The 144,179-nt window shown below is 38.5% G+C and overlaps 1 protein-coding gene across 10 annotated transcripts; it reads right to left on the reverse strand.

Moving 5' to 3' along the window:
• Positions 1-4,157: 4,157 nt before the first annotated feature.
• On the reverse strand, positions 4,158-66,266 carry PJA2 (praja ring finger ubiquitin ligase 2). Of its 10 annotated transcripts, none has more exons than XM_081319353.1 (11): positions 66,203-66,266; positions 55,418-55,530; positions 52,242-52,442; positions 49,415-50,324; positions 46,111-46,296; positions 37,317-37,502; positions 36,826-36,937; positions 19,932-19,973; positions 10,877-10,991; positions 10,570-10,691; positions 4,158-4,812 (listed from the first exon to the last, which is right to left on the reverse strand). In XM_081319353.1, exons 2-11 carry the CDS (start codon positions 55,458-55,460, stop codon positions 4,687-4,689), a joined length of 2,043 nt encoding a protein of 680 aa, XP_081175479.1. In that variant the 5' UTR covers positions 55,461-55,530; positions 66,203-66,266; the 3' UTR covers positions 4,158-4,686. The 10 variants fall into 10 exon arrangements, 6 of the variants coding, with proteins under 6 accessions (XP_081175479.1, XP_081175476.1, XP_081175481.1 ...); XM_081319350.1 differs by having other exon boundaries at positions 49,415-50,462; XM_081319355.1 differs by having other exon boundaries at positions 52,348-52,442; positions 66,203-66,265.
• Positions 66,267-144,179: the final 77,913 nt, after the last annotated feature.

Genomic DNA, 144,179 nt, shown 5'->3' on the forward strand with positions numbered 1-144,179 from the left:
GGATCTAATGGAATCTGTAGCCTGGAATCCTACCAGTATAGTTTCATTAACTACACTCTGGGATATTTCTACAAGGCTAGAATAGAACTGGAGAAGCCACTTTATATGGGGAACTTGTCACCTCCCTATTGTTCTTTCTTATACTGAAGTGATAAGCATTTTCTTGTAGACCTGATGGCTTGGATCCTAATGTGACGTAAAACGGAGGAAGTTCACCTCCTTTTCTAGTGGTTCCCATGCATTACTCTGATGCCATTGCTAGAGATTATTGTGCAAATGTGTTTATTATTCATAAGCCAAAGAGATGGAAGTTTTTAATGCAGTGCAATACAAACCACATTTAATTTATACTCTGTTCATTTTGCACTTTGGGAAATAGAAATAGTAAAAGAAAACTAATTCAGCTTCACTTTCTACATTAACAAGCAATGGGAAGAATTAAGTCAGACAAATAATATTCAAACAGAGAAACAATTTATTTTTTATACACAACCAGAAAGCATGGAGAAAGTAGTTCAATTCCACACAGAGAAAATGGTTTTAGTTTACACGGTAACATCATAGCACAAGGTTTTGCAACTGTTAAAGCTGGAGAAGCAATTGCAAAGAGGTTAGATCCTTCAATGAGCTTAAAGGGATTGTAGTTAGTGATTGATGTAACTAGAATGGAGGTGTGTGTACTAGGATTTAAAGGGTGAAACTGGTAGCGTCTTGCAGGAGAGTATATCTGTTGTGCTCAATTGTTATCTTTATTTTAATTGGAGGAAGGCTATGATTTAAACATCTCTAAGGTAAAGGTAAAGGTTCCCCCGTACATGTGTGCTAGTTGTTTCCGACTCTAGGGGCTCAAAGCCGAAGAGCCAGCGCTTGTCCAAGGATGTCTCCGTGGTCATGTGGCCGGCATGACTAGACGCCAAAGGCGCACGGAACACTGTTACCTTCCCACCGGAGTGGTCCCTATTTTTCTACTTGCACTTTTACGTGCTTTCGAACTGCTAGGTTGGCAGAAGCTGCGATGAGTAACAGGGGCTCACTCTGTTACACGGCATTCGGGATTCGACCCGCCAAACTGCCGACCTTCTGATCGACAGACTCAGCGTCCTAACCCACTGAGCCACCGTGTCCCTTAAACATCTCTATAGGGCCTTTAGTCTACAAATCTGAGGCATCTGTTCAAACAATAAAACCCATGTGGCATCCTGATTAAGTTGATCTAATCCAATCCAATCTTAGCTGTGAAGACCCCATAGGTGACCTTGAGCACCTCCTTCTCCCTTAGCCTAACATATTTTGCAAGGTTGCAGAGTGCTATACATGTCACTTTAAGCTTGTAAAGGAAAGGTGGGCTATACCTCTGGTAATAATAGGAATACATCCAAAATGTTCAACTCTACCCACTGTGGATATCAGGCATGGTATGGTCTGAGAATGCCCATCCTTGTCCTACTTAACATTAATAAATTTCTAATCCTAAAGACAGAAAAGGCTAAAACTCTCAAATTCAAATATGGATGAAATGACACTGTACTGAAATATCAAAGCTGTGAACAACAGTTTTAAGAGGCCAAGAGAAAATTAATTTCTAATGAAAAGGGAGCCAGTGGTCAAAAAGTTTTATAGACAACAGAGGAAAGGCAGCTTACCTGCTGCCAAAACCAGCATGCCAAGGGATTTCTGTACAGAAAAATACTGCTTGCAGTATTTGGGACTTACTTCAATATTTATGAACGGCAACATATTGTAAGTTTATGTAGACATCATCCAAAAGGCTATTATCCAGAAAGTTTTCTAGGAAATAAAACTGATGGCATTAGGACAATAAAAGAAAAAACTAATAGAGCACACAATCCTAAATAATTTAGATTTAGAAAGAATGAATAGTTCCTATTGGTCTGAATCAGCTTAGATTGGTGGACTTATTCATTGACTGCTAAAAGCTATTTGTTGAGCACTCAACATCTAATAGTTGCATTACTTTCCCCGACAGTTTTCAGCACCCCAATTCAAATTGCTGAAATCTTGATTGTATAGAACCTTTCTTCCAAGAATGGGGAGAATTACAAACTTTTCTTCTCAATGTAGCTTCCAGGTGTATATGATTAGGATTAGCTGACAGTTTCAGACATTTTGTAGAGATGAAATCTCCTGATGGACAAGAGGATACCCTAAAATCTATGGCTACTAACACTGCTTTTTCACTTTCTAACACTACCGACTTTATTTGCTTCACTTTGCCTTGCATATATGTGTTCTTTCTCTGTTTGTGTGGCCAGAGAGGAGCATAACATTTGTTGCCATATGCTCATGGCAGTCATTACCTTACATTCTGTTTCTGTTTCTATAGATATGGTACTGTTTGAATGGCTGTTCAGATGCTCTGCATGTAAGAGAAGCCAAAATGCAGGGTGGAAAATTAACATTTTGAATGACACAGTAACTCTATTTACTGAGTTTTCCATGAGATTTGTGGACTAAGAGCTTGTCACAGGTGCTAGGATCAATCTTGTATTTAAATCCTATGAAGTCTAAAGAAAAGCTTTTTTTGCTTCGCTTTGCAGTTCCTTACAGACTTTATGTCCTCAAATTGAAAGAAACAATACAACATGGAATCTGCTGTATGATTACTCCTCAGATTATAAGTAGTTACAGCTTAATTAACCATGGCCATAATGCTGTTTAAAGTTACTTGTTTCAATATTGGAATGTATCAGATGTTAAAGCAATAAAGCATATAAGCCTGCTTAGTAATGAGGGGAGAAAGGAAACAGCAGAATATAGTTCTCTGCAGCTATATTTCTGCAATACAGAAGATATGAGAGCTATATGCTCATATATTTTGATCATGCCCCTAGATTATATAGTTGTACAAAAACTCAGTTGCAATATAGTTTAATTGCAGAATGCCTGTTTATTCAGGAAGTCTATGAAATTTAGTTCTCAAGAAGCATCTTTTATATTGCTGAGAAAATGTCCAATTTTTGTCATGATATATTTACGTCACCAAGAAGCCAGAGGAACCTTGTCTTCCGTGGTTAAAAAAGGAATTCATCTTAAAAGTTTGTTTTTCCACACCAAATAGTCTTATGTATTTTTTACCTGGTCTTTTTAGAAAAGATGAAAGAAAACATCTTGTAACTAGGCAACTGAGAACATAATTTCCTTTTCCTTTAGTCCTGAAAAAAATGGTAAGGTTGTGTCTTCAGCAATGCAAGAATTTGCAGGAGTGGGAGTGCTATAATGCTCTGGAAGTCTTAATAATAATTAGTCTATTCCATTTTGAAATGGAGCCCAACTGTTTTTCTGTTCTACTCTAGAAATTGTTAGCTGATGGCATTCTGGGTAAAACTTTGGATTATTCCCTCACTGATTTCCACCCCCACAATCCTCTACTGTGCTTGTTTTATTACAAAATGTATTTTTCCTGAAAACGGAGAATAGATTCTAACTACAGTTAAGAAGAAAAAAACTGCAGTCATTAAATAGATTCTTTTTCTATAAAGGCTCAATCCAGCTAATATTAAATTAATTGAAAAAGACCTGGGTAGGGCCTCTGAAAGCATATGTTATGACATTGTACAATAAAATAACCTACACCATATCTCCATTTAATGTATGCCTTATCTCGATTTAATTATAAGAAACTAATTTCTAACACTCGAAAACTTTTTTTTATTCATCTCTCTGTAATATATAATAGTGAATACAGTTAATAAGAGGATAGAACTTTGTCTAAGTATTTTACTGAAATGAACTGCAGTTTCACTCAAAACAATACTATAAGAAGGCAGAAACTAAATACATTAAGAAACTGCACTGTGAGGATATTTTTGTGCTCTAATAATGGGTCATCCGATTTCCATTGTGTAACAGTATTACATGGATATTATAGCTTTGCAATACTTGTACTTATTAAAATGTGCCTATCCTGATTTGAATTCCTGTCGCTCCAATGAAAGGCTGTTGCTCAGTCTTCTAGTATCAAGCCATTTAGTTCTCTATATAAGCCTTCTATAATTCTGTTGCTGTTTCCTCAATTCTTATAATGGGAAGGTGAAAGTGCAGATTTTGAATTGTATAAAATAATTCAAATTAAACCTATTTTGTACTAGTCACAAACACTCTTATGCACACTGAGGTCATGATGAAATCACAGGGTTTGATTATATGCTGTTTATTTTCAGTGAAACCAAATTATGCTACTGATGTTATCACAGAACATCTTCACATTTGATGCAAATATGAATTATATACAAAGTAATTAAGTGGCACTATTTTAAAAGAAATAATCTCAGCCTCTAAAATTATATTAAGCAAAACATATCATATGCATAACTTGTGTAAGCTCCAACTGCACTGCAGCTGCATTATTTTGACTATAGGTGCCACATTAATGATCATTTTTCAAGACAAACTGAATAATTACCATGACACATTAGTTAAGAGCAGTAAGTTTACGGCAGAAAACTAGTGCAACCTTTTTGTTTTTCAGTCTGTTATTCTTATTATAATTCTAAACCATTTTGTAAGCTCGTATATTCTTGTGTTGGAATTTCTACATGTTTTTGTGTATGTGTGTACAGTATGCCACATACACAGGCGCACACACAAAACCAGTTTCATGTTATCATTAAATAAAAGAACTTTACAGTACAATGTGATGGGCTAAATTCTTGTTCAGGTATTCCTTTATTGTGTTCCCGAGGCACTCTGGACTATAGTATAATCCTGGTCGGGCAGGAAGGTGAATATGGGAGCGGCTGTCTCCGAAAGCCCAGGGGCAAGCACATGGCGGCACACAGGACACGTTCCAGACTAGGCAAGAGAAAACATCACTGTTTAAATACTGTTCAGGTCAGGAATTCAAGAGTAATCAAATGTACAGTCTCGAAATATATTTAGGGAAAAACTGCAAATTAGAGAGAGCAAAAAAAAGCTAAAAAGACATAGGTTCACATCTTTTTTTTTTTTATTAAAAAGTTTTAACATACAATTTTTCCTTTAAAAATCCCCCCTCCCCCTCCCTTCTCCCTCCCCCCCTACCTCTCCCCCCTCCCCCCCTCCCCCCCCCCGACTTCCCAGAGCTAAGTACAAGGTATATAAAAAAAAACAATCATAAACAACCATATACTAACATCCATAAACTCTAAAATCCATCACTCTCTAGCTTATATAGGATAATATATATATATATATATTAAATATATATAGAAAAACAAAAATAGGAAAAAAGAAGAAGAAAAGAAAGAAGACTTATTCAAATGCTACATGAAACTTCTTAACCCTATAAATCCATTTTCTCCATTCCATAATATAACGTTCTTGCGAAAAATCTTAGGCCAAAATCTACACCATCTCTGCCAGATCAAAAATCTTTGAAGTCACTCTCCTATAATCGGCAGTTCCTCTTTCTTCCATTACTGAGCTATCAAAAGTCTTGCTGCCGTAATTAAATTTCACATAATTAGTGTCCACAACCGTAACGTCCGCAATTATCCCCAACAAAGAAAAACAAAAACAAAAACAAAAAATTTGCGAACAAAATTTGCAAGTATGTATCCGGACTATCAGCCAAAATGTTGGAGATGTGGAGATCAAGGCTTTTTGGATAAAAATTTGGTGGAATATGTAGAAGATTTTTAAGCAAAGGATAAAGTTTAGGTTCACATCTTTATGTTGCCTCCTTTAAAATGCTCATGTCAGCTTCATAATGGTTTCTATCGTATAAATAAATACTATTTTTTGAGAGTATTAATTTTAATTACATACAAGAGAATGTGTGTTATGTGAGATTGTTGTTCAATCACTAAGCCAAGACTGACTCTTCACGACCCCATGGAGAGGGGAGCATGCCAGTCTCCCCTGTCCTCCATTGCCTCCTGGACAATTCATGTTCACTGCATCAATGACACTAATCATCTCATCTTCTGCCATCCCCTTCTCCTTTTGCTTTCCATGTTATATGATATACAGAACCCCAATATCATTTGATATTTTAATAAAGTTCTTAGTATTAGACACAACATAAGATCCACGTGTTTAACGTATACCATATATTATCCTAGGAAGCAGGCAAGTACACTTCAATTAAATTCAGATATTTTCTGATCAAATGGCAATCTCTATGTGAAACCTAATTCATTTCCCCATAGCTCTTTAAAATATATATAAATCCACGGAATGAGATTAATTCACAACTGATAAACACAGCAGGGATTTCTGTAATTTTTAAGTTCATGTGATAATCCAGCCACCTTGCCCGTTCCATGGTTCTCTGCGGAGCTCCGGGAGATGAAGCGTCGGAGACGGGGCCTAGAGAGCGGTTGGAGGTCCAGCCGATCCGAATCCGACCGATTGCGACTAAGAGCCTACATTAGGTCTTATCTCGCTGCGATAAGGGAGGCGAGGTCTAACCACTTCGCCACCCTTATCGCGTCCGCAGATAATCGCCCGGCCGCCCTGTTTAGGGTGACTCGCTCCCTCCTAAATCAGGAGGTGAGGGAGGATCCCTTGCAGGGTCGTGCCGAGGAGTTTAACCAACATCTGTCGGACAAAATCGCTCGGATTCGGACCGGTCTGGACTCTGACTGGGCAGAGTCTGACGTTCAGGACGCGGGCGGTCTTGTCGATATCACCTGGGAGGAGTTTGATTCTGTGACTCCGGAGGAAGTGGACAGGATCATGGGGAGGCTGAGCACCACCACATGTTTATTGGACCCGTGCCCTTCCTGGCTGGTCTATGCAGCCCGGGAGAGGACACGCAGCTGGTTCCAGGCAGTTATATCGGCTTCTCTGAGTGAGGGTAGCTTCCCCGCCGTCTTGAAGGAGGCGGTGGTGAGGCCTCTCCTCAAGAAGCCTGCCTTGGACCCAGCTGTATTGAACAACTTTCGTCCTGTCTCCAACCTTCGCTTTCTTGCGAAGGTTGTTGAGAGTGTGGTGGCGCATCAGCTCCCTCTGGTCCTGGATGAAGCGGATTATCTAGACCCGTACCAATCGGGTTTCAGGCCCGGGCACAGCACGGAGACGGCATTGGTCGCGCTGGTGAATGATCTCTGGAGGGCTTGGGACAGGGGATATTCCTCTGTTCTAGTCCTATTAGACCTCTCGGCGGCTTTCGATACCATCGACCATGGTATCTTGCTGCGGCGTCTCAGGGGACTGGGAGTGGGAGGCACAGTCTTACAGTGGTTCTCCTCCTATCTCCAGGGACGTTCGCAGTCGGTGTTGGCAGGAGGGCAGAGGTCGACCGCGAGGTCTCTCATTTGTGGAGTTCCTCAGGGGTCGGTCCTCTCGCCTCTCCTGTTCAACATCTACATGAAACCGCTGGGTGAGATCATTCGTGGCTTTGGAGTTGGGTATCATCAGTACGCTGATGATACCCAACTTTTCCTTTCGACCCCAAACCACCCCAGTGATGCCCTCAACGTGATGTCCCGTTGCCTGGAGGCGGTTCGGGTCTGGATGGGGAGGAACAGACTTCAACTCAACCCCGACAAGACCGAGTGGCTTTGCATACCTTCATCCCGGGTTTATTCGGACATTCCACCTCTGGCTATGGGGGGTGAACTATTACCCCCCGTAGATAGGGCTCGCAACTTGGGAGTCCTCCTAGATTCACGGCTCACCTTGGAAGACCATACAGTATAGGAGCTGTGACTAGGGGGGCCTTCGCCCAGGTTCGCCTGGTGCGCCAGTTGCGGCCCTATCTTAGCCGGGATGATTTGTGCACGGTCACTCATGCGCTCGTGTCCTCTCGTCTGGACTACTGCAACGCTCTCTACATGGGGCTGCCCTTGGGGACCACCCGGAAGCTCCAACTGGTACAGAATGCAGCCGCGAGAGTTGTGTTGGGAGTCTCCCGATACTCCCACGTTACACCTCTGCTCCGTGAGCTGCATTGGTTGCCAGTTGTCTTCCGGGTGAGATTCAAGGTACTGGTAACGGTGTTCAAAGCCCTCCATGGCATGGGGCCGGAGTACCTTAGGGAACATCTGCTGCCGGCATCAAGCTCCCTGCGCCCTGTGCGTTCCCACAGAGAGGGCCTCCTCAGGGTGCCACCGATCAGAGAATGTCGATTGGTGGCCCCCAGGGGGAGATCCTTCTCTGTGGGCGCTCCGGAGCTGTGGAATCAGCTACCGGTAGAGCTCCGGATGGCGCCCGATCTTCGCTCCTTTCGTCGCGATCTCAAGACGTTTCTGTTTGTACAAGCCAGCCTAGCCTGATGGGGATTGGTGGGGTTGTTTTATTCTTTGGTGTCTTAATTTTATCTTGGGGTTTTTAGAATTGTATTCCAATTGTTTTAACTTGGGCAATCATTTAATCTCTTTTTAATGTTTGTATTTAGTATTTTATTCTGCCCTGTGAACCGCCCTGAGTCCTCAGGGAGAAGGGAGGTATATAAATATTATTAAATTAAATTAAAGACTTAACACACAGTTAAAACAATTGGCTTAATTATGGTTTATTAAAATAAAACTCTTCAGAAGTGCTGTGAGATCTAGAAGCGACTGTAAATTCTCTACACTGGGTAACTATCAATTTGAAACTATTTACTAGGAAGTCTGAGCGTTATTAACAGTATTCACTTATTAGGGCATATGAAGATCTACCGTATTTTCCGGCGTATAAGACGACTTTTTAACCCCTGAAAATCACCTCAAAAGTTGGGGGGTCGTCTTATACTCCCAGTCGTCTTATACCCCGGAAAATCAGTGGGTGGCGTCTGGCGGGAGCCGGCAGGGCAGTCCTGCACACGCGCACGCACGCAGGACTTCCCTGCCGACTCCCGTCCAGGTATCCCAAAAAATCCGCTTTTGGGATTTCCTTTTTTAAATCAACGTCATTAGGAATGCTAATGGCCCATCTGCCGCCTTTTTTTTCTTGTGAATTATTCTTTGTGGGCAACCCCGCTGGCTTTAGTTGCCCTGTCGAAACGCACATACACCAAGAAAGGAGCAGCAACCTCAGTGGCTCGCTGAGCAAACCGATGGATCTCGCCCGGTTATACTTTCCGCACTAGAAGCAGGTAAAGAGACGGCTCGTTCGTACGACCGTTACGCCTCTCGCGCATCTTACGTGGGATCTTTCTTGCCCCCCTGCAGCAGGTCAGCCGTACAAACCCTCCGCTCCAGATCGCAACAGAAACATAACTCTACGGCCCGGTTCTGTTCCTAGACTTACTTACGTACAGGCGGACCGGAAGCTGCGTCAAATGGCTGGCTCAACGGCGCCTGCGCGCTGTCGCTTTTCGCACCCGGCTTTGCCTTGCGTAGAGGGAGAGGCGCCTGTGCGCGCCTTGGGCCCAAGAAGGATTTTGGTACCGTGTAGGCCGGCTCTTTAGCCAGCCGCAGCAGCAGGTACTGGGGCTGGTGGTAGGTCAGCTATGCGCGCCTGATTCGAGGGGCCGGCCTTGCCTAAGAGAGTGCGGCCGCTGGGCTGCCCCGCCCTGCGCCAAATGGGAGAAGTTCAAGGCCTGGGGGGGGAAGCAGGAGGGGCGCCGGCCGTGGCGGGGTGGCGGCTGCCCTCCGGCGCTGCCTGCCGCCTGGGAAACGCTGCACCTCGGGGGCCGGCAGAAGCGCGGGAGCAGCGGGAGGGCCGGCGGGGCCAGTCGGGCCTTCGCCTCCTCTGCGACGGACAGGGAGGGCAGGGCATGTAAGTATTTTCCGGCGTATAAGACAAAAAACCTTGAAAAACTTCTTAAAAGTAGGGGGCCGTCTTATACGCCGGGTCGTCTTATACGCCGGAAAATACGGTATTTAATTGCCTGGTACTTAATGGAAATTTCCAGTCTCTTTCATAGTGATCCATAGCATGGAATCTTAAACCTTTGAGAAATCATTTAACTCTTCAAGGATAGTGCTTTGCTCATAAAACTTCTTTTGCAAAGCACCTTTTCAAATGCTTTGCCCATGGCTAGGAAATATTAAATTTATTTTTAATGTTTTAAAATTTTATTTATTTGTAAACTGCTTAATTATTTACAAATAATTCAAGGCGGCCAATGTATCTAGCACACCTTTCTCCTCCTATTTTCCCCACAACAGCAACCTTGTGAGGTACCATACCAATACAGCTAATCACAGTCATGCACATCAATATGGAGTGCTACTGTTGATGTGTTTCCAACCAAGATTGAACTGAATTAAATCACTGATCTTAAGTAGTAAAATCAATGGATATTTCTCAGTGCCTTAAGCCTATACAGATATAAAAAAGATGAACCAGGTTCAGTTCAACCCTGACAAGACTCAATGGCTGTGGGTTTTGCCCTTTCCCCATCTAGTGATTTGCCATCTTTAACTCAGCCTGAGATTACAATTACACTCCACCAGTAGAGATGGTGCACAATCTGAAGGTTCTCTTGGACTTAACTGTGGCTAGGAGAGCCTTTGCCCAAATACAATTAATCAGTGAACAACCTGTCTCCAAAAGCTATGAATGCTCCAACACTGGAAGATTTTGGTATAGAGATAGATAGATATAGACAGACAGACATAAATTAGATATAGACATAATATTTATTGAAAAAACCCTAATTTTAAAGCAACATTAATGTATTAACATAATACGTACCTTTTGTAACCAAAGCGTTATGCATGTCACGTGAAAGAAGTGGCGACATGGAAGCTCTGTTACAATTTCTTCTTTGATGTACTCACTACAGCAAATAGCACAACACTGCTCTTGCCCTACAGCTTAGGAAAAAAATGTGCATTAGTATACAAATGTAGAATTAGGTTATTAAAAATTATGGTGAGATGGTTATTAATACATTACAAGTTTTAAACCAAATTAAGTTATAAATGTTAAATAACATATCATACTATTAGATTATATAAAGTTATTTGACCAGAACAGTGAGTATGTCATTTATCCTTACCATTGTGATCTTCTGTAATAATAATTTGTGGCAGGCAATCTATGCTCTCTTTACTAGCTGGTGGATGAGCCTGCTCAACATCAATTGCAAGAGACTCTAGATGTGCCAGAGCAGTCTAGAAAAATACATGAACGAAAATATATACATGACGTTAACAAAGTTCTATAGTAAAAATTAATTAAATTATGAGAAATTATAGTATAAACTTTGTTAATTAACTTCAGTGTATTTTATTAAGGTGGGTAGCTGTCTATTCCAACTTCAATTGCTTTAGTAACAGTGTGACATTGTCATGAATTATAGCATTTTTTTTTCAATTACTTGTAGTTGTAACTTGAAATTGGACCATAAAAATAGCGGCTTCAATAATCCAACACTAAGGAGGTATATATAAATAATGTCATCTTTTTAAATGCCACACGTAGAGACATTTTTCTTTCAGTTTTCCACATTTTTAAGTAACAACCGTCTCTGTTTTATTGCTCATTAAGTCAAATCTTTATTTCAGTCATTGATCAGTGTAATTATTGCTCAGGAGAAAAGCACACTCCACCATGAATGCTTATGTGAATAGTAAAGCAGCCACTACTATCTAGCTCAGGGGTGTCAAACTCGCGACATCATGTGACATGTCACAGCGTTTTGCGACTTTTTTTCCATTGCCGGTAATGAGGTGGGTGCGGTTTCAGCATAACGCATCCAGCCCGCAGGCCGGCAGTTTGATAGCCCTGATCTAGTTCATAACTTTTCAGAAAATCATTAGAATATCTATGGAGAGAATGGTCACCAGCAAGCTGATAGCCAAGGCAAACCTATGCAGAATAACTGTCTATGAGATAAAGAACAGTTCCATATATCAGGGATAGAATATTTTGCATTTTCTCAAATTGCAACCATAATTTCCACACTAGTTAGAATTATGGAATTTCAGTTTAACATATTTGGAAGAAGGCAAGTTGGAAAAGGCTTGATTTTCATCTTGTTTCCACTAGTTACAATTTCAATCAAATTTGCATTTATCAGATCACAAGTTTATACTGTATGAACAGATTGCCAAACTTGGTGAACAGATGCCAATTTCATATTCAATAATGGATCAGAGAGCATAGGGAATGGCCTAGTGAATTTATTCTGTCTCTGAGAAGATACTGGGATGATATTCTATCCATTAATTAAAAAGCGCTTGGCAGTTCTTAAGAATATATATACATCAACGGTGTTGTTTAAGACTTGTGGACTTCAACTCGGAGAATTCCTCAGCTGACTGTACCAAGCTAAATTCTAAGGTTTTTGTTCTTAGAAAAATTGTAACCAATTTTGACAATATAATTAATGATCTGTTCTTCCATAAGCTCCATTTATTCATTTATGTCCTTTCTCATAACTGACTTTTTTACATCACTTTGTCAATGGCATAAATATAAACATAAATACATAATAGCCTTTATAATGTCATTGAGAAATTTGAATTTAATCGATTTTTGGATTTAACACACATCGTTTTCCCCATCTGTTAATTCAAGGTTTTACTGTATTTCATTGAAGTTGTTCAAACATCTGGCAGAATCTCACTTTGCTGGGTTAATAAATTAAAATAAATAATTATTGTAATTATCTAAGCATTTAATAAAACATTCTTTGCCTATCTAATGAAAGTCCCTTTATAAGAACATTTTCAAAGTTCAGATAACTTAGTAATTAAATAAGAAAGTTACTACTTTAATTCATTTAGCTTGAGGGAATCCAGAATGAAACACTTTATGCCTCTCAATTCATATTAGTTGGTTACCACTGCACAGAAAATCTAAACTGATAACTTCCATGATTTTTAAACACGATACATGAAAATATAGTGAATTCAGTACTCCAATTTCCTATCATAGATTTTTAAAGATATATTTTGTTGCCATTCTTTTGATGGCAGCTTATAAACATGATTGTTTACAATGAAAGCAACACATTCAAAACCATCATAGCATAGTACATAAAATGACTAGGACAGCAGCTTCTGTTTAAAAAAATCAATGAAATAAAAATGACATTTACTATAATATCTTAGTATACATATGTCTTTTGCCTCTTTGCCCATGCACACAACAAATGAACAAATAATCAAATAAAAAACAAGACCTAGATTACCAGGAGTCTAGCTTGTAAAACTAAGAAACCCTCATACAAAAATCTAATAAAGTAAGTTTGAACATTGTTCAGAGTGAGAAAGTACACACTTTGAAAATGCAACCTTCTAAGCACTTTTGAATTACATTTTCTTAATCTTTGACAAGTGTAATAAATTAAACTAAGCTATACTCTAACATTTACATTCAATTTGGCTTTGTAGTTTGTATATGGCAAACTAAGATAAAAACCACAAACAACAGTGTTAGATAATTGTTACTTCATTGCTAAGTTTATTAATCAAACAAATCTTTGATATTATAGCTTCCATATGTTGCACAGTAAGAATTTAAACAGTGCCATGTACCACTTTTATATAGTTGGGCCAATGTTTCTGTTTCCAGTTAGACATGTCTTGTTTTTCATTTGCCTGATTCTTCTGCCTTCTGCACAAAATGAAAAGAAACTGATAAATATTTAAATGCCCTTGTGCACACAACACTGATGTAGACACAATCATGGGAAAGTGAATACATGAAAAGAATTGAGAAACTAGTTGCAGTTTGAATACACACTTACACCCTCCCTCTCTCTCTCTCTCTCTCTCTCTCTCTCTCTCTCTCACACACACACACACACACACACACCACCACCACCACTAATAGAGTTGAAAGGGACCTTGGAGGTCTTCTAGCCCAACTCTCTGCTTAGACAGGAAACCCTATACCATGTCAGACAAATGGTTGTCCAGTCTCTTCTTAAAAACTTCCAGTGTTGGAGGCAGGTGGTTCCACTGGTTAATTGTTCTGTCAGGAAATTTCTCCTTAGTTCTAGGTTGCTTCTCTCCTTGGTTAGTTTCCATCCATTGCTTCTTGTTCTGCCTTCAGGTGCTTTGGAGAATAGCTTGACTCCCTCTTCTTTGTGGCAGCCCCTGAGATATTGAAACACTGCTATCATGTCACCCCTCTCTTCATTAAACTAGACATACCCAATTCCAGCAACTGTTCCTTATATGTTTTAGTCTCCAGTCCCCTAATCATCTTTGTTGCTCTTCTTGGTACTCTTTCTAGAGTCTCATCATTTTTTTTTTACATCGTGGTGACCTGCATCCAGTATTCCAGACATGTCAAACACAAGTCCCGGGGGCCGAATCCGGCCCGCGAAGTGGTTTCATGTGGCCCGCGAAGCCATCCTGGAAACAGTGAGGGAACGGCCCCCACTGCCTTGGCCCTGGCCCAGAGACCCTCCTTCTGCCAGAGACCCTCAGATCTGTCCCACTCCTGCCCAGGCCCCCATAGGCACCCTTGATGTGAACAATGTAGAGCTGGCCATGCCCACCCATTAGGCCATACGCACTCTAGCCACGCCCACCCAGTAGGCCACGCCCACCTTGGCCATATCCACCTGGCCCCTTGAGGACAACCACAATGCTGATGTGGCCCTCAATGAAATTGAGTTTGACACCCCTGCAGTATTCCAAGTGTGGCCTTACCCCAAGACGTTATAAAGTAGTATTAAAACACACACACACACACACACTCACACTGAAAGTTCAAAAGCAAAAGCTATGGATTATTTGGACACTTTTCCTAGCATTACTTTCTAGGGGTTAAAGAAAGCCTACATTATTCATGTTTAATTGCCAGTGGAATAAATGTGAGGTGTTAGCCAAATACATTATTTACTGGGATGAAATAGAAAAGTTCAATCAAGTTCAATAGAAAGTTCAACCATTTCTTACCTGATTATGTAAAAGCTAGTAAAGGATATTCTGAATTTTGCCCACATTTACTTTTGCCTCTGAAAATAGTGTCTTAAGAGTTTACTGTATCAAGTTCAGACTTAACTCCAAATTAATATGCCTTTCTTCCAGTTGTTATAAAGTCATTTCTAACAATGCAAGCTATAGAAACTGCGGCTATATCAGAATACACACAAAACTATAAAACAGTATTTCCTAAAATGTGATCTATGTCCCGGTGCCAGTTTTTGAGAGAAAAAAGCTACTTCTTAGGAAATATACAGATGCTCATTGTCTTTCTACTCTGAAGAGTTGCAAATATTTTGGCTTTTAAGTAGGTTAAATTCCAATTTGCAAGGCCTAATGTTTAAAAAAGTCAGAAGCAATAATAACTCTTACAGATAAAGCAAGGTAACTACAGAAATGTTTTAAAAGCTTATAACCAAATTATAAGAAAAATATGGTGAAAATAATGTTATCTTGTATGTTTTATGCAGCAATCAAAAATCTTTTTAGCTAACGTGTAGTTTAAATGAGTGTTTTTCTCTAAGACAAAAATATTAAGAACCCATTTATACTCAGCAAACATAAAACAAAATCTTTTATTGAGTCTCATCTCATGCATTAAAAAGATACTTTAAGTCTTTTGATAAATGACGTTCATTCAGTGACTTTGCAAAATTACAAGAGCCTGAACAAAGGTGACTGAGGGTGGCTATAGTTGGGCAGCCACAGCATCCTTGTCAAGTGATCACATGCTGGGTACTTGGCAAAAGGCTCACAGTTATGACACTGCAATGTCCTGCAGTCATGTCATCACCTTCACTGCCTGCATCCAACAAGCAAAATCTGTGGGGAAGCAGACAGGAGGTTGCAAATGCCAATCACATAGTCCTTAGATGCTGTGAATATGCAGGAATAATCTAATGGCAGCAACTGTGACTGTTTTAAGTTGGCATGGTCATGTGATGTGCTTTAATGCATCACTTAGCAACAGAGTTGCCAGTTCCAATCACCATTGCTAAGTGAATACTACTTCATATATGCTAATATCCGTAACCTTTAAACAAGAAACAGAGCAGTGTTACTGCTGAAAGTGAAGATATCCCCCTGCTGTGATGTCAAAGAGGTCATATAACTTTCTAATTGTGCCCAAGTGCGGGGCTTTTTTTTGATCACTTGCATACCACTGAAAAAACTAAAGTTAAAATATATGGATAATGGTAAAACTGAAAATCAGCTAAGTTAAAATCCCCCCATCCACATATGATAGAGCGAGCCCTAGTGGCTCAGTGGTCAAAGTCCAGTATTGCAGACAAACTCTGCCCACAGGCTGCAGTTCCATCCTGTCAGGGTTCAAGACTGATTCGGCCTTGTATCCTTCCGAGGTTGGTAAAATGAGGAGCCAGATTGTTGGGGGCAATATGCAAATAATGCTTACACAGTAAACTGCCCGGAGAGTGCTATGGGGCAGTATATAAGCCTAAATGCTATTGCTACTAATAATTTAGATAAAGAAAATATTTCATTAAAAAACACATCTTAAAAAACATCTTAACATTCTACTTAAAGTAGCTTAAAAGGAGGGGAATTAGAGGAAAAGCTATATTGGACCTAATTCTTACTAATAGAGAAGAAATGATAGAGGGAGTTGAAGTTGCCGGAACCTTGGACAAGAGTGACCATGTCATATTGAAATTTAATATAATGCAAACATAAGAAATAGAATATAATCCAACCAGTGTCTTAAACTTTAAAAGAGCTGATTTTAACAAACTCAGAGAGAGCCTAAGAAAAATTCCATGGATAAAAATTCTAAAGGAGAAAACAACTCAAGAAGCATGGGAAACACTCAATATGATCATAAAAGCCTAGTCCAACACAATACCACTGAAAAAGAACAAGAAATCTGAGAAGAAACTAGTATGTATCACAAAGATCTCTGTGATAAAGTGAAAGACAAAAAAGATAAGTTCAAAAAATGAAAAGAGAGTCACATAAGTAAGGTAGAATATCAGCAGATAGCCCAAAGATGAAGTCAGGAAAGCAAAGGCTCAGAACGAAGAAAGTCTTGCAACAAAAGTCAAAGATAATACAACATATAACAAGAACAAGGTCAAGGAAACAGTCAGTCCGCTAAAACAGAGAAAATGGCAAGAAAGCAACAGGCAGTAGGGAGAAAGCAGACCTGCTTAACTAATTATTTGCATCCGTCTTCACGCAAAAAGAAACTATAGCCCAAACTACCCAAAACATAACTATAAAAGACAGACTAGAAATAAAAATTAAAATAAGCAAGAAAATGGTAAGAGAACACCTGTCTGACCTTGATGAATATAAATCACTTGGACATGATGGATTACATCCCAGAGTTTTGAAGGAGCTGGCAGATGTTATCTCAGAACCATTGTACCATATCTTTCAAAAATCCTGGAACAGTGGGGAACTAACTACCAGAGGATTGGAAAAATGATGATGTGGTTCCCATCTTCAAAGAAGGAAAAACGGACTCAGGAAACTACAGAACAATCAGCCTAACATAAATACCTGGAAAGATACTGGAAAAGAATAATCAAAAAACAGTTCTGTGAACATCTAGAAACAAATAAAGTTGTAACTAGTAGCCAGCACAGGTTTGTTAATAACAGATCATGCCAAACTAATTTTATTTCATTCTTTGACAAAGTGACTAAATCAATAGACCAGCAAAATGCTGTAGACATAATATACTTACACTTCAGCAAGTCTTTTGACAAAGTAGACCACAGCCTATTGGTAAACTAGAAAAATGTGGGATAGACAGCATCACTACCAGATGGATCTGTAACTGGCTAACAAACCGTACTCAAAGAGTAATCCTCAGTGGCACTACATCCATGGAGAGAAGTAAGCAGTGGGGTACCACAAGGTTCCATCTTAGGCCCAGTACACTTCAATATCTTCATAAATGACTTAGATGAGAGAACAGAAGGGGAACTCATCAAATTTGCAGATGACACTAAGCTGGCAGGAATAGCCAACACCCAGAAGACAAGCTCAGGATCCAAAAAGATCTTGACAAATTTGAACAATGGGCTCTATTGAAATTTAATGAAATTAAATTTAATGAAATTTAATGTGGAGAAAAGTACCACTTTATAAAACCCTAGTAAGAACACACCTGGAACACTGCAACCTATTTTGGTCAGGTGTTGAGACTTTGGAAAAAGTTCAGAGAAGAGCAACTAAAATGATCAAAGGCCTGGAGACTAAAGCATATGAAGAACGGCTGCAGGACTTGGTTTTGGCTAGTCTAAAGAAAAGAAGAAACGGGTGACATGATAGCAGTATTCCAGTATTTGAGAGTCTGCCACAAAGAATAGGGGGTCTAACTATTCTCCAAAGCACTAGAGGGCAGGACAAGAAACAATGGTTGGAAACTGACGAAAGAGAGAAGCAACCTGGAATTAAAGAGAAACGTCCTAACAGTGAGGACAATTAACCAGTGAAACAGCTTGCCTTCAGAAGTTCTAGGTAGCTTCATCACTGAAGGTTTTTAAGAAAAGACCAGACAATCACCTATCTGAAATGGTAGGGTCTCCTGCTTGAGCAGCGGGTTGGACTAGAACACGGCTTTTCAACCAGTGGTACGGGTACCACCTGTGGCACACTGGCACCTGGCAGGTGGTACGCAACCATCCTAGAAAAGTGGTAGTGGGGGAGGGGAATGAGCTGAACCGGTGGCAGCACCGCACAGAACCCTGAGTGAGAGATGGCTGGAGCTGCAGGGCTGTCAGGGATCAGTGGAAGTGCCAGGATCAGCGCCAGGCTCCAGCTGGAGCTCAGCGCTGATCCCAGCACGTCTGCTGAGCCCAGAAGAAGCACCGATCAGCTGGAATGTTGCAGCATCTCCAGGGTCTTGTGATTTACATTCAGATGCTGGGCAACTGATTCATATTTATGACGGTCACAGTGACCCAGGGTCATGTGAAGTGACCAAAACCTGCTGCAACCACCCAGCAGAAGGGGGGGGAAATAAAAACCAAACACCCCCACCCCCCACCTCCGCTACCAATCCTCAACAGAAATGCTCACAACAATGAAAACCTCGGACAGGAGGAAGAGCACCGCCGGGAGGGCAGGCAGTGTCTTGCTCGGCTGTGGCTTGGGAGGCATTTTTTTCAGTGCCATTGTAACTTCGAACAGTCACTAAGCAAACTGTTGTAAGTCGAAGACTTCCTGTACATCACTTTTTTCCTTTTTTTTGGGGGGGTCATCAAGTTTTTGACGCCTTACTAGGCGACTGGTGGTACTCGGATGTTGCTATATCCTAAAAGTGGTACAATGGGTGAAAAGGTTGAAAAGCCCTGGACTAGAAGACCTCCAAGCTCTCTTCCAGCTCTATTCTGATTAATTGACAAAAAGTATCATTGTAGCATTATAACATAAGGCTAAATATTTACTTAGTGGCATTCTAATGCTAATAGTGGCACCTCACTAGATAATACATATCTATGTAGCAGTAATACTTAAAGTAGTAAAGCATACAAAAATTCCATTAATGAAATGATATCAAATAATCTCCCTAAATTTTCTTCTTGTTTCAAGTCACTGAAAGCCTCCTCATTGAGTTCCGTGGCCTTAAAATGTACAGCAATTTCATATTTTAATGCTAAATTGGATTAAGATAAAATAAGTGGGAAATCATTGTGGATAACAGTTATTACAGATAGTAGACAAAGCATCAAGACTTCACTCCTAATGCATCTATATTGATGTAGCTAATGGCGAAAGTCAAAATGATGTGGTTACTTTTTTTTTGCTAATTTTTATATTAATTCTACTTGAATGAAATCAAACTGTCAAGATCACTCTAGTCAATCTCCTTCTCTGTTTGTAAAATTCAGGTATATTTATCCTAGATGCTATTATTATTACAATGTGCAGAGTTTTAAAGCCTTTGGTATGAATATACAGTTACTGTTTGTAAAGCAATTTTGTTAAAATATAGCTCTTAAGGAAAGGATGTGTTTTCAGTTGAAGTTAAATGTTTTCTTAAACATATAGAAATCGGTGTAGCAGTGATCTCTTAAAATGCATTGCACATTCACACATAAGTGACTTACACTTAAATAAATACAAATAAAATGCTGCCTACCTCTCAATTTAAGTATATTATTTACATGTGGAATGTAGGCAATCAGAAATTGCAAGTACCTGTAGACGCTGATAAGTCATTTCCATGAACATGCTTGTTACCTGAATTTGAAAAGATTCAGGTTAGTGAAGGGAGGAGCACAACTTTCTTAAAAATTGTACCCCATATCTAACTGCATAATTTTATTTATTAAAATTAGAAAATACTTTTGCTTTGGGATTAGCACAATTGAAGGGGTCTAGGACATTTAGGCACCACATTTGGACACGCCCCCTTCGCCCCCAGCCACCCGCCTCACCTGATTTACAGCCAGCTTTCCTCCTCAGCTGGCCCTCCACCCGTCCATTCACCCAGAAACCATTTGACCTGGCCTTTGGCTGCACGGGACAAAGGGCCCCCAACCAATCAGGTGGTGGGTGGCAGTGATGGCACTGGGGGGGTGACTGAGGGGGCTGTGGGAAGTGCAGCATGCAATATGATCAGTGGCAAACTGGGGGAGAGAGCAAGAGCTGCAGTGGCATGTGGCTGCTAGCACTGCGGGGATGTGTGAATGGTGATGGCACGCACCTGCTGGCGTTGTGGGGGTGAACAGTGATGGTGTGCGGCTGCTGGCATTGCAAGGGGGCGAACAGTGATGGCACGTGGCGGGGAGGCAGCCAAACTCCACGTTCGGCATCAAACTGGGAGGATCAGGTGTGGGGTGGGGAAGGAGGCAGCTGAACTACCTGTTCACATTAGACTGGAGTCCAACAACAGGGGGAGGGATCAAAATGGGAAGCTGCCTCTTCATAGGGTTTTTTTTTAAAAGCTGTCAATTTGAGGCCAACGGCTGGTGCCTAAACGTCCTATTCCACAACTGAAGGGATCTCCCCCCCCCAAACTAAATGAAAACTTACATTTAAATGGATAATGGTTTTCTATCTGCTGGTAAACTATTTAGGTTGATTGTTTCAAATTATAACCTCCAAGTATTAGATTTAGCCAGAGGTGTTTTTATTGTCACTATCAGAGCACATATATTAAAACTGTCAAAATGAATAATGTTCATATACAAGGTTCTTCAAACATTTTCCGATCAATGAAACCTGGAGAGAATGTTCAAAGCAAGTTTAATATGACTTAATAGAGACAAAATCTCAAAATACAGAAGATGCAGTTGAGTCTCTTTTTCATTTATCCTTTCTTGCATTTCCTCTTTCTAAGATTTCCTACCATTTGTCAAAATTTACAGAATTATTTGAAAATTCAAAAATCCATCCAATTCAAGATGCTAAGTACACTTTACTAAGCTGGACATGATGCCAAAGACGTTATTTACAAGGGCGGTGTAAAAGACAAAATGCATTAGCTATGGAAATTTTACTTGTGTTATGAATTGCTGCCTTGATCTCTTGGTGTTTTTTTTCAACAAATAACAATTTCTGTGTAATTTCAGTTAGTGTTGATGATATACAGCATCCTATATCTTACTCTCACTCAGGCACAAGAAAATAGAATAGTATTATTGTAAAGTTAACTGATTCACTTAACATATTAGAAGCAACTAACGAAATGTTGAAAGCTAGTTATGACAGATTATGCTATTTCATAATTTACAATGTAACAAATAAGCATAACTATTTTATCTGTTTTTCACAGAATAGATTTATATCAGCATAACATTTTATAATGGTGTATAAAAGTTTATTTGGCTATAATACATCTTTATTTTTAACTATAACTATAAATACATTCTTGAAAATCTATTAATTTAATTTAATTTAATTTAATTTATTGAGATTTGTATACCGCCCTTCTCCCAAAGGGACTCAGGGCGGTTCACAGGGCATAAATATAAATAACAATACAAACATTAAAAGACAATTAAATCAGTGCCCAAGTTAAAACAAAAATAATAAAACAAGCCTATAAAAAAAACCCCATGTACCCCCATCAGGGATTAGTATGGATTAAAGTTGCTTTAAGCAGTTATCTTGAGAAGTCAGGCTTCCGGTTTGCCACGCAGCCGCTATGGACGGTTGGGAGACTTGCTCTCTCTCCCCATCCAGTTTCACATCACTGGGGGCCCTGAAAAGGGCTGAAAATCGCCCAAAGAGGCAACCAGCAAGGAGGGGTGCTTGCTGGATCGCAGGAGAGCCGCAACTCTCCTGTTAGATCTGGTGATCCCTCCAAAATGGCAGACTAAAGGACCGGCCATTATGGCTTGCCCCTAGGCTGTGAACAGCCGAAGTCACATTTTCCATCAGGCAACTCTTAAAGCAGCGCGGAAGAGAATGGGTAAGATCTACCTCTTTTACACCCTAATTACTTTCTGTACCTCCTTAAGCTGCTAAGCATTCTCCCCCCTGCGGTGAGGGAAGGGGGAGTTCAGGCCTCCCTCCAGAAAGAGCGGTGACTAAATACCCAGGGGCATTTTAAACACTGAAAAAGTAACTGAATCCCAATTGGAACTTTATTTCTTAAAGCATGTGGACTGAAGGATTTTTTACTTCTTAGTTTTCATTATTTACTTCTGTTGGAAATCTGGGTTTCTTCTCATGGAAAACCCCCCCTGAAAAGATTAAGATAGCTTTGGGACTGGGTGACTGCCCAGGGAAATATATAAGATACATAACCTTGAGAGCTCTGAAACAACAGCTGTGAAAGGCTCTGTGTTCCCTAACTAGAAAAAAAAAAATCTCTCTCTTGCATTTTCTAAGTGTAAAGCCTTTAGTTTGAAATACCAATATGGAAGAAGGCCAGGAACAAAATTTCTTTATGGATGAAGATCAACAAACTCTTGCTATGTTGAAAACACTAATTCAAACTCTTACCACTACCAATGAAATACTTAGAGGCTACGTGAAGGAACAAGACAACCCAGATCTGAAAGCCCAAACTTTGACCACAACTAAAGAATCATCTATACAAAATACAATAGAAAAAATGAAACATTCAAATACTATGACAGAAGAATCTACAATTCAACAAATATTGATATTTGAAAATCCAGAAGATATCGACAACTTGTAAAAAGGAAAAGGTTTCTTATACAACACAGAAGGAACTAGAAGATCTAGAAAAAGAACAATTGGATGAGAAGACAAACAATTCAGAACAACCACGTCGATATGGAAGAATAAAGAGATGACCCACTAGACCTACAAGTCCTCTCAAAAAAATGGTGACCGGATAGTTTTGCCAGTATCAATTAATATACATGATATTACAAGGAGATTGGTTCGATGACCCAAAAACAAGGACATGGAAGATGATTTGGCAAAGGAAAAAAGCCAGAATAAGACTCAAGAAGAATGGAGTTTTGACCATCTTATTGAAATCTAAAACAGAATGTACTTAAATAGATAAGATGTGCATGTTGAACACAAGATACTGTTATGAACTGAGATAAAGAAAAAATTTTGGGCATTAAAATTTAGCAGTATAACTACTAATAGCTAACTTGAATATTGATTTGTGCATAAAGGTCACGTAAAGGTGAATTATGTAGATAAGCTAAAAAGTTGAAAGCAATAAATAGATCTATATGGAATGTTAAAAATGAAAATTATCAGTTTAAGCAAGAGATAGCAGATACAAAGAGGAAGAAGTATTAAATATTGAAATAAAAAAGTAATTTTGATTACTACTTAAAAAAAACAAAACTGAAAATTAGCAAAAAGGAAGGATATCATACTGTATCCTTAATTTGTTGACATAGAGGGTGAGAAGTTAAGTAAAGGGGATGTCTATTTTGAATATTAGATTTTGTGAGGAATGGTGATAGATGAATTGGGAGTATATTAAAAATCTTGGGAATGATAAATATCAAACGCTAAATCTAAATGTTAGTAGAAATTAAAATTAAAAAATTTATTAGGTCATTGATTGTGTAAAACAACTAGAATATATGTAAACTAAAAACTATGGATATATGTAAGAAAGTTATTTTTTATGTGATTGATAGGATAAAACTTGTCTTTAAATTCACAAATAGACAGTACATATGAAGGGAAAAAGAGAGGAAATGTTTATGGTAGCAATCTGAAATCTGTACTAATGATATCTGAATGTAATTGAATTACGACTACCCAGCCACCATGCTGCTTTTCAAATATGTGAATGCAATATTAGAAAATCAATAAAATTTGTTAAAAAAAGAGGTCATTATATGTTTTAAATGAGAAAATAATATTTGACTAGCAGTTTTACATTACACTGGTGTTTGGCAATATGTTAATGAAGATTCAAAGTACAGTTGTCTGGAACTTGAGTCATGGCAACTAAGAAGCTACTACACCAGGGGTGTCAAATTGCTGGCCCGCGGGCTGGATGCGTTATCCAGAAGCCATGCCCACCCCATTGCCGGCAATGGCAAAACAGTCCTGATACATCTCGCAACATCATGTGATGTCGCAGGTTTGACATGTCTGTACTAAGCAGCAAAATGTTTCAAACCAAAAAAGAAAAGAAGTTTAGTTGCCATGACTAAACTTCCAGGTTACATTGGTGTTATGTTCTTCTACTGAAATATAAGTTTTTCTACATATATCAAGCATACTCAATATTTTCAAAGAATGCACATTTTGCTAATGTACAGACTTATGCATTGCTTGGCTTGAAAGTTGTACAGTATTTTCACAAAGCTCAGGAAGCTCAAAATCTCCTAAAAGGAATTATTACTATTAGAAATTAACAATGGTTTTTCTATATAAAAGATCTGTACTATGGTAAGAAATAGAAATCCATTTTAATGTGAGAAATAGAAGGAGTCTTTGGCAACAGATTAAACAGAATGGCTTGTTTTAAATTCAACTGAAATAGATAATCCATTTACCAGCAAGATGACCTACTTTAAAACAACTGAAGTACTGTGCTGGGATCATGCTAAGATGGTTTTTAAATATTTTTTACTGCCTAGCTGGGAATATTAAGCACTGGCACATACATTTAAAATAAAATATTTAATTTTATTCAACTGTGCTAAAAAAAGGAATTACATTTATGAAACTGCAATAGCAAAATCATTTATATGTATTTACTTATGGATTTATAATATTGTGTTTCCTGAACGGTTCCAGATGGTGCTTGGGTCTATACCCATCGCCCTCACTCACAGCCCAGTTGATGCCTTGGTTGATGCCTGGGAAAAGGCGGCCACTGAGGCACTCAACTGTGTTGTACCCTTGCGACCTCTGACCCGGCGCAGATCCCGTTGGGCTCCATGGTTTTCTGTGGAGCTCCAGGAGATGAAGCGTCGGAGATGGGGTCTAGAGAGCAGTTGGAGGTCCAGCCATTTTGAATCTGACCAATTGCAGTTAAGAACCTTTATAAGGTCTTATCTTGTGGCGATGAGGACGGCGAAGGCTAATTACTTCACTGCCCTCATCACGTCCGCAGATAATCGCCCGGCCGCCCTGTTTAGGGTGACTCGTTCTCTCCTTAATTGGGAGGTGAGGGAGGAACCCTTACAGGGTCGGGCTGAGGAGTTTAGTCATCATCTGATGGACAAAATCGCTAAGATCCGGGCCAGTTTGGAGTCTAACTGGGCAGAGTCTGATGTGGAGGAATCGGACGGTCTTGAGCATGTTATCTGGACTGAGTTCGATCCTGTTTCCCCTGATGATGTGGACAGGATTATGGGGAGGCTGAGTTCCACCACCTGTTTATTGGACCCGTTTCCCTCCTGGCTGGTTTATGCGGCTCGGGAGGAGACACGGAGTTGGTTCCAGGCAGTAATATCTGCCTCTTTGAGTGAGGGTGTCTTCCCCGCCGCTTTGAAGGAGGCGGTGGTGAGGCCCCTTCTCAAGAAGCCTGCCCTGGACCCAGCGATTTTAAACAACTATCGTCCTGTCTCCAACCTTCGCTTTTTGGTGAAGGTTGTGGAGAGTGTGGTGGCGCATCAGCTTCCTCTGTTCCTGGAGGAAACTGATTATCTGGACCCGTACCAATCGGGTTTCAGGTCCGGGTACAGCACAGAGACGGCATTGGTCGCACTGGTGAATGATCTCTGGCGGGCTCGGGACAGGGGTTGCTCCTCTGTCCTAGTCCTATTAGATCTCTCAGCGGCTTTTGATACCATCGACCATGGTATCCTATTGCGGCGTCTCAGGGGGTTGGGAGTGGGAGGCACTGTTTTGCAGTGGTTCTCCTCCTATCTCCTGGGCCGTTCGCAATCGGTGTTGATGGGAGGGCAGAGGTCTGCCCCGAGGCCTCTCGTTTGTGGAGTCGGTTCTCTCTCCCCTCCTGTTCAACATCTATATGAAGCCGCTGGGCGAGATCATTCGTGGTTTCGGGGTGGGGTATCATCAGTACGCTGATGATACCCAACTTTTTCTTTCCACCCCGAACCAACCCAGTGATGCCCTCGCCGTGATGTCCCGTTGCCTGGAGGTGGTCCAGGTCTGGATGGGGAGAAACAGGCTTCGTCTCAATCCTGCCAAGACTGAGTGGCTGTGCATACCGGCATCTCGGACTAACCAGTCTATTCCACCTTTAATGATGGGGGGTGAGGTGTTACTCCCCGTCGATAGGGCTCGCAACTTGGGCATCCTCCTGGACTCACGGCTCAGTTTTGAAGACCATATAGGAGCTGTGACCAGGGGGGGCTTTGCCCAAGTTCACCTGGTGCGCCAGTTGCGGCCCTACCTGGACCGAGATGCCCTGCGCACAGTCACTCATGCGCTCGTGACCTCCCGATTGGACTACTGCAACGCTCTCTACATGGGGCTGCCCTTGGGGACCACCCAGAGGCTTCAGCTGGTGCAGAATGCAGCCGCGCGGGTTGTGATGGGGGTTTCCCGATACTCCCATGTAACACCTCTGCTCCGCGAACTGCATTGGCTTCCGGTTGCCCTCCGGGTGAGATTCAAGGTTCTGGTGATGACCTATAAAGCCCTAAATGGCTTGGGTCCTGGATATCTGAGGGAACACCTGCTGCCGGCATCAAGCTCCCTTTGTCCTGTGCGCTCCCACAGGGAGGGTCTTCTCAGGGTACCACCGGTAAAAGATTGCCGGCAGACAATACCCAGGGGGAGGGCCTTCTCAGTGGGTGCACCTGCCCTTTGGAATCAGCTGCCTGTAGAGCTTAGGACTGCCTCTGACCTTCGTTCATTCCGCCGGGACCTGAAGACCTGGCTCTTTGAGCTCTCTGGCCTGGTCTGAGCATATTAATTGGGATTTTAACTGTTTTTAACTGGGGTTTTATTGCAAGGTTTATATAATTCTTTTTAATTGATTTTAAGTTTTGTAATTGTTGTATCTGTTTTTTAAAATACCTTGTGAACCGCCCTGAGTCCTACGGGAGAAGGGCGGTATATAAATTGAATAAATTGAATTGAATTGAATCGTTACATTTTTACTTAGGAGCGAAAAAGATGCCACTGTTTTTAAATCAGTAGTATTTTAAAAAGTCCAGAGAAGAATTAGTAGGATTTTAAAACAACTGCAAGTCCAGCGCCAGAACATGACAAGTGTCAACATCGTCAGCAGATTGCTGCTGCTATTAACAACTTTGCTATTAACATGTTTGCAAAGGTAATGAGGAAGCATCTTGACAATAAAACTGATCAGAAATGGCATCTGCTTCTTTGACATTTTAAATACTTGGAAGCTCTTAATATGAACACTGAAGGCATATGCAGTAGACTATTAAAGACCTTTAAAATTCATTTTAAACTGTCTTTAAATACAAAGCAAATATGCCAATGCTCTCAATAACTCACGCTTTTATTTATATTCTGACCATTTTTCTGATGGTTTAGAAAAATGTTCATATTTAGAATCTACATATTTAAGCACGCATACAATCATTTTCAGAAGATACAAATGTGACATCTTTCTATTTATATGTATATGCAGATTCTAAAATTGCATTTGGGAAAGCATTCAAATGTCAGCATAAGTTGACTTAAAATAAAAATATTTATCATGAAAAATACAGGTAGCCTGGGAAAAATATTTACGTTAAATTTCAGTTAAATATTCCTATGCCATTCAAGATCTGGTGATAGAATACTATATGCAATGTTGTATTTTACAAAGAAAAAAATAAGGTATCATCATGTTTGCAATTGTTAAAATTAGTGAAGATTTTTTTTAGCCTAAATATGTGGGCATTTAAAGTTTTCAGAATTGCTCACTTCTATTTGTCCACTGAATTGGTAAAACAAAACAAAAACCTAAGACAATATTATAAAATAACTTTTTATTTGCTAAGTATTCAATGACAAACTTTGATCTATAATTTAAATTACTTATGATCAATATTATTTTAAAAATAATCTTCAGAAACCACATTATCTAAGTACTACTAGAACTCTTATGTTTGTTTAATACTTTGTAATCTTCAACTGAACAAAATGCTACATCATAAGGCAGGCATGTCCAAAGTCCGGCCCGCGGGCCATTTGCAGCCCGGGGGGTGGTTTAATACGGCCCTCTAACAGCCCTCCCTGCTCTGTGTAAATGCGGCCCTCCCATGGCCCTCCCTTCTGATTGAGGGCGGCAAGCAGAAGACTGTCTGCCACAGGAGGGAGGGCCGTGAGAGGGTGTTTCTGAGCAGCATATGAAGTCTTGGGTACTGCCAGATCCCCTCCTTCTTTTCCCCCTTCTCTCTCTCTCTCTCTCTGTGTCTGTGTGTGTTGGACCCGTGGGGAACAGCTGGTAGGGAGGCGGCAGTCCGGCATTTCCCCCCCTCTCGTTTGTGTATGTGTGTGTCGGACCTGCGGGGAACGGCTGGTAGGGAGGCGGTAGTCTGGCATTTCCCCCCTCTCATTTGTATGTGTTGGACCCGCGGGGAACGGCTGGTAGGGAGGCAGCAGTCCGGCATTTTTCCCCCTCTCGTTTTGTGTGTGTGTGTGTGTGTGTGTGGTCTCGGACCTGTGGGGAACGGCTGGTAGAGGTGGTGGCAGTCTGGTGTTTGCATCTCTCTGTGGGCCCGACACACACACACAGGAGGGGGGGAACTCCGGACGGCCACCTCTACCAGCTGTTCTCCACAGGTCTGACACACACACACAGGAAGGAGGTAAACAACGCCGGACCACCGGCTCCCTAACAAACCTCTCCTGCGTGCGGAGAAATGCCCATTCCCTCTGCTGAGCCATCCCAGTTGCTTGCATTGCGGAAGGCAATCATTTGGAACGAAGACTCGAGATTCGGCGTTTCTCCGCCCGCGCTGATCTCGCCCTCCTTACAGTCTCCCTCTCTTTGTTTCAGCTTGCTTTCTGCATTTGGGATGAAGACTCGAGAGAGGGAGACTGTAAGGAGCGCGAGATCAGCGCGGGCTGAGAAACACCGAATCTCGAGTCTTTGTCCCAAATGCAGAAAGTGCTGATCTCGCGCTCCTTACAATCTCCCTCTCTCGAGTCTCCAGTCTTTGTCCCAAATGCAGAAAGCAAGCTGAAACAAAGAGAGGGAGACTGTAAGGAGGGCGAGATCAGCACGGGCTGAGAAACGCTGAATCTCGAGTCTTCATCCCAAATACTTGCCTTCTGCAACGCAAGCAACTGGGATGGCTCAGCAGAGGGAATGGGCGTTTTTCCCCACTCGCTGATCAGCGAGCGCAGAGAAACGCGGATTCCCTGTGCGCCCTTGCAAGATATGGAGGTGCTCCAGGGAAGTAACTGGGATGGCTCAGCAGAGGGAATGGGCATTTCTCCGCATGCGCTGATCAGCGGGTGCGGAGAAATGCCGAACCTCGAGTCTTCATCCCAAATGTAGAAAGCAAACTGAAACAAAGAGAGGGAGATTGTAAGGAGCGTGAGATCAGCGGGGGCTGAGAAATGCCGATCTCGTGTTCAGATTGTTGGGGGCAATCTCGCTCCAGCGTCTCGGCGAGCACACTGGGCCGCCCCGCTCCTTGGGGCTCGCTGCTGCCATGGGGGCCGGCTCGGGGATTTGTTTCTGCAGGTTAAATTGGAACCAAGCAGCAAGTGAAAAAGTTAGCAGCAGTAGCGGGAGTGGTTTTAATTGCCAAGCGTCCCCATGGAAGTCAATGGAGGCGCCGCGGCTGGCCTTTTGAGTTGGTGAGTGAATGAGAGCATGAAAGAGGCTTTTTGGAGCAAGAGTGAGGGAATGAGAGAGCGAGAGAGAAGCTTTTGCAAACAAAACATGAGTGAATGAGACCAAGAGAGAAACTTTTCCAAGCAAAGGTGAGTGAATGAGAGGGGGCAGGGCGCCTGTATATCTCCCCTTAGGCTCCACTGTTCTGTCAAGCCTCTTGTTTTGCACATAAAATACATTGTGAAAACTCAGCTGTCAGTTGATCTTAATGTTATAAAATGAAAAGTATGCCATTTGCAATTAACTTGGCATAAAATAATTCATTTGCATTTAATTGTAATTGTTCAAAGAATGTTCGGAAAAATGTTCGGCCCTCCAGCATGTTCACTTCATCCAATCTGGCCCTCTTTGAAAAAAGTTTGGACACCCCTGTCATAAGGCAAAGCTTTGCCAACAAAAGTATCTCAAATAGGCTAATGTACAGAATTGCCAGGAACTAATACTCCCAAGGGAATTAAATCTGCTGCTGTTCAGATGGCCTTCATACTGTCATGGTCAGCCACAATTACATGAACCTCATTTTCAACGTTTCCTGACAGCTTTTCACCAGTCAGTGGGGAGCCCAGAAGGAGCTGATATGATTGCCAATGCACCTTGCCACTTTCCCACTATTAAACTCTTTACTTGTGGGAAATTTGCAGAGAGAAACTCAATGGAAAAATGGTGCACCCTCCACCAGTCCTTCTGCACCTACACCAGCTGGCCACTTGGATATTTCCTTACTCCATCTCCTACACGTCAGCAGCCACATATCTGCTTGAAAGGAAGAAGAGGGAAGGAAGAGGAAGGGAAGGGAATAAAAGATGAATAAAAAATGGAGGAAAGGAGGGATGGAGGAAAAAAGAAAAGAGGAAGGGAGGGAGGGAGGGAGGGAGGGAGGGAGGGAGGGAGGAAGGAAGGAAGGAAGGAAGGAAGGAAGGAAGGAAGGAAGGAAGGAAGGAAGGAAGGAAGGAAGGAAGGAAGGAAATTTTCTGATATTCATTACCAGCTTCCCACAAGGAAACTCAATGGGAAAGCCAACAGAAAGTTGGAAGTCGCTCATATTCCCATAATCTTCTGCCTAACCATGGTTGTTCTGTTTCTCTATTTAAATAAGGAAATATCTCTGAAAGGGGTCATGATTGTCTATTATTTCAATAATATTTATTAACTTTATTGCCTTTTAGTTAATCTCCCCAAATAATATTGAAATATAACATTAAATAAATAAGAAATGGTTGAATTGTTATGAAAATAATATGTGGCAAACACTGATGCTAAATACTGATTCAGGCTTTACACAAAGAATTACTGGAGGACAGATACTTACATCTCAGCAAATAACAATCCAATGTAGAAACCAGGCAAACAGATCAAGATCTAACTTAGCAACTTAACTAAGAAAGATTAAATCACGAAAGAAAAACATTGGCAGATGAAAAGCAGTGGACCCATCCTACCATGCTTGTATGGATGTCTCAAAATACACAAGTCTCACATATCTTTTGATTCAATTATAGCATTACCAGGGACCCCAACATACAACATATGAAATAATCTCCCTAAATTTTCTTTAGGGAGAAAGAAACCTAGTCATACAAGAAAGAAACATATGACATAGCGAAAGAACTTACAAAAAAGCTTGAACATCTCAGAGAGGGGAGTCAATATTCTACCAATTCCCCATTACAATGCTTCCATAAAAATCAAAAACTTAAAAATAGAAAAAGATGAAATATTTTTTCATTTGATGTCACAGTATTTTTTACTTCCATAGATCCAGAACTAGAGAATGGATCCCTGGCATTGGTACTACACAACACAGCCAATCTAGCCAAATTCACTAAGATCAAAATACCTCTGCTTCACTACCTACTTTCTAATGCACTGCAGCAATCCGGAACACCAGAAAAAGGAAACGGACCACCTACACAACACTTTCCAACAAAATGGATACCACACAACTTTTATCACAAAGTCCCTTACTACTCAGCCCACTATAGCACAACCAATATAAGCTATGAAAAATGTAACACTGCCATACATCACAAATATCTCAAAAACAATCAGCAGACTATTACAACCACATGGTATCACCATAGCACACAAACCAACTAAAGTCCTTCAATGCATCTTAATGAGAAAATCTAATAGTCTAGACTCTAGAAGAAAAACATAAGTTATCCACAGCATACAGTGTAAAGAGTATAACAGCCCCTATGTAGGACAGATAGTAGAAGACTAGCAGAGTGCAACCATGAACACCAACTAGCAGTCAGCAGATACAATAAAACTCCTTAACATATCCTACAACATACAGACAGACTCAATCATAGTTTCAACTGGAAAACTGAGCATCCCAGACCAAACTAAATCCAAAAAACTAGGAAATTCCTGGAAGCTTGGCATTCAGACAAAATCAGCCATCTGTTGTGATTCAGGGTCAGCCTGTGGGTTCGGCAGTTGGGTCGGACGACTCAGAGGAGGAGGAGGAGGGGGGTGTTGAAGAGCTTGCTGAGGGGGTTGGACAGCTTGATGAGAGCCCTCAGCCAGGCCCCTCTCACCTGGTCACGACGCAGACCCAGCTGTGTGAGCCTGACAGCGTGGATGAAGATGACCCACAGCTGGCCCTGTTCAAGGACGCCCGACGCAGGAGGCAGTCAATCAGGAGTAAACAGAGGAAGGCAATGGGGCTCCTCGGAAGGAGGCAGAGAGAAACCACGCCCTGAACTGTATATAAGGGGGAATGCGTGGGAGGGCTGGTTTGCTGAAGGCAACCGCTTGAAAAGCTCCTGTTTCTTGGTTTGTGTCTTGTTCTATTTGTTTTTGTAACAATAAATTTGGCAGGCGTAATTCCAGCCTCTTGCCTTCTTGTAAAAGGGGTTGTCCCTGCTTTTTCTGCAGGGCCGGTAGCAGGCTGGTACAGAACACCATCAGTAAAAAAATAGACATAAGCCACATTGAAAAGAGATGGTTAAAAAAACTAAGTAGGAAACAAAAACACCAGAACACATCCTCTCCAGGAACCTACATTCAGATAAGCAAGGATTAACACCAGACAACCAATTAAGCAGAAAACAATAACTTAATCAAAGAACTACCAAGGAGAAAACCATACAACCACAACACTGGCAGGACAAGCTGCTTTATATAAAGAAGGAGCAAACCCTGTTCTCATTAGTACAGATGATATTACCTATGTAATATGTCATGTGTAAATGTCTGGTCAGCAAGCTACCAAACTCAAAGAGCACTATAGACCGCAAAACTCAACCCTGAATTACGTATATTCTCTTCTATTGGAAGTAACCCATGCACATAGGGTTTCTCTGATTGCAGCAGGAAACCAGAGAACCTGATTTATGCTTTTACTGTCTTGCCCTGCTGAAGTTAAATCTTCTCCTGAAAAGTTTCATATCAGTGGAACTGCAAGTTACCTCACAAGTAAATGGCCAAATTACTCCAGCACTTGTGTCTTTAAGACACTTTGTAGGCTCTCCTCCAGAGTTCTGCAGGAGGATTCTTGGTCATTCAAGATGAACCTAAATAGCTAATAACAGGCTAGTGGATTTTAATATCCTTGTAACTTTTTACTCCCCCTTAGGCAGAGAAATATAGCTCCCATTTAGATTCTGGCACAACTGCTAATTTTATAGACGAGACTACAGTGCATCATCTTAAATTATCCACCCAGTTATTAGCAAACCTCATGCTAATTGAAACAATTGATAGGCAATCACTATGAGTTAGTTCTATTATACAAAGTACAACCACTCTGCAACTAAAAATAAATGATCATAGAGCATTCTTGTCACTATATTCATAGCTTCCTTATACATTCCAATAGTACTGGGCACATAATTCCTAATTCAAACGTCAAGGGAAGGGAAGGGAAGAACTAGTTTCCATGTCAAAAATATCAGTGCCGCCATTTGTAAGCATCCCCTTCTTCCTCCTGAATCTCTTTCCCTGCATAAAAAGTATACTGATTTTGCTGATGCTTTGGGGGAAAAGGGAGCAGTTAATTTGCCTCTTCACTTAACTCGTACCATCAACTAGAAGCCCCCAGCCCATCTCGCAGGCAAAAGGCAACATCCCATATATATTCAAAAGTTTGCTATTTTAAATGAGTTTCCAGACTACAATTTAAAGGAAGTTTTCACTTGTCCTTCTACATCTCCAGCCTCTGCACCCCCATTTTTTGCACCAAAGAAAAATAATTCCTGACATCAGTACGCAATTATGCTTCTGATGTTTTATTTTTTGATGTGTTGACTGGAGTGCTGTTTTGTAATAATTCTGCAATTTATTCTTGTCTATTTTGTTGTATTTTGTTTTTTATATTATTATATATTATAATATTATTATATATTATATTATCCTGTCAGCTCTCAATAGTCAATTGGAGTTGGGCAACATTAAAATCAAATTAACAAACAAGTAAATAACATTATAGGCTTCCTAACTCTGTAGCCATTACAAAACCACACCCACTGCCTCTTATTTCAGATCCGAAAGACTGTCTTCACTAACCTAATTGGACTTATGAGGCATTTACAATTTGATCAAAATTAATCTGGATTCTGAATGTAATAATCTTTGATACTAAGCACAGCAAATTTGAATAAATAGTATGAATTGGTTCACTGTCCAGCTGGTTCATGAAGAACACACTGTTCAATATTTTACATAACTAAGTGGTAGTGCACCTGAATAACATCCTGATTCCCTTTCAGAAGACCATCATTGAGTGAGACTCACATTAGGAATGTCTCGGAGGAATTCTATGAACACAACTTTTTGGCTGAGTTGGAAAATATGTATTTAATTTTCCCCAGTAGGAGTATTTGGATTACTTGCCTTGTTCATTTTACTCCTGAGGTCTTCTTCCAACTGAATGGAACTGTTATATTTTTAAATAAAAAGTTACTGGCTGCAAAACTAGCTTTTAGCAAGGGAGACACTTTTTGGAGGATGCAAACCATCCAGTACGGGTGCACGCACATTGCAAAAATTTGGAGCACATTTACGAATTCACAAAGTTAAGACCTTCAGTCCACATCAGATGATATGGGAATATATTTTTTTTCTTCAACTTTTGAAACACCTCTCTACTTTTTTTAAAAAATTCCCATTTATATCCCACCCTTCTCCGAAGACTCAGGGCGGCTTACAATCTAAGCACAAATCAATGTGCTTAGCAATAGCCTTCATTCTATGTATATGCCTGCTTATAAGGGCTTTCGGGGCCCCCCCAAGCGGCATTATTACAAAGTCAGCTTATAGCCCCCAACAATCTGGGTCCTCATTTTACCTACCTAGGAAGTATGGAAGGCTGAGTCAACCTTGAGCCTGGTGGGATGCGAACCTGCACTAATTGCAGGCAGCTGGTGTTACTTAAGGAGGCATTAGCCCACTGCTCCACCAAGGCTCTTACTTGACTCATGGAACAGCCAGGTGCATCATGATCATTATATTTTTATAAATGCCTCCTATCTCTCTACAACAATAATCCTGTGAGGTAGGTTGGGATGAGAGAGAGATTGGCCCAAAGTCACTCAGCCAGGTTTCATGCCTAACAGAAACCTAGGCTATTAGTTTGTAGGCCAGTACCATGACTTTGAAGCCGTGCTCCCCTTCCCCACTTTCCAGCCAGAAAGCTAGAGAACGCAAACTTTCTGAAGGGTACGAAAACCTTTCCAGCCTTTCGAACTGTCTGAAACAACACAGTTGCTAGTTTTCCAGCAAGAAAGATAAGAGGGTCCAGCTGAACAGTAGACCGGGGTCTTTCTAGTCATCAGAACAATCACGAGAAGAGCACCAAGTCTCGCAATGTTTCTAAAGGCAAGAAAAGAGAGCCTTTCTACTGTTCGCAAACATTGTCTTTGTAAGCTTTCTGGCTGGAAAGCTAGTGAACACCATGTTTATAAATGGTAGGAACACTGGAAAGAAATTCAGATCTTCAGGATGCAAGCTTCCTTTCTCCAGCCCAGTGATGGGAGTTCTCAATCCTATGCACAGGGGAGAAGAAAAATCTTTTCTACAGGCAGCAAGAGCAGCTTCCAACTTTCCCTGCTGGCTTCCTGGTTAACTTTCTGGAGAAGCGGACAGAGAAGACTGCAAATAGCAATCACATAATTGCAGGAAGCTTGGCAACCAGTCCTAAGTGCGAACAGGTTGCCAGGTGCCCAATATATGATCACTTGGGGGTGGTGTGGCAGCTGTAACTTCAAAGATGGCTCATGAGTAAGTTTTCCAAGTATCTCATCACTTCAAATGGTTGTTAAGCGACTGGTTGTAAATCAAAGACTACCTACTAGCAGAGGTCCCCAACCCCCGTCCGTGGACCAGTACCGGGCCACGGCATGCCAGCCAACAGTCTGGAAAAACAAGCAAAGCCCCATCCGCAGGATGCAGGCAGCACACAAAACCACATACCCTCTGGTCCACGGAAAAACCTCTCCCCCCAGAAACGGTCCCTGACCTATAGCATTCACCTATTGCAACCAGAATGACCTGTCTTGCCAATTGGCCATGGAGTTTTCTCTTAAGTTATATCTGATCCATTTTTTAAATTCCTGGAGCCTGTAGATACATGTGTTAATACGTGCCTTCCTAAATTGATTATTTTCAACAGGGGAATGCTGTATGTGCCATCTAGCAGGCTATGCATGAAGGCTAAAAAGTTATGCCAACATTATCACAACATTGAATGGTACCCTTGGTGCAGATATTACCAATATGCAGCATAGTGACTGGTAAATAGTAACTGAATTTTAATTTTTCTATGGTAACTGTGATTACATAAAAAGTTATATTGCATTATTATATTACATTACATGCATTAAAAAATCTAAATCCACAGCGGAAGTTAATGATAAACAAACACAACCCATGTTTTTTCTCACTTTATTGCATCTTAAAACTTACCTCCATAGCCTGTGCCAATCGTTCTTCCAAGGCCATATAAGTAAGGAATTGGGGATCCACATACGAAACTGCTTGAGCAACACCAAGACCATCCCCAAATTCATCTAGCAGCCTATAGGAAAATATAATGTTTTTTAAATCTCCAAGTAGGGATGAAAACATGTACAGTGATGCTTAAAAGTTTGTTTCTGAATAAATATGACCTTACATTATTAATTTATACATGGTGGGGAAAAAATCAAATTTGTGCTTTTTCAAACTATTAAGCATTTAATCAGTGTAAAGGATGACAATCAGGGAGCAAGTGTTAAGTACTATTAAGCCCAGTTTGGTTCTGATGCTCACCATTGTCATATATTTCTGATATGACATTAACATGGAACAAGGGTTTCATTATGCAATTCTGTTTCAAATAAAATATGAGCCAGTATGTTCTTGATCACCATTTACCTAGGTTAAAGTACTGAAGATAAGTAGAACAGTCTACCAACCTCCATTCAACATCTAGGTCTTCACTCATACTGGAATCATCTTCTAGATTGTTGTTCCCATCCAACATAAAAAAGCCAGGATGTACAAAATGGCTAGCTTGATCATTTTCTTCATCACTGCTACTTTCGATTTCTTCATGATACTGCAACCAAGGAATCTCTCCATCCTCTAGAGAGGCCTGCTCCCTTTATATAAAAATGAGAAAAGCTATACAAAATATAGCAAATACAAAATTTAAACTACATATAAGCAAATAGTATAGAAAGTACACTATTCTTTATTTATGCTGAGTGCTAACAGTCAAATACCTGCAATCTATTTTCAACAGACATCACTTTAAAAATAATAGGCAGGGCAGTTCAACAGCACAGCTAAAATGTAATGCTTTATGAACTAAATTATATGTGATGTGTATATATTTTTATCTTAAGATACATCACAGCATACAGCACGGCAATAACCCAAAATGTTTATTATGTGTTTTTTTAAAAAAATAAACAGATAAAGAAATTATTCTAGTGGAGAATGAAAAAAGAAATACATTTTATTTCTATGGCTGCCATTCTTAGATACATAATTCTGGATAACTAACGGTTCACAACAGCAAAAAACAAGCAAAAATCCCTGTAATAAAACAATAATATAGTTAAAAACAGCCAAAATATGATCTCAAAAGAGACCAGTGTAAACAAAGACTCTGCCCCTATGGAAAATACAGTTCATGAAACCCTAACCTAACCCATGTACTTTTTTTATATACTGCTGCCATCACAAAGATTTCCAGTTGCAGCTAATACTGCCCTATCTAGATTTCCAGGATGCCTAGGTGCAATTTATTTGTAGTTACTATAAAATCAATATGATTTTATTTATTTCTCTTAACATGGTTAAGTTTCGTACTAATTAAATAGACCAATTTTATAATTATTGGGTACTTTTGCGATTATTTCTTGCTGCCTTACTCTTAATGTTTTCATTTTGGTTCTAAGCTAATCTATGATAGTAATGGGAGCCAGATTGGTATAACAATTAAGGCATCAGGCTAAAAACCAGGACACCATGAGTTTTAGTCCTGCCTTAAGCACAAAGCCAGATGGTCATCCTTGGGACAATCACTTTCTCTCAGCCAGGAGTAAGGAAATGGTAAACCTCTTCTGAAAAACCTTGCCAACAAAATTGCAGGCACTTGATCAGGCAGTCTCAGAGAATCAGACACAACTGAACAGAGGAAAATGAATGAGGAAAATGAATGTAATAAATATATCTCTTTTTATGTAGTTAAATTAGAAACCAAGCTATCATATAACAAATGCACATTACAAACAGATGTTAACTGTTGGACTGCTGTAACATCTGGGACCTAACGCTTGAATAAAAAGTCAGATCTCATTGAAACTTTACTGAGTCTTAGAAAAAAAATCACAAAAATAGATAAAGATGTCTTAATATTATTCTTTTTGAAAATATGAAAATGTGGATGTGGATCTCAACTATCAATCTTAATTTTTTTCAACTCAAGTCAGAAACTAAGATATTTGTGACTAGGAGATGGTTGTTTTTTTAATTTTCCTAATTATGTACTGTAGCCAATGCTGGCTGAAAATACAATGAAATTTATGATTCTAACATAGCACAAAGGTTGCACGATTCAAAAGAAACAGGCAAAACTGAAATGGAAAAGAATAACATTGTATATGAAGTATCTATATGAAAATCCATGAATGGAGAATGAAAGAAATTTTGAAAATATTTTTATAAAATACAGAAAGAAAATTAAATAAGTGGTACTGTATTATTATTACAGACCATTATTATTACATTATTATTAAAAAGGTAAAGGTTCCCCCGCACATGCGTGCTAGTCATTTCCAACTCTCCGTTTCAAAGCCAAAGAGCTTGTCCGAGGATGTCTCCGTGGTCATGACTAGACGCCAAAGGCGCATGGAACGCCAAAGGCGCATGGAACGCTGTTACCTTCCCACCGTAGTGGTCCCTATTTTTCTACTTGCATTTTTACGTGCTTTAGAACTGCTAGGTTGGCAGAAGCTGGGACGAGTAACAGGCGCTCACTCTGCTACACGGCACTCGGGATTCGACCCGCCAAACTGCCGATCTTCTGATCAACAAGCTCAGCGTCCTAACCCACTGAGCCACTGCGTCCCTTTATATTATTATTAGACCATTAAATCATTGGAAGTTATATAAATATATTCTGAAAAAGATGACATAATATTAATAGATGCTGTGAATACTGTTAAGAATTGGATGTTTAATTAAATTCTAGAGCTGTCTTGCTGATAACTTTTTATCTCAGGAAGAAAAGGAAACAAAAGATTATGGTGCATTCGGTTTTAGCTTGGAGTTATATTGGTTAGGATTACTTGGATAGAAATTCAGAAGAAAAGAATTCAATACTGGTGGAAAATTTTGAGAATTAGTATTGGATAATACATCTACTTAACTCTGAAAAGATTGGAAACTGCTATGGCTGCATAATGAGCTGAAATTTTAAAATAATATATAGGAGAAAGAAGGATGCACATAAATCCAAGCCTTGAGTATGACACAGCAACCTGAATCTTTATGTATGGTACCAGAAGGCTCAAACACAGAAAGAGCTGAAGCCTACAAAAAATATTAAAAATGGAGCAAAAGAAAAGAAAACAAGGATTAAATAGATCTGCTGCTTGGGAAAGTGAAACATCAATCTGTAAGCAAAAGAAGGCTGAAATTCTCATTTTCTATTTTGCAAGAGAAAACCTTTTACTAGCTCTGTAGTATCTTTAAGTTTCTGAAACCTTTTAAATAATATTCCTGCATAAACATGATCTAAAATGTGATGTGTTTTCCACATAATCCTAAAACTAGATAAAGAGAATCTGTTTACACAAATGACTGAAAAAATTATATGTGTTCATTCATTTCTTGAGAAAAATGATCCAAAAGACTAAAAAGCTTTAATCAACCTGAGGATTTTTTGATAAATCTGCTTTTATCAAATTTCAGTATTTTTGTATCTGAATGTAATATAACATTAGATAAAATTAAATAATCTGTATTATTATTCTAAATATGACATTGCACAATGACCAAATATTGTAAGCAAGATAATAACATTAAAAATAAGATTGGTATTTTTCAACTTTTTTTTAGACTTTAGCATTTTGGTCTTTTTGAGTCAGTCTTTACTTCTCTGGTAGGAAGTATAACAATCTAACCTAGGTAGGCAATGAAATTTTCCCTAAAAAGGTTCATATTATATACATGCTTATTATCTGTGCTACCATAAGTGAATCTCCAAATTTGCCCTATCTATTTTTATTAAGATTTATACCCTTTAAGAGCAAAGAAAAATTTAAATCATTAAAAGAAGTCATTGACTTTAGTGACACCATGTTACTGTTTGATTAAAGTCTTGTCAGTTACAGGCAGCTGTAAGCAGGCTAATTAAGTTCACAGAACTCAGTTGTTTACTTGCAGTTAGCACTTTTTAAGGGATTGCTGCATTGCGGAGAAAAGCAGCTCAGGAAGAGATTGCTTGTTTAGGCAATCTCTTTACTCTATGAGGGGAAGATAAAGAAAAAAATGGGTCAGGCACAGAACAACTATACAACTATAACTGACTGTAAGGCAAATATGTGATGAAAAGAGAGATGTTGCAAAGGTAATAAATGTGGGCATTGATTGCAAAGTTACTTTTTCATCTTTATAACTCCAAATATTTGCTGACTGAGTTGCCTGGAATATTGTGATATTCTAGAATGCATGTGAAGCAATTTCCTTTGTTTTACCCAAAACAAGAGTGCAGGTTTCTCCTTTTTTGTTCATTTTCTAAAGTGTTTAAATGCTTAAAAAATACTATGTTGTTTGCTCTTTTGGCATTTATGACAGTAATCCAAATGGCAAAAACCACATAAAGTATTATATTACCAGAGAGGAAGAGGTAGACAGTAGTATATATGTTATAGAACCTCTTGTTAATTACTGAGGTACAAAAGTATACTATATTGTAAAAATGTATTTTATGGAAGTTGAAATCTTGGTGTGGTTGTGATTCTCTTGTGAATTATTCCCTCAGTTACATTTGCCATTTTGTAAACCAGTCTCATTTCATATAGTGATGGGCCTAGTGATATCTTCATATCCCATACAAACTATCTTCATATCCAAACTATCTTCATATCCCATACAAGTCATATTACTAGAAACATTCCTTATTAAATAACATTAGATATAAACAGTTAAAAATATAAAATGTATTGATGCCATAAACCAGTTTTAATGACCATAGCTCTATTTGTAGTGAAATAGATTTAGTTTGCTGTGCTTATGCCTGTGTACTGCTCCTCCTCTTTTTAGATTCCTTTTAGATTTTTGCTTTATATTTTTTAGCTTTTTATATGAAATATTACACTGATGTATTTTTATGCTTTTTAACTGTATCCCACCCTCCTTATGCTAGTCTTTGCTTGTAAAAAAAGATTTGATTTGATTAGTGCATAAAGGGATTTGTCCTTTTATTCCAAGGCTGTTAAGCTTAATGAGAACTCTTTGAAAAGGGACATTATCTAAGGCTTTTTAAAAAATCTAAGCAGACAGTGCCTATTGGTTTATCCTTCCACATCCTTGTTAATACCCTCAAAAACCTCTGTTCAATTAATTAGGTAATACTTTCCCTTAGCAAATCTATGTTGAGTATTCTTGAACAAGGCCTGTGTCTCCAAAGTTTGGTAATTTTATCTTTAATAGCAGTTTCCACTAACTTCCTTAGAACATGTGTTAAGCTGACAGGCCTATAATTCCCTTTATCTCCCTGTGAGGCCTTCTTAAAAATAAAGAGTTACATAAGCTAACCTTCCAGCCCTTCACCTCAGAGCCCAAGTATAAAGACAGGTTGCATATTTTACTTAGGTGGTCTACAATTTCAGCTTTAAACTCCTTAATAATCCTTGGGTGGATGCCATTAAGGCCTGGTCATTTGTTAATGTTCAATTTGTCAATAAGGCCCAGGACTTCTGTTATCACCACTATGGCTCAATTCATCTGATTCTTTTCCTGGAAATAGAAACTCAGGTTCAGAAAACTGTCCTGATTTTTCTCTTGTGAAGGCAAAGAATTTGTTCAGCTTCTCTTTCTAAATAATCTGGGTTTGGGCCATATTCCTTTGGCCGTGTTGAGTATCACATGTGACTACATTATCCTTTCCTATGTCCATCACATCGCCTTTAGAAGAGACATACTTTTCAACTCCTTTCCTAAGTATTTATTGTTTCCAGTTCTAATGTTGCTCAACTCGTCAGGTTTTTCCCTACTACTGTAACATCATTGTAAATGTCAGTAGTTTGTTTCTGTTTTGGTTCATGTCTACAGTATAGATCCACCTTTTTCCAAAACACCCTCCAATGCTTAATAAACAGGAAGCCTTCCTGCTGTCTATGTGGTCCTGTGTGTGGAAGTGATACTGTTTCAGAGAAAGCTATTTTCAAGGTCCTGCCTTCAGTTCCCTGAGGAGCAACCTGAGTTCAGTTTTTAGGATCTCCTGGCCATGTTTAAGGATGTTTTTGGATAGCAGATGACTTCAGCAATCTTTGTAACAGGCAGGCAATTCACCAGACAGCATACCTATCCAGACATCCTATTTATCCACATTGCTAATGATCAAATCACCTCCCACCAGAAGTCCACCTCCCACAGGAAGAGAGCTGTCAGTGCAAGAGGAAACTTGTTCAGCTTCCAAGGAGTTCCTTCTAAGAGAGAACTTCCCTCTTCCTCAGACTGACATTCTCTTTTGTCAACCACACCAGGTTGACTCCAAAGGAAGACAAAACCTATTTTATAGAAAGTGGCTATAATAAAGTCTTCCAAGTCTGATTGTGCTGTATCTCCGTCCCCTCCATATGCTCCTGTGAATTAAGGAGGTATCTGTCTAAACTTCTTTTGCTGTTTTCCATGTACTGTAGGTTTATTATATTTTCCCTGGTCACTTTGGTAACAGAACCTACAATATTTCTGTCAAAACCATTCTCCTTACTATACCCTTCCCCTGAACCCTCATTCTCTGTAATAACAAAGGAGCTGTTATCTTGCAAATGGGACTCTGCTATTATGTCTTGAGCTTCTCATCCAGCAGCTTCTCTGACTCCACTATCACCCAGCAGTCAAAGAATCATAAACTGAGACATTCACTGCATTATACTATAGCTAGTCCTTGACTTACAACCACAACTGGGACCAAAATCTCAGTCATTGAGCAAAATGGTCATTAAGCAAAATAACAAACGGTCACGTTGTAGTCTGACCACGATCTTGGTTCACCTAGTTGCAGTCATTAAATGATCACATGGGTCATTAAGTGGAGTGCTGGGTAGAGGATTGTCTACCTGCCCTATCACACTGGGAGGCCTAGGGCCTCTCCCCACTTCACCATATCTGGGTCTACTTACCTTTACCTTTTTCTGCAGGCAGGGTCATTCTTATAATTGTTTAAACGCTTCCAAACTATCGTAAGAACAATTGCATTCACTAGTTCTTTTGGTCTAGGAAAATTAGAAAGCTGACAAATGCAGTCATTCTGAAGACTAGACATTTTTCTACCCTACAAATAGTGGTATTTGCTGGAAAGAGGGCTAGTGTTGTGATTCAGCATCAGCCTGTGATAACGGCAGCTGAGTCTGATGATTCTGAAGAGGAGGAGGAGGAGGGGTTTGGAGAGCCTTTGGTGTCAGAGGGAGGCTCTGATGCACTGCAGGACTCTCAGCCTGGCCCCTCCCGTCATGTTCCTCATCAGACTCAGCCGTGTGAGCACGAGGTATTGGACATAGATGATTCACAGCTGGATCTATTCACGGACGCTAGGAGCAGGAGGCATTCCAGCAGAGTAGAACAGAGAAAGGCCATGAGGCAACTCGGTGAGAGGGGGAGAAGGCAATGAGAAGCCACGCCTTGGGACTGCTGATAAAAGGGGAAGGTGTGGGAGGTGCTGCTTGCTGAAGGCAACCGTTTGAAGATCTTCTGCTAGAGTCCTGGTCTGTTATTCCTGTTTAACTCATTGTTTGAACTTTTGGTTTAACTCGTTTGAACTTTTGATTTCTTTGTAAATAAATTTGGTTGGGTTTTTCCAGCCTGTTGACTATAAAAAGGGGTTGTCCCTGACATTCAAACAGGGCCGGTCGTAGGCTGGAACAGAACAGCTAGTAAGCTACTGAATATCATTGTTCCAAAGGCCAAAATTTTTTATAACCCTCAGAATGATGGCATTCACTAACTTCTCAGGATTCTTCCATGCATGGAAAATAATGCCTCCACCAGGCTGCAGAAACAGGGCTGGGATCTTTGAGATCCAAGCTCTGTTTCTGCACTCTGGCAGAAGGGCTTAGTTCCACTTGGCAGCCAGCTCTTTCAGCCAGCCCCCAGAGGTGAGAGGGAGTCTCAGCAGGCACTCTGCAATCTTCCCTGCCAATTTTCCATTCCCGTTCTGGGGAAACTGGTAGAGACTGCAAAAAGCACCCTTTCTGAGGCTATCATAACTTGAATGGTAGTAACTGTTTGTAAGTTGAGGACTATCTATGCATGCTGGCTGTCTACCTTTGCATGTTGGCTGTCTACCTTCATAACTATTCTAGAAGTTATGTATTCTAGAAGTTATCCTAGTGGACAATCACCTAAATATGAGACAGCAGTGTGCTGCAGCTGCCAAAAAAGCCAACACAGTGCTAGGCTGCATTAACAGAGGGATAGAATCAACGTGAAGTGTTAATACCACTTTACAATGCCTTGGTAAGGCCCCACTTGGAAAACTGCATCTAGGTTTGGACACCACAATGTAAAAAAGGAAGGACACTAGAAAGAGGACAGAGAAGAGCAACAAAAATGGTTAGAGGACTGGAGGCTAAAACATATAAGGTTGCTGGAATTGGATATGTCTAGTTTAATGAAGAGAAGGACAAGGGGTGACATGATAGCAGTGTTCCAATATCTCAGGAGCTGCCCCAAGGAAGAGAGTGTCAAGCTATTCTCCAAAGCACCTGAAGGCTGGACAAGAAGCAATGGATGGAAACTAACCAAAGAGAGAAGCAACCTAGAACTAATGAAAAATTTCCTGACAGTTAGAACAATTAATCAGTGGAACAATCTGCCTCCAGAAGCTGTGAATGCTCCAACACTGGAAGTTTTTAAGAAGAGACTGGACAGCCATTTGTCTGAAATGGTATAGGGTTTCCTGCCTTAGCAGGGGGTTGGACTAGATGACCTCCAAGGTCCCTTCCAACACTACTACTACTACTATTATTATTAAATTTAATATATGCTTACCCTGTTTAAATATATTTTGAAAATTCTATTTCTTCTATTTCTTTTTAAGTTTTTGTTATATTATTGGGGTTTTTTAAAGAATATTTTAAATTTGCATTTTAGCCCCTCTTCCCTCTCAAGGGTTCTCTGATTCTATCACTGTTGCTAGGGACAGGAAGACCAGCAGCTTACTAAAGTCAGAAAATCATTCCAAAACTGTATCAAACACAGGTATATCTCCCCCCTCCCCCCGCAAACCTCACATGTAATTCTTTAATCCATATACCTCTCTTTTAATGACTATTTTCCACCCACCTTTCCTCTCTGTTTCTCCTTTTCTCTCAGCAACACTTGTATGTACATGTTTAGTATAATACAGTGGCACACAGTATATGAATATATGTTTATGTACATTTTCTATGTTGTGTATAGACTACATACAGTGCATACAGTATAGCATAGATTTTTATATTAAAAAAGCACTTCATTAATAGAATGACATACCGTGATTGGAAACCAAATTCATTATGTTCCTCTTCAACACCACTGCTATCACTCTGCTCTTCAGGTTCTTGTTCCTCTTTGCCTGGAAGTGTCTCCCAGCTCTCATCACTGGAGGACTGATCTTTCACAGTCACAGAAAAATAAGAAGGCAGGGATGCAGACCATTCACCATCACTGCATTCTGAGCTGCAATTTGAGAGAGTCCAGTTGCATTTACAGATTGACAGAGTTAATATTCACCATGATTCAATCAAGCTAACCATAAAATGAAAAAGATCCAAGAACATGTTTAGTTTCCCCTTTGGATATGAACATGCTCAAGTTTGGATGACTCTGTCCATAAGAGTAGGAGATAATTTCCTACTAAAATCATTCTACGAAAAACAAATCCCTTACAAATTTTCCCAGGAGAGTCCAAACAGAAAAAGCTACTGCTTCTTTCATCCTGAAATCCTAATCTTACATCCTATTAAAGAAATAGAATAAAATATTTGTAATCTGATGGGAATGTTCTGAGAAAGGAACACCAAGAAAATTAGGATCTATTTTATTAAAAGTCCCCTCTTGGATACTAAACTTTAGATTCCTCTGCAGCATCAGACTAGAACTGACATAATGCAAAGAAAAATAATAGTTTACTTTAAGCTCATTTTCGATATGAAAATGTATATTTAATAATATAGGACTGGCAATAAACATTTTTTAAACTTCTAATAAACATGTTGAGAACATGATGAAAAAATTTTATGGACATTCATATATTGCTCTCTTTTTCTTCTTACACACACCTAAATTTTAAACAAAAATTGTAAATAAATAAATAATGAATGAATGGGCAGTTCGTAGCTTTCTAGTTGCTAAACATAATTTGCTCCTACAAATATCAAGATTATCAGTCATATCACAAGGAGCTAGATACAGAATAGAAATTCCTGAAGGAATGGATGGAAACTAATCAGAGAGAAGCAACCTAGAACTAAGGAGAAATTTCCTAACAGTTAGAACAATTAATCAGTGGAACAACCTGCCTCCAGAAGTTGTGAATGTTCCAACACTGGAAGTTTGTAAGAAGAGATTGGACAACCATTTGTCTGAAATGGTATAGGGTTTCCTGCCTGAGCAGGGGGTTGGACTAGAAGACCTCAAAGGTCCCTCCCAATTCTATTATTGTTATTATTTTAAAGCTTTTAATTTTATATATAAATTATGGTCTTTTGTACTATTTTTCATTTATACCTTGTTCTCAACCTTGTACAATCTCAGTTCTGAACTATTTGGTAACAGGACACTACTGTAAAATTACAGCACTTTCTAACCACATTTATAATCCAAAGTCTTTTCCTATTGATATTGGACAAGCAATGTCTGTAAGCACTAAAGGAATGATTAACAGCAGACTTGGAATCCTCCCAGTTTTAAGATGTGTTATGAATACTTCCATTATTTTCTATTTTTCTTAATGTTAAATAACTTATATCACAAAGTAGATTCAACATACAAAACAAAAAAGATATAAATCTAATGTGATAATATGAATAGAAAAATAGCATTGGTCTTCAAGGTTTCTGTTTTAAAAAAACTTGAAAATTTCATTTTCATTCAAATCTAGGCAATATTTTTACTATAAAATACTTTTACCATCTAAAATTATGAAACCAAAGCCTTCCCATTTAAATACTGCAATAGTAGACACAATTTCACAATATTTTTGGTTGTGTTCCAAATCCACTATCCCCTTACTTTAGGTATATACAAAAAAATCTAAATCAGTTTGAGACTTCCAAAAATCTGCAGCCTCCATCTTAGGCTTCCAAAAATTTCCTTGTTTTCTTTATTTGAAGGTATGTTTCATCTTCAAGAGACCCCAACTATACACATTGGGGTATTCCTAACCCACCTGGGAAAAAGGTTGGAGTAATGTAATCTTAGGTTAATTTTTTCTTTGGAAGCCAGGTTCAAGGTACAAAGCAAACTGAACATTTCTCAGTTCTTCAACACAGATTTAAAGGAGGAGGAACATTTCTGACAGATCATATTTAACAGAGAAATAGTGAAAAATAATGAAATGTATTCAAATATTCAGGAAAAATATTATTAAGCTCTTAAGGATTCCATTCACCCAAAACATTTCTCCCAATTTATTAGGAAATATTGTAATCCTTTAATAGTGATTATGTAAGATGAACCTTCCCTACAACTTAAGTTTCAGAAGTAGTTTTGGCAGATGGAACATTTTAGTTTGAACATATTAGTGCCACCTTAACCATATGTGAACAGGTTGTACAGTTTTATATAATCTTCAGCTTAATCAAACCTAAGAAATGCATTAACACTGCATTTGCGCAGTTCAAAGCAAATAGTACACAATGGAAAGTCTTGAAGCGTATAACTAATTAAATGAAGGGGTGGTAATTATTTACCTTGTACTTGTTCTGGAGGGTTTCCCAACCCTTTGGACCAACTTTTGAAGGTCTGAGAATTAAGAGGAAAACTCTCTTTGATCGTATGAAATCGGATATTACCTATGCATTTAATCATGTCTTATACTTTTCAGTTCTTCGTTGCTCTGCATTTTTAAACTAATGACAGACACAGTACTGCACAATGGGCAACTTTCTATCAGATGCCAATAATATCTTATACAATTTTTAATACTCTTAGGATGTTTAGACCACTGAAGAAAAAACTAAGTACATTTATGCTATTTCATTGTTAATGATCGATTCAGAGATCATTGAGAATTTTTATGTAACAGTCAGCTTACTTGTTTCCTAAAAAATCACTTCAAAAGACTAATGGATTGGCTATAATCTTAAAAACTAGTCACACTGGCTTGGACAGGGACATAAGATTATAGGGAGTTTGGTGGGATTCTTCTGAGCACATTTGAGTGTTTTTTCTATTCTAGTAAGATGATTTGGGATCCAAGCAATGTTGTTATGGAAGTCACCAAAGTATTCTTCTTGGTAGAATAAATTTCCTTCCAAAAGCAAAAGTATGGAAAACCACAGTTTTGTATAGTTTCTCAAAACATTTATTTGCTTGTTTATTGATAGAGAAAATTAGATGAATACATTTAGCCGAAACTAAACTGATTATTTAATTGTACAGTGCCTGATCCACCCACCTGTACGTACAACACACAATTGGAAGAAATACTAAGTAGCACTATGATATCTGAAAAGGAATTTTAACACTGCAACATTGAGGATTCAGGATTTTTGGGGTCAGTTTTACTATGCATATTAACCAAAAATATTCAAATATCTGGAAAATGTAAAATTAAACTTCTTTAAAAACTTACCTGTCATCTTCATCTTTGTTGGAACTAGATAGATTTCTACCACAATCTTCAAATTCATCCCAAAAAGCACTATCATCTATTTTAGGTTTTTCTTGAAGACTTGTATTTTGTTTCCTTGGTTCATTTTTTATTTTATTTTCAGCCAATCCATACTCTTTGGGGTCAAAAACCATATTAGATTTTTTTTCATTATGCTTTGAGATAATTTCAGCATTGTGTTGCTGGTCATCTACATTATCATTCCACATTTTAGTACTTCTCTTTTCTTCTTCTTCATTAATTACAGACTGTTTTTTATCAACCTCACTAACAGGATTCTGTTTTCTAACTTTGGGTCTTACTACCAATTCAGCTGAATTCTCTTGGTCCACCTTCATGCTTGTAGTACTCAGCGCACTACAAATTCCTACATGTGTCCTAATTGTAGGCTCAGCTGTACTACTGTTTTTCTGTTCTAAATCGTAAGCAGAAACAAGGTTACTTTTTGCTAAAGTTTCTTCATTAGATATTTTCAAAAGTGACTTATTTTGATAAACAGTATCTGATTCTATGTTAGAAAGTCTCCTAAAAGGCACTAGTCTAAGATCTTCAAAACTTTTATTTATGTTATTATAACTGAAACTAGGCAGGTGTGACTGCAAATCACTGAAGGAGTCCATATCTTTTTCTAACTTGGAAAGCATATTGTCCAGTTTTTCTTGAAATAGTCCTGTTTCTTCTTTAGCTAATGAGATAGCACTTTGGAAACCGTCTTCCTCTCCATCACTGCTGTCTGGTTCATAAGAGTCAATATTTACAAAGGCAATTCCATTCTGGCCATGAAGATTGTTGCACTCTTCAGAAGTAGACTCCACATTGTCATTAGAATTCTCATTGTTGGCAAGATTTTGGGGATCACACAAACTGTAGCCTGTTGGAGAAAACACTGAAGTATCTGTGTTGATAGCTTGGCTAGAATCAGCTTCACAAACAGGTTCTTCTGATCCAACATTTGGTAATAATGATGCATCTACCAATGGAGAACATACTTGGCCATGTGGACTGGAACCTTTATATAGAATTATAAAGAAAGATACATTGGAAGGATAAGACCAGTTATTGGATTATATGGTAAAAGAGATATGATAAAATCAGTAATTAAAGATGTTGTATCAATATACAGTAAATCATTTAGAAAAAGTGGTTAGGAAAACTAGGTATCAAAATAACTAAGGTATTTCTCATTTTCAGAAGAAAATCTATTTGCAATAATTTGCAATTCTACCTCACCTTTCAATACTATACCAATAAAGGTACTTGGGGTTTGTTGTGAATAATCAAACACGTCGGTGGATACAGCTCCACTGTTCCCATTAGACATATAGCAAAAGTTACTAACTAAATCAGGAATCTTCCCTCCATTTTGTTCAGGGATACATAAAAACAGGAACGTTCAGCTTGTTAACTTGCTCAACAAACTATGTTAGAATTGTAAAACAAAGATTGACTGTTTTTAGCTTCTTAGGAACAGAAGCAGTACTAAAGAAATTAAATAGTCGCCTTGAGGCAAGATGGGCGGTAAACAAATCCATAAATAAGGATAAAGGTTCTTTTTTTAAAACCAAAAAGAGGCATAAAGAGCAGACGCTAGCAACAAAACAGCATGCACTGCCATGCTTGATTATTCATAATAAACCAGCATTTTGACTTGTTTCTATGGCTCAAATCAGACTATGTATTTAAATAATGAAATTATATAATTATAGCATGCTATATAATACTTCCAAATCATTATACAGTATTAATTTGCTACCTTTATTAAGAATAATCTTGTTCTGAAAATCTTATGCAACTGCCACTAGTAAAAAGAAATTATTTTCTTATAGATCCAAGAATGGGGTATTTTATCATTAATATTAAACAGAATCACCCAAAATATATAGTATTTCATTTAACATGGCTCAAGTTGTGTCATTACTTTGTGAACAGATGTTTCTTTGACTGATTTTATTTGATTCTAGATTTGCTTCCTCTTTCCCTTCACCAAACTTCCCCTTTAATGTTTCTCATTTAGAAAAAAACCATTATGATAGAGTTTGAGATATTTAGTTACTGATGTTCAATTCTGGTTACTATTCTAATGGTACACATATCTTTTATTGTAATTCACATTCTATGTGTTGTGAGTCAATTTTGGTAAAGTAATATTATGTAAATGTGTTAAATAAATACAACGGCTTCCTACGTAATATTGCCTCTGTGGCTGCAGTAGTACAATTGAGGGATATTATTTGGTATAATTTGATTGAAGAAAACCTCTAATAGTTCTTAGAATATTTAAAATGCAAGGTTTGGCAAAACCAATCACAGAGATTTGATAGCTAGAACAGTATTCAACATAGAACCAATCATATAATGTTAACAATTTTGAAAGGCAAACTAACAAACTATTCCAATTAAAGCAAACCTGAAAATAATAATGAATTAGAAATTACAAGTATGGTAGATAATAGCATAACTATACCCCCAAAATATTAAAAAGATATATTCAAAGATATGATCTTTTAATGTATAATAAAGAAAATGAGTACTAATGACCTACTTTTATCATCTATTTTTATATATGTCAGGGTGATTTAAAAATAAATAATGCATACCTGGGGGCAGACTTGGATTACAACATAATAACTATATCTTATTCAAATTAGGTACAGATATATTATAAAGATAAAAAAGATCAATATGCTATTTACAAATTATGTTAAGTTCACAACTTTTGTGCAATGTTTGCCCAAAGTAAAAAGTTTTCTCTGAATCAAATAATAATTTGTAATTATGTGACACACACACAATAAATTTTCTTTCAGAACACTGTCTAGTTCTAATCCTTCACATTCTTCTGTGTGTTGGTTTGAGTATCTTTCTTGATTCATCAGAGATGGTCTGAAACTGACATAGGCATGTCTTCTTCCATATCTTCTCCCTGTAATAGTTTGATAGCCTCCTGCTGGTTTTGGCCATGTGGGTTTTCCAGCTTCCTGACCCATCACTGCAAGAAACGAGGAGAGGGGAAAGGAAGAAAAGATAATTCTAAATATAACAGAATACAAGTTTTAATTAATTTAATTTTAGTTTTAATACTAAAAATATTTGTAGTATAAATATAAATGCTAGCAAGAGTTTCAATTGGTATGAAAGCAAAGAATCGATTAGCACAATATTTTTTTCAATTATTTAGGAACAGTAATACAGGATTCACGTATATCATAATATTGGTGAACTCCCTTGGCACAATATAAAGGATTTCTAATTTTTAATATTTTAACATATACTTTAAAGTATGCTTTTTTTAATTTAAGGGAGCCAGAAAGCAGAGTAAGAACTGCCAAACAAATTACTCTTCACCTTTCAAATTCTAATTCTCTTAATACCAAGCAATCTTCCATTATAGAAAGAAGAGAATGACTCAACTAGAGGCTATTGCAATGTCTTCTAGCTTTAACCATATTAGACTTTATAAAAGAAAAGGGAGAAATAGGGAAGTAGAGAAATTGTGTGCATGTATGTGTGTCTCTTTATAAGTCTGGGGCTATGGGAAATAAAATGAAGAGACCTGAAAGTTGGGGATGTAGCAAGGGAGCAGATATACAAGAGTTCCAAACTGAACTAGATAGGTGAATTATTTTATATAAGCAAAACTGGAAACAAATCCATACCAGGCAGATATTAAGCATAAATTTAGTTTATTTATGTAGTTTATCTCAATTAGCAATTAGTTTGCCCATTTTGTTGAAGACTTACAATTTTGTGATACTATACAGCAGACATGTCAAACTCGTGACGTCACATGACGTCGTGTGACGTATCGGAACTATTTCCCCATTGCTGGCAATGGGGTGGGCGCGGTTTCCTCATGATGCGTCCAGCCCACGGGCCGCCAGTTTGACACCCCTGCTCTACAGTGACTTAAACATTTTCATAGTATATATTAAATAAAATCTTATTGTACAAATCATCTCAGACAAAATATTTAATGAAAGATTCTGCTTATGTTCCTCAAAAGGGTCAGTTATCTTTTGGGAGAAAAAAACCCCTTAATTTCTCAAAATATTCCATATCTATATTTTGGAATAGTGGAAAAGAATCTGTTAGAATAAATAAAAAACTTACCTACGTAGTATTTCCACTAGGTTTTTTTTTAGGAATAATCTTGTAAAATATGTTGGGTTGAGAAATAATACTATTCAAGATATCATTGAAACTCTATAACTAGGTATGAATCTGGCCTTCCCTAGCCCCAATTTATTACTATAATCATCATGCCAGTTGCATATCTTTTAGTTTCAATATGTCTTCTTAAAACTGGTATTTTGAATGTTACCATTCCCACCATAAAAATATTTTTGCATACTGTAGGCATTCTGATGGAAAACATTTGTAATAGCATGTATAAAACCACCTACAAAATCCAACAAGCCCACTAAAGAAATTAGGATTGAAAAGATGAAATATGAGTTTGTCTTGAAAAATTAAATTTACAGGTAGATTTCACTTTAAAATATCTGAATAGCATTATATAAATTATAGTTTAAAACACAAACTGTATTCCAGTCTTTAGCAGATGCAATAGAACTCTGAGGTAGAGGATGAGGCTAGTTGCGTCTAATCAAAATAAGCTTCAGAACTTCTAAAATGATCTATCCTTTTAACTGATCTATCTGACATCAGAACTGGAAGAAGCTAACTCTTCTTCAACACTTCAGTAATGAAGACAAATAGTTCTGAAATTAAAAACCTTTATAAAAATCTATGTGTATAATGAAATTACTGGAACACAGGAGGAGCAACAGAAATAAATAAATGTATTTATTTCAGTACTTAGTTCCTTCTGCAAGTTATCATTCTTCAGAATTCACATTGTTTGTTTGAAGTTATATTTACTCCAAATTGGACTGGCTGTCTATCACATCTGGGGGAAAAAATTAGTTCACAATTTTTCTAATTCTTTCAACTTTCTTTTTTGTTGAAATGAAAATAAACTCTGTGATATCGAACTGAGCAGGACACTGAAGACTTCAATAGGAGTATCTGAATTTGTTTCAAAGGAAAATAACAAGAGACGCAGCTAGCAAATGTATCCAGCTACAAGATGAAAGTCTAAATAAAATCTTGCTAGTTGAATGAAAAAAATTAATAAGTAAATTGTATTTGAGTACAATTTTAATCAATTATATCTAATTTGCATAATTTATTAATGCAATAAAATGATTTCATCTATTATTCAATGTATTATATATATATTAAATATAAATATATATTTAATCAAAAATTGCATACATGTCTATTTAGTATACTGTCATTATATATTTCTATCAAAAGTAAATCTTACTGATTTCAACTTAGTTAAACGCTATAAAACATTGCCAACATAACATAAAACCTTGCCATCTGCTTAACATGCTTTGATTTCTGTCCACGCAATCCACTTTACATTACAATCAGAGTAGTGGAATATGGTATTACAAATGAAACAAAAATACACTTTGAGTAAGAACATCTAGGTCCAATTTGTCCAATATATGAACAATTTATGGTGTATAAACTGATTTAGATTTAGGTTTAGATAAATTGATCAGTTCAAATGCCCAATGTTTATCAAGGCACGTGTTTCATGCTCATACTTAATTTGCAGTCATTATCTTTTCTACATCTTGATTCATATCACAGTACCATACCAAATGTTGTGTTCTATGATTACTTACAATCCAATGCATCTCTGAATAAGATTGTCCATACCCTACAGTTAAAGTGGTTTTCTGAACTTTGATTTAACATTAAATAAAGATAGCCAAGGAATAAAGTCCTCTGAAGACAAGAGTCCTCACAAGACAAAATGTATTGTAAGCTCATCATGTATTTTCAATAGTTTTTGCTGCAACATCTGAACTGTCCCTTATATGTAAAAAGTTGTTCTGAGTTCCATGTTTATTTTCATCAAAAGCCTGATTATTTCAGTATACCTACAATTCAGCAGGGTCCTGTAAGAAAGTACTTCAGTCTGAGCCATATTTTCCCAGTATCTCTCTTTCTGCCATCTGTCTGTCCATCTGATCTATCATTTTATTTGTCCATGAAACCTGTATGATGCCAACCACATGATTTTAATTAGCACCTTTTAAACAAAGTTTAAAAGTACCTATTATTTTAAAAAGTATCTAAAATAAATGCTACATTGCAATTAAGCTGTCCATTGCTTTTTATAAGGTTATTGTCTTCTACACAAATCTAAAAAAGATATTGACCATATGGGGAGCCAGAAAGTATTTCACCAGAATATTTACAGTGATAATAGAACCATCCATATGAAATTCAATTGTTTGGTTTTTTTAAAAATAGTTATTGTTCATACATTAATAACATCCATTCCTAAAGAATGCAATAACTTGGGTTGTAAACTGAATTTTTAACAAAGTAGGCAGTTCTACAAGGCTAATGATAAATTCAATTATATTATTTACATGGACAGTCATGTAAAATTACTTAATAAATAAATACTAGTACCGGTAAATCAACTTTATTGTGATGACAATGGAATAAGCTCAATATAAATGATCAAATGGATACTGCACAGGAATATTAAGTATTAATATTAACCCCTAACTGTTTCAAGTCACATGAAATTTGCTGTTAGATATTACTTTAAACTATTTAGGTATTCAGATTAGGTAAAAATTTTATTTTTTATATTAGTAAAATACACTTTAGTCAGGCAAAAAATGTTGACTGCTATTTCTTGTTTCTTCTTATACTGAGACTTGTAAGAGGACCAAAACACTACTAATTATATAGTTTCTGAAATCTACCTTTCCAGTGAAACAATCGCATATTCCTAGTCAAGCAGACATGGAGTTTTCATACTATGCTAGCTTTAGAGGTTAGGCTCAGGATTATTTAAAAGTTGGGTAATAAATACAGCAGCAAATTACATGCTAAGTTAACATACTGTCTTGGATCAGCATAAAAAGAGAGGGCATTTCTATCTTTTAAAGCAAAAGCCTACCTTGGTGCCATAACACACATCATTAAAGACAGCTTCAGTTTAGAAAATGTATAGATACTATATAAAAAAATGTTCTGGTGCGTTCAGATTTTCTGTCAGCTCTCCCTCCACTGCAAAGCAGACGGGAGGATTTTTTTTTCTCTATATGTCCCCATGTCCTTGCCTTCATCTTATCTCCAGTCCATGAGTAAAATGGGCTTATAGTAAATCTTCCTTAGATGTATTTTGTTTTTCCTCTTAAAGTGGTACCATCCAGAGACATCTTTGAGATGTGTACAGTCTATAATGTTTTGTTACACATCACCTTAGAGGCAGCAATGACTTGAAACAGAGCCAAGAAAGGCAAGCTAGGGAATGGGAATAGCAAAATTCATACCAGTATATCCTTCTGCTGACTCAAAATTGGGGGAAGGGAGGAAATAGTAATATAACTCTAGTAATATAATAGATTTAGGCAGGAAAAATCAAAGGTTTAAGTACAGATTAGGCAAGACCTGGCTCAAAAACAGCAATTGTGAGAGGGACCTTCCAGTTCTAGTAGATGATCACTTGACTATGAGCCAGCAGTGTGCAGCAGCAGCCAAAAAAGCTAATACAATCCTGGGTTGTATAAACAGAGGCATAGAATCAATATCATGTGAAGTATTAATAGCGCTTTATAAAACCCTAGTAACCCTGGAATACTGCAACCAATTTTGGTCACCATATTACAAAAAGGATGTTGAGACCTTGAAAAAAGTTCAGAGAAGAGCAACTAAAATGATCGAAGGCCTGGAGACGAAAATATATGAAGAACGGCTGCAAGACTTGGGTTTGGCTAGCGCTAGTCTAAAGAAAAGAAGAAACAGGGGTGACATGATAGCAGTATTCCAGTATTTGACAGTCTGCCACAAAGAAGAGGGGGTTAAACTATTCTCTAAAGCACCAGAGGACAAGACAAGAAACAATGGTTGGAAACTTTTCAAGAAGAGAAGCAACCTGGAATTAAGGAGAAACTTCCTAACAGTGAGGACAATTAACCAGTGGAACAACTTGACTTCAGAAATCGTGGGCGCCCCATCACTGGAGGTTTCTAAGAAGAGACTAGACAGTCACTTGCCTGAAATGGTATAGGTTCTCCTGCTTGAGCAGGGGGCTGGACTAGAAGACCTCCAAGGTCCCTTCCAGCTCTATTCTATTCTGTTCGGTTCTGTTCTATCCTATGCTTGAAAAATAAGGAATTGCTCTTTTTTGCCAAAAAATGTGATAGAAGTTTGTTATGTAGTTTCTTAGAGGTTACTTCCCTAGGGTTTGCTAGTTTATAGAATTTGAGCTAATAAAAGCACATCTTAGCAAAAAAATTTCTAGTAAATGAATAAAAGTCAGCAGACTACTTATTTTCAGCTGATTTGTTAGTGCTTTACTGAAAAAGTTTCTCCAGTTAACACTAATTTCCCTCTGCAATCCACTTTTATGTGATTTTTGTAAGCCAGAGATACAGTGGCACCCGAAAATGCCGTTCTTTAACAAAAGCAAAAACAAAATATTTAAAATTATGATGAAGTATATACATTTTGGAATTAACAGGATGAACTTTTATTTTTTAAAAATGAGAATGGTATGGCTCTGATCTCTCTGGTCACAGTGTGCAGAAGCAAATTGATTGTAAACATGCATTTTGCATTGGACACCAGTTGAAAAATGGAGTTTAATTTTTTAAAAGTTACCGTAGTTAGGAAAGCCTGAAATTTCACCCTCAAATTACATGCAATTCTCACAATGAATGCATCAGAATAGAGTTAAGTTCTAATTCAGCATTCCCTAATCTACTGGATTTAGATATATTGTGAATACAATCATAGCATATCAATTGGCTAACAACTCAAATTACAATATACATACAGGGTATTTCAAGATTACAGTCTAATCTAATCATTACATCCTAGAAATCTTGTATCTGCATAGACCAGACATGTCAAACACAAGGCCCGGGGGCCGGATCCGGCCCGCGAAGTGGTTTCATGCGGCCCACAAAGCCATCCTGGAAACAGTGAGGGAACGGCCCCCACTGCCTTGGCCCTGGCCCAGAGACCCTCCTTCTGCCAGAGACCCTCAGATCTGTCCCACTCCTGCCCAGGCCCCCATAGGCACCCTTGATGTGAACGATGTAGAGCTGGCCACGCCCACCCAGTAGGCCATACACACACTAGCCACGCCCATCCAGGCCACACCCACCCAGCCCCTTGAGGGCAACCGCAATGCTGATGCGGCCCTCAATGAAATTGAGTTTGACACCCCTGGCATAGACTGTTCACCTTAATAGGCCATTGATCAATAGTACACCATACTATTAACTTCTAACACTCTCCTATTTTGATAATACCCAGTGCTTACATTCTTTTCTAATCCTCAAGACCTTAAATACTGGCCTAATCACACTGCAAGCCTGGAAGAATAGACCATTTTTGTTTGCCTTATCTGGGAATTAATAGGAATCTGATGAATCTGGTTGATCCAAGTGATAGGATTTGGAATATATAATGGGTACAGCTTCTATTATAGGCAAGACATAGAATCATCATTTGGAAATGTTCCTATATTCATTACTTGAGGCACCTCTTGTAGCAATATATCTACACTACATTAACACAGTTACATTTTGATAGTAGTAGAATACATTACAATCAGAAATGAGAAAAATGTTCCTAGTCCAACATCTAAGAAACAATTCTTCCCCACTACATCTAAAAAAAGAAATAAAAAACAACTGTTGTAGCTATAAAGTTCTAAGATCTGTTTCCTGTGAGTTTATTTCAATGAAGACAGAAGGACGTTTTAATAATTTGCAACAAATATGTTTTGCCTATATTTCCCCCACCCCCCACCAGGAAACTTGATTGTCTCTCTTAACTCTTACTGAGTTAAGAGAGACAATGGAAATAACTCACCGCACCATTCCCTTTCAGGATAGACAGTATTATGCAAAGCATTGAAAAGTGGAAAGATGTAATAGAGAAAGAAAATTAAAGGCAGAAAATGATAGAAAGGGGCCGGTGCTCATCTCCGTTTCAAAGCCGAAGAGCCAGCGCTTGTCCGAGGACGTCTCCATGGTCATGTGGCTGACATGACTAGACACCAAAGGCGCACGGAACGCTGTTACCTTCCCACCGTAGTGGTCCCTATTTTTCTACTTGCGTTTTTACAAGCTTTCAAACTGCTAGGTTGGCAGAAGCTGGGACGAGTAACAGGCGCTCACTCTCGTTATGCGGCACTCGGGATTCGACCCGCCAAACTGCCGATCTTCTGATCGACAAGCTCAGCGTCCTAACCCACTGAGCCACCGCGTCCCTAGAAAGTAATATAGATGTTATTTTATACCAACATTTTTCTTATACCTCATCATGTTTATCTATCCTTGCAAACCATTCTAGTTTCCATTACATTCACGTACTGATTTATACATTGTCTTCTATTCTTAAAATTTCTCACTCTCTTTCTGAAGAGTCAACTCTGTTAGTCATATGATTACAGCTTAACTGGTTGGGTTGGCAATATATAAGCCATGATTTGTAATGTATTGTATCCCTTTAAATGTGTAATGATTGGCCAACGCTGTGTTCTTTCAACAGCCATAAGAGGGAGCTAGGGACATAGCTTCTCTCTGTGTGTGTGTTAGTTACTCTGTTACATTGCTTGCTGATTATTGTTGATTGTGGTTTTGCTACTGTTTGCTAAACCCGAAGAACTGTGCTTTTGACTTTTTGGACTGGTAAGACGACTTTGTATTGGATAACTCTTGAACTGTTGATATCTTCTCTGTAGCTGTGTATGACCTGGACTGTTTATTCTTGACTTGTGCTACTCCTAAAAGTAAAGTTTTTTTTCCTTTTTTACACACCTCAGTGTATCAGTGTGGTTGCTGTGCAAAACCTGACTACTCTCAGTACCACTTCTTCTGTGCATTGACTCAGGAGATATTCTGCACAAACCTGTCAAATGCTCGTCCTGACGTGAGTGGAACAACAGCTCTTGCAGCAGGGAACGAGGACAACTTACAAAGGAAATGCGATTTATTCTCTCGATACAGCAATCCAAAGCAAGAAAAAAGTCAGTGTTGGCTGCTCGGAGCACCCAACGCTGCTTATATACATAACACTAATCACCACGCCTTGCAATTTACACCACTCCCTTTAAACTAGCATCCGCCCGCCCTCCTATAAGTATCTTGTTCCCTCCCGCGTGTTCCCTTCGTTGCTCCAGCTACCCGGCGTCTCCTGTGTTCCTGTGCCAGGTACCTTCCCCTCAACCCATCCCCTACCCAGAAAGCCCCCTCTCCCCAGCTGCGCTCCCATGGCTCTGGCACCGTCACAGTTCATCATTGTCCTTTCACCCTAGCGCAGCCAGACGGCCCCAGCAGTCCACCACGTGCATGCCTCCCCCTCTCTGCCCGCCCAACGGCAGGGCCCCTCCCCCTGTTCAGGACATCCGTCAGTTGGCGAGAAGGGGGCTCCCGGGCCGTAGTCTGCACGTCAAGTGAGCACAGCACCGGCTGTGTCAGCAGAGCCGTTCTGTGCAGCCTCGGCAACGGCGGCAGGCTGCGCGTCCTGCCTGGCTTGGGAGTGTCAGCGCGGCTGAAGCACTGCACCAGCTGGGCTGGCAGGGCCGTTCTGTGCAGGCGTGGCAACGGCGGTGAGCTGGGTGTCCTGCCGGGCTTGTCGGCGTGGCCTCCGTAGCGTTGCCGTAGCCCCGGGGCTCAAGCGCGAAGGCCGTTCGCCTGGGCGGGCCTGGAAGCCGGTAGGTCGCTTGTGGGCGCCAGCGATCACCGGGCCGTCTCCCCGGCCGCTGGAGCTGCCGGTCAGCTGGGCGGGAGGAACGTGGTGGCGGGAGGGGTGTGGTGTACCGCCCCTCGTTGATTGTCGAGCCTGCAGAACTCCAAGGTTCCATGGCTTGCTGACTTTAATGGAAGTTCTCCATTAATCAAAACTTTAATCAAAACTATATAAACAAACAATGTGCATGAATACTGATAAATTGAAGCATTTGACAACAGCATCCCAGAGGTCATAGAGTACTTATTTACTGCAATTTCCCATTCTACATAAACTTCAGGAAAAACCACAGCAGTGTTTCTTTATTAAAGCAATTCTAATCTCAGACTTATTAACACCATATTTGAGCTATCTATCTAGCATGCCAGGTGGTAGTAAATATTACTGGGAGATTTTCCTCTTTGTGGCACTTCCCTGCCTACTCAGGAGCCAATGCAATTCTTTAAAAGCCTTTAAATAGTTTTCTCTTGAACTATTACAAAAACACATCTGAAACATGGAGGACTGAAAACTAAAGAAATAAATGAATACCAAAAGCAACATTATTCCCTTACTATATTTGGTACTGATAGGATTATTCTACTAATTTTTTAAAAAAAAACAACAACCTTGGAACATTAGACCAGCCCATCCTTGTATTTATATCATCTTGAAATTATTTTGAATTCCGTCCACTAATTAGAATATGGAGTTTTTAAGGGAAGATCTTTCCTTGCCCATTCTATGGAAGCTAAGCCACTTCTACTCTATATTACCAGGTCTGCTTTCATTCATTTTGTCTAATTACTGAGGAAGGCAGTCTCTCCCCCCCCCCCCGTTTTAAACTACAGATGGTTAGCTTAATGACCACTTGTTCAGCGATTATTTGAAATTGTGACAGTATTGCATGAGAGGTATTTATGTCTGCTCCTCAAAGTTCTATTACAATCTTCTTTACTGGTTTCCTACAAGCAAGGTCAATTGTGAAGTTGGCAGGAAGTCGCAAATGGTGATCTTGTGACATCCTTGCTTAACGAGTGCATAGGATTCACTTAAAAAGGTAGCTTTTTAATAAATCCTTTCAATAAACAAATAAAATTTACAATCACCATTTATTTTTCACTTTATTGCCAATTTTCTGTCATTAGCACTTTGCCTTTGAATCAGGGGTTCCAAAAATGTAATTAACAGGTTCTGCAGCCTGAAGGAGTTGAGAAACCATATTTTTCAGCAAATATAAATAACTCTTTCTTTCTACTTTTTCTCTGTAAATTTTAGAACTTAACAGAAGTTCACTCTCTGAAGCATTTCTTTAAAGGAAATCTCTTGTGAATCTGTTCATACTCTCTTTTAAGATAACATTTTCCTTACATCAGTAAACAATTGTATGAAACTCTTATACCTATATTTTACACAACTTAAAACTACTAGAACATTAATACTTTATTACGGTATACAGTATGTCATTGTTGCCAGCTGAAAAGTGAAATGTTGGGATCCAACCTACAGCATCAGCCATTTTGAGATACCGGTAACTATTTCTATTACATTGTTCTTTCTGCCTCCAGGAAATTTCATTATTTTTGTAAAAACAATGTACACAACACACAAATGCATCATAACTTTAAATCACCACAAAAAAGTGCCTAACATCTTATCCTGATATTCATTACTTATTATATATTAATTCATTTTGTAATAGTTCATTGATTCAGATTACATGCTATTAGATTCAGTAAGGACCTATTACCGGTACCTCCCTCCATCCTCTCACATTAAAATTTCTCACTCGTTTTTCTTTCTCTAACCAGTTTTACAGCCTCAGCTCATTTAGATATCTGTTTTTCAATATGGATTTCATGCAATATATAAAGTTATTCTTGATACAATTATATAACTTTTATTTAATTACATATTTTATTATTTGCATATTTTCTGTATATTATAAATGTCAAGCTAGTCATGACTTGGATCAGCTTGTATTTCAGCTTTATCTAAGTCTCCAAAAACTGTTTTCCAATAATTACCAAGCAAAAAGTTGTGCTTACTAAAGCTATGTAAGCACAAAACAGCATTGTGTACTTTTATCCACATGTGAACATATTAGAATTGGGAGGAGCTTACCTTCATTTTAACTGTGGCAAAAGGATAGGTTTAACATTCTAATCATATCTCAGAATGTAATAGTAATTGACTTCAAAAAAACCTATTCCATATCAACTCATAAATCACTTTTTACTATTAAAACATTCTAAGCGGAGTAAACTAAAAAGGTAAAAGTAAAGGTTTCCCCTATCTAGTCATGTCCAACTCTGTGCTCACTTTAAAGGGTGGTGGTCACCTTCCTTTTTTGGCTGAGGGATCCAGCATTGTCCAAAGACATTTCTGCGATCATGTATCCATATGATCATATGCCAGGTGCATGGAATGCTGTTACCTTTCCACTTAAGTGGTACCTGTTTGTCTATTTGCATTACATGCTTTCACTCTGCTAGGTAGACAGGAGCTGGGGCAAGGACAGGAGCTCACCTCGTCATGCAGCGCTCAGGTCTCAAATCTGGGCTGACAGATTTCCAGCTGACAAGCTCAGTGTCTTTAACCACTGAGCCAACGCTCCCCCTCAGTGTATTAAATGCTGGGATAAACTATGCCATATTAAAAATCAACATTTGAAAATGCATCTTCAATTTAGACATTTTAAAAATTAATAAAAACAGTATACTGATTTAGCACAGCACCCACTTTCCATTTATTAAAAATGTACAGCTTTGAGAAGGTATTGCAATTAATCAAAATCAAATGAACATGTAAGATAACCTTTATTGTCATTTTTTTTTACTGTGGGCACCAACAGCACACATCAAAAATGAAATTTAGTTGCCCGCTCTCAAAGTGAACACATACATGACACACACCTAACATACTATATACAACATATGTATAGACCCACACCCCTACATATACATAACAAAAAAATAGTAAACACTGTCCTTCTTGAAAATATAACGGAAGGAGGAAGCTTGAATATGAACAAGTTGTTCCATTTTTATTTTAACCAATACACCAAATCTTTACCCGTAAATTTAAGTTCATTACTTTTTATTTTCAGCTAATAAAAAAAGTATATCCATTCCACTTTTCTGAGATATTGCCTAGTTGTAAACATCTTCAATTCTAATTCATGGATGACATAGGTCATTACAGCTTGTCACATAGAAGCATTTTTATTAAAAAAAACAACACAATTTTTTCTATATTGGATCATATAGTTTGATGGTAGGGAAAAGGAAATATTTAGCAAGACTTAGAACAAATGTCCTGATATTCTATGAAATACTACTTAATGGCTAGTTTTGATTGGTCAAGAACTAGAATGATAGAGAGAGAAGTATGCACCAGGAAAACAGAATCATCACATGTACATTTTGTGCAAATGCGTAAAACTTTATGTAAGCCAAAGTGGATAATAAATACCTATCATATATGTTATACACAGGCACAATATGTAAAGGTGGTGGTGGGGAGATGATTCAGAACTGTTTGACTAGCTGGATCTAATGCGCACAGAACATATGTGATGATGTCAGTCCCTTTCTATTTACACAAAAGTTTTAGCCACTTTTTGATAAGACAGATCGGGTATTAAAGGAAACATTCTGATGTGAAAAGACCAGTAAAGATACTGTATGCATGTCTGTCCCAATTAAAGAGTCAGATAAAAGAGAAAAAAACAGATTTATGCCCCTCCAGGCTGCTTTAAAACAATTTCCCCCTGCCTAGAGCCGGTTTCTGGTATACTGTAAGCAAATACTTCAGTGCAGAAGAGGAGCCATTCGGTTGGTTCTTCGCTGCTCTGACCCAAACTGACCCAATGAAGAACACATCTCCGATCTCCCCAACACAGCAGCCTGGAAACATGCCAAACCTAGCCAAGCTTGTCAAGTGAACCTCACCTCACCACATTCAGCCCCCCCCCCCCGTCCCCCGTCCCCCACATACACACGTCTTTCCACAGACGCGAATTTTTATTTTATTTTATTTTAATTCCATTTATATCCCGCCCTTCTCCGAAGACTCAGGGCGGCTTACAAGCTTAGCAGTAGCCTTCATTCTAGGTATATGCCTGCTTGTTAGGGCTTTCACACACACACCCCCAAGCGGCATTATTACAAAGTCAGCTTAATTGCCCCCAACAATCTGGGTCCTCATTTTACCTACCTCAGAAGGATGGAAGGCTGAGTCAACCTTGAGCCTGGTGGGATGCGAACCTGCACTAATTGCAGGCAGCTGGTGTTACTTAAGGAGGCATTCGCCCACTGCTCCACCAAGGCTCTTAATAAAATAAAATAAAATAAAATAAAAGCTCTTTTAAAGAAGTCAGCTCATGATCCAGCTCGCCAGATTCGCAAGCCGCCCGATCCCCATCTCCCCTGCCCCGGAGTAGGACGCGGTCGGTATACCGCGCAACGCTGTCACCGCGCCCTGCCGGGGCCGTCAGCCGCTTCCTGCCCTCAGCTCAAGTGATCCTGAGGATCTGCCTCAGAATCGCCAAGGGCCCGTGGGCATCAGCCCAATTCCCTCTGTTCGGCTACCGCAGGGGTAGGCAACCTCGGCTCTTTTAGGACTCATGGACTTCAACTCCCAGAATTCCTGAGCCAGCTATGCTGGCTCAGGAATTCTGGGAGTTGAAGTCCATGAGTCATAAAAGAGCCGAGGTTGCCTACCCCTGGGCTACCGCAACCAAGATCAGCTCGAGGCGGGGGGGGGGGGAAAGGTGGCCTGGAAGGCGCGGCCTGCTTTCTCTCCTCCGACACAGGCCGCGACGGCAAGACAGGTAGGCAGGCGGCGGAAGACCCGACCCGCGCCCCCGCCTTCTTTCCACCCTCCACATAGACAAAAGCATCTTCAGGCTAGCTCTCGTCCAGCCTTCTGCGGCCTGAAACTCCGGACGCAGCCACTTACCCGCTTCCCAAGCCAAAGGCCGAGAGGGCACCACCAGCGGCAGTCGCAATACACACGGTCTCCGGGACGGACAGCTAGCCGAGCCAATCCTGCCCGCGGCCTTGGCAACGCCGACCAATCCCGGCTCTTACCTAGCCGACGGGGGGGGCAATCGAGGAGGAACATAAGAAAGAGATTGGATGGAACAGCCCGGCTCTCTGTGGGCGGGGGGGGGGAATGGCTTTTGCGGATGTCTGTCCTCACGCCTTTCCCCGGGCCTTCGCCGCTTCCCTCCGCGTCTGCGACTCCGCCTATTCGGAGCGGTGCATAGCCGCATCCCGTCCTCGCTTCTTTGGCAGGGCATGGAATTGTCTCCTCGCCTCCTCCTCTCCCCGGGACGCCTAGAGAGGATAGGCGGCTTGCTGTCATCTGAGTCCCAATCGCAGAAGCGAAAGGGGCCATTTTGACCAGCCCCTGCGAAATGCAGGAATACAGTTTTTTTTAAAAAAAAAACCCGCTGTCCTGCAATGAAAAACCCTCCAGCTGCCTAGGTCAGGGGTCCCCAACCTTGGCAACTTTGAGACCTGTGGACTTCAACTCCCAGAATTCCCCAGCCCGCAATGCGGGCTGGGGAATTCTGGGAGTTGAAGTCCACAGGTCTCTAAAAGTTGCCAAGGTTGGGGACCCCTGGCCTAGGTAACTGGCTCCACTGTTAAGTACCGAGTTAGAAAGTTTTTCTTGGTATCTAATCAGAGTCCGCCTTCTTATAAGTAGGGATAATAAAAAAAAAACTTCCGTGTCCAGCTCTTTGGGAGATAAAGAACGTATCTTTTTATCTGTGTGATTCTCTTTCAGGTATTTGGGGAGCGCTGCCTTATTTCCCTTCCGTGTTCTCAATCAGGCCGTCTTGACCAATAAGAGTTGGCATTGTCCAGCAGCAATTATCCGGGGATTCAGGCAGGAATTTTTCCAGTGCCCTCGTGTTAAGTCAGCAGAAACAAATCTTTATACAAAAGGCAAATAACATATCACTGGAATCCTCCTTCCACACCTCATGTCCCCAATGTTTAATGTCTTGATAATTTCCACATCCTGGTTTATAATGAGGAACACATACAATGATGTGCAACTATCAGCCTAAACAGTCCTATCGATTTAAGTCCAAAATGTGGCAAAAATAAAACAAGTCTAAGCCACCTATGTTCTAACTCATGACTGTTTTTTCAATAGCAAGGTAATTTCATCCAAGTGTCCAGTGCACTTCATATAGAGTGTTTGTGCATGGTGATTTTTCTTTAAATATTTCAGTGATCAAATAAGCCTTAATTTCAAAATCGGGCAGCTTTACATATCAGTGGTGAAGAGACTTAAAAGAATTTTTCCTTCCCTTAACACCTAATTTAGCTTACAGTAAGAGTGCATAGTCAGGAAGAATCACTTTATACAGATTAATTTTCTGCCTGTAACTAGGACATCTGAAATAGACTCTGTGGCTTTGAAAATATGAAATATATAGAAGGTTGAAAGGCATTTTTCATTTAGTATAAAATAATGGCAATTAGAAAACTGATGAATTCAGCACATCATGGAAAAATCAAAACAAGTATCACCCTGATGTTACTAAGGGATATATAAATTGCCTTGTAGTAGGTCAAATTATTTAGCCATCGAGAAAGGTCTCTGGTCAAGATTGTTTAACATTAGTACTTGCAATCTGATGTTTGTTAACTTTTATTAGAGATCCAAAGATTACACTGCAGACCTACATGCAAAACAATTTTTCTATAACTAAGCTATAAAGCTATAAAACATATGATAATATTGGAACAATACCATAATATTTTCCTGCCACTGCATTTACTTTGTTTTCTTAACACATAAGGGAACAGCGAATATAGTTTTTGTTTAGTACAGATATAGTATGTAGAATTAGAAGAAGACATAAAAAGAAGATAAGAAACATCTCACTTCATTTCTCTGCAGCTGAATGCTATTTATCAAATATATAATAAAATTGAAGCCTTCTTTGACTCAGGTTCACTTCTGGTAACTCTGTGTATATACATGCATAGCGTTTTCTTGGCAACAATGTAGGTTAGCCAGGCAACCCTATAGTCCTGGTACTCCCATTCAGTTATCTCATTCAGCTATTAATCTGATCTGATCCCATTTCAGACACTGTTACATGACTAATTGGGCAAAAAATAGCTTATTAACTTATGTTTCAGGAAGACATAAATGGATGAAATTGTTAACCCTAACCCACCATGAAGGCTACCTCACCTTTTCCTGTTCCAGTTTTAATGTGATGTTTCCTGCCTTTGGCCAATACAAACCCAGCCATTTGGATAATTTGTACAGTAATGCCTTAGGGTAAAGTTAGGAATGAGAACTTGCCCTGCTTTTATTGGCTTCCTAAGACTGCTGCAGGCATGTATATATCCCTCAATCTCTTGATTAGTGTTTCCCAGATCCATATATCTTTGGGCAGGTGTGGGGAAAAAAGAAGTAGCTTTTTTACCTCTTTACATACCACCATCCCTAATAAAGTTGCCCAATCCACTCCTAGCACTGCTAGATGCATCAAAAACACGTAACAGCGAGTTCTTATGCTGTCAGTTCGCTGATCCCGGCCAACTGGTGAGACTAGAGTTAGAGTTTAATGACACTGGATTGTGCAAATGGATCAGTGGCTAAATTAGAGAATACAGCTGATAATATAAGCATCAACATGAATATTAGCATTAAGCTTTGGTCTACAACCTGATATTATATGGGGAAAGTTGCATAAAATAATTCTAATGGCAAAGAAATACATTTGGATTAAATTTTAAAATACACATTTTAATTTTAAGAGGCCTTTAGAAATGAAGGCAAAGGAAAGGCATACATGAATACATTTGTAATCACCTTATTTATCAAAAAAGTGGATTTTCATATATTTAAACACAAGAGCATAGAAAGAAGTGGTTAGTTACTTAGGGCATCCCTGCATTTTTTGACAGTTTAATTAGTGGTTGCTGATTATAGAAAATTTGAGAAATGCTGAGCTAAAGCAAGTCACATTTTATTTGGCCTAGGAATGTATAACCGGATACCCCAGGCCACTAGTGCTTGTAAAAACCCTGGTGCAGCCTCCAAAAGTTGCCAGCAATTTGTGTTTTTAGTATAGTAGAAGGAAAATAATGTTAAATACATGGGGTATAATGATTTAAATGACATTTGATTCAATTATTATTTTGGACTAGTATTTTGTATGTATATCATTATCAAGTATTTGAAGAAGAATCTTCCTCAAATAGATACTTTACATTTTAGTTCCAGAAATGTGCAGCTACATAAGAAAAAGATTTGAAAGCTGGAAATGAGTAGCTCTATCCTGACTATAGCAACTCTTGAACTGTAATTAACTTGCAGAGAAAGCAAAAAGAGAGGCGGGGGGGGGGGGAGAGAGAGAGGTGACCTTGAGCAGGGCTTTTCAACTTTTTCACCCATTGTACCACTTTTAGGATATGGCAACATCCGAGTACCACCAGTCGCCTAGCAAGGTGTCAAAAACTTGATGACCAAAAAAAAGTTTAGAAAGTGATGTACAGGTAGTCCTCAACTTACAACAGTTCGCTTAGTGACTGTTCGAAGTTACAATGGCACTGAAAAAAGTGCCCCCCAAGCCACAGCTGAGCAAGACACCTGCCTGCCCGCCCAGTGGTGCTCTTCCTCCTGTCTGAGGTTTTCATTGTTGTGAGAATTTCTGTTGAGGATTGGCAGCGGGGGTGGGGTGGGGGGGAGTTTGGTTTTTATTCCCCCCTCTGCTGGGTGGTTGCAGCAGGTTTGGTCACTTCACATGACCTTAGGGCACTGTGACTGTCATAAATATGAATCATTTGCCAAGCATCTGAATGTAAATCACAAGACCCTGGAGATGCTGCAACATTCCAGCTGATTGGTGCTTCTTCTGGGCTCAGAAGTGCCAGGATCAGCGCCGAGCTCCAGCTGAAGCCTGGCACTGATCCTGGGCTTCCACTGAGCCCTGACAGCCCTGGTGCTTTCATTGAGCCCTGACAGCCCTGCAGCTCTAGCCATCTCTTGCTCAGGCTTGTGTGGTGCTGCCACCAGTTCAGCTCATTCCCCTCCCCTGCTACCAGTTTTCTAGGATGGTTGCGTACCACCTGCCAGGTGCCAATGTACCACAGGTGGTACCCGTACCACTAGTTGAAAAGCCCTGAGTTAGTGAAAGGTAAAACTGATAGGCAAAAAAGTCTGAAATCACTAATCCAGGGAAACAGCAAATATGTGAATATAATTTTAACTATTGCACTGTGAGATCATATAAATTCTAATTCTGGATGTGAAATGAAGAAATACCTTATTCAAAAATTAACCAAATAAAACAAATGGTAGTACTCATATGTTAAAACAGGGAAAAATATGGATGGGGGTGGGTTATAGAAAAGTTGAACTGTAGGTAAACATTCTTGCTTGGGGATCAACATAAAAAATCTGAAAAGGTCTTTGTTAATATCTCCGCTTTATAAACATTATTAGCCAAAGTCTTAGAAACCTAAATCATGTCTATTCTTGAAAAATACAGTATCTGTCTTTCGGAAAAATAAGTATATTCTTTTGAATCACTCCTTTTATGTCTCCATGCATCAAGAAGTTCGAAATAATGCATTAAATAAAAGTCTTTTGTATTTTTTTCCTTCTTTTTTATCTTTATTTTTTCCTTCTCTTGCACCTTTTCCTTTATTTCTTTTTTCCTTACTTTTTATTAGTTTGTGTTAATAATATCCTTGTTTAAAAGTTTTAATAAAATTATGTATGTGAAAATATGCATGCAGTGGAACTATATTAAAAACAAAAATAATTACATGTGGTTACAAATCTTTTATTTAAAAGAATAAAAGTCATTTTATTATTAATGACTATGTAAAGTCATTTCTAAAATATTAAGTAAATACTAATCATAGCTACCTTCCAAACTATAATAGCTTTAATAATTGAGAAAAGTTTAAAAATAAAATACAGGAATTAACAAAATGTCCAGTGAACTATAAGGTAATTTATGTATAGAAAACAAACTAAATGTATAAATGAAATGTGTATAGAAGATAATATAAAACATCATACAAACTTAACTGGGGAAGTTTTACTGTTGTATTGGATCCAAAAGGAAATATCCATGTCACAGCAACCAAACACTCTTTCAATCCATTTTATCTTTCTCAACAGTACTCAATGTTGTTTTTGGAATTAAATAAAGTTGGAAGGTACTCAAAGTGCCAAATAATGATACTTTTATATCTTGAAAATTGTGGGAGTACAATTTTAACAGGGCCACTATTCTTCTACAGCCCTCATACTACCTTGTATTCTTCTGAAAACCATGTTATCTTACTCTCTTTGTATTTGGAAAACCTTCCATTTCCAAACATCTTGGCCTACAGTTAGAACTTAAGCCAAGGTTGTAATTATAATATTAAGATCTTACAAAGAAAAATTGAGCCATGAATACAAAGAGAAATGTTAAATAACCCGGAAAGTATGAAAAAGAAGAACACATGATTAGATAGCAAAAATAAGATGGATAATGGAGAAACTGAAAGATATTAACTACAGCAAGGCCTTTGACTATGTCAATCATGTTACTATGTAGAATATATTAAAGTTAATGGATGTGCTACAATATCTGATTATTCCTCCAAGAGCCTTTATAATGGGCAAGGAACTACTATAAGAAATGAAAGGGAAAGAAAAGAATGCTTCAGAATAAAAAAAGAGACAGGGATGTATATTGTTCCCATATCTTTTTAATTTAAATAGAGAATATATAAGAATGGCAGGATTTGAAAGGATGATAGCTGGAAACAAAATTGGAGGTTGAAATGCTAACAGTTTGAGATAAGATGTCACCCTTTTTTGTTGAAAATAAAGACTTAGGAGAGCTCATTATATAAAAAAAAACCCTGAATCATTGTTAAAGGGTAAAAAGACAATGGTGACATCAACTAGCATGCTTAGAGTATTTACAGTTGTTATTTGAAAAGTATAAACTATATATAATTTTGTTTTCTTGAATTCAACAAAAGTGAATATGAACAGCATGCTGAAGAAATAAAAAGGAGATTAATTTTAGAGAGAAAGGTTCTGACAGACAGATAAAATATTGAAAAGGAAGGATGTTTGTATGATATAAAATTCAGAATAATTAAAATCAGAATATTTAAAATTTAGAATATGTATATAATCCAACAGACATCTTGCTGGAGCTGATGTCTAGCAGAATAAAAATAATTCATAATGGAGATAGATGACATTTTAGGTCTTGTACTAATATATATATCCTAAATAGTGTTTTAAAATTAATCAAAGTTGCAAATACTGTAATATCAGGTAGACAATGCAAATTAGCCTTTGCTAATTATATTATTTTAGATCTTCCTATTTAACCTAAAAGTTGCTTAGAAATATTTTGTTATGTTCCATGATACAAATCATGGAATAAGACAATAATTATACAAAGTCCTTGGATTAGTTATATGCCCCTCATTTGGATGATAATATTACGAAAAGACTTTGGGCTTTACCATTTACATTGTCTCAACCCAGACAAAACTATCTATACACAGGAGTAAAAAGAACAAATCTATAGTTTGAAATGCAATATCTTTTCATCTCATATTTTAAAAAGTATCCTGGCTAAAATGTATTAATAAAACTTCTTTTCTTTTCTGATTATTATATGAACCTCAAGAGAGGTGACTGTAGCTCTCACAAACATAATAAAATTAAAATGCTGTTGGTAAATGCCCGGTGCTACTGTCCAATCAATTATTGTTACTTTAACTGGCATATATATGAGTAGGAATAGGCAGTATGTGCCTAAGTGACTGCTTATCATTTAATCCCATTTTTAATTCCCACTGGAACTACTTAGTGGCATTTTCTTCTGAGTTGAGGTGGAAAACATGTTTAGTCCATAGCATAAACTCTAAAATAGGTTTCACATGTAAACTCATGGGACACCCATGAAGCTGTTTGCTTTTTCAAAGTTAAATATTGGGTGACACCTGGACACCAACACTTGTCTACCCTGTTTTTGAAGTGCACAGCCAATGCACAAGAAAAAAAATACTACTCGCTGATTTCTAGTGCAACTCTGTAAGTTAAAACAAAAGTATTATTATAATGTCTGTAGCAGATGCTATAATAATACTTTTCCCTAACAGCAGAAGAAATGCTTAAAATAAGGGCCCAGAATGTATGTGCTTACTGGCAAATGTCTATTATGACTTCTGGTTCACATATTCCATATTGCACCTGCTAAAAATTAACCTTTCTTTTTGGTTTCTTCTTAGGTTCCCATAGGCAGAGGGGATTTCTTGCTCACAGTACTTTGCAGACCTAATTCAAAGCCTATGCACTGCAATTCTAGCCATTTTCCTATGTTGGAAAATTTCCTGTTAGAAGCAGCTTGGCAGGCAACCAGCAGGTGAAGTTATCTTCTGAAGGGGGATGAAAAATCTTAACTGGGAAAGTTTTATTATTTTTAATAAATACTACTAAACTGATCCAGGGCTGTTATACAATAACTTACGCCAGTGATTTGCACATCTCAGTAAGTATGAAAAGAACAGGAAACATATTTCCTTTCACAATTGGTTGCCTTAGAGCAGGGGTAGGCAACCTCGGCTCTTTTATGACTCATGGAGTTCAACTCCCAGAATTCCTGAGCCAGCCAAGCTGGCTCAGGAATTCTGGGAGTTGAAGTCCATGAGTCATAAAAGAGCCGAGGTTGCCTACCCCTGCCTTAGAGCAACATCTTGCTGTGCAACTTTCCCAAGGCACAGAAGTCATACTTGGGCAAAATAATAGGCAACTCTGCTCAGTGTTGTTTAATAAAGACTTTGTAAGTTGGAATAGCAAATAGGAATATTGTGCCAGTTTGATAATGTGATCCAACTAACGTGATCCAACTGTGCCAGTTTGATAATGTGATCCCCTCAACTGCTTTCAGGGTTTTTTGTTTTCTCTCTTGAAATATACTTTACTGAAAATAATATGAGGGAATTTACATTAAAGAGAACAATGGATTAATGTGGTCCAGTAAAATAGCACTCTTCTACCATCGCATTTGTGGTTGTTATTATTATTTACATAAAAATAATTCGTGTGCATGTAGCTTCCAATCACATGATATCTTATTGAATGGTATCTACTTGTCTGATCACTAAATAGAATTACTTCTGATGTTTCAAGTAAAATATATTAATAATATTGTAATTATAGAGGCAAATGAGGGAAATGTAATAGATTTCATTTTCAAGTAAGTAGCTTATATTGATTTTTTTATAAAAAAAACATTTCTAGACTGATGCAGCCAAATGAAAATATGCAAAAAAAAAAAACAATTGAGCAAGATAGCTCCAGAACAAAAGCAGATTTATACCTTTTTGAGAAACTGATTTTTATTATGTACGATGAACTGCTAAAAGGGCTTGGCCAAATATACGTCCGTTGCTGGAGAAAAGTGATCTAAAGAGTCGTTTATTTTCATTTTCTCTATCAAATGATTCCCCTTTATTTTTGAGATGAATTGCTGTTTCCTCATATGTAATTGTTTATTAAAACTCCTGTAAAGATATAACTGACTTGATCTGCATATTGAGCTAAAGAAAAAATGTGGAAATTCCAGCAGCTTGTAGGTCACAACACACTTAGCGTGATATGTAAAGAATATATTCAGAAAGTGGGTTGAGCCAAATCTCATTCCTGGGGATAGCTTTAGGTAGGAAGGTTTAAAGCACCCATTTTTCACTTAAGCCAAGCATGCCAGACCCTTCCCTTCCCCACATTTACTACGACTTCAAGTTTGATGTATGATTCCTACTCATGGAAAGAAAGCTTCATTTAAGCAAACCTACAGTGCTTGAGAACATAGTGTGAGCAAGGGATTCCTGATCAGCTTAAAATCCAAGCCTCAAGAGAAGGGGGAAAAAGATATTTGCCTGGACTTGCTGAACTGGTTCTCCTTGCTGTGGGTGGGAACTCTTTGCTTTGGGACAAAGCAGAAGGAGATGTAGCTGGTAGAGATGAAAAGAAACAAATAACTTGACAGCAGGAAAAAAAAGAAGAAAGGGAGTTTATGGAAAGATGTAGGCAAGATATAAGCTGAAAACAGTCACATGGTCTTCAGTAGAATTAGAGAACAAAGTAATGTTCAACTGGCTGGAAAAGCAAGCTGGGGGGAAAATTTTCATCTTGACAGTTAAAGTTCTAGGTCTAGATCTATACTGAGATTACTTTGTTTTCAAGTTTGCTAGTCTGCTTCATGAGTTCTGATATTTGAAAAGTGCCTGTTAATTATCTCAAGGCACTTGCCTCAGACTTTAGTATGAGAAATTTACTGTCTATTGCAAATTCCATGCTTATATATTCCATCGAAACTATTCGAGCTGCAGCTTCCACTTATCTTTTCATTCTGTGAGAAACTGATGTTTGAAATGCCGTTGTATTTTATCAGTGCTAAATGCCTTATTCTATCCAACTGTAATTGGGCATTTGGCTACACGTTAAAAAAAGCTTTTTTTTAGCTTTATAAAAATTATATTGTGTAAATCTTAATACATTAGTGTTTCAATACAACAATATTTGTAAAGTATTGACTGAAGATTGTTAACACATTAGACTGTTGAGGATAAAAATAAGAAATATCCAATCTATAATTTAGGCTGTCTGTCAGGACCCACCCCAATCCACGTGTTAGGCAAACAAAAACTCTTGGAGTCAGTTCTAGTCCAAAAGGAATTTTTACTAGGACATGCTTGGTTGTGGAAATACAAGACAGGACTTGGTATTGTTTTACAGATTGAAACTTTATAAAGAGTTCCCGGTTCAACCCCCCCTTCCCTCAACCCCATTTGGTCAGCCACCCATCATTTTACTTCGTGTCATCCCTTTCATGGGAAAAAGGGAACTTTGAATCTTTATGGTTATTGCCTTCTTTCTTTACAGATTCAAATAGAGACACAGGCCAGATGCCTTCTTCCCTAAATCACAAGATTGCTTTTGTTCTAATTTCTTAGATGTAAAAAAGATGTCGAGACTCTAGAAAGAGTACAGAGAAGAGCAACAAAGATGATTGGGGGACTGGAGGCTAAAACATATAGGGAACAGTTGCTGGAATTGGGTATGTGTAGTTTAATGAAGAGAAGGGTGAGGGGTGACATGATAGCAGTGTTCCAATATCTCAGGGTCTGTCACAAAGAAGAGGGAGTCAAGCTATTCTCCAAAGCACCTGAAAGCAGGACAAGAAGCAATGGATGGAAACTAGTCAAGGAGAGAAGCAACCTAGAACTAAGGAGAAACTTCCTGACAGTTAGAGCAATTAACCAGTGGAACAACCTGCCTCCAGAAGTGGTGAATGCTCCAACACTGGAAGTTTTTAAGAAGAGACTGGCCAGCCATTTGTCTGAAATGGTATAGGGCACAGGTCTGCAACCCGCGGCTCTGGAGCCGCATGCGGCTCTTTCAGCCGTCTCCTGCGGCTCCCAGTCCTCTGCCATGTGCAGTCCAAAAAAAAAAAAAGTGGGACTAAAAAAGTTCAACCAATCAATTCAAATATGCAGGGTAGGTGCATATCTCGCCTTGGCTCCACTTTTCAGTCAAACCCTGTTCTGCGCATGTGTGCATGTATGCGCATGTGCACACATTTTTTTGCGGCTCCCAGTTTTTCCTTTTGTGAGGGAACTGGTTCCGAGTGGCTCTTTCACTGTTTCAGGTTGCTGACCCCTGGTATAGGGTTTCCTGCCTGAGCAGGGGGTTGGACTAGATGACCTCCAAGGTCCCTTCCAACATCATCATTATTATTATTATTATTATTATTATTATTATTATTATTATTATTATTATTATTATTATTATTATTATTATTATTATTATTATTAGACAGAAGTGGTGTTCTCTAGCCACATGCTCAAAACTATTCAGTGCCAAGAGGTTATGCTAGAGTGGGTTGTTACTGTGTTATTTTCATTCCAAGTTTATGGATGAATTAGCCTTATCTCTTTTACAAGCCAGATTGAAGGACAAGGAAGAGCCTGGTCAAGGCATGTCTTTCCTCCAAGAAGATGGTGGTGACAAGTGGGAAATTACTACATGACCCATAACCCAAAGCTGTGCCATATATCTGGACAGAAAGTAGATGATGAGGTCAAAGACCATGTCCAAAAGGATTAGGACTTACCCAGCTGCAATAACCTCATTCCCAATAGTCTTAATTCTCTTCTTTTAAAAATACACACACAACAGAAGTAAAATAGTTTCTCTCCATTGTTTGAATACTCTGAGTCTCCAGAAGACAAGATGTAGCTTTATGGATCTATGGTATGCTTAACCAAAGGACAATTGACTAGAGCAAATTTGGCTGGGGTTTCAGAAATCGCTAAGCCAGACTTGAACTATCTAGTATGTAAATATCTATGGAAGAACATTTTTTATTTGGAATATATGAATGTGCTTTAGCACTCATTATTATATGAGAATGAGACATGTATGTTAGAAGAAACATACTAATAAACTGAATATAGAGAGAATGGGTTACTTCAGAAATAAGTGATGTAAAATAAGAGGTAGGGTCAAGAATGAAGAGGTGCTAAATGAACATAGATTGAATACAAAAGTGAATTAACACATATATTGAGGTTGTTTAATCACACAAAGAATGAATTAGATCAAGTTGTAAAACACTGATATGAAGGAAGAATGAGCATGCTGGGTACAAAGGGAAGAATGAAGACAAATGAGTTGATTCGGATGATGAAACCTTTCACGTCTCTTTTTCTGAAGATTCTAGTACAAAAGAATATTTTGAAGGGCATAAGGATATTTGCAAGAAGAAAAGTTTAGAGAGCTATAATCAGTGGTGTTGCTGTACATTAGATAACACCATACATTTAATTTACTTTGCTTACTATTCCTTACTTCTTTTTGCGCTTTGCATAACACTATTTACTGCAAAAGGGAACATTATCTTATTTCTTTTTAAGAATTGGAAACAGAAGCATTTTCTCATGGGAACGATTCTTTGTAATTACTTCCAAACTCTTATTTCAAATTTATTTATTTATCCATTTGTAACTTTCTAAAATCAAAGTTTTAATCACCCCTTTGCTGTTTATTCCAGAAAAAAGACTTAATTTCTTAAATTTGTATTTAAAACTCCTTTTGTCAAGGATTGAAGGAAACTCACCTGGTGCTATAAAACGTGATTAGGATCCAGTATCCTTTTAAAGGCAGCAACATTGTTTGAGCAGAAGTGCTATATCTTCCTGTCTCAGGGCAATAAACCCACCGGAGATCACCATCTTACAGATTCCTCAGAAGAGCAATTGCTTGAAACACTTGGGCCAATCTCAAGTCCTCACTTTGTACAGAGAGGGATTACAAAGAGCCAATTTACTTGCTAAACCTTCCACCACACTCGTTTCTTCCCTGGAAGTAGCTGCAAAAGAGAATATGAATATATGCTTGTATGTATAAATCCACATACTGAATACCAAACAATATTAACCTGTATCCTAACTTTTTCTGAGAATTAGTATAAACAAGTAAGGTAAAGGTCCTACAAATATTTCTCTGGCATGGAGGATTTATAAATGAGCAATTTTCTGCAACAGAAGCTTTAATAATTTATATATTTAACAGTACTGAGATGTTTCCATAGCAGCATTTTCATTAATACAGGATATGAGAATAATGTACCATAAAATTTACCTACTGATATCCTGATATGAATATTTATGCTATCTTTTTAAAGGTATAAGCAATAGGAAAGTTGAACATGCAGAAAATAACCACCATTTTAGACTAGTGTCCTCATTAAGATAGGAAAGCCAGTATGTTAATCAGTTTAAGCTAACTGCAAGCTCAATTATATACCAAGCTTATTAGTAACAAAATTTGTAATGTATCTTAGAACCATATGTGTTTGAATAAACATACCACAGAGAGGGACAGTGATGTCAATTCTTTATAAAGCTAAGATGAATGTATCATTTAAAAACTCAGTTGTACACTTTAGGATTTCAAGCATGTGACAGAATCTTTGGTTATTGATTCTGCTCATTCCAAAATCCATATCAGGATAATTTCTTTTCAGGCCAATCTGTGATCATAAAATACTGTATAAGCTTACAGATACTTTGCATTAAACTTACTGGCAAGGAGAAAAAAGTTGGGATTGATAGCCAAGCCATAGGATTATAATTAGACTATAGAGGAAGCTGCAGATAGATCAATTAGAATCTCTAGTGTAGGGGTGTCAAACTGCGGGCCCGTGGGCCAGATGCATCATGCCGAAACTGTGCCCACCCCATTGCCAGCAATAGAAAAAAAGTCGTGATACGTCGCGACATGTCACATGATGTTGCGAGTTTGACACCCCTGCTCTAGTGGCTATGCTAGAGAAGCAAACAGCCTTGTATTAAAAAAAAAGTGATAGTCTTTTTCAGAACTGAACCAATTTCTTTTAAAGTTAAATATAAAGTTTCTTTGAATTGAAAGTATACTGCTTTTATTTACAGTTGAACTTACTAGTAATGATTTACTACCATGGTTCTCACCTTTTTCTTCACCAAGGACTCCCTTTGGATACCTTTTGTGGCCACGGACCATAGCCACGGACCCCACCAAGACTTAACTCAAGATTTAAATCATAGTAATTCTTCAAGCTTTATGGACCACCGCCCCTCTGATGACATCACAGCCGCCTCAGGGGTCTGCGGCTACAGGTTGAGAACCACTGGTTTACCAGTTTAAAAAAGATAAAATAGTAAAGCAGTTTTATGTAGGACCTGGAAGAAATGTCATCAACATTGTCATCCATTCAATCCAACCCTCAGTACTCTCCATGCCCTTCTGTCTTCTACTGCCATGGTCATCCCAGTGTCATCTTTTATAGTGTCTAACCAGCAGGTGGCTCCTTCTCTTTTTTCCTTTGACCACTCCCAGCAGGACTGACTTTTCAAATGAGTTGCGCTCGCATGACATGGCCAAAATATGATAGCCTTTGTTTTGGAGGAAATGTACCCTCAAAAAAAAAAGCATCACAACTTTAGATATTTTAAACTCCTTTTCCCCATAATATATCAGAGCATTTTCTTTACTAGAGTATAAAATCCAATGCTAAACTGCTAAATTCAGTCTTTAAATCAAAAGCAAAAGTAGCAGTAATGCCATCGGAAAAATCCCCATTAGAACATATTAGATAATAGATGTACAGAGCTGAAAATGGTTGATTCTCATGTGTTTGCTTATTTAAGCTAGTTAAAACTGAAATATTTCCTGCCCTTGGGAATCTAATGAAAGATTCATTGTTTTGTTGCTTGTCTTAGGAGTCTGGTCATTTTTAATAGGCTATGCTTTGTTATTTCTAAATAAACAGATTACAAAGACACTATAAATCAAGTTTATGGGAACTTTTCCATAATATGAAGCTGGAAGAATATTTGTTCAAATTTTGTTGGGAGCTAAGTAAGAGTTTCAAGAAGATCAGTAATAGTATGTAAGGCAGGGTTTCCCATACTGAGGTGTACGTCTCTTGGGGATGTCTAGATAACCTTTTACTTGCACATTGTTATAATAAATCCACCTTTCCCAGAGTCATTGAATTGATTTCATTGTTCATTCGTGTTCATTTTGGTGTTTAGATATTTTAGGGGAGGGTGTTTACTAAGATTACAAGAAAGTAAGGTATGATGCAAAAGGTTTTGAAAATCCTGATGTAAGGTGCGTCAGATCAGTTTATTCCTCCTCCTATCTATAATTCTTCTTTCTCTATAATCCTTCCTTTACAATTATGACTGCTGCAGTAAAATAATTGGTTAAATTTCCAAGATGGTTGAACTGATCACATATTTTACACAACCAATTTAAGCCTATAGGTTCAGTAGCTTCACACTGCAGAAGCTGAAAAAGCAAAGCAAGAAAGGTTTTGATTAATTTGTCATGAATACAGTGAGAGTCCTCAATTAACTGAAGTGCTAAAGTCTGAAAATACAGTCCAGGGTTTTATTGCAAAACATTGTGGAGAATAAGAATCATAATCACTTTTGTTTGGCTAACAATCGAATCTCCCAAACAGAACAAAAATCAACGAGTCTCTGACAATATCATTGCCTAAATATTGGCAAACGAAAGGATCACAGTACATTAAAAGGATGTTAAATATAGTGATCAATTATTTCATGATAGTTATTTTGAGACGGCAATTAATTCTTAGGCTAATGATTATGAATCACCTAATTGTAATGGGCCTTGATTCATTCTCTTCTCTACTAAAATAATGAAAGAACGTCATCCATTTCTGCTTTGAAAATTCACCATTTGAAGATAGGCATACAAGAATAGATAAGCCTCCAGAAATTTTAAGTGTATTCAGTGGAGTGTTCGGCTACTTAAGTCTGAAAATACAGAACGTTATTAGCAAGCACTGCTGAAAATGCTTAGTGAATTTCCACTGGTGTTTATGACTCTTGAGAGTTTATTAAAATCCCTGAAATACTTACACTATCAGCTGATGCAGCAGGCAGCCACTGAAATAGAGTCAGCATTTAGTACAGTCCAGTACTAGATAGTGCCTACTAATTTCCAGTAGCCACTATAGATCAGTTTTCCCCTTGCTCTCATTTTATGCATAATATACACTGTCTATACGGACATTCAAGAACACATTAATTCCTGTCACATCTGAAAGATCATCTGATATTTTTTTCTATCTTTGGCTTACCCTGTATTCCTTCTGCTGTGGTTAAAAACAGATAGAGGCTGCTTGAGAAGAAGAATGGAGAGAAAACGCAAAGTTGGGAAAGTGTCACCACCATTATCAGAGGGAGGGTGTTCCAACCCCTCTCTCCAAAGCTATCCCATTTGCTTTTAAATCAAGTGTATCAATAGAAGAGAATATTTGTAGTTCAGAGTTGAGTGTGGGGTCCTTGATGCTCTCTGAGCTTGGTGGTTTTCTTGTAGATGTTTCATTTTCAAACTAGGTAACATCATCAGAGCACTAAGGATCCCATAAACCAAATATCATAAACATTTAGCTTAGTAGTAATTTTCATATTCTTTTTTTCTCAAAATATTAAATACCTATGTTATTCTACCCAACTACCTGGTTAGCTACCAACTGAGACAAAAAGACACCAGATGAAAAAAAGGCAACGAATAAAGAGTTTACAACTAAAACATTGGTATTATTTCTCAGTTGTTTGTCTCAGCTTCTCACTAACAGATGGGCGAAACTTTCCAAAAGGTTAGGGAGAAAAGTAATGCATTCAATAAGAATTCATTCCTTTCATAATCTCCTAGTGATATTTTAGCATATTAAGAAGTGAACTTATGAATAAGTTCCAAAACAATGCAGTCAAATTTAAAACACTTATAGGCAACTGAGGTAATTAGAAATGTGGTGATATTTTCCTGTGAAATGTGTTCCTATGTAAACAAAACTGGGTTCACATATGTATTATCTCACTCATTAATTAAACATAAGAGTCTTCAGGCACTTTTTCCTGCCACTTTTATAAGCATCATGGCCAACAAGAGCTATAGTTAGCACAATAAACATTTCAGTGACTAAATTCACACATTGTTTTCAGCCAAGGATTGCCTAATCATCATTCACAAATAGACCACAACTTTATTCAGTATACAGCCAATCACATTTGATTAGATTTGAATATACTAGATGTAAATCAACAAGCAACATTGTGACTTTGCAAAATATACGGAAATGAAAGACGGGAAAACAAAATCTGTATTTATCTCTTTTTATCTAATGCAATTTACCCTTTGATATTCCTTTAAATGTAATTCAGTAAAGATTGCTAGTTGTGCAAATTTGCATTTACTAAAATAGTGAAATTAATGGCATCACACTTTAGTAGCCTTTGGAAGCACTACTCAACAAACTAATGTTTAGACAATATCACTCAATGGATATCTACCTTGTGTTCTTGAAGGCAAAGTGCTATTCATTGCATGCAATAACATTTTGCAGTTTGGCTACGTTATAAGTGAGTTTGGAGTATTGGAAAAAATGAGAATTACTGTCCTTTTAGGAAAAACCAGAGCAAGAAAATTATAGTGAAAAGGCACTGAAATGGAAGTGATTGCCACATGAGTGTCAGTTTGGTCTGTCTTGTAGGAAAGGGAAGGATTTTGCATATTTATGCAGAATCAATATGCAGTGCATAGTCTCCCTTTCATTGGAAATATGAACCAATAAGGAAAAACATGGCATGAACCAAAACCCAAACATACAAAAAGTACAGAGGGTGCAACCATCGCACAGAACAAATTCTGCCAGTACCATTAAAAAAGAAGTGTGATGGAGACATTGTTAGCTCATAGAGCAGGATATAATATACCATCTGTTGTGTAGGTGGGTAAGTGGGTAGGGAGCCTCTCCAACTAAAAATCCTTTTAGCTCTGGGAGTTACCAGTTAACTTGGTGCTTGCAATTTTATGCACAGCTTGCAGCAGCTTCACAGAATTGTTGCTTTTGTTGAAAAAGTAATGAAAAGCTTATAATATCCTTCATATTAATTGTGTGTGAACAAAGAATTTGTAGAAAGAAGAACAAACATTAATTAGTTTTTGGAAAACAAGCCAGCATGCTATAAAGGCTGGTGCAGAAGCTGTATATGCTAGCCTATTTGTACAGTAATTCCATTTTCTTTGCCAAAGGAAAATGATTAATTTGTTTTGTCATTTCTTATTTGTGGTCCTTCTTAGTTTTATAACACAATTCTAGAGTCCCTTGATTTCTTGATAACGCCAAAGGCAGTTATTTCATTTAATAGTTTTAATGCTCAAATTAGTTTCAGCAAATCAGGTTTTATTTCTTTATCTGCAAACTTAAAAAAATGGATGGAATTAAAATCAGTGTGAAGAAAGAATAGCTAACAGTATTTCTTGGCATAACTACTCAGAGAACTTCACTGGGGCTTTCTCATAAATAAATGCATACAGAGTATTAGCCTTATTATTTTAGCCCTTTGGAAGATACTTAATTGAAACCTATTCCTTTTTTAGCACCTCAGATCAGCCTAAATAGCTAAAAGTGATTTCAGTCAACTGAAACCTAAGCCAGAATTGTATCCAGTAATTATGTATCTAACATGATGCATTGAAGACTCAATACCGTAATCCTAATGAGTGGCTATCAAAATATCTTCATAGGGAAAAGTACATTACATCGTACAGTACTGAATTGAAAGAACTGTTCTGGGTCTTGAAACACTTGAAAAGCTGACATATTTTACCTGTGTTGATTCAGTATAATATAATTTTGTTATGCAAAAGGATGCTGTCATGGATAAGCATGAAAGAATATATGTTTCATAGGTTTGTTTTCTTCCCATTAACAAACCCTATTACCTGTCATGGTTGGTTCCCAGTCTGACATAGGAAAATGATGTAAATAGCGAGCTGCAAGTTTTCTCCATTAAGAATGAAAAGGAGTACTTCTGTAAAAGGTAAAGGTAAAGGTAAAGGTTCCCCCGCACATGTGTGCTAGTCGTTTCCGACTCTAGGGGCCGGTGCTCATCTCCGTTTCAAAGCCGAAGAGCCAGCGCTTGTCCAAAGACATCTCCGTGGTCATGTGGCCAGCATGACTACACGCCAAAGGCGCACGGAACGCTGTTACCTTCCCACCGTAGTGGTCCCTATTTTTCTACTTGCATTTTTACGTGCTTTCGAACTGCTAGGTTGGCAGAAGCTGGGACGAGTAACAGGCGCTCACTCTGTTACGCGGCACTCGGGATTCGACCCGCCAAACTGCCGACCTTCTGATCGACAAGCTCAGTGTCCTAACCCACTGAGCCACCGCGTCCCTCTATACTTTTGTACTGGATCACAAAAAAGCTGTTAAAAAGGAAAAAGCATTTTCCCTAAAATGCATGGAAATGTATTGGTTCTAAATGAGAAATAGTGATGTTTCATTATACCATTTCGTGTCACCAAAATGCAGACCGTTCTAATAGCTTTGAGAACAAAACTGAAAGCTGAATTTAACATGATGGAAACAAGAGAAATAATTTACCATAGAATGAACAAAACTAATGGGTACATTCCATGCACTGTTTTTTAAATACAAGAATGTGCTTGGATCCCAAATAACTAAATATATGGTGTTTTAAGAGAAAACATATATGCTGTCAAAAGTGGAATTGCTAGGAGAATTGGCAGTCCAGTTTTCAAGATGGGTCCATTAGTTGGGTTTTGGCAAGTATCACAAAGAACATGTTTATGTAAGTTTAGTTGGTAAACAAAGAACATGTTTATGTAAGTTTAGTTGGTAAACATTTGGAGCATATTGTTTGGGGTGGCCCTGGCCCTGGAAGTGTTTTATCACACCATGGAAAAGCAGATGGAAAACACTGTAGGGATTAAATATACACTTATATCAATCTCTATAGGACAGACATGTCAAACACAAGGCCCGGGGGCTGGATCCGGCCCACGAAGTGGTTTCATGTGGCCCGTGAAGCCATCCTGGAAACAGTAAGGGAACGGCCCCCATTGCCTTGGCCCTGGCCCAGAGACCCTCCTCCTGCCAGAGACCCTCAGATCTGTCCCACTCCTGCCCAGGCCCCCATAGGCACCCTTGATGCGAACGATGTAGACCTGGCCATGCCCACCCAGTAGGCCATATCCACTCTAGCCACGCCCACCCAGTAGGCCACACCCACCCTGGCCATAAACACCCGGCCCCCTGAGGGCAACCGCAAAGCTGATGCGGCCCTCAATGAAATTGAGTTTGACACCCCTGCTATAGGACAACACAATCACTGATTAAAACTAGTAGCAGGAAAAGTAAATTCTTTATAATTACAATTAAACAAAAACAAATGTTTCAAAGATCAAGAAATGCAGTGTCTTGGGAAAATACTAATGAAATATACTAAAAGTAAAATGATAGCAGTTCAGAGGAAGTTAGGAATGGTAAATTATGTCTCAGAATTAATCTCCAACCTGACTGTCTATGCCACTAATCTGAGGGCATTGCTGTGCAAAGTCATGACAAGAAATTAAATTACATTACAAATATTCAGTAAAGCAACCAATTTACAGTGTTTTGTTCCATCTAAAAAAATTAAACCATCTTCAGATGCACCCACTAACAGCTTGTGTTCTATTTTATTTCAAGAACATGACCTATTTTGGGTGCCAGGTGCATATACATCATGTGCATTAATCTTCACAGAACAAACGTTTGCAGAGTTAGAAAGGGAAATGATAGTATCATTGTTGGAAACTGTGAAGGGGGGATACTTCACAGAAGGAAAGCTGGATAATAGGAAGCACTTTAATCCTGAACTTTGTGTAAATGGCATGAAGCAAAGCCATTCCAAGAGCCATTCCATGAGGGGGAAAAAACACTTGCTGGGGTTACTGCTTTAAATCTGTGAACAATTGTTCTTTGTTGATATAAATATGTGTACAATCAGAGGTACAGAATGCAAGACCTAAAAAATTTATAGAAAGTCATTCTACATATAAATGTATACTGTATAGAAAGCTTGTAGGTATAAATATTGTAGATCATCATCACTGGATAAATAGAAATGCCAAGGAATAATGCATTCATAGTTTTTAATGTATCTTCCATTCAAATTTTACTTTTATCAGTACAGCTTGCTTGATTGCTGTGTAATGAATGTAATCTTTATTAAAGATGTACAACTCTTGCTACATTTCAAAGTTTGTAATATAAAAATTTAATAAAATATAATAGGGATGATAAGGAACAAAAGCCAGGGAGGGGGGTAGCTTTGCTTTTTAAAAAAATTCTGATTACCAAACTTCTTGGTGAACAACATGGTGGCCTAGTGGTGAAGACGCTCCCCTCCCACTCGAAAGGTTGAGAGTTCAATCCTACATAGCGGCAAATGTTTCTCTCCTAAGGCACAAAGGAAAAAAAAACTGCTAACTCCACATAGGCATAAAGAAAGGCATCCGGCCAGTAAACTCCTAGCTCCATTCACTTGCCCTGACTCTACCCAAAAAATAGGGACTACAGGGTCATTAAAAGGGGTTTTGGGGGGGGTTAAAGCAAAGTTCTTGGCAGAGGAACTATTATATTAGTGAAATGTGTCCTAAATATATTACATTCCAGTATTTTCATCAACATTCTCAAACAGTTAGCTGGCTTTAAACCTAAAGAAAATCCTCCTTTAGAAATCCTTTTGTGCATCTATTACAGTACTTCAGTTGTGAATCCCAGAGTTAACTTTCATCCCTCTCCATATACACTTTGCCATTCTGTCCTAAAATATGTGAGAGTGAAAACTGGTTAAGGGCTGAAAATATTGGATAGAGTTGAGGTTATCAAGCAGGTCATTTCTGAAAAGGACATCACATGCTGAGATGAAGCAATGCAAGGTTGCAAAATCATACTTATTCCAGTGAAATACCAATGGCAGAATTACAATAGAATGCAGCAGGCCAATTTTTATTTCTGAGTCCTGTGCTCCAGTCCTGTTTTAGAAACAATGTTCTTGGCATCTGGCTGTATCCCATGAAGTGAGTCCAGAAGGTCAATGGACATATGGTGGAAAGACCAAGAAATGAATAAAGCGGAGAAGGCAATAAGCTGTCAAGAACTGAGTTACTATAAATAGCTTTCTCAGTTTAAAAGGGAAAGACACTAAAGCCAGTGTTTTATTACTAACGTTTTGATTTAGGTTCATATTTTTATATGCAGGTGAAACTTTAAAACAGCCTAAAATCCTTTCAAGGGGGAATCTGGACTTAGAAGTGCATTGCCGCACAAATAGGAGTGTTTGCAGGAAATATCAATATCCCTGTTAAACATGAGTTCCAATTATTGCATGCGCATAAAATGAGGTGGGGCTTCAATCATTACTTGCTCCTGCCATTTTGAAGCTGACTGTTTCAAAGCATGCCCCTGATAGGAGATAGTCACGAAATCGCCATTTAAACCATTATAATGTATTTTTTCAGATTTCTATCTTACTGACTCTTTCATGCCTATAGAAATCTGGATTCATGGGATTCATCTACATGTGTAGTTTGCAAACTTCTAAAACCGTATCCTTTTCTTGGCAATGCACTTGGACTTGTGCTAAAGCAAAAAAATATTGGGACCAGACTTTCGTCTTAGAATCATAGGACTGGAAGAGACTTGGAGGTCTTCTAGTCTTGCTCAAGGACCTTATACCATCCCAGATAAATGGTTGTCCAGTTTGTTCTTGAAAACCTCCAGCAATGGAGCACCCACAACTCTGGAAAACAAGCTGTTCCCTTGACTAATTGTTCTCATTGTCAGGAAATTTCACCTAGGTTGGATCTCTCTTTAATGAGTTCCATCCATTGCTTCTTGTCCTGCCCTCAGGTGCTTTGGAGATTAAGTCAATCCCCTCTTCTCTGTGACAGCCTCTCAGTATTGGAAGACAGCTACCACCCCAATCCTTCTCTTTGATAGGTTAGACCAGGCATGTCAAACTCATGACATCATGTGACATCGCGCAACGTATCACAACTTTTTCCCCATTGCCGGCAATGGGGTGGGCGCAGTTTTGGGATGACACATCCAGCCCACGGGCTGGCAGTTTGACATGCCTGGGCTGGACATACTTAGTTCCCTTAGCTGTTCATCATATGGTTGAGTCTCCAAACCTTCAGTCTTCATCTGTTGTGATTCAGGGTCAGCCTGTGGGTTCGGCAGTTGGGTCGGATGACTCGGATGACTCAGACGAGGGGGAGGAGGGGGGTGTTGAAGAAGAACTTGCTGATGATGGCTTGGAGGCTCCGCAGAGCCCCCAGCCAGGCCCCTCTTACTTGGTGGAGACCCAGCTGTGTGAGCCCGACAGTGTGGATGAAGATGACCCACAGCTGGCCCTGTTCAAGGACGCCCGATGCAGGAGGCAGTCAAGTAGGAGCAAGCAGAGAAAGGCTGTGGGACTTCTCGGAAGGAGGCAAAGAGAGGCCATGCCCTGAACTCTTATAAAGGGAGTGTTTGGGGGAGGGCTGGTTTGCTGAAAGCAACCGCTCCGATAGAGGATCAAAGCTCCGGTATCTTGTTTCATGTTTTGTTTGTTTGTGTAATAAATTTGGCAGACGTATTCCAGCCTCTGCCGTTTGTACAGGGGTTGCCTTTCTGCAAGGCCGGTAGCAGGCTGGTACAGAACATCATCTTTGTTGCTCTTCTCTGCACACTTTCTAGGGTTTCGGCAGGAAATGGCTTGTATCTATTAGAAACATAAACCAAAAGTTGAGGTTACAATTATATTTATATTATACTGCACCAAAAATATTTAGAAGTCAATTTCCTTTTCCTTTATTTCTTTTTTGCACTCTTTTCCTCTTTCTGATCTTTATTTTCATTTATATAATAAAGTCTAATAAAAAGTTTTCAAAATTGTTAATACACTGAGCAATTTTATGACATATTTTAATAAGTGTTCAAATGTTTCTTTCTAGGTCAGTAAAACCCCAGTGACCAGAATTTCAACCCCATCTGCAGTTTCCTAAAACACACGCACTCTGTCTGTCTCCCCAAAATTGTCATAGGAAGGCTGAGAAGGGCAAGAATTGGAAACTAAATTCTGTTCCCCTTCTGAGTTGGGACTCTGGCTGAAATCCCCTCTCCCCCTCCCACATAGAAATTAGCTCCCCCCCCCCAGTATGAGTCAATTTTTAAAATTTGAATTGCTTGAATGATGGGAATGATGCCTTGAGAGTAAATCTCGACTGTAGGTAATTTATGGCCAGTTCCAAATTAAAAAAAGGTTGTTCATTTGTTCCTAAGTCATCAGATGTCTAGTACAGTTGAGGTCAGCTCCATGTTAACATCTTGTTTTTCAAGAATATGTGATTAGAAATATGTCTCTAAATGGTTTTATGTGCCTTCTGCTGTGGGTCTGTGTGAATGTAACCAATTGAGTATATTATAATATAAAACTCAGAACGGTATCTTCAATTTGTAAAAACCTTATATTATCATATAATAGAAACTTTTCATTATCCCGTAAACTATAGCTAAAGTTTGAGATTTTAAAAGGTTCTTCTTCCTTTATCTAGCAATCATGAAAGCAATCTGATAGTTGATCCCATCTGCTATAAAGAAGCTTGACAAGAATGATACCAATTATGACTAATCATGTCAAAAACCTAACTGGAAGGAGGAAAGAACTCAAATGAATATGGGAAGTGATTAGATTTTATAACAAGACTGTAATAGTTGTAAAGACTATAACAATGACCGCAATATGGCAATTTTGGGAGAGGCTGGAGATAAAGAGATTATGTGCTCAGTGTTCAGCTGTGATAGCTATAATTCCCAGCAATGGAGAGCTCGGAGACCAATTAATATCTTCTGGCCCAGCCAAAGTTCCTACAGTAAATGCAGAGAAAGACTGAATGTTAATGGCATATATTGTTTGACTATGGAGAAAAAAATAGGAGAGAGGTCAGTAGGATTCTTATCTCTGATTCTCTTGAGTTCAACCAGAATAAAAGTCATTGTACAAAACAAATGCTGGTGTAATTGTTGTGTATTATCTTGCTATAAGGTAAAGGTAAAGGTTCCCCTGCACATGCGTGCTAGTTGTTTCCAACTCTAGGGGCCGGTGCTCATCTCCGTTTCAAAGCCGAAGAGCCAGCGCTTGTCCGAGGACGTCTCCGTGGTCATGTGGCTGGCATGACTAGATGCCAAAGGCGCATGGAACACTGTTACCTTCCCACCGTAGTGGTCCCTATTTTTCTACTTGCATTTTTACGTGCTTTCGAACTGCTAGGTTGGCAGAAGCTGGGACGAGTAACAGGCGCTCACTCTGTTACGCGGCACTCGGGATTCGACCTGCCAAACTGCCGACCTTCTGATCGACAAGCTCAGCGTCCTAACCCACTGAACCACACTATTATTACACTATTATTGTATGTGACAGAATAGAGGAGCAAAACACTATGTAGTGTCCTCTCTTGTAGTCTCCCAAACAGATAAGTGTACATGTAACTGATATGCTTGGTCTGGGAAAATATTAGGGGATATCTATGTTTTTTCAGAATTTCTCATGTTGGGTGCATAAGAAAAAGAGCTGCTGTTAAGACTTTTTGAGAAATTTGGATTTTAACAGTTTTGGTTACAGAAGAATTGCCTATTCCACAGCAGACTGAAGGCCACTGATGAATTCTGGAGTGATGGGAAAATACCAGAAATGAAGGATCATGTCTACCCTTCCTCTGGGGAGGAAGAAGATCAAAGCAAGACCCAGGAAAATCTGCTAACCATGGGAGATTCCCAGGCATGACGCACAAACACAGATCCACAAAGGAGTACATTTCAAAGGCTTTACTTGATTTAAGTATTACAGTAGCAGCTGGTGGGGCATGTAGATTTCAAACAGTCCCGAATCCCTTGAAAACTCATAAGCAAGATCCCAGTAAGCTAAAGTTCCAAGAAGTAGGTAGAAGCATCATTAGTCTAGTGACTGTAGTGTCATTGTGCATCATCGGCTCATCCAGGTTTAAAATCACCGAGTTTTCACAGGCAGATTTTTTTCAGGGCACAAGGAAACAGAATGTCCAGCAAGCAGACAAGTTGTTCCTAACAAGATCATCTGAAGTAATCTCCTGGTCCTTCAACTCTTCAGAGTGAGAGCTTGCTGTGATAGTTAATTAATACTCTTGATCATACTCTAAGATGGGAATTTGTCCATAACCACATTTGTGCTACATTATAAAACAAACACATTGACATGGTAGTAAAATATTACTTTTATAGAGAGAAAGTTTAAGCTAGGAAGGAAAACAATCTATAAATCAAGTTGGGTCATTCCAACCTCTGCTTTGACATATTAGCTGGCTGGAAGGGAATTGTACTAATTTGTTTAAGTTACTTATTTGAATTGCACTCTTATGTCTCTGAGTTAAGTCATGAATAATAACAATTTCATATGAAGGGCTTTGTTTGCTAGAGTTTGTATGGTTGGATTCTGAGGATTTGGCTGCTCTTATAGCTTCTTGGCTGCATGTTTCTACCAGCAGCAAGATCTGACTGCTGGCCCAGTGATGGATTCTACTGCAAATCAGGGCTGTTTCCAGAGGAGGCAGAGGAGGAGAGGACCTGGAGCTTATGGAGCGAAGGAACTGGATGAGGCTGTCGGCAGGCCCAGAGGAAGAGAGAGAGAGGCTTTTGGAGGAGTTGGTGGCGGCGGCAGCAGCGTGCTCCAGGGGTGAAAAGAAGCAAGGCCTCTTAAAGGAAAAGGAAGAGTCAGGATTAGAAAAAGGAAAGAAGGCGAGGTTGTCAGAATACAAGCGAATTTGAGGGCTAATCCACATGGAGCCCCATTTCCATCTGTCCTGTTTGCCATCGTTCACTCCCTAGAGACTAAAATGGACAATGTGAAATTTGAGCGGGCCCCGAACAAGAAGTATATATCGGAGGTGGTGACCCTTTGAGAGCTGTATGCAACGAAATTTCATTTTGATGTATGCCGATTGGTGTACATTCAAAGTGACAATAAAGTTATCATCATCATCATCATCATGTTATAGCTACTTTGAGCCACAGATGAGAGCTGAGCACTGGGTGGGAACCAAAGGGTGAATGAGTAAACCAAAAAGGGCACAGCAGGCTTTTGCATCAAAAGTACTACTTCCCCCTGAACAGAAAAACCCCCAAGGCATTTGGGAAATTAAGCTATGTTGAATTATCCCCAAATGGAGAATGAATCAGTATCTACTTATAAATATCTAACTAGGCTGTGGAAAATAAAAGTAGATGAAGTTTTAATAAAAAGAAAAGAAAAGAATATGTGTGTCTTGAAGGGGTGAAAAAAAAACCCCTCAAAAAGTGTTGTGTACTATGTTTTTCATTAAATCCTGAGAACTGACAGTGAAAAATAGGCAACATAGGTGACAAATAAACTTGCAGAACCCCAGCCTAAACATGCTTGGATTGTGCAGTATTAAAAATATCTGATCATGTTGCTTTTGAAGGTTATGTATATTATTTTACATAAATTGGCATTCTTCCCAAGTTCTTTTTCAAGATATTTATTGTTGCTTCTTGTATTCCCATATAACAGCTTTCTCTGCTATCCTCCAGATATATTAGACTTCTATTTCAATGAGCCAGCATGAATGATACTTTAGGGAGTCACTAACTGGTACACTTTTGCCTGGAAGCAAAGAGCCCTCAATATGATTTCATAGCAATATGTGAAAAATGTTCATGTTCTTCTATGCTGTACTTACAGTATATGACATTTATCAACACATGAAGGAATTCTGCATAGCAGAGCAGCTAAGAAAATTATGAAACAGGCTTGTTCTGAAATGTTGTTGTAGCTTTTTTTTGTTAAGGGTCAAAGTGATTTGTTTAACAGTGGGTAAAAGAGGATTTCCAAGCCATTTGGTCAAAAAATGTTGAGGATGCATTAATTTATAATGGGGGTTATGCGGCCACCCCAAATTAAATAATTAGAAGCCAGTGCAACATTATTTGGTCACATAGTCAGTCCAGGAACTGGGTAAGAAGGGTTCAAAAGATATATGTATCTAACTTTATATTTAAATTTACATGTATTTATATTCTTACAAATTATAATTCTTATAAATTGATACATGTAAGTAAATTATTAGCAACTGCTGCTTAGCTAAGAAACAAGTCAAATGGGCTAGCAGTTGTTAGAAGTGCCAATTTCAAGGAGACGTGGAGATAGTCCAGATAGTCCTCGACTTACCACAGATCATTTAGTGACTGTTCCAAGTTACAACGGCCCTGAAAATAGTGACATATGACCGTTTTTCACACTGATGACCATCGCAGCATCCCCATGTCACGTGATCAAAATTCAGATGCTTGGAAGCTGACTCATATGTATGATGGTTGCAGTGCCTTGGGGTCATGTGGTCACCTTCTGCAATCTTCTGACAAGCAAAGCCAATGTCAATGGGGAAATCAAATTCACTTGTTACTAACATAAGTGCAATGATTCACTTAACAACTGTGGCAAGAAAGGTCATAAACCTCACTTAACAATTGTTTCACTTAGCAACAGAAATGTGGGGCTTGATTAAGGTCATAAATCAAGGACTACCTGTATCAGGCAATGGCACACAAACATAACCAAAAAAAGACATTTTGGCAGCATTTACCAGAGGGGTAAAAGTCCACAAGATGGTAGGTGTGGTGCCACAATGCAAGTCTCATCCCTTTTGTATTTGCATGTGCAAGGAAGATAAAAGCTGAGAAATATAATAATAATAATAATAAATAATAATAATAATAAATAATAATAATAATTAATAATAATAATAATAATAATAATAATAATAATAATAATAATAATGTTGGAAGGGACCTTGGAGGTCATCTAGTCCAACCCCCTGCTCAGGCAGGAAACCCTATACCATTTCAGACAAGTGGCAAGTGTTGGAGCATTCACCACTTCTGGAGGCAGGTTGTTCTAGGAAAGGAAAGTAGCAGTAAGAGGGGAAACAGTTGTAAAATGTCTGAGAGGAGAGAAAATGGAAAAAGGAGGAACAAGAGGGAGCCACATCCCATTCTGAGAAGAGGAAGAAATATGCAATATTCCATGGGTTCTTTCTTTCCATTGGGAAAGGCCATGTACGCTTCAGACTAGACCAGTAATTTTCACACTTGGCAACTTTCAGATGAGTGGACCAACTCTTAGAATTCTCCAGCCTGTAGAAGGAATTCTGGGAAGGGCAGTCCAACCACCTGAAAGTTGCCAAGTTTGAAAAACAGTAGACTAGCAGATGAGGAAACTAAAGCTACCACCAGTCCGTAGCCACTTAGATATCCACACCACATACGACGTACTGCTAAACATTTTACCTTTTCTCAAAAGAAGCTCTTCTCTCCATCTCATTATAATAAATGGAAATCCCTCTTACCTAAACAGCTTAGCAGAAGGAGAAGTGGAAATGATCAGGAAGCCAGTCCCAAAGGTGCTTTTTCATGAGGCAACTGGACTTTCTTGTTCTCCTTTGAAGATGTTTCGCTTCTCATCCAAGAACCTTCTTCGGTTTTGAAGAGCTGAAGAAGCTTCTTGGAGGAGAAGCGAAACATCTTCAAAGAGAAACAAGAAACTCCAATTGTGTCATGAAAAAACACCTTTGGGATAACTATGACCTGGATGATTGAGAATCTCCATAGACATCAGGAAGCTAATGTTAACATGTTTGTGAAGTTGAATAGGAGCCTACTTTTCTATATACATTGGCTATACATATTGTCTACAACTGGAACTTTTTTAGCCTAGAAAGCACATTTGATATTCTGAGAATATGCCATGAACACTATCAGAAAATAAAAACTTATTTATCATAGCACAAATGAATTAGGATGCTCCCAGTGCCCATTTCTACCTCTTTAGAATGCTTGTTGGTTTTTGAAAATGATATGCATCCAAAGCACTGATAATTTTTATTTTCTAAGAATACTTATGGAGTATTTGTGGGACCGGTTACGTTCTAAGAAATAAAAAATAAACCAAAGCCTGGCACTTTGCATTGCAGTATGCCAAATTACTAGGTTATTAATTTAATTAAAAGAATTTTGACAAATAGAATAACGTGGAACAGGAAAGTTGGCAGACATTGTAACATCTTAAGGGTTCATTTAAATAACATCAGGAGGAGGGCATATGAATTCCATTAGATAACGATGATTTACATATTAAATTTATATCCCAATCAACTCCCACCAACTCAGGTGCTATGGGGAGAAGGTCTCCTTCATTATTCTGGGTGTAAATAACCAATAACAGTTATTAATGTTCTTCAACTTTCTATAAATGAGTTATTGGCCTAGGAGCCATAGGTCATCTCTCAAAACATATTGGATTTTTCTATTGCTGTTCCTACCCTGTGGAACATCTCAGTCCCCTTGAGATTCAGCTAGCTCCAATGCTCCTTTTGGAAGGTATTAAAGAATATTTTTCCCCTCAAGCATTGGGCCTGGGAATAGTCTGATGTGCTGGAGGAGGGTATGTATGTATGTATGTATGTATGTATGTATGTATGTATGTATGTATGTATGTGTTTATTTATAGTGTTTGTGTGTTTCTACGTTGCTCCTTTTGGTTGTGTTATTAATATTTTATTTCATTATGTGATTTTTATTTGTTATTCCATTATTGATGCCACCCTGGGTTGTATACTAAGTAGGGCAGCTATATAAATTGATTAAATAAATGGTAAATAAACTTTGAGAAGAGCAGTAATCTTGTATTATACAAACTGAATAGCAAATGCAAGAGTGGAAAGCCAGAATGCACTATTTGGATGAATGCGGTTCATTTTATTAAATTTTGCAAAAAAATTAATATAACTTCCACCGGTTTTTTTTTTAAACTCAGTTAAAGAATCTCAGGTTATCCAAACTATAAAGTTATCTATCAGCTACATTAAAACCGGATAAACAAACCAAAACTATATTGTATATTCAATCCAATATTTTTCAAAATTACTTAACATTGTCCACATAGTAAGGTTCATCAATACTTGTCAAGATTTCAGTAATAACTCTGCAGGGCAAAAATTAATTGTATTCTGAAAAAATTAAAAATTAATTGTATTATATGTTTAAAAGTGTGCAAAGTTCAACTCAACTTTCTCATCTTTTGCAATTTTTGCAATTCAAAAGCTATAGGCCATCTTGCCAAATAATTGTTTACAGTACTCTGTACATTCATTTAAAATAATGTGATGGAATAAACAGAGGAAGGTCTCTCAAAATGTTAGCAAAATTTAAAATTAAATTCATCTTAACCTCATTTATCTTATCACATTACTCAAAGGAATACTGACAATCTGTCTACATTTTCTTTCATTTGCATCAGCATGGGATAAGTTCAGAATTACCAATTAAGAGAAGTGTCTGGGAATTCCCAGATGAACAATTCTCATAGCCTCATATCAAAATAAACAAAGAACAAGTCTAACTTCCCAGTCCTTAAGTAAAAGGTAAAGGTAAAGTTTCCCCCGCACATGCGTGCTAGTCGTTTCCGACTCTAGGGGCCGGTGCTCATCTCCGTTTCAAAGCCGAAGAGCCAGCGCTTGTCCGAGGACATCTCCGTGGTCATGTGGCCGGCATGACTAGACGCCAAAGGCGCACGGAACGCTGTTACCTTCCCACCGTAGTGGTCCCTATTTTTCTACTTGCATTTTTACGTGCTTTCGAACTGCTAGGTTGGCAGAAGCTGGGACGAGTAACAGGCGCTCACTCTGTTACGCGGCACTCGGGATTCGACCCGCCAAACTGCCGACCTTCCGATCGACAAGCTCAGCATCCTAACCCACTGAGCCACCGCGTCCCTGTTTCCCAGTCCTTAATACACCCCTAAACTGTTGCCATGCTTCAGTGGTTTTGAATCTGATTTATTTCAATTTATAGAATAACAGTATAGGATACAAAACACATGCAAATGAAAAGAGGAATAGAAATTTCTGGTCTATCTATAAAGCATACAATATTAACATCATAAAATAAATCTTTATACTCTGCCTTGTCCATTGTAATTCCATTCTTGTGTTCAGAATTTCTAATTATACAGCAAGCCACGTTAAAAACAACGGAAGAAATAGGCCATTCTTGGTATGATTTGGACATGTTAGCCCAGATGAATAGCACCATTAATAGGGTCTATATGAAACATTTCAATTACAGATAGAAAGAATATATCAGAAAACAATATAGTAGAACAATTCCCATGTACAGAACAAAGAGAAATGGGAACTATTAACAGAACGCCAAAGTTAGGAGGCTAATGAGCCTATGAGACATTGTTAACCATTGTTGTAGTTTATCTTAAGCCGCCACTTTTGTTTTATTCTTGCGTATACAGGTGGTCCTCGACTTACAAATGCAATGGAGCCTGCCCATTCCATTCATACCTCGAGAATTCATGGGAGTGAATCTCATACATCGAACGAGATCACTCCCTACTCATTAAGACGCATGCAGCTTGTTAAGTGCACATGTGGTATCTCAGGGTGGGGAAGGCCATGGGGGGGCTAGTGATGGAACAGGCCCCCAAGGCCTCCCCGACCCACTAAGATACCTCATGCTTCCCCCTCCCTCTCTCCCTTCCTGCCATGCTTTCCATTTAAGGAAGTGGAGAGTTGGCTTGGAAATGCTTTTCTGAGTGGAAGAGTGGAAGAAAGCAGAGGTACAGCAGCAGAACTGCTCTCGAACGATAAGACCCGGGTGCACTGCTTGCTCGCATGCTCCAGCCTTATTGAGAGCAATCCTGCTGCTGCGCCTCTGCTTTCTTCCAGCACAGCGCACCCAGGCCACAGATGGCATTTGTTCCTGTGCCTGGCCAACTCCAATTCCACACTTTGCTCCATAGGCATGGTGTTCTGTACCAGCCTACTACCGGCCCTGCAGAAAAGGCAGGGACAACCCCTTTACAAATGGCAAGAGGCTGGAACTAAGCCTGCCAAATTTATTAACATAAAACAGAGCAAAACAAGACACGAACCATGAAACAGGAGCTATTCAAATGGTTGCCTTCAGCAAACCAGCCCTCCCACGCATTCCCCTTTTAAACAGTTCAGGGCATGGCTTCTCTCTGCCTCCTTCCGAGGTGCCCCATTGCCTTCCTCTGTTTACTCCTGATTGACTGCCTCCTGCGTTGGGCGTCCTTGAACAGGGCCAGCTGTGGGTCATCTTCATCCACACTGCCAGGCTCACACAGCTGGGTCTGCGTCGTAACCAGATGGGAGGGGCCTGGCTGAGGGCTCTCATCAGCAAGCTCTCCAACACCCTCAGCAACCTCTCCAACACCCCCCTCCTCCTCCTCTGAATCGTCCGACCCAACTGCCGAACCCACAGGCTGACCCTGAATCACAACACATGGAAACAAAGTAAACACTCCCCCACCAAGAGAATGGAAGCTTCCGAGGACCATGATCTCTTTTGCAGAGAATGGATATTTGAACTTGCATGATATTATAGCACTCAGGAGCTTCCATTGTCAGCACGAAAATTATTTCCGAGCTGACTCTCCTCTCTCACAAAGGGAAAGAAACTGCAGCAGAGAGGAGACAGATCTTTGCAAGGTGAGTCCAGAGTGACAGGAAGGGAGAGGGAAGCAGTTGTGGGGAGTGTTTATCTTTCATAAGGATAAACAACTGCTGTGGTGCTGCAATATTCATAATTTTGGGACTTGCTTGTAAACACTAGGGGGCGCTTATCACATAACTTTGAACGCACGTTAAGTGAATGCTGGTAACTCAGGGATTACCTTTATTTAACTTTCATCTTCATTTTACATTATTGGTGTTTTTAACTGTTCACCAATAAAAGTCCTGGCTTGTCTCCCACTCCTCACCCCACAGATCCAAGAATTTACCCTGGTGTACTAAGGAGATAATGGAGATAAAATGGGAGAAGAAATACCTGAGCACTGCTGGAGGGCAACAAGAAGCAAATCCATCTGAGCACGGGTTAGAGCTACTCTGTGGATAGTTGTCCAGAAGCCCTGTTTTGGGTGTCCTGAACCCTAGATGCTACAGGACTGGTGGTGGACAAAATCAATTGGAGCCATTCTGTGTTGTACTCCAGCCTTGATGCAAGCCCTGTGGAGATAACTGGGCCTGGGTCTAGCTTGGTTATCTGGAGAGAGAAGAAGTGGGGAGGGCCATCAAGGTTGTTAGTGCAGCTAAATGTGTGTTAAATCCATGTCTCTCCTAACCAATCAAGGCTTCCTGGGAAGGGATGCGTGGTTAGGTTCTGGCAGTAATTAATTCCTCCTTGAGGAAAGACGTGCTGCTGCTGTCTCTTAAGGAGACAGCACCTGTAGAGGCCATCATTAGACTCCAACATTTGTTTCCAGCCTTCTCTTTTTTATAAAAGATTAAAAGAACAAGCGTTTTAGAAAAGATGGTTGTATTTTTTGAATCACTTGAAGAAGTGGATACCTGCATCTCTTTCAATCAGATTTCAGACCTGGTTATGGAACAAGATGGCATTGGTCTCACTCTCAGATCATCTGTGCTAGGATGGGGTGGGGACAATGCATCTATCCTTGCTGTTCTTTGTGTCTCAGCAGCTTTCAGTGCAATCAACCATGGTATCCTTCTTGGCCAACTCTGGGAATTGGGGATGGGCAACATGGAGTTGTACTTCTTCTTCTCCTTCCTCCACAGATGGTCCCAGTTGGTATGGATGAGGGGAAAGATCCAGCTGGTGAACTCTCCTTTATGGAATGCCACAGGGCTGAGTAGCCTCTCCCCTCCTGTTGTCTTGGCCTAGAATTTTGACTCTTGAAGAAGGCACTCCAACTGAACCAGTAGAATGTCAACTTCAGGAAACACCAAACTAAGAATCATCTGAGACTGATCAAATACAGTATAGACATTATTAGAAGAGCTGGAGCATTCAGATGATGAGGTCTGACTGCCAAGCCCTTGGATTCAACCAGTAGAGAGTGGAGGTCAGAGCAAAGACACTGAAGTTCCTTGCCAAGAAATTAACTAAAGATAGCTGGCCGCAGATTTAAAATGCAGTCCTGACCCATGGTTCTCTGTTAGAAACAGCTGTATTGGCTTCAGAAAATCAGTCATTAGTAGGATGACATGAGATGTTGGTCACCAAATTGGGTAAGTGTTTAAAAGCAACGTTTTCTATCTGACATAACTTCTTCAACAATATGTTAAGAAATCTAAGTAACAGTAGATTTCGTAAATGCTATAGTATAAACAGCATTGTAACAAAGGCCAGTAAAATACTCAGCTGTCTTGTTAAGCTTGATGATGAATTGAGATGACCTTCTCTTTTGTATGCCCTATTTGTGAAAAGTGCAGATTATAAATGTACATCTTCTTTTATCTTCCCTTGCCTTTTTTGATGATGACTTTCTCTTTTTCAATGCATCAGTGGCCACCCCAAAAGTCAAACAGAGCAGTAAATATTCTCTCTTAGCACAGCAAATTAACATGATGAACAATGGCCTCATTCTAAAATTGTTACTGTGATAGACAGAAAAATTACACATTTTCAAAAAGATAGAGTTTAATTATCTAGCAAAGCTTTCAAAGAGAAAGTGTTTACAACATTTTATGTTTATGCAAAGGGATTTATTATAGAGTCATGTGATTAAAAAGATCTGAACCCATTGTTTCATTTCTACTCTCACTAGTGATATTATTTAGATGGATGCATAAAGAGTAAGAATGTGTGTGTGAAGATTTGCAGCTCAATTCTAAATATATATTCAAAACTAAGTTTCACTATTTTCAGTGCAATTTTACTTGTAACTGCACACATAATGGATCATCAGGAGTTTCAAACAGAGCTTCAGACAGTGAGACAAAGTCTGAAGCATTAGTTTTTGTGTGTCCTTGATCAAAGCAGTAAATGAGACCTCATAAACTCAAGTGTTCCCTTAGTACAGCAAGAAATTTATTAAATAAGCTTAAATTTATTAAAAAATGCATCCAACAATATAGTGAAATGCTGTATATAGTTATGCTTAAATGACATATTCTGTTCCATATTTCAATAGAAGCAACTATGCACACTTTGAAATGAAAGAAAATAAAATATGTCTTCAATTTGGTTGAGAGCAATTATGTAAGAATTAATTTGAAGGGCACTTATCTGGAAGTAAGCCTGGTGAACTGAATAGGCTCAGGGTGTGCTTTATAAGGATACCCTTATCAGATGTGTGATTTTAATGGCATTCCTGCTTAGTTAATGAAAGCCCCATTAACTGAAAGAATAATTTCTTGGCTCTTTCCCATTCTGTCGATGATTAATTTGTTCCATCCCTTCCCATAGATTGGAAAAAGGTAGGTTCATATGTTCATATGGTTGAAATCTCTGACCTGAGACCTTATGCTTACCCAGAAATTTAATCCTTTGCATAAACTGAATTCCATTCTTCCTCCTATTCAACACTTCTAGCAGATGGAGCAAAGTAAGTTGGGTATTGCTATATTTCCTTCAAGTATGCTACTGTCGTTATGCACTTGAATTATGAATTGAAATTGCATACCAGTGATATAAGACTGGAGAACTGAAAGCTCTTTTCCCAAGGACTTCTCTCCTGGCCTTACCTTATGCTTTGGGAAGGTTCCCATTGATATAATTTGATATATATTGCTTGATATCCCATTGATATCACTAGTGTATGGGAGAGATAAGAAGATCAGATAGGAGGGAAGGAGGGAAGGGAGGGAGGGAGGGAGGGAGGGAAGGAAGGAAGGAAGGAAGGAAGGAAGGAAGGAAGATTATGTGGAACAAAGGCATGTGATTACCAGTAGATCTGTGATTCTCAAATTGTGTCACAGCATCCCAGAGTGCTACTGTGAACTTGCAGGGGATACAATTTAATTCTTTTTTAATATTTGTATTCATTTGTATTTTATTGTTGTTAGCCGCCCTGAGTCCTTCGGGAGATAGGGCAGCATAGAAGTCTCATTATAAATCAATCAATCAATAAATCAATCAATAAATCAATCAATAAATACTGAACATTTGTTGGACACTGAATGAATTGGAAGCCTAGGGATTCCATGAAAAAATTCCAGAGCTGTCCAGATTATAATAAACCATATGCTTTAAATAAAAAAAATGGCAATGTTATAAATGACTTGTTTTGGCCTCAAATATACTGTATGTAAAAATGGATTCATTGATAGACCATTTTCCTTTCCTTTTTTCCCCCCATATTCATTGATGTAAGAATGGACCTGTCTTCTTTTGTTTATCAAGTAAAATTGACAGGAATTCTTCCCCTTTCTTCTTTTAGCCCAGGTGATCAGAAAATGATAAAGCCATGGGCTCTTTAAAATTTTGCTTTACTATTCCAGGATTGGTAAAGGAATGGGAAAATAATGCCAATTTTGGGGCCTTGGTAAACACAGTTTAGACAGACTGTCAAATCATCATTGTAGCCAAATGAAGAAAGGGGTTTCCAGCCTCCAGCCAGAAACGAGTAGTTGAAGGCTCAAGTGAAGGATGCATACATATATTGTTTTATATGGGACTACAATTTTCACCAGCCTATTTCTTTTGTTTTCTCCTTCAAATCTGCAAGGTGAAACAGGACTGTATGATTGTGTGTGTGTGGAAGGGAGGGGCAGGCTGCTAAAAGAAAGACTTCTCTCTAAAAGTTATTTATAGTTGTTGCTACTGTGGTTATTATTGTTATTCATTAAACATAACATTCCAGCTCAGAATGTACTAATCAGCAGATCAAGGTGGGCTGTCTATTTCTAGAACTGGGATCAAACTATGAAGCAGGTCAGATTCTTACATAGTCCTAGTTCCTATATCTAAGGAATGAGGTGTGGAGAAGTGTGGACTATTTCGTATAATAACAGCATATAATACATAGATTAATATTCATATGATTGCGTTTCAAAGGCCGCTATGCTTCACAAATGTCCTTCAGTTCAGCAAGATTGTGCTTTTAAAGATTATTCTAGATTTGCACATAATTAACTCAGGTTTTGACAGACCATTACGTTGTCCAATAAATTACATGCCAAACAGCTTTTCTAAAAGAAAGGCAACTGAACTTTTCCATAATAAAGTTTGTGTAAAAGCACTGCAGTCAGCAAGTATACGTTAGCAGAACACTTCAAGGGATTTCTAATATAACAGAATGCTGCTGAATATTCTTTTTAATCTGTATTGTGTCAAACTGACACCCAGGATTACTGTCCTCAGTAAATAGTTTAGAAAATAAATAATTACCTAGCCATAACTCACTTTAAGAAAATAGTGCTATGTTTGAGTAGGATTTTATAAGGTATTGTTGCAATATATTAAACATCCTTGTTGGATAGGCAGAGTAGAATCAGGGAAGGGGCCATTTACTCCCATTTTCTCCCTCCCCCCAGATATCCACTCTGTGTAGGAATCTAAATTAAACATTCCCTAGACAAATGATTGTCTGTCTCTTGCCTAAATGTGCCCAATGAAGGGGAATCTATTACTTTTCTGGGTATCTGATTCCACTAGAGAATTTTTTTTCCCCTGGAAGGAACGTTTCAGTAACATTCATTCTTGCAATTCACCTTCCTGTAACTTGCTGTTTTTTGTCCTGCACTTTGGAACAAGGAAAGCTGTTCTTCATCTTTATTTGTGTGACATTCATGAATATAGTTAACTCATATATTCTTTTCACAAATCATTTTCAGGCTATTGAAGGGTGAGAGCTGTGATGGCATAGTGGTTAGAATGTAGTATTCCAGGCTAATTCTGCTGACTGCCGATTGCCAGCACTTTGGCAGTTCAATTCTCTCCGGCTCAAGGTTGATTCAGCCTTCCATCCTTCCAAAGTCAGTAAAATGAGGACCCGGTTTGTTGGGGGCAATAGGCTGACTCTGTAAATTGCTTAGAGAAGGCTATAAAGCACTGTGAAGCTGTAAATAAGTCTAAGTGCTATTCCTACTGAAGTTAGACTGACTGTTCTATAGCAGTTTGGATCCTTCTTTTCCCCTATTTTAACAGATAGGGACAAAATTTGCCCTCTTCAAGTTGAGTGGTATTGTTTCTGTTCGTATCCATTGTACTCAATTAACAGAATATAAATATTCAGACTGATTAATCTTCAGTATCCTAGGAAGAAGCTAACCTAGTCCTGGTTTTTTATTCTGATCACATCACACTTGTATCAGATGTGCCAAGGTGCTTGTGGGTTGAAAGGATTAGCCAGTGACATCACCTTTGCCCAGGGGGCTTCTTTCATGTCCCCAACAGGAGCTGGAGTGAAGGACAAGAGCTCAACCTCCCCACAGTAGCATTTGGGCCTGGAACATCAGCTTGCTGTTTGTCAAGCCAGCATCTTAACCATGTGAGTCACTGTGCTCCTAATTTGTACTGATTCAAAATAAGACCTGACCATGTTTCTATCAATCTCAAGCTTTTAATCCTGTCTTTAATGTTAGTTTTCAATATTTCCTAATACTATAGAACACAATTTCTATCCTAATCTTGGAAGTGGTAAGTGGTAAGTCAAAACAGTGGTTGAGTAAAAATGTATTGAAGAGGAATGTACCTTCTTCATTGAGTAGTATTTATTTATTAAACAGCCACCTTGTTCTGAAACAGGACAAATCTATTACACCTGATGCACACACAGAGAGAGACATAGGCATTAACTGTTTGCTATAAAAGCAATCATTTAGTAAAGCTTCAGTTATCTATATCCTGAAATATTAGCTCGCCATGAGAAAGCATAGACTTTAATTTGAGTTTAAATTCCAGAGGGTTTGTTTTTCCTCATAAAGGTAAAGGTTCCCCCGCACATGTGTGCTAGTCGTTTCCGACTCTAGGGGCCGGTGCTCATCTCCGTTTCAAAGCCAAAGAGCCAGTGCTTGTCCAAGGACGTCTCCGTGGTCATGTGGCCGGCATGACTAGACGCCAAAGGCGCACGGAACGCTGTTACCTTCCCACCGTAGTGGTCCCTATTTTTATACTTGCATTTTTACGTGCTTTCGGACTGCTAGGTTGGCAGAAGCTGGGGTCTTCAAAAAAGTATAAAACAATTTCCTTCCTTCGATTTTAACAGATCTTGTGGAAAAATATCTGGTAGGCTATATCCATATTTTATTAAACTAGATTTAAAGAAGGGTAAATGTGCATGACATTTTCTAAAGTTGTTTGTGAAGATAGTGAGTGTTCTTCATTCAAGATCCCTAGATTCTTTAGTGAACTACTGTCTCCAGGGTTCTACAGCTGAGCTCTTCAATGATTAAACTGTCATGAACACAGAATAAATGTGCAGTAGAGATTCACTTTTTTATGTGAATCTTATTCTTCCACAAAAACTGTGTGAGTGTGTCGTGGAAATAGTACAATCGGAAGTCCTAACTCTTAAAATGAGCTGCTAAGCTAAAAAGCTAGTATTTTATAAATCTGTCAAAGTGGGGAACTCATGACCTCAGAAGGCTAGTTAATATTATTGTTGACGGCACAATGTTGCCAATAGGAATCAGCAATAGTTTTGTGGATAAAACTGTGGATAAAATTTAAATCTATTAGGAAAGTAAAACAGTTTAGCTCAATAATTATACAGGATCACTGCAGATAGGCCTGACAACATTTTGGAAACAGTGGGTATAAACTACAGGAAGGTGGATTGCAACATTAATTTCTCCTTTGCTTAGTTTTACACAGAGACTTCCATTTCACATTTTACACTAGAAATTGGATTGGTATGGGAAGATTCTGGGGGGAAAATAAGCACTGAAAACCAGGCAGAAGTGTGTGATGAAGACAGGGCCTCGCACTGAGCCTCGGACAAAAATATTCCTGCATCTTCATGTGCAATAAGGAACTTACATACTCGGTTCAGATTAAATTGCAGATTCCCATTGCATTTAAGCATAGAAAGTGGAGGGAAGCAAGAATTTCCAACTGTGAACAGGTTTCTTAAAGGAAGACAAAAAAGTACATGACTCTGAACTGTGTGGTCAATAATCATATAAGACAGTTTGTTGGTTTTTGAATATGGCCACTGTTGTCCAGGCTTCACATTTTAACAAGGAACAGTTCAACTACCAAGTCTTCTGATGCATGGAAAGCAAAAGCCTTATGTGTTGATAATTATGAGAAAATTAAAGCATGCTGAGTTGTCAGTTCTTTGAGGTATGCCAGGTTAGGAAACAGACACCACAAGAATTAGACTCTTATTTTATTGTCATAGAATATAAATTTTTCTTTCTCCTTCTTTCTCCTTCTCTGTTATAGAAAGAGAATCAAGGCGGGGCAATCTTGAGCTTCTAAGCTAAGCTGATATTTTTGTAATGGATCTTGAGTACTTTCTTCAAACTATCACTGTAGTCCTCTACAATTGCAATGAACAGAGTGCCTTTCTGTAAAGTGCTCAGGTAGCTGGATTCTTCCAGAATTTTGGGACAACTCTTTTGAAGACTTCTCAGGTCATCTTCTCCTATATTTTAGCAGTCATAGCAAAAGGAACTACATGCTGGAAACCTGAAAAATCCTTTAAAACAGCTGTGCTGAGCCTTCTGGATAAGGTGTCTGCCTTATTATTTGTGCAGGGAATATTTTGTTCATGTCAAAGCCCTTTCAAAAGTCCCCCTATGAATGCACCTCACAGTCCTGTTAGAAAGAATTTTTAACAGGTTAAGTAGCCAAGGATCTTATTACATAGCATCCCCAACCTGTACCGGTACCGGGCTGCAGGAATGGCTGGTGAGTTCACACACATGTGCAGACACCCATTTGCGCTAATGCTGCTGCATGGGTGTTAGCAGCCCCATTTGTGCATGCATGTGGTGCTAGCGCCACTGCCACTGTCACGTGGGTGCTAACAGCCTGTTTGCACATGCTCATAGGCACCAGCGCCACTGCCTCTGTGGGTGTGCATGGCCCACTTGTGCATGTGCATGGGCACTAGCACCACCACTATGTGCATGCCCATTTGCGCATGCATGCACATGTTTGGGTGCACCATGCACATTTTCCTACTTCTCCCTTTCCCTCCAGGCCACCAAACTGGAAAGGTTGGGGACCTCTGTTATATAGCATCTAGCATGAGCATCACATGCAACTAACAATGAAGCATGCAGTATGTATTTGCAGGAAGGAGTAGTTCAGCAATATGTGGTGAGCCCACACCCTCATTCTGGTTTAAAATAACCAGTGTGTACACTGTGAAGGAGATGACAGGAAGTGGTGTGGAGATTTAAAAATCATACTTAGCATCTAGACCAGGGGTCCCCAACCCCTGGTCCATGGACCAGTACCGGTCTGCGGCATGCCAGGAACCGGTCTGCACAAACAAGCAAAGCCCAACACACAAAACCATGGCACCTCCAGTCTGTGGAAAACCTCTCTCCACATAATCAGTCCCTGGTGCCCAAAAGGTTGGGGACCTCTGATATAGACTGACTCCGCCTATTCACCTAACGAACCTAACCAGATTAGGTGAGAAATGAAAACTCCCTGGAGATCATATATGGGGTCCTTCTAAACAACTTTGCTCAGACTGAAGAAGTTATTTGGGAAAGCAGTGAAATGTTTTGAACCAACAAAAAAAAAAGAATTCCAGTTCCCATGACTCAATTTCCAGACAACTCTATTTGGATGATTAAGAATCTTCATTGATATCTAGACTGTGATTATTATTTTATGTACATAAATTTTAATGAATGCCCAATTCTCAATGGCTTGAAAGTTATATGTTTTATAGATGTTAGCAATATTTCATCAGGGCAAATGGAAATTACTCTCCTTCACAAATTTAGGAGACATTCTTACTATATCGGAATACTACCTCTTTTAAGTTTTACAATGTCTCTAATATCCTCCCCAACATTCAAACTATATTCATAATTTGAGAGAAAATAAGTGTAAAATGCCAGCGTGATGTATCTTACAATGCAGCTCAAACCAATCTAGATGACACAATCAAATTGAATATAATCAATGTTAATTTTTCCTCAGGTAATAGCAAAAGAATTTGGAAGATAATGCAGAATTCGTTTTGAAAATAAATTTTGAATTTGTTTGTTTTTCATCCAATGCTCCATTTTCATTCCATTACAGTAAGTTGCAAAGGTTTTCAGTTAACAATTGTTTATAGGAAACACTATCCAGTTAAACTGAATGTTTAATGAAAGCTGTTAGTTATATATTTCTCCACAGAAATGAATCACTTTCTTTTTAGAATCAACCATTCCAAAGGTTTTGTTCTATTAAGTTGGCACTATGTATCATTTGGCAGTTTTGTTTATAATGCAGGCTCATTGCCATACTCATTATTGTGAATTATAGAAGTTGCTTGGTTTGCTTTCATTAACCGTCTGGCAGCTAAACACTGAAATGTTTTATATTTTTAAAAAGAAGTTAATTTTAGGGAACTATCTGAATATATACAAAAATGTTGATCTCATATATTTTACCATATTTAAGGAGAAAAGGTATAAGAAGCGTTCTTCAATTATTTTATCCCAAATTACATGGTCTTTCAAAGAATAAACTCAATATATTATCATGGAAAGGTAAAATATTGAAAAAAGCAGCTCCTTCCTACTCAATTTTTCCCTTGACATAAAAATAATTTCATATAGGAAATAGTTCATTGATCAACAAAATATGTCAAGGGGGCTGTAATTGCCCCAATTTGATTTTATTTGAAACATGATTCTCAGAAGTTTTCAAGTACATTGTAATACTGGTATTTAGTAATGTACCAATTCTAGCTGATGTCTCCAAGTTTATGACTGTGCATCAGATTTCTTTGAAAATTTCAAAGACATTCAAGGGTGCTTTCACAGTCACTTCATCTTCCTCTCTTTTTAACGTGTCTTTATTCAAATCATAATTGAATAGATATTTAGCATTATGATGCCAAATCAAAGTCAAACTTTTTTTAAAAATCTAAAACTGCTCTTTCCTTCCCAGAGGTTTTGTTATAGCTGGTAATGGAAGCCATCAGTTTAGTGTCCCTAACAAAAAGATGGTATTGGTCACCTGGGAACAAGCTCTAAGCTCTGATCTGATGTGCCTCAGATAATTTAATAACAATTTTTTTTAAAAAACTACTCGCAGAAACCTTAAGCTCGGGAATGATTCAATTAAAAAATACTCAAGAGGTAAAGTGACTTCTCAACATAATTCAGATGGTCTTGTACGCTAATTGCAGCACCTTCTTTTTTATCCACGTGGCTGAGAAAATGGCTTGGAAGTCAAATTAGTTGACATTAGCCAAAAGGTATTTTATTCTTGTAACATATTCCTCAAAATTTTCTTTAGTTCTTGATCCATTTTATTCTAAGTGTCATTTTATGGAAATGAATACAATTCTGCTTTACACTTTTTTTGAATCAAAAGAAGCATTTTTTCGGAAACGACTAGCAAGCATGTGCGGGGGAACCTTTACCTTTTTTTTATTCTACATCTATGAATTACTAATTAATCACAGCTACATTTCATCCTTCTAACATTGGAAGACTTTCAGTCATAGCAGGAAAAAGCACCCAATGTTCATTACTAGTGTGAAATATAATCTATTTTAAACAAGTTACAGATATCTTTTGCATTCTGTATAACAGTGCGCTAAACGTACTTAGAATGCCATTCAAATAATATTGCTGATTCTTTATGGTTAATGGATTAATCCTTGGCACAGCCTTGCTTCCTTGATCAGGAAAAAAATAAACCAGTTTTCATTTGCTTGTTAGCAACATTTAGTCAGCAGATTGAGCCATAACAGTTCACTGTGCTATGCTACTTGCCACTGAAATAATATAAAGTCTATGAAATACAGAACAGCCTTCTTAGAAAAATGGTAGGCACCTGTAAACAGCCTGTGAGTTCGTGGCCTCATGGTGTCCATGGGCCTCTCAGCCAGGTCATTCCTGGCATGACTTGGGACAGTGGCCTCATGCTGGACTTGGTTCTCTTGTTGGAGAAGTGACAATGCAATCACACCCTGGTGACATTGAGGTTCTCTTGTGCTATATCCCTACACAAGGAACCTGGACCCATTTAATTGCTCCACCATGGTGACTAATGGACTCAGCTGGGTTTCAAAAGGAGCTGGAGAAAATACCTGCTGATCTGCTACCTGGTCGTGCAGAAGCCCTGGCAGCTGCCTGCATAGGGAATCTGCCAGAGCCTTAGAAAGAATCGTATCTATGCAGCCTCTCCTCATCCATAACTTCCCATGGTTGGGTGAGTTGAAAATACTTAGAATGTCATTGGAAGAAAAGGAAGAACAAACTCAACAGGACATGAGTTAAGTCATTTAGCTTTGGCAGTAAGAGTGGCAAAGCATCAATACTTCTCCACTCTTACTGCATCCACAGAATGCTGCTTAGCAGCCCTGTTTCAGGTCACCTGGACTCTCTTAAAAAGGGTGACCCAGACATCACCTTCAGGGCTATGAAGAAAATTTTTTCAGGCATCTAGATTATAAAATTGCTTAGATTTATTCCCAATTAAATGCTAAGTCCTGTGGAGATGCCCAGGGAGTGGACTTATTCAGTTATCTGGAAACATTTTGATTCTGTTGGATCTGAGGAAATGGACAGGATCCTGTGGAATGCAAACACCACCCCTGCATATTAGATCCATGCCCTTCCAGGTTGGTTAAGGAGGTGTCATGCAGGTGGGTCCAAGTAATAGTGAATTCATCCTTGTTGGAGGGGTTGTTCCCAGCTCCTTTCAAAGAGACATTGGTGTGCTTCCTACTCAAGAAGCCATCGCTGGACCCTACCATTCTGGACAATTTTTGTCTAGTCTCCCACTTCCTTTCTTGGGACAGGTGAGAAAGGGGTGGCATTGCAATTCCAGAGGATCCTGGAGGAAATGTATTATATAGACCATTTTCACTCAGGTTTCAGGCCCAGATATGGGAGTGAAACTGTTGCAGATCTCATCAGTTAAAGAACTTCAACTGGCAGGGTCTAGGAAAAGAGCCTTCTTGGCCATTGCCCTACTTTATGGAATATTCTTCCCTGGAGGTGAGGCATGCTCCCACTTTCCTGGCCTTCCCAAAAAAGAGTGAGAGGAGTCCAAAGAAGTGTGCAGTCATGGGGATGGTAAGTGTCATGAAAGCCCTCCCTTTGCCTTTGTCAATCAATTTTTAACAGGATTAGTTATCTTGCCTCCTTTAAAAATTATATATATATTTAAAAAATAACTCATTGAGGAAGATGGGTAGTTTGGAAATGTGGAATATAGAAATGTGAAATATAAATAAATAAATCTAATTAGTTACCATTTTAAAAAAAAGAATGCATGAAAGGAAAATGAGCAGTAATGTTCTGTGCATACACTCAGTTATATATTTTACAAAACAGGTAACTTTGGCATTTAATTATTCCAACATTTTGCTATTCTTAGAAATATACTCCTATATGTAAAAATAACATGTTATTTATTTTAATAGAATATCCAGGTATTAATTTCAGACAAAGCTAAGCATAAAATAATGTTTCTCTTGCAAGTGTAAATATATTTTCATTTCTCCATAGAGAAACATGCTGTTAATTAATTTGTATACTGTGTAATCAACTTGAATGATTTGTTTGTAGTATTACTGTTTCTTGTGTTTTTCCACCTTGTTCAACACTGATTATTTTTGTAATTGGTATTGTAATGATCTTTGTTAAGGATCAGCGATTTCCTTGCAAAAATAAAATGTTTGAGATTTGAGCAGTTTTATTTTCAACTATCAAACAATTAGTTTATAACTTTCAGACTGGAAAAATTTGAAATCTATTTACAAAAGTTCTGCAAAGGGCACATTGTGCCGTTTCTAAAATATGACCTTGGCTTTCTCATTTTTTTCTAGGTCAAATGATTTGCGTCACCTTTGTATCTTCCTGTATACTTTCACATATACATTATTATCTAGGGATACCATTCATTTATGCTGCCAGCATTGTATATCTGACATAGTTTTATTTTTCATTTATGCAATAGCTGTCTTTTGGCACTAGTTTTTAATGACTGCTTTCAGACATGCCTAGAACCAAACTAATATGTTTAGATTAGCCAGTCTTCCCCAAATTGGCAGATGTTTCTATACTCAACTAAATTTTCTAAACTAGAAAGTGCTAATGCTATGAAAGGACAGGTCCAGTGGTGGGATTCAGCCAGTTTGCACCAGTTCAGCAGAACCGGTAGCTAATTTTTTTGTTGCCCAGGCCCAGAATGGACTTCCGGAAATGGCATCCACACAGAGAACCGGTTGTTCACATATTTGAATCCCACCACTGGACAGGTCTAGTCAATTCAATAACAGCACTCAGAACTAACTTTCTCTTATTACTTCAGTAGTCCTCATTAGCAATTCATCTTTCATTAAAATAAGAGTCACTGCCTTGAAAGTTTAAAAAAAAACCTGGGCACTTACCAATAAATGCATTTAAATATTTTTAGAGCAACATGGATTTTACCATTTACAGGCAGTATAAAATTATGTCCCACTAAGTCTCATTTTATAGTGAACATGGTTTCATTTGAACCTCTTGTGTAAGTTTACAGTATGCCATTTTTATATATTAAGTAAAATTGCAATTCCAATAAAATTAACATACAGTAGCCTCTGGTTCAGCTGAGAAGAATACTGTATATCAAGATATTCAAAACCTATACACATTCACACATGCAATTACACTTATATTGAATTTATTCATGGTAAAAATTTATGTGCAAAAAAGGTCTACGAATTTGGATCTTAAGACTGCAATGAAAACCTGTAAAACCTAATTTGTTGTATATGTTTGAACTTGAGTTATGTGAATGTGTTATGGAAATGGGATCCTAACTCATATAAACACGGTTGATAATTTATAAAATTAATTTGTGTGCATGCAAGATGCTATGCAAATTCAATATCATAGTCATATATACAACATTCTTGTATATAATTGATCTTATCCTTCACTGAACTGTGCTTTGTCAGTTAATAACAGGAGTCAGAAATTGGTGCAGCTGTAAAAATCTCTCTTATAGTGAATTCAGGCTGTTGTGGGCTAACAATATTTGAGCCATGAAAATAGGGATCTACCTCCCCTCAAAATATTTCAACCAAGGCAATCAAGGATGTTCAACAACATAAGGTTATAATGTTGAATCTGAAATGTAAAAGGAAAATTGAAAAAAATGAGTGTGTTTATGGTGAGTTGGAGAAAAATCGTTAGCTTGAGCCTTTTATAGCATATAGTGAATTAGAGGATTATATAATAATCTAGATGAATTGCTAAACTAAGGTTGAGCATTCAGTTGAACATTTCATTGCAGGTCACATTTCAATTTCTAACAGAATTTCTTAATATTTAATTTAAATAATCTAAAATTGCAAGCTTTTCTTGAAGAAAAAATTATGACTTATTCTAATATTGTTCTGGGCATTCCTACTATACTCATCCATATCTAGATTCCTTCTGAATAAAGATAAATTAGAACTACACTATTTATTGTTCTTTATATGGGATAAATTGGGGAATAATTAATCCAACTGTTATTACAAAGATATTCTTAGGGGGGGGGGAAACTTTTATTCAATTGTATACAATTCTTGGTAATTGCCTGGACAATTCCCTGCAGGTTTTTTGGCATTGATTTACCATTGCCGCCTCCTTAGGGCTGAAAGAACCTGGCTGGTCAAACGTCACCCAGCTAACTTTGTGTCCAAAGCAGGATTAGAACTTACAGCCTCCCAGTTTGTAGCCTGATGCCTTAACCAAACTGCTCTTTTTCTTAGAAAATATTTCTTCTAAATATTAAAATAATTAGAATACACTTTCCATGGGTAAATGGCATCTTTTTAAAATAGCAACTTTAGTAGAACGCTTTTATGTTAACCAAACAGGTTATTAACCTACATTTTGTATGTAGTTCCTTCATCTGTTCAATGGCTCTGAGAAACAGTTGATCCTAAGAATTAAGCCAAGAATTAAACTAGTGCAAACATCTGGAATTTTAAGAGTTCATTGTTGATCCTCTCATAAGATGACCATCATTGGAAACATGAGTTCTGCAGTTTGAAAATGGTTGCAATAAGGGTTGCTAGTCAGAATCCTCTTATTTACCTATTCTAATTCCCCTGATTACCATGCAGGCATGTCAAACTCACAACTTCACGTGACGTCGCACGATGTATCACGACTTTTTCCCCATTGCCGGCAATGGGGTGGGCGCAGTTTCAGGATGACGTGTCCGGCCCGTCGGCTGGCAGTTTGACATGCCTGTGTATATTACCAAGTTTACCTTTGGGTTTTTTTCTCTGAAACATTTCCAAACAAACCAGTATGTTTCAGCCACCTGCCCACATTTCAGTTCTTTGTGATTTGGCAAATGTCTTTCTCATCCTGAACTAAACAAGGGATAATCCTGGGACTTTCTGCATGTAAATCAAGCACTCTACCATTGAGCCATAATTTTTCCCCTACAACAAGGAAATGGAAACCTGTACTTAAGTCCCACTGGACAAAGCTAATCAAAGCTAATTTATTTCATATACAGTAGTTCCTCATGAAGTCAACTCTCTAGATCATGGGTGTCAAACTGCCGGCCCACTGGCCGGTTGCATCATATGGAGGCTGTACCCACCTCACTCCAGCAATGCAAAAAAAGCTGCATCATGTGACGTGGTGAGTTTGACACCCGTGCTCTAGATTGCAAAGGCAATCTAGAAAAATATTGTGCTCACAAAATTCTACTATATGTTCAATCACTCAATCAGAATAGAGCTGGAAGGGACCTTGGGGGCCTTCTAGTCTAGCCCCCTTGTCAGGACCCACCCCAAACCACGTCTTAGGAAGACAAAAACTCTTGGAGTCAGTTCTACTCAACAAAAAGCAGACACTATATCATTTCAGATAAGTGACTGTCCAGTCTGTTCCTAAAAACTTCCAGTGATGAAGCATCTACAACTTCTGACTGCAAGCTGTTCTACTGGTTAATTATCGTCACTCTTAGGAAATTTCTTCTTAACTCTAGGTTGCTTCTCTCCTTGATTAGTTTCCATCCATTGTTTCTTGTCCTGCCCTCTGGTGCTTGGGAAAATAAGTTGAACCCCTCCTCTTTGTGGCAACCTCTGAAATACTGGAATATTGCTATCATGTCCCCATAGTCCTTCTTTTCTCTAGATTAGCCAAACCCAAATCCTGCAACCATTCTTCATATGTTTTAATCTCCAGGCCTTTAGGTATCTTAGTTCTCTTCTTTGTACTTTTTCCAAACTCTCCTATATCATTTATGAGAGGAGTCTTGTATTCTTTGCACCCATCTTCTACAAGTGAGTAAAAATAATAACATAATGATTGCATCCTAAAGATATTATTTCCAGATTAGTTTGGATTCTTCCAGCTACTGATTTTTTTCACTTTCTGAAGACTTTTATATTTGTTAAGGATTGAAAAAAAAGAATAATCATGAACTCATACTAAAGAACTATGTTATAAACTGCACTTTATTTTTTAATAGATGAATTTGGCAGAAAATGTAAAATGTTTGCTTTTATAGGACCTCTTAAAATTCTAATAGTACTTTTTTTTCTGGGATTTTAAGACTAGCTTGTTGTGAGGTTATTGGTAGGGCAATATTGGAAGAAGGATTGTCTGCCTACTATAGAGGAGTGGACGCTTAAAGTGTCAAATCTAGCAGAAATGGCTAAGATTTCTGCTTACTTGAAAGATCATTCACAAGAGAGATACATTTCGGTTTGGAGAAGATGGATAGATTATATTCAGAAAAAATATGGGACTAAAAAGTTCCATTTAGCTTATGAGTAAATTTTAGATTGTTATTGTTATAATTTAAATTTTTCCTAGAAGTTGGGTATTTTAGAGTGTTGGTAATTATGTTAAAGGCGGGTTAAAGTGTATTATGTATTTGTTTTTTTAGATAGTTGATCAATGTTAGTTAGATTATGATTACTATATATTTGTAACCCTGTAATCAGCTTTGGGAAGTAGGGGAGGGGGGTTAGGGGGGGTTGGGAAGGGGATAATATTGTAACTTTTTATAAAACTTTTCAATAAAATAAAAAAATAAAAAAGAACAAAGACTAGCTTGTTAATGTCTGTAGCCATAAAAACCTATCTTGCCAACCCCTGACTGCTTTTTACTGCCTCCTCCCTTTATTGAGAAAACATAGACAAGCATTATAGACAAAGCTCTAAGAGAAGACAGAGATCTTGCAACCTTTGTTATTATCAAAAAAATAATCACTATATCTCCTAGGAAACATAGCTATTGTATTATCTTCTGCTTCCCAAGTATTAGAGAAAAACTCCAGTCCTATGTTGCCTGTTAAGATGAAACATTTGTTGAGCAAAAGATCTCTACTTTCCTCTTCACATTTCTCTCCTCTGTTCTTTAGTAGGTAGTTATGTTCTTCAGTACAATTAGGATTGTCTTCTATAGTTAAGGAAAGTCTGGTTTACTTTCTACTACCTTCAGTGCATCCTTCCTATTTATAGTTACCTACATTTCGTATCAAAAGAATTTTCTTTGGAGAAAAGAGGAATGGAGAATTGGCCCAGAAAAGACTAGTAGATACAGATTTGTTGCAGAAAGGTTAAAAATTTTCACTTTGCTATGATCCAAATCACACAATTTTATCTCATCATGAACATTAAGTTCAAAGGTGTGGACTAACCATTTTTACACAGGTTATTCCCAAAGCAAACATAGAAAGTGTGAAAACAAATCATGAATATACATATATCCAGCAGCAGCAGATTGAGCAGGTGTAGCTCAATAAAATGTATATGGAGGCTTTAAAAAAGATAAACAGTTGCATGAAATATGAAGCTACTATTGCAAATGTATTGCATCATACAGTAAATATTGTATCTAATCTTCTATTTTGAAAAATTGAACCTAGATAAGATAAGATAACCTTTATTGTCATTTTTTTACTGTGGGCACGATGGCACACATCAAAAATGAAATTTAGTTGCCCGCTCTCAAAGTGAAACACATACATGACACACACCTAAACATACTATATACAACGTATGTATAGACCCACACCCCTACATATACATAACAAATAAATATTAAATACTGTCCATCTTGAATATATAACGGAAGGAGGAAGCTTGAGAGTTCATAAGATTAATGCTGTATGGAATGAAACTATGGCTGAATCTGGATGTTCTGCTTCAGATACCACAAAGCCTCCTCCCAGAAGGTAACAAGGAAAACAGGTCATGAAGAAGATGTGTAGTGTCCCAGACAATCTTACGGACCCTGCTCAAGCAACGCTTCTGTGCTGTGTCCTGGAAGGGAGGGAGGGAACTGCAAATGATCTTTTCGGCCATCCTCACCACTCGCTGCACTGCCTTCCTGTCTAAAGCAGTGATACTTCCAAACCAGACTGTGATGCTGTATGACAGGATGCTCTCGATCATCCCCCTGTAGAAAGTGCTTTTCTCATGTGATGCAGAAAATGCAGGCACTGCTGTGCCCACTTCACCAATTTCTCACTGTTGAACGACCAAGCCAGCCTACTTGTTTGCTGCACACCCAGGAAATTGATGCTGGTAACCATCTCCACAGGTGAATCATTAATGCACATAGAAGTTTGGGTGCCTGCCTTTTCTGAAATAAACAATGATCTCTTTGGTTTTTCCGGTATTTAAAACTAGGCTGTTTTCCTTACACCAGTTCACCAACCCCTCAACCTCCTTGTGGTAAGTTTCCACTTTGTCATCATGAATAAGGCCCACTACTTGTTTATAATCTGCAAACTTCACACCTAGCACAACAGTCATGGGTCAACAGGGTGAACAGCAGCAGACTTAGGACACAGCCCTGAGGAGAACCTGTGCTCAAGAAAATGGTATTAGGGGTATTTGTTCCAACTCGCACATATTGGGGCCTGTTGGTAAGAAAATCAAGAATCCAATTGCACAAAAGAATGTTTAAGCCTAAAAGGCCCAGTTTGGGGAATGATTGTGTTAAACACCGAACCTAAGTCAACATACAACAAATGCACATGAGTATTTCTTTCCTCTAAATGCTTCAAGCTCAGATGGAAAATAGAACAAATAGCATCCTCCGTAGAGTGGAGAGGACACATCCAGGGATGTTATCTGGGCCTGGTGCTTTCCGAATGTTGACTTTCTGCAGTATTTTCCAGACAGAGGTGACATCAAAGCTTAGCACTTGCTCGTCAGGATGGGGCACAGCTTTCCTAGCAGGAGTGCTATTTGATGCCTCAAATCTACCAAAAATGTATTCAGTTTGTTTAGGAAGTCTCTGTCGTCCTTGTATCTCTATGGAGTCACCTTGTAATCCATAATGGCCTGGATCCCTTGCCACATTCACCTGGTGTTTGTTGGGTCCTGAAAAAAGTTCTGAATTTTCTGGCTATGGGCTTGCTTTGCACTTGTTATGGCACTTTTCAGATTTGCTCTGGCTGTTCTAAGTGCCAGCATGTCACCAGATTTAAAAGCCACGTTCCGTGCTCTCAGCATCTTGCAGACCTCATAAGTCATCCATGGTTTATCATTTGCCCTCACAACAATGCTTTTCAGGACACAGACATCATCTATGCACATTTGGATATATGCAGACACCATGGTGGCATACTCCTCAACATTTGTATGTTGGCTATCAGTAGCTGCTTCCTTAAACATGCCCCAATCTGTGCACCCAAAGCAGTCTTGTAATGCTTCTATAGTTCCTTCTGTCCAAAGCCTCACCTGCTTTACTGTAGGTTTCACTCTAATAAAGGTTTATATGCTGGAATAAGCAGCACTGAGAGATGGTCAGAGGAGCCCAGGTGAGGGCAGGGGATAGCTTTGAAAGCCTTCTTGATGTTGGAATAAGCAAGATCCAGTGTATTGACCCCTCTGGTTGCAAAGTCCACATATTGATGGAAATGTCACAGGGTACGTAGATTCCAAATTCACTTGGTTAAAGTCTCCCACTAGGGGTAGTCCTTGAGTTATGACCACAAACTGAAGCACACAACTATGTTTGAAACTCATCATGGTTGTAAAGTGGGTTATCATATGACCAGATTTTATTTTGCTATCTTTTTTGAAGCAGCCATTAAGCAAACATGGCTTTAATAAAGCAAATGGCATGGTCATTAAGTGAGCACAGCAGTCATTAGCAAGCATATTGTTTGCTACAGAGTGTTGCTTGAAACCAGAAGTAAATGCCACTAAGCAACCAGTTGTAAGTTGAGAACTGCCTTTATGAAATGTTACTGTAGCATCATGTCCTTATGTACATCACTGTGGGTATATTATTACTGTGCTGCATTATATAATTAAATCATGAATTTATGCCATGCTTTGAATAGCCTTACTAACATTTACAACATGAGTCTCTGGGTGATTGTTAAGAGATGTTAATGATTCACAGTGGTATTTTAAATTGCTACAATTAATTCCCTAGAGAAAATTTGTCTTTTTATCTATAAAGGTAATTATGCTTCCAAGTAACTCATGATTAGGAAATGAAAGACTATCAAGGACATCTGAAATTTTAGTAATTGGAGATGGATGGCCTACAGTGTATTATTTTTGCACAATTTTTAGTTGTCAGAAAAATGGTCTCTAACACCATAAGGTATGGCAAACTACTTATGTACTTTATTATAATAGTGTTCTACTTGTACTCCACAGAAAATCTCTATTTTCATCTAGAATTCTTTGTTTGTGCTTTATGTTGCCCATTTATTTTATTTGTAAAGCATTTTCCTTCTGTTCCTAACAGCCCTGTTCTTTTTGTAGAGCATATGACTCGTAACCAAAGTTGAGTTACTTTTCAAAGATGGTAGATTATGACATCATAAAGCCTATGATTTTAAATAATAATTTAATTTAATAATTTAATTTGTATACCGCCCTTCTCCCGAAGGACTCAGGGCGGTGAACAGGGCAATACACAATAAAAATAGAATACAAAAATTAAAAAGCCATTAAACATTATGCCCATAAATAATTGTATTCAAAGTTGGTAGCCTGATTATAAACACATTTATGGATGTTCCATTGCTTTCTATACAAGAGTGACTTATTATAGACGTCTAGAAATAATAAGTACATAACACACTTTTTAACAAGAGCCCCTCTGCATATGTCATGTTATCGTACCACTATGCTCTGATTGTTACAAATGAGAACGCTCTGTAATGGCTCTTCTACTTCTACCTTTTCTCAGCCTAAAGATGTAGCTCTTCTGCCTTCTTCAGAAGATGAGTTCCTACATACCAGTAAAGAAGAATATTTGTAACTCGGTTGAAATGAGGGGTCCTTGATGCTCTAGAATAGGATAGAGCTTGAAGGGACCTTGGAGGTCTTCTAGTCCAGTCCCCTGCTTGAGCAGGAGAACCTATACCATTTCAGACAAGTGACTTTCTAGTCTCTTCTTAAAAACCTCCAGTGCCCATGATTTCTGAAGGCAAGCTGTTCCACTGGTTAATTGTCCTCACTTTTAGGAAGTTTCTCCTTAATTCCAGGTTGCTTCGCTCTTTGGTCAGTTTCCAACCATTGTTTCTTGTCCTGCCCTCTGCTACTTTGGAGAATAGTTTGACCCCCTCTTCTTTGTGGCAGCCCTTCAAATACTGGAATATTGCTATTATGTAGCCCCGGTTTCTTCTTTTCTTTAGACTAGCCAAATCCAAGTCCTGCAGTCATTCTTCATATGTTTTAGTCTCCAGGCCTTTGATCATTTTAGTTGCTCTTCTCTGAACTTTTTCCAAGGTCTCAACATCTTTTTTGTAGTATGGTGAGCAAAATTGGTTGCAGTGTTCCAGGTGTGGTCTTACTAGGATTTTATAAAGTGGTACTAATACTTCACGTGATCTTGATGCTATGCCTCTGTTTATACAACCCCGGATTGTATTAGCTTTTTTGGCTGCTGCTGCACACTGCTAGCTCATAATAAAGTGATCATCTACTAGAACTTCAAGGATTTCTTAGTTTGGTTTGTTGGTTTGTGGGTTTTTTTGTATGTAATTTAAAATCAGGTTCTTTTCTACTTAATATTTATGTGTGCACAAATTTAGAAGATGTGCAATCAGATTTGTTTGTAGGATATCTCTGATGAACCTCAAACTTAAGATGGCAAAGAACAGAGTACTTAAGGATACACAGAAATATCAGTTAACCTATATGGGAATAACATGCTCAGGTTAGTGCAATAAGTGGTGATATTGCTGATTGTACATTATGGTTAGAAATAATGTGTAGATTCAGGATTCTATTTTTAGATAAACTCACTGAAGTTATCATGTAATTGTACATACTGAGCCCTTGGTCCTCTTTAATTATAAAAGAGAATGAAGGACTACAACATTAAACTCTGCAGATAGCAAGCAGTGTGAAAATCTGGATTAGTCAGGCATGCTATACTACATATTCTGGAGCCTAGCTCTTTTAGTCCTTGCTAGTCCTACAGGGCAATTTCCCCTTCTGGACTACAAGCTTTAGCAGCTATATTTTTAAAAGAAATTCTGAGTTAGGAAACTTACTTTTTACATCTAGATTCCACCTGATCAGTTTATTCCATTCCCTGCAAGCCTGACCTGGAAAAAAAATTCCTTTGATAAACTAAATTCCAACTTTATGTTAAATCATTGTTTTCTTAAGCAGGGTTAAAGGTTCCACATTCAATTTGACATACAATACGCTAAGCTATAAATCATAATTTGCAAACCGCAATGCTTGAATTTATACAAGCTACAGCAAAGCAAAGAAACCACATTATGCTGTAGCACCATGTGTGACCAGGCCAATGATAGGAATTCTTAAATTTCACCAACATTAAATATTCCATAATTATTCTAAATCATAAATAGGTTGCCAACTAATAGGATTCACTATGAATAATATTAGAATTAAAGTTAGAATATTTTTACCAAATTGATGGAATATTGAATGATTTTATCTTCATTATAATTTGTGAGGTTTTAATGAAGTATTATATGACTATAATTTCACTGAATATATTAATTGCTTTAATTTAATAATGTAAAGTGCTAGCATTTATCATATATGCAGGGGAAGCTGTAAATTTAGCTACTGCTGTTCATAACATTTGTTAACAAGTTTGCAAAAAGCTTATGGGTGCATGAAATGTATTACAAACATACAAAATGTATACCTTTGTGTGGCCTGTGACAAATATACTCATGATTTATCATGATTATCACAGTTATATAAATATGTTTCTCATATTAATTAGGAAATTACTAAGACTTTTGTTCATAACTTCTGCTAATATTTATGGCAAAGTAAAATAGGTTGTTGCATATATTTTACCTGCGTATTGTAGGAAATTAGATTACCAGTTTTATAGGTTGCAATGAGCTGATTTTTTTCCCCATGAGCTCATGCAAATTATCAATTTTCTAGTGCTGGGCAATCAGTATCATGGGGATTTTTGAAATGTATCATCATACATGGCCAAATGTTGTCCATACCAGCATCGGCAGGCAATTGGGGAGGATGGTGAAAAAAATCCATACACAATTCATGCATGCTTGATTGTAGGAGTGTCAGTTTCAAACGGAATTTTATTTCTTCATTTTGAGGATGAATAATTACAATGTCAGGCCTTTACAGGATTTACTGATTTATGCTATAATTGAAGTGAAGGTGTGAGAGTTAACTTTCACAAAGAGAAAAACAATCTGTTATCTGACTTTTTCCAAAACAAGAGATAGTTGGAAATTAGGTTTCCTGCCTCTACTCTCTCCATTATTGAATATTATGTAAGAATGACCTTGGGAGACAGGTTCCAGAGACACTGCCTGGGGAATGGTCAGATAAGAGACAGCATAGTCCGCAGTTGGATAGAGACTGGAGTAAGAGACTCAAAAGAGATCTTCCCTAATTTCTCAAGGTGTAGAGGGGGGGGAAGGGCAGAAAAACTGCACTTTCAGACTTGAAATATTCTGTTAATACAGGGGTGTCAAACTCAATTTCATTGAGGGCCGCATCAGCATTGCGGTTGCCCTCAGGGGGCCAGGTGGGTGTGGCCTGGGTGGGCGTGGCCTACTGGGTGGGCGTGGCTAGAGTGCGTATGGCCTACTGGGTGGGCGTGGCCAGCTCTACATCGTTCGCATCAAGGGTGCCTATGGGGGCCTGGGCAGGAGTGGGACAGATCTGAGGGTCTCTGGCAGAAGGAGGGTCTCTGGGCCAGGGCCAAGGCAGTGGGGGCCGTTCCCTCACTGTTTCCAGGATGGCTTTGCGGGCCACATGAAACTACTTCGCGGGCCGGATCTGGCCCCCGGGCCTTGTGTTTGACATGTCTGTGTTAATGTAAACTTATAATAAGGTACAGCCTCCACGAACACATATAAATAATGGAAGAAACACTTCTTTTCTGAGCTTCCTATAAGATAAGGAAGAATGAAGGAATAAGTGATTCCCAGATTCCTCTAAGAATGAGGGAAGGGGTGATTTGTGAGACTTATTTTTTGTACAGAGGAAAATAATTTGATACCAAATCTGCCCATTACCAATGTGAAACAAGGGAAAGTTGGCCTGTCTAGGTCATTGTATAGCTTGGCCAAGAGAAAGAGATGAAGAAAATATGAACTTTGATTTTACTATAAATAGGACAGGGTTTTGATGCACATTTTCCATACGTAGGGATTGTTTTTATAATGGCTTTGTTGCTTTTCTATAATCTTTACTTATCAGAAATTGTTGGACTGTAGCATGCCTGTTTAATTGGTTCGAGCCTGGTCTTGCCAAGGAGAAGCCTGAGAAGAGTTTGTTGTTATCCTTCATGATGTTGTACATACAAAGCAATAAGTTTTCACAAATGATGAGATGTGAAGAAGTAGATGTAACACAGGTGAATTAAAAGATGTTGGAAAAGCCTGTTCTAAAAAAACATACTTTTCATGGGTTTTATTCTCTGGATTCATAAAGAAAGGGGTTGTGGCTCTGTAGTATTCAGATACATACAGAATTCCAACTAAACGTAAATAACCCTAACTTTGCTAATTCATTTTTAACTACTTAAAAGTTCAAAGTAGTTAACTTTTAGAGAATATGCAGAGAGACATAGCAAATTTTTGGTGATCAGTCTACTAACAATATACTAGCTAGCCAACAACATATAGAAGGGTCCATTTTCCTAATGGTTATAAATGTTTATCTCAAAAGAACTAGCCCTAGATATAACATTGCAAAAGAACTTAACATACAAATATTCATTGAGGAGTTAAGAACAAGATCTCACCCAGCTTTTGACCACTTTTTCAAATTATCATGTGATCTACACTGAATAGAATAGAATAGAATAGAATAGAATAGAATAGAATAGAATAGAATAGAATAGAATAGAATAGAATAGAATAGAATAGAATAGAATAGAATAGAATAGAATAGAATAGAAGCTGGAAGGGACCTTGGAGGTCTTCTAGTTCTGTCCCAGCTCAAGCAGGAAAACCTATACCATCTCAGACAAGTGACTGTCCAGTCTCTTCTTAAAAATCTCCAGTGATGGAGCACCCACTATTTCTGAAGGCAAGCTGTTCCACTAGTTAATTGTCCTCACTGCTAGGAACTTTCTCCTTAATTCCAGGTTGCATCTCTCTTTGATCAGTTTCCAACCATTGTTTCTTGTCATGCCCTCTGCTGCTTTGGAGAATAATTTGACCACCTCTTCTTTGTGGCAGACTGTCAAATAGTGGAAAACTGCTATCATGTCACTCCTATTTCTTCTTTTCTTTACACTAGCCAAACCCAAGTCCTGCAGCCGTTCTTCATATGTTTTAATCCCCTGGCCTTTGATCATCTTAGTTGCTCTTCTCTGAACTTTTTCCAAGGTCTCAACATCTTTTTTGTAGTATGGTGACCAAAACTGGATGCAGTATTCCAAGTGTGGTCTCACTAGGGTTTTATAAAGCAGTACTAATACTTTGCGCAATCTTGATTCTATGCCTTTGTTTATACATTATTAAAATTAAAGTTAAACACTATTAAAGTTAAAGACTATTAGAATATAGGGATCATCCCAGAATGGTTTTCACATTTCACCCAGCCACATCTGGCTTCCACTTGATGGGATTATGCCTTCTGGATTTGAATCATCCAGCAAAGCTACATAACACTATTAGGGGTGCTTAACTTTAAATCTCTGCATTGAAAAGGGCATTTGCCTTCATAGACTATATTGGACCTTCTCACCATATGATCTTATGATCTAAAAGTGGGGGCAATGGCTTCCCACCTAATCCTCCTCCTCCCTCCCTCCCTCAAATTGGGATCCAGAACAGAAAATATGACATTCAGCCTTTTTCATTTTCCATATGACTGGTGGAATCAGTCAACAGGGGAAGGTACCTGGAGCTAGTAGAAATGGTACCACTTGCCCCATCCATGGAATTACAATTGTGTACAATGGGTTGCCCAAACATTCTACTTTAGTCAATTTTGTTCTCTTTTCTATTTTTCTAGGAAATCTTTAATACCCAAGGACACTTGGCAAGATCCCTGACAGAAATCTGTTCTGGAGAAATCTGTTCTGACATTGCCTTCATCTGATCCCAGACAAGAGTTTTCTTTATATCATCCTCAGATATACTAGTGTTAATATGGTTTTTTTCCCTTATTCCAACGCTGCAAGGCAACCTTAATTTATAAGCAATCTATAAAGTTTTTCACCTTATGTCTGACAGCAACTGGGAACAGAGACATTAGAGTAGGACAGGAATTGACAATGAGAACAGCAAATTGTATGCCAGTATAGTTTCCCAATACCCAAAAGGCAGGTGAAAAACAGTGGGATAGTCCCTAATGCAGATTTGGCTAAGACTCTGTTTCTCTGTAAACCATGCATGTTCCCAAATCTTATTAATACTGAAAATATTGGGCTGGGAAGGAAGAGAGGTAACATTTAGGTGGACAAAGTAGATCAATGGGCATCTAGTTTGGGCTTGATAGAAAATTATGCCCTCATCTCATTGATTAAATATAAGTTCATATAAAGTACTAGCTTCTAATAGCAAAGTCACCTTGTATGAATCAACTGTGAGCATGTGTAAGGGAAATCACTCAAAAACATAAATCAGTAATTCTATCTATCTTTCTCTGTAAGGAGAATGCAACTCAAAATCACTGAGGATGTCTTAACAGATCATGTAGGATTTGCTTTATTCCTTGTGGAGTTATAAAATGTGAATGACTACAGCATTTAGCCCTTTACGGCTTGTGTACTGACTCTTTTCTCTTGATACTTTCTTTGCTGTACACCTTAGCCCTCTTGATATCTGTTATTCTGAAGTTTAAGATGTGCGTAACTCTCTGCTAAGAGAATTCACTGTCATTGTGTGTTAAATACTTTATCCAAGCATTCTGTATGCAGTAAGAGATATCTGTGCTATTGGTCCCAGGTAATAGCCCTTTAAAAGTAATTTCCTCTAGATGACTCCAAATGAGATGGCAGTCTAAGCTAATCTTTAAATCACATCAACACAGACTTAGTTCTTCACTACATCACACTTAATCAATGAGGAAATGCACAGGAGGGACACAGATAGACAAGTAAATGATCAAATGCTTGGATTTCATTAGGCAAAGAAATTGCATGAAGATGTATTTACAGGTTAACATTTTCAAGGACAATAAAAAACAATTTGCCAACTTACTTTTAAAAGCGGTGGATCTAGGAAGTATGCAGCTACCGTTGGGCTAGATATCATTGTTTTTATTAGTTAGCATGACATCTAAAAACAACTTGACAATTAAAGGGAGAAGATCTATACATCTATCATAATTTGCATGATCTGCTGAAATGTCTGAAAAAGAAAATATTAAAAAAGAGCAATTTCTTACCAAAAGCTTAAATTATTTACTTTTTAAAAGTGATTGATTTTTCTTGATTATGTGCCATCAAGACAGCATTATTTTTAGCAACTATCCAGATATCTTTTCCAAGATGGTCTGTCCACTTACTGATCTTAGGTATTCTAACAGTATACCCAATTACCACTATTGTTATGTATTGTTGTAAAATACTTGGAAACCGTTATTGTTAGTTAACTACTGTGTCTGTTCAAACTCCAGACTGTTTGTCTCCAGAGTTGTTACTTGTGTTTTAAGCGGGAAGACTGCTTTAATTCTATTGGCTGCCCCCTAGCGGTGATCCGTATAAATAGAAGCTTAGCGGCAGTTCACGTTTGCTTCTGTGTTAACCTAATAAATGTGTTGCTGTTTTCACCATTTGCCTTATCAATGTCTCACCGATCCCAAAACATAACAACTATTATCAAGTCCATCCTATAGAAAGACTGCAGAAAGAACAATTGCAACCTGCCTGCCTTCCATATTAGAAATGAATCTTGTGTTGATCAGAAGGAGGGTTGAGAAGATATCTGCAAACCCCTCACATCCTGGACATAAACTGTTTCAACTCCTCCCCTCAGGACAGCGCTATAGGGTATTGCATGCCAAAGCAACTCAGCACAGGGACACTTTTTTCCCTTGTCCATCACTCTGTTAATTCTCACAGTGCTGTCTAATGTCTATGTGTATTCACCCATGTAGTATGGCTGCAGTATTATTATTATTATCTTTATTATCTTCTTTATTCCTATATGTATTCACCCCTCTTATTGGTAGGATGATGATGAGGATGATGATGATGATGATGATGATGATGATGATGATGATGATGATGATGATGATTCTGTTGCTTTGCCTGGACACTGAGAGCTTCTGTACCAGAGACAAATCCCTTGTGTGTCTAATCACACTTGGCCAAATAGAGTATTCAGTTACTTCAGTCATTCACCCCTACAGCTGGTCATCCTTTTCTTCTCTTTCCATCCTTAAAAATCATTCTTATCATCAGATAAAAATTATGTCCACAGCTGTTCATAGCAATTAAAAATAGGTCCTGTCCTTAGACTTAAAATTTTAAAAAGGTGGCAGAAGAGACAGGACAAGCAAGAAAGAAGTCAAGAAAAATTATGAATTAGTTTGACTAAGCCAGTTGCTTCCACAGAGGATTGCAGTTGATCTACCATGTTGTTCTTCTAGCCAATGAGCAGATACCAGCATATGCTAGACTATAGCACTAAGCCCACCTTGATGTTGGGTGATGGCAGCAAGATATTGAGTAGTAGAGAGCTACATGTCATGGCCTGATGCCTCCATCCACTACATATATTGTAGCTTTTTAGAATTGGAATGAGAAGATCCATTTTACTCTTCATGTCAGAGTGCAATTGTTTTTGTTCCTGCTACCACTATCGCTGTTTTTAATTGGATCAGCCTGTGATCAATGATTTTATATAAGATATAGATACAGATATATACTTGCACATTCAATTTATTATTTAATGTTATGCTAGACACTGAAACAGCAGAATAATTTTGAAATTTTCCTCATCCCCCATGCTCCCTCATTCTATGGCCTAAAATCTTTTGCTATCTAAAGACTAGGTAAAAGGTAAAGGTTCCCCCGCACATGCGTGCTAGTCGTTTCCGACTCTAGGGGCCGGTGCTCATCTCTGTTTCAAAGCCGAAGAGCCAGCGCTTGTCCGAGGACGTCTCTGTGGTCATGTGGCCGGCATGACTAGACGCCAAAGGTGCACGGAATGCTGTTACCTTCCCACCGTAGTGGTCCCTATTTTTCTACTTGCATTTTTACGTGCTTTCGAACTGCTAGGTTGGCAGAAGCTGGGATGAGTAACAGGCGCTTACTCTGTTACGCAGCACTCGGGATTCGACCCGCCAAACTGCCGACCTTCTGATCGACAAGCTCAGCGTCCTAACCCACTGAGCCACCGTGTCCCTCTCATCTAAAGACTAATTCCTGTTTATTTTACATTATGTCTGTGCTTCTTTGATTTTATATTGTAAGATTTTATATTGTAAGTTTCAAGGAGAGTGTAAGTCTAATGTGCAGTAAATAAATATTTCATTACAATTTTACATCAAAGTATTTTCGTTCTGATGAATACAAAGAACAGCATGCCTGTTATGATTATTCACATAACTGATTTTGAAGCTCCTTTATTAAAAAAGATGATGTGGAATTCATTGGAAGTCTCATATTTGTACAGTATTAATATAGGTTTTTTCCCATCAGTAAAAAATCTATTGAATCTTATTTGATCCCTGGTATTTTACATCATAGGGACGCGGTGGCTCAGTGGGTTAGGACGCTGAGCTTGTCGATCGGAAGGTCGGCAGTTTGGCGGGTCGAATCCCGAGTGCCGCGTAGCAGAGTGAGCGCCTGTTACTCGTCCCAGCTTCTGCCCACCTAGCAGTTCGAAAGCATGTAAAAATGCAAGTAGAAAAATAGGGACCACTACGGTGGGAAGGTAACAGCGTTCCGTGCGCCTTTGGCGTCTAGTCATGCCGGCCACATGACCACGGAGATGTCCTCGGACAAGCGCTGGCTCTTCGGCTATGAAACGGAGATGAGCACCGGCCCCTAGAGTCGGAAACGACTAGCACACATGTGCGGGGGAACCTTTACCTTTACCTTTACCTTTATTTTACATCATAATCACATTTCAGAAATTAACCAATGTGACTTGACTTTTTAAATGAGGAGTAATGACCAGATTTATATGTATTGGGGCAACATATCTGTTTAAGCAATCCGGTCTGGTCTGACGGGTTCTGTTTTAATTATTGTTTTAAGATAACTATTTGTGCATTCTGTTATTTATGTTCACTGTTCACCGCCCTGAGTCCTTAGGGAGAAGGGCGGTATACAAATCAATCAATCAATCAATCAATCAATCAATCAATAAATTAACAATATTGGCTGCATTTCTAAACTTATATTCATGAGAAGCTCTTTTCAAGTCAGGGTCAGCAAAAGCAATCAGAAATAACATACACACACACACACATACATATATGAATATGAACATGAACATGTTTTATCATTCTGAAAAAGAAGTAATTATATAATATGAATCCAGGTATGCCCAATCAAAAATTTAAAAACACACTGAATGCAGTTGGACTTACTAATAGAATTTAGGATTGTAATCTTGGGATGTGGTAAAGAAAAATAAACATATATTCTGTATCTAGATACATTCTAGAATCACTGTTATGATTCCTATACATGTGATCATTGATCTTGCAATACAATAGCAGGATGCAGGGACTGTTATCTTCTTGTGTTCTTTTTTCCATTTTCCTTCTCACTCTTTCTTTTATTTTGCTTTGATTTTACAAAACTGGGCAATTGTTCAAAAGTCCTTGTGCTTCATAAAGAATCATAGTTGTGTTTCTTCATTAATTTTATCAGTTTGAAGGGCAAGATTCTTACTGCTTACAAACAGATATTAAGTTTGGTGGTCTCTGATATTTGGCTCAAGAAACTTTTTAAAAAGGCATTATACTGAAGCAGTCTATAGAGAGAATCTTGAAATATTTTAGAGCAACAGTAGAGTGTAATAATAACAAAACAGAATGTTTATTTGCCAAGGCCCATTTCCTTTAAACTCCATCAGTCAAACACATCAGAGAACATGGATTATATTCAAAAGAATTCACTAGAAAACCTAGGAAGAAAGGAAGAAAAGAAGTTATACAAACTAACTGAGATTGATTTTTTCCAAGTCACAAGGGATATAAATGCCACTCTTCTTTGAAGATAATTGCAAGATCCACAGCTAACAAGATGGTTGGCTAGAAGCTAAGATTTCCTCTGAGAACTGGCAGGAGTTTTACAACAGGCTATACAATTCCTTCTCCATTAGTTCTTGCGGCTTCTCACCCTTTAAGTAGTGTTTTCTTCATCCCAGCTGCAGCATTTATCAATTAAAAATGAAAGAACAAAGCCCTCAGTAATCATTTAATACTTCCTACACTATTGCAAAATAATGCCATTGGTGGGCTTTCCCACTTGCTTCCCAGTTCTCCATGCATTCAATATATAACATATATTAACAACCCATTCCAAATGCCTTAAAGATTGGACTTTTCTATTATTGTCCACTATTTAAGAAAGGCAACAGCATTACCAACTGAGTTTCTTAAATGTTCCCAGCAAACTGTAGGCATGCTTTGTGTTCTATATTTCAGATTGTTTTTCTACTTGCTGCCATTGTAGGGTGGAATAACTAAGCCTCAAGTGACTAGTTCAGAGAAGCGATGACCTTTGAGATGAGCAGGGGAAGCAAAGCACCCCAAATATCCTGGAAACACTGTGTAAATTATAGATACCTGACTGGAAGAATTGAGGCATGGAAAGAATGGAAAGGGGGAAAAGAACCTACTGCTTCCTGCCTTCCCCCATACTAGTTCTCTCAGCATCCAGCATGGGAGAACCTATGCAAATTGGAGCAGCCAGTATATCCCTGACAACAGGAGAGAAACAGGAAGAGATCAAGGGCTGTGCTTTTAATGTAGGGCCCATGGACATATAGCTACATCATGCCCAATAAAAGCATGAGTGATGGTCGTAACAATAAGATGTAAAGTGATGGAGCACAAAGCCAAAAAATGCCCAGCTTGGTCCCAAACAGCATCTCAGGGAACCTTTACCAGCTTCCCTCCCCAGAGCTCTAAAAGGCAGCCATTCTCCATTTGAGGATACCTCAGGCAGCTGACAAAAGGCAAGCGTACTTAATTGCTCCTGTTATTGTTACTTTACATACCAGGCAGAAGGTGGAGCTTTCTGCTCTCTGGGGCAACTACTATTCTTTCCCTTTGTTTTCCCTTCCCCCAGCAAAGTGGCAAGCAGTTCCTTGGGGCAACAGAGGAGCAGGAGCAGGAACAGCAGTGGACTTCACTGAGGCTCGGCTGAGGGTCATGAAGAGAGGCGAAACTTCCCTAATGTATATTACATGTGGAAAGAAGGATGACCCAACAGATTTGTCTAATATTTCCCTAAATATGAATGGCAAGAAAACTCTTCTACTACTTTCCACTAGATGCCTTCCAGATGTTCAACTGAATGCAATCCTATCTATTGTGACTGGTAGCATTTAGCTTGGCCCAGACTTTCTTATTACCTGCTACCTGACTCTTTCATTTGAGATATCAGAGACTCAAACAGGCATTTGGTAGGCAAAGCATGTACTTCCCCACCGAGCTATCAATGGAGATTCCACAGACTGCACTTTGGCTTCTATAAAGAGACAATTGTCCTCCCTGGTGTGTCTCTTGGCAGCATCAGGCTCTCATTTATTAATGAAGAGTCAGATGGATTTTTCCTGGGGATGGGGAAGAAACCCAGCAGGTGTGTTCATATCTTACTGACCCAGTGATAAAAGTGATAAAAAGGATTTCTATCATGCATTCAGATATTTGGCACTCATGTCGTAGAACAGCTTCACTTATAGCAAAATCACAAACCTTGATAGGAAAAAGGAGCAACCAGCGAAATAACGTAATGCACAGAAATTGCCAATTAAACAGTATTTCAAGAATAATGAGAAATTCAACATGTGCTCTATCTACAGAGACTATAGTATTTATAACAGTATTAAATGTATAATATATAAATGTCTAACACAATTTAATATGTAATTGTTGCCTTTATCGTCATGTGCTATTATGTTTATCCCAGGATATCTCTAATATGCAGATTTTCCTAACCTGTTCTAGTCAAAGTAAAACTAGTAGTCCAATATATCTGGAAAGTAAAAGATTGACAAAGATTCCCATTTTTCCCCCTTTCCTATCTTACTTTACCTATCTTACCTTTCCCTACCTTCCATTACCATTTCCTCACCTTCTCCTTCCCCTTTTCTTTCTTCATCATTTCAAAGACCAACACATTAATAATAAAATTCAGAATTGCCTGAATGCTAAGACACCATGAAACAGTTTCCCATTTCACACCCTGCAACTGCTGAAATCTATTTTGAATTAGGAATTGTTTTGGAGTTTTAATTGATTCTGTTAACCCTTTTTGCCTCAAATAAGACTGTTTATGGAAGAGAACTAATGTAATATACACACCAGTATATAATAGTGGGAGATATGCTAGAAAAAAGATACCCTTATAATATATCTCTATAAAAATAACTATATAGAATAGTCCTGTTTTCATCTTTGTAATATTGGAAGACAACAAGCAATGGTGAATTTATATGATTTGCACTCTGCTGTGATTCTACTTGCAGCCTAGAAGAAATGTTGTATAAAGAGTGAGAAAAATTGAGCAAAAGGGTTATCAATGTGGAATGATAATCACAGTGCACCAATGTAATATACTGTAATGGTTAAAATGTTGGACAAGTAATGGGAAGATCTAGGTTCTATTCTACCTTCAGCCATGGATGCTCACTGGATGACTTTGGAGCCGTCATTCTCTCTCAGCCCAATCTACCTCTCAAGATTGTTGTAGGGAAATATAAGATTTTTTACAGCACTTAGCTTTAAATGCATATAAAAAATTAGTAATAGAACACTAATTTGATAATCTCTTGTTCAACTTTACTATTGTGAAAAAAAGCTAAAGTAATATTTTAAATAAACAAATTTAGTACGAAAATAAATCTAAAGTTGTGTTTGTTCCTTTAAATTCCATATCTAATACAAAACTGATTAATAAACTAAATTTTTATTTTAAAACATCAAAGGTAATAAAACAGTTCAAAATGCTTAAATTAAAAAGGAATATGTATTGCTTTTTCCTTTGTAATTCAAGCATTTTGAACTGTTTTACTAGCTTTGATGATTTAAAATAAAATGACCGTTGTCAGGACACTGTGACAATCATAAATTCCTTCCAGCTGCAGAATACCTTAATCTCTATTACATGACAGCACAGATGCTGCAACAGTCATAAGTGTGAGGACTGGTAATAAAGTAAACTCCAATACACACTGATATACATGCTTGGCAATGGGCATTTAGGATTTATACTAAGGATCTTTTTGAAATCAACTTGGGATACCAAAATTTAAACCAGATACCTTTTGAATGTTCTGCAACTGAGTAATAAACTTTCTTTGCTTATCTTACAGCCTATTATCATGTCCAATGCTATTATGATAAATAGATAAATTGAGAAAAGAAAAAAAGGTAGTAAGCTGATTTAGAGGCAGATGTATTTGTTCTATATACAGGTGGTCAATTGCCTAAGAATAGCAGATGGTCATTCTAAATTAAACAATTTATATGTTAAATGACTTTTGAGTCTCTGCTGGGAGATACCATAAAATGTTTGCTCTTTCTGCTAAAGACTAAATCTTTTTTTAAATTTAAACTTGTATTTATTTTTAAAAATTTAATAGTTTCAATATGGAAACTGCAAAGAAAGTATTATAGGCAGAAATTAATCTGAAAATAAAATCAGTTCTCAGAACCATTTTGCTGGAATATACAGAGTTGGACTAGATAGGAGTGATGGGCTGACTGATTAAGAAGGATATAGTCACTCATAAATTCTGTTCTGAGATCATCTATTGCAGATTTTTTTAAAATACTTTTTTTTCTTTTAAAATTGCTATTCTTGATGTCTTTTTGCTTGGTCACAAATATTGGTGGCTTCTTCATTCTCCATAAAGCTTCAGTAAATGATCTAGCTGAAAATAAGAAATTAGTGCAATCAATCATGGTGAAATGTCCATTTTAGGGAGTATACCATAGTGTTAAGGATGCCAAAGTGTGACTACTTTTCCTCAGATATTGCATCTGTAGGTTCACTTACACTTGTCTTTTAAAGGTTACCTAAGCCTTATGGATAATGATAATAAAAATAATCTCTCTTCAGGCCACTGTGACATGCCTGCAAATTTCCTTGAGACAAAACTGCTCACATTCATTCTGCATTAAATGTCTTTTGCACAAAACCTTGCAAGGTAATTTGGACAATGTCGTGTGGTATTCTTCTGGGCTTGTAGACTGAGGTATGAATATGGTTCTGTGGCATCAGTTCTACAGTTTGTGAGCTGGACCTCACCATTTTCTCATTTGTTTAGGAAGCTAGACATGTTGTGTGCAGAGATTCAGGAGATTTTCAGTCTGTGTAAGTGGGAAGTCAATATCATCTGCTCTGAAGAAGGCAGGAATATGCACTTCTTGAAGACACCATCTCTTGATCTAAACATTAGATGATTTCCACACAAACATTCCCCTTTGGCTAAGATTTTGGAGAACCTATTTGCATGATCTCAGAAAAAATTGATTATCTGGATCTATTTTGTGCTCTATTCACTGGGCGTGAGAGGAAAACGTTTCTTGCTGCTGGATTTGCTGCAATGTGTTTTTTCTGATCCTATTACACATCTTGGCAATATTTGATATAATTGATTAGGTATTTATTTTTCAGGCTATCTGCAGAGATTGTTTTGGAAATGACATTTTATGGTAATTCACCTTCCTTAACAAGTGGTTTCCGTTATTGAAAGGAGTGGTCAAGTCCTTGGGGACTCTAACACGTAGCTTTCCAGGACTTGGTCCTTTTCCATATGCTGTTGGATAACAACTGGGAATGTCATCAATGTCGTGATGATATTCTTGTTGTGCATTACCATTCCAGACTGGCCAGAGATGCTATGGAGATCCTGACCTGGTATTTGGAGTCAGTGAAGAACTTAGGGGGACAAAATAAACTCTCATTAAATCCTAGCAAGTCTACGTTCCTTCTGATATAGTGGATTACTTTGCAGCTTCTGATTTTCTGTAGCAATATTACTGGGTTTATTAGATTTAACAATGTCAAATAGGGTTTCTAATTACTAAGGTATTATTAGGATGTTGAATACAAAGTGGCTTAGTATTAACAGGAGTAGTATAAGATTCCTCCTAAGCTACAAGGGACTGTCCCTGTTTCTCAGATCCAGATCTACTTTGAGTATGTTTTTCAAATATGTAATATCATATATTACCATCTTCTCAGTTTTTATTAACTGATGTCAAGGCCCCTATATCAATGGACAATTTAGAAAGCTGATCTATTATGTTAAAACTTTATAGTGCACGGTGCTAATGTTAGTGTTAAAACAAAAATGTTTCAAACCTGAAGGAAAAATAGTACAAACTTGGTTTCAGTATGGCCAGATACAAGCTAGATGGAAAGATCAGAAAATTGGCATTTCGACAACAGATGAAAATTTGGTAAAACAAATCAGAGATCGGAGAAGGGCGGGATATAAATGGAATTAAAAATAAAAAAAAATTATAAGAAGGATATATCATGCATTGATAGAAATAGATTCAGAAACGGAACTTGTTAAAGATTGTATGATAAAATGGGCCCAGAATATTCAGGAGCCAATAACGATGGATACCTGGGGAAAAAATTGGGTCAGAAATGTAAAATTTACTCAGGCACAAAATTTAAGAGAGAATTTTTATAAAATGTTTTATAGATGGCATTTAGATCCTAAAAAATTAGCATGTATGTATCCAAATTGTCAGCCTAAATGTTGGAGGTGTGGTTGTGAGGACGCAACGTACTACCATATATGGTGGACTTGTAAAAAAGTTAAAGCTTTTTGGATTAAAATTTGGTGGAATATGCAGAAGATATTTAAGAAAAAGATAAGGTTTTCTCCACAGTTATTTCTGTTGGGTATCATTACAGATTGTACTGTTATAGAAACTACGGTAAATTGATGTTGAATTTATTATTATTATTATTATTATTATTTATTCAATTTGTATACCGCCCTTCTCCCGAAGGACTCAGGGCGGTTTAATTTAATAACGGCAGCAAGACTTTTGGTTTCACAATACTGGAAGAAGGAGGAACTGCCTACTATAGAAGAGTGGACTTTAAAAGTTTCAAACTTGGCAGAAATGGCAAAAATTTCAGCATATTTGAAAGAACAATCGCAACAGAGATATATTTCGGAATGGAGAAGATGGATCGATTATATTCAGAATAAATATGGGACTAAAAAATTTCATTTAGCATATGAATGAGTATTAGAATTATAAGATGTATTATTATTTAGTTATGTTTAAGTGGAGTTAAAGTGTGATAGGATTTAAAGTGTATTTATAGATGGTTAGCATATTTTAGTTCAAGTTTTTTAGAGGCAATATCCTGTATTCAGCTCTGGGAAGTCGGGGGGGGGGAGAGGGGGAGGGAGGGGAAGTTTGGGGGGGGGAGGGAAGGAGTTTATGCTTAAAATGTATTGTAAAACTTTTCAATTAAAAAAATGTTTCAAACCTCTTTAATTTACACAGTACAGTGTGCATTGAACTACAACAAGGTTTAATAATTAATAAAAATAAATGTTATAGTGCTGTAAGATTTTGAGGATTAGTTCTCATGAAGTAGTCTTAAGTCCTTCAGGGTTTATGCTGGCTTTCTCTAAACTAGTGTGTCCTTCCAATATGTCAATTATTTCAGTTATATTTCAATTCCCATTGAGACGCTTAAAGGCATTTACTGTAACTAGATCATTTCATATTATCCTTTGTCATAGAAAATGGATCAGTTACTCAGCTCAACCTATCTTGCAGGGGTGTTGTTATGAACAAATATTGCAGAAAAGCATCCTATAAATGACACCTACAACAAAGGTACAATATAAATTATGAATGAATGCCTTTTCTTGCAGTCAACATGAACATTTATATGTTGTTATGGAACTGAAGTCCATCACTTCTGGAAGGCACCAGGTAGAGCAGGGGTATCAAACTGCCAGCCTGTGGGCCGGTTTCATCATACTGGAGCCACACCTACCCCATTGCCGAAAATGCAAACAGAGTTGCGATACCTCACGACACATCACATGACATGGTGAGTTTGACACCCGTGAGATAGAGGAAGGCTTGTTGATATAGATGTATGTGTGCAGATGGTGGCAAGGTGGATGCCTGGCATGGGTGGGGGCTCACCTGTTTTGAGAGTTACAGGTATGGTATGTTGTAGAGAGAGTGTGGAGATCCTTTCTGGAGCAGTGAAAGGGCAGCAACAAATCTTTGAATGGCTTGGAGAGTTGGGAGAGATAGCTTGGAGTTCTGGTAGTGGCAACAATGGGACAATAACTGAAATGGAAGTGGACTGTGTGGCTGCCAGATAACAACATAGCTTTGCTGAGGCCTCCAGGGATGGTGAAGGAGGGACACCTGGCAAGAGTGTCTTTCCTGAACAGAATTGAAAGCAAAATATTGGTAGAGGAGACAGCTCCACACAATCAAGTGGCTTTTGTTCAGGTGACAAACAATGGTAAGAGCAGTAACAGCTTTGTCTGCAGAACAGCTTTGTCCTCTGTTTTGAAACTGCTTGGGAGTGGTGATGGGAGAAATGAAGTCTTATTGGAGTACAGGTCTGCAAGCTTGTGGTTAAAGAGAGAGCACCTGAGAGCAGGACAAGAAGCAATGGGTGGAAACTAGTCAAGGAGAGAAGCAACCTAGAACTAAGGAGAAATTTCCTGACAGTTAGAACAATTAATCAGTGGAACAACCTGCCTCCAGAAGTGGTGAATGCTCCAACACTGGAAGTTTTTAAGAAGAGACTGGACAGCCATTTGTCTGAAATGGTATAGGGTTTCCTGCCTTAGCAGGGGGTTGGACTAGATGACCTCCAAGGTCCCTTCCAACTACTTCTTCTTCTTCTTCTTCTTCTTCTTCTTCTTCTTCTTCTTCTTATTATTATTATTATTATTATTATTATTATTATTATTATTATTATTATTATTATTATTATTATTATTAATTTGCTTGGCAAAGGGAGAGAAGCCAGGTGATTAATGGCAGTGGGAGTGGAAGTGAAGTGGCAATTGTGGAAATCCAACTTATGTCCTTTGCCTGCTGCTTGACTTGTCACATGAGAAAGTGGCCATTTTGGAATCTCTCTCTCTTTGAGGCCTTATACTGTGATTACCTGGAATCTGAAGTTGAGTGGGTTGAAGAGGAAAAGGGGACAGGGTATGTGGAAGTATAGTTAGAGACTAGAAGCCAGCTGTTTCCAGAAAAGGTGATCTCAGTGTTTAAGACTGATACTGCACTCTGGCACCCTGTGCTCAGTAGCAGGACCTGTGTTTTGGAGTTTTGTTGGCTGGCTGCTGCTGCATGCCATGCTTTGTTCCAGCAATAACTCAGACTGAAAAGGGTCCAGATAATCCACTTCATCCAGGATATGGACTCTCTTTGGCAAAATATCTATGGGGCTTATTTAATCATTCCCCAGCAAATGTAAATACCTAACAGTATCCTTGATTTCTACTATTACCATTAAAAAGTTTCCTCTTAAAAGAAATGATTGGAAAAATGTGGTTGAGTTGTAGAGCTTGAAAAGATTGTATACTAATCATTGAAACCCCCCCCAACACACACATTCTTAGTAATTGTACAAACTAAGTAATAAACTATGCATGCCTCTACTGAGAACACAAAATGAATGTCTAAGTATGAGCCAGCAGTGTGCTGCAGCTGCCAAAAAAGTCAATGTAGTTCTAGGCTACATCAACAGAGGGATAGCATCAAGATCACAAGAAGCAACAGCGCTGCTCAACACTACACTTGTGAGGTCACAGTTGGAATTCTGCATCCAGAATTGCCATGTTAAAAAAAAGAGGCTGAGATCCTAGAAAGACTACAGAGAAGAGCAACAAAGATGGTAAGGGGTCTGGAGGCTAAACCATATGATGAATGGTTAAGGAACATAGGTATATCTACCCCCACATACAGAAGGATTAGGATGACATGATAGCTCTTTTCCAGTACTTGAGGGTCTGTCAGAGAGAAGAGGGGGTTGACATATTCTCCAAAGCATCTGTGGGCAGAACAAGAAGCAACTTGTTAAAGAGAGATCCAGCCTGGAACTAAGGAGATATTTCCTGGCAGTGAAAACAATTAAGCCATTTAATAGCTGGAGTTTTGGATGCTCTATTGCTGCAGGTTTTCAAGAAAAGATTGCATAGCCATTTTCCCAGGATGAAATAAAGACTCCTGCCTTGGGCAGGGGTTGGACTAGAAGACCTCCAGGGTCCCTTTCAGGCCTATGATTCTCTAAAAATGCTTAGTAATTGTGAACAGATAATAATAATTTCTATAGATCATATACTCAGGTTATGCAAGAAGATTGCACAAGTTGATTATAATCAACAGCATAACACAGTTGCCAAAATGATTCACTAGAACATCTGTAAAAATTATCATGTGCCAGTAATGAAAAATTGATGGAAACGTAGAGTTTAAAAAGTAGTCAGAAATGAGGTTAAAATACTGTGGAATTTCCAAATACAAACTGATAAAGCCTTGGTTCATAGTTTACCAAATTTAATTATGGTTAAAAAGAAGAAAGTTTGGAAATTGATGTGGCAAGACCAGGAAGATACTGGAACAGAAGACAAAGAAAGTACCAACAACTGAAAATCAAAACTGAAAAATTATGGCATAAGCTGCCCACGGTGGTTCCAGTAGTTATTGGCTCACTGGGTGCCACACCAAACCTCTTGAAGGGCACCAAGAAAATCTGCACATTAACAACATTTCCATCTCAATTACAAAAGACCACACTGCTTGAATCCACACAGAAATACTGCACCAATACATTATGACATCCTAGGTCAGGCATCTTCAAACTTGGCCCTTTTATGACTTGTGGACTTCAACTCCCAGAATTCCTCAGCCAGCTTGCCTGGCTGAGGAATTCTGGGAGTTGAAGTCCACAAGTCATAAAAGGGCCAAGTTTGAAGACCCCTGTCCTAGGTTCTTGGGGAAAACTCAGTGCACATGAAGGAAAACACCAGCTAAAGAACTGACAGCTGTGATTCAACATTGTTGTGTATATAATAATTTACCAAATTTAAATGAACCTGAGAGAAAGTGACTCTGAGCAGATTACATGTTAAAACATTTTAAAACATAGAACAATACAAAGAATAGAACAGCACAAGAGAAAAGAACAACAATGGCACAAGAGAGAGAGAGAGAGAGAACAGAAAGGAAGAAAAGGGCATCAGTCAAACTCTCTTAAGGCCCTTTGAGATACCAGTAAGGTGGGAAGCAGTGAAATTTCAGGGGAAACCTCATTCCAGAGGATGAACATGAACAGAATAGAGCCTTGGTGGAGCAGTGGGCTAATGCCTCCTTAAGTAACACCAGCTGCCTGCAATTAGTGCAGGTTCGAGTCCCACCAGGCTCAAGGTTGACTCAGCCTTCCATCCTTCCGAGGTAGGTAAAATGAGGACCCAGATTGTTGGGGGCAATAAGCTGACTTTGTAATAATGCCGCTTGGGGGTGTGTGAAAGCCCTAATAAGCAGGCATATACATAGAATGAAGGCTACTGCTAAGCTTGTAAGCCGCCCTGAGTCTTCGGAGAAGGGCAGGATATAAATGGAATTAAAATAAAATAAAATAAATAAAGACGAAAAAATCAAGCAATTTGAACTTGCAAAGCAGTCATTTATTAAAGGGATTTTCTATTACACAGGTTTCCCACATGCAAAATGAAGGGGGGGTAGGGGTAGGGTTGGTGAATAGGAAATTGCCTTCTCATCTAGCTATGGCACCTTCTGCTCCAAGAGGCTCACCTGGCATCTTTACAGCTTTTCAGTAAACTTTGCTTTACCTAAGCCTTGGACTGTAGCACTTTTATTTTAGTTCGTTTGTAAAAAAAACAATCTTAGCTGCTGATCATTTTGTTCTGCCTTCCCTAGAAGGCAAATATCACATTCTGTTTGGAAATCTTTTCTGGTAATTCTGGAAAATACAGTCCAACCACTTCAGCACTGGTGGAAGCTGGATTGGGGATGGCTACGTTCCAGTAACTGACTGCAAATTCACTTGTTCTTGCTCGTGCCGCCAGCAAAGTTAGGCAATTATTGACAAAACAGGAGTCAATGTAGGATAAAAGTAAAAACCTGCAATAAGAATATCTGCCTCTACACTACACAGCACTGTGGATCAAGCTTTCTAATTTGAGAATCACAGAAATGTCAGATTCTTACTTTACCCTATGTGCTGTAACAATGGCCATGGTATGTGTAGATAAATAGAAATTGTACAGGATAACATGAGTCTTATTTAGGCATGGAAAGTTTAGAAGTTAGCAAATTGTTGTCCTTGATTCTCACTTCTATTTGGCACAATTGACAGCAGCCAGGGCCTTTCCCATTTATGGAAGTTTTGTGAGGCTTGAACTACAGAAAGTTAGTGTTTTAAACTATGCAGAGATCTATAAATTGTCTTCTGCAAGCAGAAAGCAAACAGCAAGCCGGCGCATCCCCATTTTCTCTTGTGAATGGAACAAGTATGGCAGCCCAACAAAAACACCTTTCAAATAGGCATCCCAGTCTTATCCCATTCTTAAAACCTGATTTAAGACACCCAAAAAAATGCCCTTTTTTCTGGGGTAGGATAAGGAAAAGTAGTGGTTAGGTTCTAAAATGGCTTGAATTTTCACTTTCATTTCTTAACCTCTCAAAAACCAAAAGGAGGGAAAAGGCTTAAAAATTTTTTCCCCAAGCCTTGCTGGACAGACTTCTGGGCGTGCCAGAAGAGATAGATCCTGAAGTTTGATACTTCATTGTCCAAAGACTAAGATGATAAGGTCCTTTGATCAAAGAAGCACACTAAGAATCCTAAGAGAATAAAGTGACCAGTCTCATAAAATAGTTCTGAGGGAAGTGTGATGGCCAGTCATACAACAGCCATTTAAAGGTCGTTCTTGACTTATGACCACAGATAGGCCTAGAATTTGGATCGTAAGTCATTGTCGCATCAGCTGGGCATGTCTGTCAGGGAGAAAGCTCACCATCCATTTACCTTTCCCTTTTCCTGAAACTACTGATAGGTGCATCCAGCCAATGCAATGACTTGCAACCAAATCTAGGAAATCAGACAGTGAAACTTCTGGCCTTTGTTAACTTTCTAGATGAACCTTGCATTGGCTGGGCACGCCTTTCAGGAGCTGCAGAGAAAGGTACATTGACCTGGCATAGAAGGGCTGGGAAAAGGCCCAGGCCTCTCTGGAATGGGGGAGGGGGGAAAGGAGGAGGCTCACGCACCTTCTGGCCTGCAACCGATTTCTGCATGCCAGTGAGCCTAGCTAGCTGAGGCCTTCTGGATCATGGTGGTGGGTGGCCAGTTGCAACATTCACACAATCATAAGGATGGGCACACTGCCAATCACCTGACTATTTATTTTATTTTATTTTATTTTTTAATTACATTTATATCCCGCCCTTCTCCAAAGACTCAGGGTGGCTTACAAGCTTAGCAGTAGCCTTCATTCTATGTATATGCCTGCTTGTTAGGGCTTTCACACACACCCCCAAGCGGCATTATTACAAAGTCAGCTTATTGCCCCCAACAATCTGGGTCCTCATTTTACCTACCTCGGAAGGATGGAAGGCTGAGTCAACCTTGAGCCTGGTGGGATGCGAACCTGCACTAATTGCAGACAGCTGGTGTTACTTAAGGAGGCATTAGCCCACTGCTCCACCAAGGCTCATCTTGTATTTATGAAGTAAGTGCAGAGGCACTACAATAGAACTTTGAGCAGGAGTCATAAATCCTTTCATTCAGTACTACCGTAATTTCAAATAGCCACTGAACAAATATAAGTTGATGACTACCTGTATCTAAAGGCATATAATCAGAATCAGAAATTATATGGACCATAAA

Source organism: Vipera berus (assembly GCF_964194415.1).
Source record: "Vipera berus genome assembly, chromosome: 2".
NCBI classification, from domain to species: Eukaryota; Metazoa; Chordata; class Lepidosauria; order Squamata; family Viperidae; genus Vipera; species Vipera berus.

Excerpts from the sequence above, each read along its gene's own strand:
- PJA2 (XM_081319350.1), bottom strand. The coding sequence starts at position 55,460 with ATGGCTCAGACTGAAGTACTTTCTTACAGGACCCTGCTGAATT. Across the intron at positions 19,974-36,825 it reads GATTGGCACAGGCTATGGAG|GTAACAAGCATGTTCATGGA; the intron begins GTAAGTTTTAAG and ends TTTCAAATTCAG. Across the intron at positions 10,692-10,876 it reads TATTACAGAAGATCACAATG|CTGTAGGGCAAGAGCAGTGT; the intron begins GTAAGGATAAAT and ends TTTTTTCCTAAG.